The sequence below is a fragment of the Embiotoca jacksoni genome, unplaced genomic scaffold (genome assembly GCF_022577435.1).
Source record: "Embiotoca jacksoni isolate LCO1_2020_lvr unplaced genomic scaffold, fEmbJac1.0.p SCAF_30, whole genome shotgun sequence".
Taxonomy (NCBI): Eukaryota; Metazoa; Chordata; class Actinopteri; family Embiotocidae; genus Embiotoca; species Embiotoca jacksoni.
In genome coordinates, this window is record NW_027185382.1 from 3,215,338 (window position 1) to 3,329,958 (window position 114,621).

General features: G+C 43.6%; 5 protein-coding genes and 7 non-coding genes across 16 annotated transcripts; 7 read left to right on the forward strand and 5 right to left on the reverse strand.

Annotated features, from left to right (window-relative positions):
* Nucleotides 1–6,474: 6,474 nt before the first annotated feature.
* Nucleotides 6,475–14,450, reverse strand: arl13b (ADP-ribosylation factor-like 13b). 4 transcript variants are annotated; one of them, XM_069164062.1, is made up of 10 exons: nt 13,944–14,449; nt 12,153–12,223; nt 11,757–12,006; nt 11,214–11,319; nt 10,827–11,029; nt 10,277–10,382; nt 10,029–10,179; nt 9,393–9,515; nt 8,524–8,592; nt 6,475–7,751 (listed from the first exon to the last, which is right to left on the reverse strand). In XM_069164062.1, exons 1-10 carry the CDS (start codon nt 14,000–14,002, stop codon nt 7,738–7,740), a joined length of 1,152 nt encoding a protein of 383 aa, XP_069020163.1. In that variant the 5' UTR covers nt 14,003–14,449; the 3' UTR covers nt 6,475–7,737. The 4 variants fall into 4 exon arrangements, with proteins under 4 accessions (XP_069020163.1, XP_069020161.1, XP_069020164.1 ...); XM_069164060.1 differs by having other exon boundaries at nt 6,475–7,908; nt 13,944–14,447; XM_069164061.1 differs by lacking the exon at nt 6,475–7,751 and adding an exon at nt 7,917–8,083.
* A 180-nt stretch (nt 14,451–14,630) lies between these two features.
* On the forward strand, nt 14,631–15,717 carry LOC138207063 (gamma-glutamylaminecyclotransferase-like). The gene is given in 3 exon segments (XM_069164065.1): nt 14,631–14,714; nt 15,136–15,492; nt 15,494–15,717. Coding segments are annotated over 3 exon segments (564 nt in total). The 5' UTR covers nt 14,631–14,645; the 3' UTR covers nt 15,632–15,717.
* Nucleotides 15,718–17,224: 1,507 nt separating this feature from the next.
* Nucleotides 17,225–64,545, reverse strand: LOC138207061 (FERM, ARHGEF and pleckstrin domain-containing protein 1-like). Of its 2 annotated transcripts, none has more exons than XM_069164059.1 (28): nt 64,318–64,545; nt 58,422–58,649; nt 41,571–41,675; nt 39,952–39,994; nt 39,619–39,697; nt 37,463–37,560; nt 36,664–36,778; nt 34,859–35,006; nt 33,641–33,736; nt 33,368–33,534; nt 33,203–33,271; nt 33,001–33,073; nt 32,504–32,714; nt 26,296–26,504; nt 25,929–26,015; nt 23,841–23,974; nt 22,947–23,028; nt 22,760–22,821; nt 22,476–22,651; nt 22,246–22,376; nt 22,077–22,145; nt 21,883–21,972; nt 21,533–21,615; nt 20,972–21,084; nt 19,828–19,988; nt 18,944–19,051; nt 18,564–18,715; nt 17,225–18,372 (listed from the first exon to the last, which is right to left on the reverse strand). In XM_069164059.1, exons 2-28 carry the CDS (start codon nt 58,593–58,595, stop codon nt 18,297–18,299), a joined length of 3,111 nt encoding a protein of 1,036 aa, XP_069020160.1. In that variant the 5' UTR covers nt 58,596–58,649; nt 64,318–64,545; the 3' UTR covers nt 17,225–18,296. The 2 variants fall into 2 exon arrangements, with proteins under 2 accessions (XP_069020160.1, XP_069020159.1); XM_069164058.1 differs by having other exon boundaries at nt 25,929–26,018.
* Nucleotides 64,546–65,172: 627 nt separating this feature from the next.
* trnai-aau (transfer RNA isoleucine (anticodon AAU)) lies at nt 65,173–65,246 on the reverse strand. The gene has a single exon. It is a non-coding gene; the product is annotated as a tRNA-Ile (tRNA).
* A 352-nt stretch (nt 65,247–65,598) lies between these two features.
* LOC138206974 (N-chimaerin-like) lies at nt 65,599–82,205 on the forward strand. The gene is made up of 15 exons (XM_069163919.1): nt 65,599–65,670; nt 65,974–66,046; nt 67,723–67,761; nt 67,846–67,901; nt 70,692–70,723; nt 70,844–70,957; nt 71,837–71,963; nt 72,497–72,658; nt 76,501–76,578; nt 77,338–77,422; nt 77,861–78,034; nt 78,803–78,880; nt 78,965–79,102; nt 79,183–79,288; nt 79,385–82,205. Exons 1-15 carry the CDS (start codon nt 65,662–65,664, stop codon nt 79,554–79,556), a joined length of 1,443 nt encoding a protein of 480 aa, XP_069020020.1. The 5' UTR covers nt 65,599–65,661; the 3' UTR covers nt 79,557–82,205.
* A 3,698-nt stretch (nt 82,206–85,903) lies between these two features.
* On the forward strand, nt 85,904–85,976 carry trnam-cau (transfer RNA methionine (anticodon CAU)). The gene has a single exon. It is a non-coding gene; the product is annotated as a tRNA-Met (tRNA).
* A 271-nt stretch (nt 85,977–86,247) lies between these two features.
* On the forward strand, nt 86,248–86,320 carry trnak-cuu (transfer RNA lysine (anticodon CUU)). The gene has a single exon. It is a non-coding gene; the product is annotated as a tRNA-Lys (tRNA).
* Nucleotides 86,321–86,599: 279 nt separating this feature from the next.
* Nucleotides 86,600–86,670, forward strand: trnag-gcc (transfer RNA glycine (anticodon GCC)). The gene has a single exon. It is a non-coding gene; the product is annotated as a tRNA-Gly (tRNA).
* A 318-nt stretch (nt 86,671–86,988) lies between these two features.
* trnam-cau (transfer RNA methionine (anticodon CAU)) lies at nt 86,989–87,061 on the forward strand. Its single transcript has one exon. It is a non-coding gene; the product is annotated as a tRNA-Met (tRNA).
* A 330-nt stretch (nt 87,062–87,391) lies between these two features.
* trnad-guc (transfer RNA aspartic acid (anticodon GUC)) lies at nt 87,392–87,463 on the reverse strand. The gene has a single exon. It is a non-coding gene; the product is annotated as a tRNA-Asp (tRNA).
* Nucleotides 87,464–87,657: 194 nt separating this feature from the next.
* Nucleotides 87,658–87,729, reverse strand: trnad-guc (transfer RNA aspartic acid (anticodon GUC)). Its single transcript has one exon. It is a non-coding gene; the product is annotated as a tRNA-Asp (tRNA).
* A 2,426-nt stretch (nt 87,730–90,155) lies between these two features.
* LOC138206945 (TSC22 domain family protein 1-like) lies at nt 90,156–110,109 on the forward strand. Its single transcript, XM_069163840.1, has 3 exons — nt 90,156–92,980; nt 106,702–106,753; nt 108,145–110,109. Exons 1-3 carry the CDS (start codon nt 90,894–90,896, stop codon nt 108,409–108,411), a joined length of 2,406 nt encoding a protein of 801 aa, XP_069019941.1. The 5' UTR covers nt 90,156–90,893; the 3' UTR covers nt 108,412–110,109.
* The last annotated feature ends 4,512 nt before the right edge of the window (nt 110,110–114,621 follow it).

Consider the following 114,621-nt stretch of genomic DNA (forward strand, 5'->3'; position numbering starts at 1 on the left):
ATGGCACCTGCAGATGCCGAGCTGGCTGCAAATGGACATTCAAAACTGCGTGGAAAAAGAGGAAACATGAACAAAGGGTTACATCGTGTGGTCTCCTGTAGGCGTCGTGGCACATGAGAGCCTCCGTGTGTTTTTGATCTGCAGCCAGTTTGCCTGAAAGACTTGGAGCCAAAGGTTGGAGCCAAAAGACATCCTGTAGGTCAGAAATTGATCTCACTGCAGGGGAAGAGAGAGGTGAGCATCAGGTTCTCCTGTACTTAATAAACTCTGTGACTTTCAACAATTCACTTTGTGATATTAATCAATTATATAGAAGGTGGAAGCAGGCGGGAGGAAAGAAACAAGTAGAATTGATAAGATGTTTTCAACTTTCTTGGCCTTTTACATGATGATATCGACATTAGTAGTAAAGTTCTAGGTCTTGTGATTGACATTTGAACACATGGAAGATAACAGACTGAGTCAAATTGAATATATGGAGTTAACAATTAACCGATTTTTATTTTTGTATTATTCTGCTTCTATGATTCATATGCTCACGTCTCCTTCAGCCATGTTCATGCAGCATGTCCCACATGTTCAGGAAGTTAACGAGCATTGAATTGAACTGGTCTCTTACTGCAGGCAGCTATATTACCTGATGTGATTAACACTGCCATGAGGGAGAGGGCAGCCTCGCAGGATTACATGTGACCAAATCCAATGTTTCCAAATGAATGGCAGCCCTACTGGCAACTGCGCAACTGCCCAGAAAGATCTCATCTCAGTTCACGGCCTTTTCGCTGCTGCCAAGTGGTTTAACACAACAGTGATTCAACCTATTCCCCGCTCATGAAAGCTTTTATGTCTGCCGTTTTAAACGCCGAGCACCTGCTGCTGTAGGTCATTCCCAGGAAAGACGCTCAGAGAGCCATGTGTTTTATGTTTCCAGCAGCGGCAGTTTTATTTGGAATAAACAGAGGAATAATAAAGAAATCGCACCTCTTTCAAAACCACTGGTATGAATAGTTTATTGGATTTTCCATATTTGCGAAATCAATATAAACATCAATATATCTGGCAAATTGAGCAAAGAGACATCTGGCTAACTTGGGGGACAAGAAAAAAAAAACATTTTTATTGGTGCAACAGGCAGCACAGATTTCCAGGTGGTTAAAGGGAGTCTTTGATTCAATTCTGGAAACATCTTCACAACAGCAGGAAGTTTTGTAAAACCAGCTTGTGGGTTTTTCAAAGAGTGCTGGGGGATTTACTTTTTGGAGAATCTGATGCTGAGCTCTGACTCAGACATAATAGTAAAACATGAGAGGCATCTACAGGAAACCCCAGCAGCTGAACATTCACATAACATTACCACAACATGAGACAAGGAGGGCTATCATGATGTCAGATTTTCAATGTGGTGGCCAAAAGAATTAATGATAACAATATTATCATGATAATATGACAGCATTGTAATGATACTATAAGTTATTTAGTTTGTGTTTTGTCTCTTTTTAATAAAAAAAAAAACTCTCAAAATGTAATTGTAAAGAACATCATGTCCTTTGTTATGATCAAGACCAACCCATTTACGTCATACTGCGTCCCCATACTGTGTTGTTATTTCTGCCTACTCCGTATACATCTCCATCTCTTTCTTATCTGAACTGAGAGTCGACTATTGAACAGAATCCTCTGTGTCATTTCTGTAAAGCTCTTTGGCTGAATGTTGTGATTTTTATCAACAAAACTGACTTACTTGACAACTGCATTGAGATCAGGTGACTGCCAAAGCTGCAGCCAATTATTCATTAAGCCCTTGTGCCCTGTATATTCATTCCTCCCAGTTTGACCTTTAATTTGACAGCCATGAGGAGTGTGCCACCTAAAAAGTGCCAACCACAGCACTTGAAACAGCTTTTACAGGCTTACAGACTAAAGCTGATGTCTGATGTTTGGTAGCAGAGCATTTTTTTTTTTTTTACACTATTAAACTGTGCATACATTTGCACAGAAGAGGTACCAGATTGTCCTTTGACAAAGCCTGATTTTATAATCCTTGCAACATTTCATAGAAGCCACAAAATAACAAAAACACAAAATAACACTTACTTTTTCTTGACGGTAAAACCTTCCTCTCCTCACTTTCCAGCGTTTTGCTGAAAGACATTTGGGGTCATCAGTAACTAAAACAGATGCAGACAAGCAGATTTTGGCAGGTAAAGGAAGTAAATTACACCACTTCATCACCAAGTCGCTCCTGGAATGAGATTAACAGATTGATGATATCAAGAAGTGTGAGCGTAATGAGGGAGGGTGTTGATGGCTGAAAAGCACCTGCTTTAGGTGCAACGGTGCACCTGCTGTCGTCGTTCTGCAGGACACGGCGTCATCGCGTGAATTTCAGCTCCTGCGTCCCGACATCCTTCACTTAAATGAAGCTTGTCTGTGTGTCGACAACAGGGAGAACACTAATGAGACAGCACATTATTGCAATGCTCCGCTTGCAAGAGACATGGACTGCAGACACGAACAGATGTTTTACAATGCCTAAATGAGGACACAAAACAAAAGCAGCTATTTTTGGAGAAAAACACCAAATCGTCATGTCCTGGATACAGAAAACTCATCGTGTCTCTCTGAAGCTACATTTTGCTCTTTTATTGTTTTTATAAAATCCTGGAAAATCTTTCTCTGCCTGCTGTTTCTGGATAAAGAAGTAGAACAGAAAATGAGGCAAACCCCGCTCTCATCAGCACTTTGTAAATGTGCAATCACTTTGTCAACAAGGGACTCAAATTGCTCCCTTGTGCTTTGAAGATTCTCTCGAGTTTAATGTTGCGCTATCCATCATTTTGGAGCGGGTGTCAGGTCTTCATTTTCTTTAGCATTTAGGTTCAGTTGTCACGACTGTATGTTTTGCCCGTGGGGAGTTTAATTTGTATTAGTGACAGATCACTACTGCTGTGAGTGATTAGAAAGAAAAAGAGATGGTGTATCCAGGCTCAGTGTGTTTCTTATAAATACAATGGGTCCATTCAGTTCACTGTGCTCAGAAGCAGAAAGCCCAAAACATGACTGTAAAGTTTGATGTATTGCTTTGGACTATAAGGCCATGTTTTTAGGCTGACAAAATCAGTCAGCAGAAATCTTACACTGATTACACTGATTAGTCAAACAAACACAGGTGCAAATTTGTCCAGTCTTGTGTGGATACAGGTTTAAAACTTACTCACTGGTGGTGAATTTGGAAGCAAGGAGCCTTATATAGATAGATAGATAGATAGATAGATAGATAGATAGATAGATAGATAGATAGATCTTCACCCACGGCGAAGATGATCAGGGGTCGCAGGGTCACTCAGCTCCAGCGCTCTGCGGAGGTTTCTGGGGATCGCTGTCTCCATCACAGATCCATACAAAAAAAAAAAATCTGCATGCAGCAGAATTTAATATGATGTCAGTACTGTAATTTATAAACTCTATCGTTGGTGTAACAGTAAATGACCAGTAAAATAGTATTACACACATATATATATATTATATATACATACATATATATAATAATATCCACTATGGTCAATATTAACATACCAACATATTTCACACATGTACTCATGTCTCAGTGACATCTCTCACTTATACCTAACAGGCATCATTTAAACGTCCACCGTTACTAAGCAACACACTCAACAGCTGTTCTCAATCTGACCGTTTACTTTTGGCGGTAAAACAAGAAAATGACGTCATCGTTCCCGCTCGGTTCAACAGGTCCCGACGCATTATATAGCCCCGTCAGCTCCACAATCACAGATATCAACCACGTAAAATCATATTCATCAACAAATTAATATTTATCTCCGACTGGTTATTTTTCTCTTCTCTCCTGATAGATATCTTTAGCCCAACTAAACAACTGTCCTCCTTTGTAGCTCTACAGCAACGGCTAACTGTTAGCAACGCATTCGTCACTCACCGGAGATTCTTCTCAGACTTAAAATAAACTTCTTCCTTCGGAGTCGGTCTGGTTAACGGTCAAATAAATAAAGCTCCTCAAAAGCAGTGAGCAGAAATCAACCAAATGAGATTCTTCATGGTGTCGCTCATGACGCTGCTGTTTCATTGAGACATGAAGGGTCGTCTCCCGGGAGACGGCTTTGATGTCCCGACGTGCACGACAGCGCCCCTCTGGTGAACGTCGGTATTGCATTTCGCTACAGCAGCATTTATAGATAGAGGAAAGCAATAAAATAACAGTAAAAACAATATTAAATATAAAAATGCACAGTATATACAATAAATAGAATAAAATAGGAAAATGTAATTAAATTAAATTAAAACTAACTGAACAATAGTGCAAAGTTGTTGTTTTTTTGTTTTTGTTTTTTTATATTTAAACAAACAAGAAAAACAGACAACGGTGTTATTGTTGTGTGATGGATTTTGCCAGAGGTGAGTTATTGTACAATCTGATTGCAGTGGGCAGGAATGATCTCCTGTATCTGTCCTTGTGACAGCTGAGCTGCAGGAGTTTATTGTAGAAAGTGCTCCACTGTCCCTGCAGCAGGTGGAGAGGGTGGTCAGGATTATCCAATATGGATAATAGTTTCCTCAGCGTCCTCCTCTCCACCACCTTTTCCAGACTATCCAGATTGTAGCCGATGATGGAGCCGGCCTTCTTAACCAGTTTGTCAAGTCTGTTGGTGTCTCCGGCTCCAATGCTGCTCCCCCAGCAGACCACAGCGAAGTACAATGCACTGGCCACAACAGACTGGTAGAACATCTCCAACATCTCGCTGCACACATTGAAGGATCGAAGTTTCCTCAAGAAAAAGAGTCGACTCATCACCTTCTTGTAGACAGCGTTGATGTTGGTCTTCCAGTTCAGTCTGTTGTCATGGAGACACCAGGTACTTGTACTCCTCCACCATGTCCACCTCCTCTCCCAGAACTCTCAGCGGTTGTGGAGCCGTCGTCTTCCTCCTGAAGTCGACCACCATCTCTCTGGTCTTGGCCACGTTCAGGAGCAGGTGATTTCTTCCCACCCACTCCACAAAGTCCTCCACTACTGCCCTGTACTCGTCCTCCCGTCCATCCCTTATACATCCTACCACTGCAGAGTCATCAGAGAACTTCTGCAGATGGCAGGACTCTGAGTTGTACTGGAAGTCAGTGGTGTAGAAGGTGAACAGAAAGGGAGACAGAACAGTTCCCTGAGGAGCTCCAGTGCCACTAACCACCGTATCAGACAGCACACCGCCCAGACGGACAAACTGTGGTCTGTCTGTCAGGTAGTCAGTGATCCAGGAGACGGTGGACGTGTCCACCCCCCTCCAACCCCACCACCTGCAGCTTCTCACTCAGCAGCAGTGGTTGGATGGTGTTGAATGTACTGGAGACATCAAAGAAAGTGATTCTCACAGAGTCACCGGTTCCGTCCAGGTGAGACTGAGCTCATTGCAGCAGGTAGATGATGGCGTCGTCCACTCCCACATGAGGCTGGTACGCAAATTGCAGCGGGTCCAGAGAAGATTTCACCAGCGGCCTGAGGTGGGCCAAGACCAGCCTCTCCAGCACCTTCATCTGTGTGAAAAAGTGTTTGCCCCCTAAACCTAATAACTGGTTGGGCCACCCTCAGCAGCAACAACTGCAATCAAGCGTTTGTGATAACTTGCAATGAGTCTTTTCCAGCTGTGGGGGAATGTTGGCCCACTGATCTTTACAGAATTGTTGTAATTCAGCCACATTGGAGGGTTTTCCAGCACCAACCTCCTTTTGAAGGTCATGCCGCAGCATCTCAATAGGATTCAGGTCAGGACTTTGACTCGGCCACTCCAAAGTCTTCATTTTGTTTTTCTTCAGCCATTCAGAGGTGGACTTGCTGGTGTGTTTTGGATCATCGTCCTGCTGCAGAACCCAAGTTGGCTTCAGCTTGAGGTCACGAACAGACGGCCGGACGTTCTCCTTCAGGATGTTTTGGTAGACGGTAGAATTCATGGTTCCATTTATCACAGCAAGTCTTCCAGGTCCTGAAGCAGCAAAACAGCCCCAATTGCTGCTAAGGCTGCTAAGGGTGGCCCAACTAGTTATTAGGTTAAGGGGACAAACACTTTTTCACAAAGGGCCATGTGGGTTTGGATTTTTTTTTTGGTTCTCCCTCAATAATAAAAACCTTCATTTAAAAACTGCATTTTGTGTTTACTTGTGTTATCTTTGACTAATATTTAAATTTGTTTGATGATCTGAAACATTTAAGTGTGACAGACATGCAAAAAAATTGGAAATCAGGAAGGGGGCAAACACTTTTTCACATCACTGTATATGAATAAACATCAGCAGTGACGAACAGACAGGTGTATGCTAAGCAGAGGCCGGATGTTCATGTTGAGCCAAAAATAAAACAACAAAATACTCCATGGCAACAAGCATTACATTTCCAATGCAGCCACAGCTGCTCATGATGTAGGAATACAGCAAACAAACACAAACAGATATATTTCAAAGACCTTTAATTGTGCGGTTATAAAATTCAAACTGGGTAGAAAAAATATTTTTTTTCAAACATCTAGGTCAATAACAAGAGCGTGAGTGTCATACTAAAGATCTGAAATACAATATTTTGTTTTTAAAGTGATATTTCATGGTTTCCACACATTCTCATGTGTTCTGACCCAATACTGGCTCTTCCAGCTGTCGGTGTAGTGATATATTCTCCTCCCTTATCTTTCCACTGCAAACTCCTCCAAAGCACAAAGAAAGTTAACTGGGGCAATGGAGCGTGCCAACTTCTACATTCGTGTTATTTCATTTTATTTTTTTAGGTGCAATTTCAGCTATTTCAAAGTGAAAAGGGATGCAGGAGACTGAGTCAGGGAACCTGGAACAACAACAGTGCTGGCTCACACCACAGGGGCACCTGAAAGGTGGCAAGTTGGAAGCTGGTTCCCACCTCAAGGGAAATATCACTTTAAAAACAGATGCACAGTGTAAACAGCAGAGAGCGTAAAAAAAAACCTGTAGCCCTGTAAACCAAAAAATATTCATATTTTTGTATTTTTAACAGTAAACAAAAAGATTATTTTTGATGCTTCTGGTGGGAGACAAGAAAACATACCTGATGACAGACTTTTCATTTCATGGTCATGACAGTTTTACAGTATTTAAAGTAAATGTCAAGACATTCAAGACTAAAACCGATTAACAATCAGGATGAAGTGTGAATGAGTGCTGAGGACAAATTCCTCAACCTCCACTCATCCTTATTTTACACCTCTGTTGTAAAAAGGGAAGTTTAAAGTACTCAGCTATGAAAAGCCACTTCAGACTTTTACCTTTCCATCCATGATCACATGATGTTTACACTATAAAACTCAAAGTGCAAAAATAAAAGATATAAATATGGTAATGTTTAATGGCGGCGTGGAAACAGTTTTCAGTAAGACTCAAACACATATGAGGTTATATTTACATTCTTTGTCAGTTAAAAGCATTTCAGTTGGACAAAAGGAGTCCAATCTTTTTAATACCGATATCAACAATAAAAAATAAAGTTTCAGTTTTAAAGAGTTCAGCACCAAACGTGCTTTTGACAGAATCCAGACAGACAGTTCAAGGCAGGTTCAGCGTCTCACACTGATTTGTGAAACGGATTTACGGCTTTAGAGCAGAAGTTCTCGTCGCCACTCGTGTTTAGCGTCCGCCGCACTTCGCCCGGCTCCTGCGGCCCCGAAACAGCATCTCTGTGGTGCAGACGTCTCACACACCGCTTGCTTGGGACAGCAAAAAAAAAAAGCAAAAAGGAGAGAGCCTTGATTGGTTCGGGAGTCAACCTCAATCAGTAACAGGAGGTTTAGAGAATGACGTCATGAGTGTCGCCGTTAGGCCGCGGCCTATTCGCAACGGGCGGGAGAGGCTTCTTGTAAAACTCTGTGGAGGTGAGGAGAAACAAAAAAGGTTTGGCTACGTTAGAGCGCTACATCCGTCCAGTCCTGAAATTATTTTAAAAAACCACAGCCAGCCACTCTCCATCAATGCTCTATCTACGATTCAAGCCAGTGAAAAGCGATGAGGGGATGCTGCAGAGGTGGTTATGATGCGAAGACTGGAGGGAGAAAAAAAAAAAAAAAAAAGTGCATGAATACATGTTGATTAAAAGATGTCTGCAACCATGAAGGATCCACACACATTCAAACACATGTCTGGTGTGAGATGCAGGAGGGGGGAAAAAGAGAAAGAAAGACAGCGATGTGTGTGTGTGAGATATTAATTAACAGTCAACACACGTCTGAAGGCAGACAGAGTTCAGTGTTTCCTCTGCAGCACCATCGCTGTGACACAAATCCACCACACCTCATCAGGAAATCTGATGTGGTGCTACTATTTACAATATGTGGATCTGAACAGCGTGTTACTGCAGAGGAAACGTCGACCCGCCGCCAGAGGAGTTAGTGAATGAGTTAACCCACGGCAAGACCGAATTAGTGACACATTGAAGAGCCGATGGATGCGTGGAGTTACAGCGGACGTCACAGGCAGCTTTACCAGAATGTCTCGAGTCCCCGAGTGGCTGTAGTTTAGGCAGCCTAGAGACTTTAGGTGTGGCCCATCCCACTAAAAAAAAATACATAAAGAACAATGGTGAGGATATAACCGGAGGATCCTGCTCCTCCTTCATGCAGCTGCAGAGTTCGGTTTATCTGACTCCTTCAGAAGGTCCGAGGCGGCGCGGGAGGATTAACGACAACACAGCGATGCATTCGGCAGTCTGGAGCGAGACAGCGACGCCGGCCGTGTGCCAGATAGTGAGCTTCTTCATCTAATCAAAGAAGTATCTGAAGTCGGGGAGATCGAACGCCGCCAGCCTGCCTTCCCTTCTTCATTTAATCTCTGTCCTGCAGCTTCATCATCAGCTATCAAAGCGCTCTATCGATCGGATCGACAGCGGTGAGGAGACTCGAGCCGAGCCGAGAGTAACCGTCACCTTTCGAGCTGCGCCGCCACAGAGCGAGTGATTTTCCGCGGGGCAGCGCAGCGAGGTGAGCCGTGTTGACGGTGTGCAGGTGGTGTTTCTGTTTGCACAAACCGCAGCAGAGCGTGCCGCCTGCAGCTCTTATCTACCAGCTCACTGTGGTGCTCTCTGCTTGTTCCGCTCCTCCCCGCCATGTTTAAATCCACTGACCAAACAGCGCCACACGTGTGCAAGTCTTGTGTTTTTGTTGACAGTAGAGATAAGAATGTTGTGCTAACTCTTCAGGACTGAAACATTGGAGGCTTTCTCTGCAGTCATTGGGGCATCAATTTACCATGAGATGGAACTTCTGCACATTATCTGAAGGATGCAGTGGAAGCTGCCCGGCAACATTAAAGCACCTTAAATCAGGACTGCAGCTGGTGACGCTGCACACACTGACCTGGAGGAGGCGGAGGGGTGGGGGTCTCCACCGGTCCATCCTCCGTCCTCAGTGGGTCCACCCTGTGCTTCCTCTTCAGGTGCAGCTTGCTCATCTTCTTTTTGCTCTGCTCACCTGTCGTGGCTGAACGTACAGACGCATTTCAGCGTTGGAGAGTCAACAGGTTGCATCACACGGTTGACAAAATACAAGTAGGACTGAAATTCCTCCTCAGTTCTGCCTTCATCATAGGACCCTAAGCAAGTTATAACTGCTCTGATTCATCATGTAATTATTTGTAATTTTCCTTTGTCGAGCACATTCAGTACTTTGTGCTTGGTTAAAATAAATATTTGTTTCATCGTTTGCTGTCAAAGTGAAAACCAGCTCTGAATTTCTTCCCACATGCTGCTACTATAGATCCCTCTACCCTCACACCTACTCAGATAATCATTTTGATCATCTATAGGAACATTTTTGGCAGCAGGCTTGCATTATAAAACTACAGCAGTTTGCCAAACAATTAAACTAAATGTTTTTTTAATCCAATCAATCAAGCACATATTTAAGAACAGCCAACGGAATTCAACTGAATTTGGTTAGAAACTAAACGTCCAGCTTCCACATTTGAAGATCCACAGAGACTGAACGACTAACCTGAGGTGCTGTTTTCCGGCGTTTGTCTCGTATCATCTGGCTCTTCGTCATTGTCCTCCTCACACTCCTCTTCCTCTCCTGCCTGCGAGCTGCAAGTCCTGCCCTCCTGCGTCGCTCTCTGCCTCTTCCTCTCCCTTTCTTTATCCTCGTTCTGAAAAGAACATGAAAGCCTGTCACTTCAGAGTCTCAACAGCGTAACAGTAATGAACCACCCCCCCCCCTGCTGTGTGCACACAATAGTTACGTACTTCATATATCACGGTGACTATTGGCTGAAAGGGGCTCTGAATGTTCTCATCGTCGGGCTCCTCTTCTTTGATCGGCCGGCCCTCTTGCTCTGCCTCCTGCTGCTCTCTGGACAGAGAAGACGTTAACCTTTCTGCATAATGATGCTCTTCCTTGATGACGACGTCACATTCAGATTGAATTAGAAAATGTATTTGTACCAACTGGTATTTAGCCACTGAGAGGGAGTTTGCTCTTTTCGATTGGAAGCAATTTTGTATGCCTCTTTTATTGAAGGATAATTACCACTTTGACATTTTAACATTTTCATTGGACCCAAGCTGTCTACACCATCTTCTGGCCATCTTCTCCCCTTTAATCTTTCCCAAATTAAATTTCTGTACTTGTGTATCTTTCACTTTATTACACTCTGCTTTATAGTTTAACCAATGTCATGTTTTGATTTTGTTTTATTGTCCTCGTTTAATTAACACAGAAAGTTATGGTTTAATTCATCAAACTTCTTTTCCAGTCCGAGCCCGGAGACACTGATCGTGTTAATGTTGTCCTCACCTCTCCTCTCGTATCCGCCGTACTCTCTCCGCCCTCTCCTTCTTGTCCTGCTCCTCCAGAGCCCGTTGTTCGGCCGTGTCCTTCTGCACGCGCTCAGTAATGGCCTCGTAGTCTTTGGCAATGTTGTTGAGGAGCCAGTTCAGGCCCTTCTTGATGGACTTGTCCAACTTTTTTCCATAGCCTAAAACAGCAGAGCATGGCTCCTGGAGAGGGGACATATATATATATATATATATGAAATATAACAACACTAAAAGAACAGATTCATTTTGCACACCATTTTAAGAGTAAGAATGATCTGTTCCCAAAATAACCAAGCCATCCCTTCGTCTAAACGCCCTCAATGTCATTCAGCTGCTGCTCCACAACAGGTGCATAAACACTTACGATCTGACAGAGACACTTGTTCTCATTAACAAGCTTCTCTAGCGACAGGTTCTCAATGATGTCTGCTTCAGCAAGCGCTCCCTCCTGGTCTTGTTTGTTGGCAAGCCTGAAAGCAGAGAGAAAAACTAGCACGTTACTTACTGCTGTAATGCAGTTTTTGCGAGGTGTAGTTATAGAGGAAGTCTCATGGAAATGTGACTCTGCTGACTGTGGATTGCTGATTAGTACACTCTGCATACCTGAAAATATACTTTAAACTCTGTGTTCCCCAGCCCGTGCTTTGTGTCCCAGTTACTGATTAAACAGACGCCTCCAGGAATCAAGCTGCAGTGCACGTATTCAACAAATTGAACCGAGGGCTCAGACTTTTAGGCTCGGCAATTTCTCCATTATCTCCATCTTTTTCAGCGTGCCCTGTGTGCTTTAACAAGTCATTCTGTTCTTGGCAGTCGCTGCATGTCTTCACCCAGACTTTCAATAGATGACATTATGATTTTTAGCCTTTGTCAAGTGTAATTTCCCGGGGGTTGACAGAGCACTCACACGAGCACGGGTTTGCCGGCAATGCGGGGGTGCTGGAGGACCTCCGCCATGGTCTCCCGTGTCTCCTGGATCCGCTGCACGTCACTGGAGTCCACCACGAACACCACGCCGTGGGACTCGGAGTAATAGTTTTTCCAGATGCCCCGGATTCTCTTCCCGCCGCCCAGGTCGAAGATGGTCACCTCGAACTTGCCCTGCTTCAGGTCAACCTTGGAAAAGCCCACAGTCGGAGCCACGTCCTGCGGATTCTCTGAAAGCAAACAGGAATCATGCAGACCTCCGGAGACGACTTCTGTAGCACATACTTCACAACAATTACATTTAAAAGCAGGGAGACATAACGACAGAAAACATACTGATGATGCGTAACTGACATTTATAACAAAGAGTCCTCACCTCCCTGGATTCCTCGCACTGTGGCAGTCTTTCCTGCATTATCCAGTCCCACCATCACCAGAGTCACTTTCCTGGAAGTCAAGACAGAAGGAAACATGAATAAACGTGTACTGACGCATCACTCCTGCATCACACCAAGCCAACCTTGAGATGATGAGTTCGACAGGTTGCCTGGCATTAGCTCTCGTGACGCATTTGGGGGCACAGATAAGCAAATTAATAATCTGAATGACCAACGCAATCAGAGATCTGCACAGTGGGCTGAGTGAGTCAGCAACAGTCACGTGGCAGAGACAAGATGAAAACAAGACAAAGATGATGCATATTTGCTCCGGGCAATGTTTGTAGTTATTCTTGCCAAATTTTACTTTTCTACTACTATAATCTGTGTACATAAAATGATCATGATTTTGTTTTAAAACTTCTTGTTTTAAAACAAACAGCAAGCTGGGAGGGTCACAGCATCCACCACCACCAAGTCTCTCTTTAACACAGGGATAATGGGAATTGTAAAATTCAAGTTGTGTATTGAAACGTTTCTGATTGCAATTCAAGATGTGCACCTTAATGTGCTGCACTTATTTCAACAGGTGCATAATCACCATCTGACAACAGTCAGTCCCACCGAAGCTGTATAAAATAAAAAAAAATTAAAAAAGAATAGGAAGTTTAACATATAAATGCTCTCACAATCATATTGGAGGATCCGGAGCCACTCGTCTAACCTTTCAGTAGAGGCTTACACGTAATCATAACAGCAGTCCTGCAAATCTTTGTGTTTACGTTACGGCTCCTGGCATTAAATCCTGCCGGGACAGAAAAACCATCGACCGAGTAAACACACACTAAGAAGCGCCGAACTGGAAGGACCGAGGGTAAGAAGACATGTCCCTAAAGCTCCGTTGCACACGCAAATGTCTTTGTCTCCGAGCTGCGTACTCACCTTTGAAACTTGCGCCGAAAAGACATCAACCGCACTATCCATCTAACCGTCCTCTGGAGCCAACTGGCCTTCATCAGGGCGGGCTTACGATATAAAACCTCCAGAAAAGTGTGTCTACGACGTCGCCCGCTAACCCATATAACCCTCCGTCCCGTCACAGCGACGGGCCAAATGGAAGAGAGACCCACTGAATTGACCTCGCTACGGGATTAGGTGAGGATTTCAGACTAAATCCAAAGGATCAGATGCCTCACAGGACCCACGTGAGTTAAGCACCAGCAATTACATTTTGCTGGTCTTGCTGCTTCACACTCAGGAGTATCACCTGCTCGGAGTCGGGACACAAACAACACCTCAGTTATAAAACACACAGGAAAACGGTCCGTTCATTTTGAAGCAGAAGAGACGCACGGCGTGCTTTATAATAACACAAAAAGGTTGAGATCTAAAGGTGACGACTAAAAAAAGAAAAAAAAAAAGTATGATCATTATTCAATCTGTAAAATGTCAGATAATTCAATAAAAACAATAACAATTTACAAAATCCTGGAAATAGGTGTCTTTAAAAAAAAAAACTCAGTCCAACTATTAGTTTGATTATGTTCTGTCTTTTGATTTAATTATTTAACATAATTGCCCACTATTACAGTTGTGGACATGTTTGTTTGTTTGTTTGTTTGTTTGTTTGTTTGTCTTTGCAGGAACAGGAAGCCTAAAAACCTAAAAAATATAAACAGTATTTCAGTCATAAAATGCACCAAAGCACACATTTCTGCAGCCAGAAGAAGGTCTTTATTGTCTTTATTGTCTTTATTGACTGATGTGTGGTGTGTTCAGGGTCCACTCACCTTGCAGGCTCTCGCCAGCGTTTCAACCAGTTGCAGCAATTCGCCATCAGGCTAAACATCCCGAGTCCAGACGACTGCGATCAACTCGTCATCCAGACCAGGAGCACCGGGGGTCGACTCTTTTAAAGACTAAATGATCTACATCGTCGTGTTTTATAAACGCTCGCATCGATTTCCAGAAGTCCAAAATCCCCGTTACCTAAAGGCTAGCTGAAGCTAATGCGGCTAGCGACCGCGGGTGTCTTCTTAACTCGTTTGTGTGGCTAAGTCTGTCATTTTTTTTTTTTTTTTTAATTATTATTATTAACAACAGTTGTATTCTCCAATAAACGGCGTTTCGTGTAAAGTCTAACGCGGCCACGCTAGATTGTCATACTCACAAAAAAAACCGTTAGCTTCTCGGCGCTAGCTGATTTACGGGGCTAACCGCTCGCTTTGTTTACGCCGTCTTTTCTGCTGCTAGGCTGCGGACGTGCTGACGTCACTACGTCGTCAGCAAATCAGCGTCAAATTAAAAAAAAAAAAAAAATGTTCCTGATTTAATCAGATTTAACTTGTCAAATGTCTGTAACACAAATATAGACACAACAATACAGGCCTGTTTGGTTTAGTTATTTAAATAAAAAAATTTTTTATATAAAGTTGTTTCATTAAAAAAAAAAAAAAAAAATTAACTGAGCTGCATCTGCGCATGTCTTACACATGCGCAGATGCAGCTCAGTTCACCGGCTGCCAGTCATAGTGGCGTCAATTATCTTCTCCTCACTCCAGGTACGTTTGTGCTCCTTTGTTGTGATTTATAGGTTGAAGGTCCTGCTAAAAAAGCTTGTTATTATTCAGCCAGATGTGCAGACGTCAGTCATTACCTGTTGCATGTAGTGCAGAGTGAAGTTGCTCCTCCTCCACCTCTGCGTTCACAAATAACCTCTTCCTGGTTTAATGATCCAAGGTGTTAGTCAGTGATTATATTAATCAGTGAATTCATCATTGAGCTCACTGCAGTAACCAAAGAGCTCCTATTTTCTACTGTTGTTCTTTTTTTATTATTTTATTTTTAAGGTTGTTCATTATTAATTCATCTCTGGACAATTTTCTTGATTAGGTAACATCCCTAAACAGATTTTGGTGGTCAGAGGTCAGAGGTCATAGTCCCGACACTAAATACTAACATTTCTTTCTTTGTCCGTTTCAGAGACGTCTTCCCTCCTCCGTCCTCATGACCCACGTCTTCGTTTATGGCACCCTGAAGAAGGGGCAGCCCAACTACTACCGCATGTTCGACAGCACCAACGGAAAGGCCGAGTTCCTCGCCTCCGCCCTCACCACCCAGAAATACCCGCTGGTGATCGCCGGCGAGCACAACATCCCTTTCCTCCTCAACATCCCCGGCCGGGGTCACCTCGTCCACGGGGAGATCTACAAAGTGGACGAGCAGATGCTCAAATTCCTGGACGACTTCGAAGGCGTCCCCGCCATGTACCAGCGGACTGTGGTCAAGCTGGAGGCGAAGGAGGCGGTGGGGCAGGTGGAAGGGGGGGGTGACGCCAGCACCAGAAAGCATCGTGGAGGCTTTTATGTACAGCACGACGTCGTACCAGCCAGACTGGCCCTCGCTGCCCTGCTACGAGCGCTACGACTCGTATGGAGATCACGGGCTCCAGTACGTGACCAGAGAAGCACGACAGTGATGGAGACATCAGCTGTGATCCGCGATCTGTTCCTGTCTTCTGTGTCTGTCCATGTAGTGTTCCCTGTGATAGATAGACATAACGGCTAATTAAAACTGCAAGCAGTGATATGCGGGCCCTCGCAGCGGATCGAGGCCTCCGACGTGCAGGACGCGAGGGTCCACGTATCCCAGCTTGGAGTTAAAAAATATACCTAATGAAGACCCCAATGAGGGAATCTGAAAGCAGATTGTAGCGTCATGTTGAACATTCATAATGTGGTGGACCAAGTTGTCTTTCTTTTTCATGATTTCAAATAAACTACGAAGCATAAAGAAAAAATTTGAGCTTTTATTATTGTGTAAATCTTTTAAAAAAAAAACAATCCTTAGTGCTGAATAATTTAGTTGATGACTAAAGAAGCACTTTCTCCCTCTAAAGCTTCTCTAAAAGGATATAACCTGAACCCACAGTTATATCTACTATTACACCACGTGTGTTAAAAGTTCAGTCTACACTTCTATGATATGCAAATCTGCAACTATACATGTCTGGATTATATTTACAATTGTCCCTGAAGGCTCCATAGCAGTTGCTTGGTGTGTAAAGTTTGTGCAACAACATCTGTGTCTCAGAGGATCACTGCTACCCAAGAATGGGGATTGTGATACGGATTCACCACATTTCTAGGATGAACTTTGTTTTATCACGATTGCTGTCATCTGGATTTTTAAGATGTATTTCATTTAGTAGGTCAAATGCCGTATCCTGCAGTCTTAATGAGTGAAAAATAATCTGAATTTAATGGGGTCTTCCTCGTTTCATGCTGCACCAGTCCAGCAAGTTTCATGAAAATCAAGCAGGTAGTTTTTCTTTAATCCAGACAAACATACCTCACTGGAAACATAACCTCCTCTTACTATGTCTTAGCATGTGGCTCTTTTTAGGTAAACAATTGACATGTTGTGAAATGTTTAACTGTAAATACAGTTTCTAAGGGCATTAGTCAAACTTCTGCATGGTTTTTTCCTCATTAGCATTAAAAAAATATCTAAGTGACACAAAAATCTCCTGTCCCACCTAAAACAACTTTGTTTTAGTGTCTCTGCCCGGAGGATCATCTGAAGCCTGTTTGATGCTCGTCTCGTCTCGTCGTTAACATTCATTTACTGTGTTAATTTCTGTGGTGTTTCATACCAGTCTGTGATTCTGCATTTTCTGTCAACACGACCAGGAACGACCTGCACTTCTCACGACGCCGTTATCGGTGCGTAGCTGTCAGGAAGGTCGTGTACTTGGTCTGTTGGTATTTTTACTGTGAAACATCCACGACACACAGGCTGCAGAGACAACTCATGAAACACGATGTTGACAGTTACCTGTGTGTGTGAATGTGTTAGTGCAGATTGATGGCAGGATAAGTTCCTGAGCTCACAGGTTTTAATGCTGAAAATGTGTTTAGTCATTTCCTGATTAAATTCTGCTTTTCTTTTATATTTGTCAACTGATTTTTCCTGAATTATTTTTTCTGATTTTCCATGTGTTGTCCTGATCCTCTCTGGAGGTTCTGTAACCACAAAAACTCAATTGAAATAAAACAAACAACAACAAAAAAACAACTTCCGATTTTCTTTTTTTCATATGAACACAATCTTTACTCATCTTTATTTAAAATAGTCAAATCCAGAAAACCTGGAGGAATACTGAGGAGAAGGTAGTTGGCAATCAACCGGTGAAATCTCTGTTGGCTTTGGAAGCAGGTTCGAAGTGTTTTGAAATCAGTTTGTCCTCTTAAACAAGACAAAAACATACAAGAAAACAAAGAGAAATGAATTAGAAGAATAATTCACAGTGTATCAAAGTACTGTACAAAAAGTTACAAAAAGGAAAAGATGGATGATTTTTAATTTTGTCCAAACTGGCATCACATTTAATTCATCAAATTATATATAGATTGTAAACTAATTAAAACACCGTGAGTGTGTTCACATGCAGACAGCTTTGTTTAGGTCCTATTCAAACATTGTATTTACATTTTCTGGAAGTGTGTTTGTACACAGGAATATTTAGAACACTATAATTGACCAGGGAAATATTATATGTAATATTTCAGTGTCCCAAATACTCCTGGTAGCTCTCTTGTTATGATGAAAAATAAAATCCTCCTCATGAACAGGGCAGGTGTTAGTGTGAATATTAAACACGCGTGTGTGCATGTGAACAACACTCAGAAATAAACTGTCAGTTAGGTTTTACGTTGCCAGTTTGACACAGAAAAATGTTAAAGTGTGAATTACATCGTGGACGACTGCAGGCAGTTTGTGTCTAATCAGACACGGGTGGTGCAGAGAGTGTGTAACAAAAAGGTGGGAACAAGAGGTGAAGTGGGAAGACCTCTGAGTGGTGTGTGTGTGTGTGTGTGTGTGTGTGTGTGTGTGTGTGTGTGTGTGTGTGTGTGTGTGTGTGTGTGTAAAAAGAGTGCGAGTCAACTATTCAGAGGTATTAATCAGTGTCGGCTGCAACATGAATCTATGCCTTTAAAAAGAGTCTTTTCTGGTTTTTGTGAAGTCGAAGGTCCAGACTTTCACCCAGGTGAGTGTCAGAGAGAGGAGGAGGAGGAGGAGGAGGAGGAGGAAGAGGAGGAGGAGGAGGAGGAAGAAGAGGTGAGCTGAAGGAGGCAGAATCATCAATAAAGGTCTTTCCTGGTGCTCGGCAGGGAGCGGCTGGCAGAGCAGGTGGCGCTGCGGATCACCTCCATCCACCTGGAGATAAGAAGAAGTACATCTAATCAAACCATCTTTAGATCTACAAACTGATGAATGTGTCATACAGTGTATAGGCTCAATAAGATATTGTGATCTAATTAATGAATAAGAGGTCAATGTCATGCTAAAATATCCCACGTTATCTTCCTCACAAGCAAGTTGGAGCAGGTTGCATTTATTTCACGCACCTTTCGAAGGTGTACTCGCTCTCTGATCTGAAGTAGTAGACGTGGGATTTAAAGTGGAGCTTGAAGACGTAATCTTTGTGGATGTTTTCCGACTCCGATGGGACGGTGACAGAGTAGCCGAGCAGAGGGAGGCTGGCCAGAGGGTAGTCGTCCTGCAGGCACACGAGTCAGGACAGTGAGGAAAACCTCACTCACTGCATCATCTTTACTCATGTTCATTGTGCTTGAACACTTCAAGTCAGATCTACTAACCCCTGCTACACGAGACTCAGCTGCAGCTACAGAACATTTCACTAAAATATACAATAAAGGCGATTTTAAGGAGACTGTCAACCACTTTCTTTCACTTGTAATTTTCAGTACACTCTTATGTGTCTAACCTGGTGTGACTTGTAGAAGAAGAGGCTGAAGTTGGTGAAGACCACCCAGAGTTTCTGCCAGCCATTACTGTTCTTAAACTTTCTCAGCAGGTTCCCTGACAGCTGGTTCTGCAAAGAGAAGACAGGGAGGAAAGAGAAGAAAGTGAGAACAAACCCACTTTAGTAAAATTTTATATTTCAATGTTAAAATGAGACGAAGGATGGGAAATTCCTCTCCTTCATTACACTCATAGTCAGAAAAGTTGAGTAAAAAAGAGAACATCAAAGAGCACCAATATAAATTAAATCAAAAGTAGTTGTAGATTTTAGGACACATATTTTCACTAATTGCTCATCTGTTTCACTCTTTTGCATTTAATTTGTTAGGCAGGAGAAGATTTAGGACTCCGTAGACTTGCTACCAGTACAATTATTAATTCATGAGGAGCTTCATCTTGTATTTGTAGTGAACTGTCCCACTTATGGATCAATGTTCTCAGCTGTTGCAGTACCTCTCTGCTCCTGCGGGTGTCACTAAAGGACAGGCTGTGTGTTCTGCACCAGCAAACCACAGAGAGAGCCCGGGCCCCTGAAGTCTGCTGAGGGGCCTCATCAACTCACTGGCCGGACTAGAGGCCTCTATCAACGTCAGTGTGGACAGAGGAACACATGGTTGTAAAGATGGAGAAAGATGGAGAAAGATGGAGGAAAGAGAACAGGACAAACATGAGAAGAAGAGGCAAAGGACACTGGGACAATGGTCCTTTGCCTGTGGAGAAGACCAGAGGACAGACAACAACACAGACCGGACAGAAACAGACTCCACAGCCACGAGCTGGAGAGGAGGTGTGATGTGTGGAGAGAGGAGACGAGGAAGACACACACAGACAAACACAGTGCGGTACCTCCACGGCAACGCTAAAGTCCACCATGGACACGCTGGTGTTGCGATGCCAGCACACGTGCACGGTGGTGTTACCACGGTGACCCTGACGCTCCAGAGACGAGCGCGAGCCGCACAGCTCCTCCTCCGACTCCAGCTCGGCTGCGGCGTCCTCGGAGAGCTCTGGGGAACGACGGGCAGGTCAGACATGCTGGTTAGCAGGAGAAAGTCACTGGGACTGGGGGGGGGGGTCAATAAATGGACACTGCTGTCCTAATGTAGACACATCACGGGTTCCTACTGACATCATTCATTCATTAATGCTTCTTTTCAGGATTTACCTTGTTTGTAACTGCTCTTATGCAGCTTCGTACACTTCCAGCATGCAAACAGTTGGTTTGGGTTTCCTCCTCTGCCTTTTTTAAGGTGAGACTTTGGTGTAATTCTATAAGTATGCTATACATAGTAGGAGCTTTTATCAGGGTTGAATATGGGGGAGCTTCTTTGATGCAGAACAAAGACCTGATCAAAGAATTTAAATAAAGTCAGGTCCAAAAAAAATAAATAGAGAAAAATAGTTAAAAATGTACACAGCAGGTGATTTAGCTGAAACAGAAAGGAGACGTCAAACCAAAGGTGGAGGACTCATTGAAAACCGTGACAGGTGTTTAAGATAAAAGAATGAAAGAAGAAGAAGAAGCGAGAGGGGGGTGAGCAGCTGGGAAGTGGACCTACATATATCAGGTGACATAAAAAATATGATGAAAGACCACCTGGGACAAGAGATTATTCATGAGGGGCTGAAAGCTGCCGCCTGCCTGAGAGGGATTGAAAAATATCTTCTGCATCTGGGAGAATATTACCTGTCTCGTCCCAGCTGAAGCTTCTGTGTCACATTAACTGTGAGATTTTGGCAAGAAAAGCCATCATGGACAAATCAGACGTCACACTACTGACGTCTTATCTAATTTATTTTTCTGGTTCCCAGAGTCGTGTGAGAACTGGTGATGATGAAGAAATGTTTGGGTAGGAAGTAGCTGGCAGCAGGAGTTTGGGTTTAATGGCTCAAATCCTGTGGAAAATCTGCGTGGGTAAAGCGAATGACCGACGCACTTTGGTCCGGCCAGTAGCGAGCAGTCTGTACTGTACGTGGAGGAAACACTCACTGTTGTCAGGGAAAGTGGTGGAGAGCAGGTCGCTGCTCGGGCTGCTGCTCTGCTCTGCCAAGTCGATGGCCATCCTGATGTCCTCCACCCACCGCTCCATCTCCGACGCACAGCTGGACACAAACACACAGAAATACGTGGATAAAAGAGGTGAGAGATGTCTGTAATAGTTAACTTAAACTCTTCCAGCTCAACACACGGGATTAAAAAAGATGACAGAGAAAGAAAAAAAGTGTAAAAAGACAAAGCCAATTCCAATCACTGTCACCCGTGTATAATCAAGTCGGCAGAACAGAGAACAATCTCAATTATCTATGCACATGAAACTTTTTAATCAGTGAATGAGTAACTGAAGAGAAACTGGGTCACATAGTCCATTTTAATTTGAGGACAATCAAACTGGTCCTGTAGAGAAGCAGAGATCCATTTTTAATGAGGCCGACCTGTATTATTCTCTAAAACTGTTGTCTCCCATTCATTATGCATGATTTGATTTTGTTAGAAATTCAGTTGATTTCTTTGTTCTTGTCACATTTTCTTTGCTTTAATTTTCACACGTACCTGGCTGCCACCACCACAGACTGACGCTGACCAAACAAGGTGAATGAATGAGGGACTCCCCACTCCTCCTCGCTCTCTCTGATCTGCAAGATACAACATCAGAAAACCAAGAAACACTTCAAAAAAATCTGCAAAAAACCCTGAAAAACATCAGGAAGGTACATTTACAGCACATAAATGCAAACAAATCCATAAAACTAGATGTGAAAACAAGCTTCAACTTCAAAATTAAATACAATTTCAACATCTGAAACATGGATTCAAGTAGTTTTATGTGTTTTTTTACTTTTACTGTGCCAGTCAATCATGCAAAAAAAAAAAATAATGACAATAAAAATAAAATGACGTACCGTCATGCCATAGAGAGGCAGCTGGCCATGAACCTTAAATTGGTTAGATGGGGTCATCCCTCGACTGGTGTACACCAAGGAATCACTGAACTGGAGGAAGAACAGACAGAAAGGAAGAAAAGAAAGAAAGTGAGGGAGATTTTCAGTCCGAGACACTTTGTTTTTGTTTGGTAGAAAGAAGCGTAAAGTCATACCAGGAAGAACATTCTCTGCTGAAGGCCTTTCCCAGATAGCTTGCTGAGGCAGCCGAGCCTGATAAACTCCTGGAAGTCAAATACATATACACAATACATGAATGAGAACAACAGAGGTGTCCAGGGTGAGTCGCTATGTGCAGGAGTCTAAATAAATAAAGAGACGAACCCTCCCGGGGGTGACGAGGTTGTCGATGCCCGTTAGATCTTTCTTCAGCTCTAGAAGCTTCTGGAAGTTCTCCATCTTCATCATGGGGCCCTGAAGCTGCAGCACCATCTCTGAGATGTCCGCCAAGGCCGCTGGAGGACAATCGAAGAAGATAAGAAGATGGGTATAAAAAATAAATACAAAAAATACACAAGGGATCAAAGGTGGATGTGAAGAGGAGCCTTGTGTACCTCTACAGTCCCTGAAGTCATCATGCGTGGGCGGGTAGTGTTTGCAGAGCCTCTCCAGGATGAGTTTGTAGTGCAACAGGCGGTGCAGAGGCCTGAGGAGGAAGATGTTGAGGGGCAGGTAGCAAACTCTCTGCTGCTCAAAGTCGCGGCACAGAGCCTCCACCTTCCGACTGGACCTGAGGACAAACGGAGATGTTTTTTCTTCTCAAAAACTCTGCTACAATTTCATCAACTTGTCAAGCGTTTATGACAACAAAATAAAAGTGCAGGTTTTTGCTTCCTACCTGCAGGCCCGCTCCAGCTCCACTAGGCCCTCTGAATGTTTCTGCAGGTGAACTGTGAGCTGCTGTACATGCAAAAGAGAGAGATCCCCACATTAGAGGCGTAACTCAGTTTCTACATTTGTAACCCAAACCTGACATTGAGGGATAATGAAGAAGAAAGAATAAGAGGGAGGTATAGAATATTTACCCTCAGACCCTGAATGTTCTTCAGTAAAACATCACCAATTCGTTGGTAGTCACCTTTAATGTGAGCGTTAGAGCGGCCTTCCCTGTGAGAGACAACAGGCAGGAGACAATATGTATGTGCAGTAACATTTATCCACCAGTAGATGTCAGCATAGAGCTTAGTTTATCACACGGGACTGGAAAATTCTCATTCATCTCCCACAATCCCATTCATCTTCTCTTAGTGTGTCCTCACAGAAACAACAGAGCAGATTCCCTTTGGGGGCAAGGTGAGGACTTTGAGGTATTTGCATGTGTATATCAGATTTAGGGTCTTTTAGAGTCACATTATGGCTGAAGGTTGTTTAGTTTTAGGTGAGAATTCTTATTTAAAAGAGAGAAGAAGCTGTGCTGCAGTCTACTTCTCTTTGTTAACAAAGCTGTTCATCTCGGTTTCAAGAAAGGAAATGAATCAAATCATTTCATTACCCCCAAATCTGGTGTGTGTGTTGTAGCAAAAATGTATGTTTCAGACTGGAACAGCTGATTGGAAACAAGCCAGAAATACTACAATAGAGGGGATTCCTATGTTTTTGTCTAAGGCTGCTAATAGCAGCAGCACTAATCTGCTCTCAAAATGCTTCTCATTCTTCTGTTTTATTTACCAGTGATCCTAATCAACTGCGTCTGCCCAGCTAATCTTTCTAAACCTTTTCGAAACTTGTAATGGCATCTGGTTTTAATCATTCATGTTATTTTTGTCCATTTTAGTTTCTATTATTTTCCTGTTTTTAGGCTTTTTCCTCCATAAAAAACTTAAATGTTAAGTTGATCCTCATTTTTTGTGTAGAATGAAACTATAAAAGAAATAATTGGTGATTTTCAGTCTTGTGAATGGGCACATACAAACACTGACCACTGCGCGAGCCGCTGCTCCGTCTCTTTGAGGAATCCCTGGTGAAACTTGTGGACCGGATCGTAGTTGGAAGAGATCAGGGTCTTAACGGAGTCTGGAAATGCTTCGTCTTTCCCCACAGCAGTTTGGAAGGACTGGATGATTGACACACACACACACACACACACACACACACACACACACACACACACACACACACACACACAAAAGGGCAGAAATAGAGCAGTGATTAGACATGTGGTCATGTGGAAAAAGAAAATGCATCACATAAAAAAACACAGAGATGATGATTGAATGATATAAAAGCTGTAATGAGGTGACTAATATGCAAGGAGCTCTACAGCGAAGTGAAGCGAATCGATTAGTTGATTGACAGAAAACTAATCTGCAACTACTTAAATAATCAATTAATCGTCTTTGTTTTCCCTGCTTTTCTTTGTCTTCTGTAATAAGCCCTTGTATATTTTTCGTGGTTGGTTGGTGAGACGACAGAGCTGTGGGAAACAACACTGGTTTTTACAGAGTAAATGTTTAGTCAAGTTACTGAGAAAATAATCTTTAGTTGAGTCAGAATTAGCTGTGTGTGTAGTTTGAAATCAACTTCTACACATGGAAAACTACCCACTAACCACCAATTACACACACAACTACACGCATTACTGATCCCGAGTCTGATCCCTACAGACCGTTAGCAGGTCGGCAGGTCAGAAAGAGGGATCTGACTTGAAAGCGCCAGAACTCCATCAGCGAGACACACACAAACAAACACGGTTGGATCCTCGTGGCCCCGTGCGAGCGCACTACGACCCCTGACACGGAGGTGTTATATACCCCTTCAGAGTAAATCACACGTCACCATGACAGCTAGAGCAGACAGGAGGCCGTCCAGCTGTTTCGCAGAAGGATGAGGACGAGTGACAGCGCGGGAGGCGGCAGGGAAGGAGGGAGGGAGGGAAGGGGGAGGGCATGGGATGTCAGGCCTGAGCTGCACAAGCCAAAGAAAATATTTAAGAGCTTTAAAATGTAAAAAAAAAAGAAGAAAAAAAGCCAGCGCACGCCTTCCTCCCACATCAGAGAGGGTGGAAACTGTTGTTAAGAAAAACAGCTGAGAAGGAGAAAAAGACTGAAGAGAAATATTTTCTCTCCACAGCGAGGTCAGAGGTCGCACATTTAATATGAAGGTGATGTGGTCTTCAGCAGGCAGGTGTCTGGACCCGTGTTTCCTCATTGCTGCTCTTTATACTACCGCTGCTGTTGTTTTTATTTTAGTAACAGACAGTAAAAACAGACAGACAGTCAACTTTGACCCATATTAAGCTGCACTTTCATCCCAGGATTTGGGATGCAGACTTTGTGTTTCTATAAAAACAGTGAGTTTCTCCTCTGTGTTGATTTTAGTGGTTTTATATGTTGACTTAAAGAGCTGTGAGCTAATGGTCTGCGCACGCTTAAAGAACAAACAAGATGCAGCTTTGAGTTTCCAAACTCACATGGACGCTGCTTTTTTTTATCTGTCATCTGTCCTGCACAAGAAAAACACTCATAAACCCTCCAATGTTGAACCTCTGACTTTAGCTCTGGGCCAAAATAAAGGCACATAAAAGCCCACTTCCAGAGTGGGGATAAAAAAACAAGTCCAAAATGCAGGACCAGCATGCTGAAATGTAATATAAATGTCACATTATAGAAAACCAGCGATTGTCAGCTTGTGATTTTGGTTCACAGTAAAAAACTAAAGATAGATATTTTTGGTTTTCAAAAGACCGAACTGTGGTAACTTTATTAATATAAAGCTGTAAAAACAGCAAATTATCATCCTGATTCCGGCACAAACCAAATCTGACTCACCAGGTCTGGTTAAAAAGATTAACTTTGGTTCACTTTCCCAAAAATCCAGACTTTGAAATGACTCACGATTCCAGTACGAAGGCTCTGAAGGAGCCAGAGTTTAGCTCACTCTTATATTTCAGGGAGTGATTTAATTTCTCACAGCCAGATAAGATACACATCACAGTTTGGGTGGAGAGGACAGTACGTATGGACACACACACACACACACACACACACACACACACACACACTCTTTACCTCTGTGATGACCTGCAGGTCTTTGAGGTAGGTCCGCTCTGTGGTCAACAGTTCCTTGGCGATGAAGTAGGCTTTATCTGTGGGAAACTTCTAGACACAAACAGAAAGATGAGATCGATCTGACCATCCATTCATCAATCGCTATTTATTCATAAAATCCTTTCGTCATCTATAGAAAACAGTTTTAATCTGTTTATCATGGAAATGATGAACAAAGCATCATATTTTACTTTGTGATTATTTTACGAAAAAAAAAAAAAATCTAATATTTTCATTGTTTCTCCATATTTTAATAACATATTTGTTATTTTCTCATTTTAAAGGTGATTTCTTTCTTTCTTTTGGTGGTATAGATCATAAAACCCACCTTCCTCCTCGCCTCCTCTTCATCCTCGTTACGCACGTATCCGGCCTCAGTGAGCAGCGGGCTTGTAAGCGGTGATAGCTGCTGTCCCTCAGGACACTGCCCTGCACCCAGGAGCCCGGTGCCACCCAACCCCTGCCCGTTGGCAGAGCCGTTGCCGTTAACGACCACGCGGGGACTTCCCAGCGGAGAGTCCTCTGAACCAGGACTTTCTGAGGAGGGAGAGGGAAGCGGGGAAATGGGAAAAAGAGGGGGAGGGAAGCGGGGACGGGAACAGAACAAAGAGTGAGATGAGAGAGAAGATGGCAGGAAAGGATAAGAGACGTGTTAAATTAGATTCTCTATGCGAGATAGAAAAAAGCCGTCTCATGAAATTCACTGCCAACTGGTTTCCATTTTTCTTATCATTTGATTCTGACAGACAGAATTATTCTGTCCTCATTTTCACTCAAATATTTTTTTTTTTAACTTTATAGCCTTTAAAAGCTCAATACATAAATGTATTCCTAAATAATTCCTCTAAATGGGGCCAACCTGAATGGCAATGTCTTTCAAAGTTAAACTATGACCTAAAATGAGCAGCTGTGATGTTCCAGCAGGTCACTACTGACAATCCACAGACTCTAAATGACACTACATCTATTCTAGCTATCTATTTAGATCCACCGCTAAAAATAAGCACAAAAACTTAGTGAAAGGTAATAAAATAAAGAAAAAAAAGAGCAATAAATGTTAAGGACATTGTTAGTAAGAAGAATATTTATTTACAAGACCGGTCATAGTTTAGTTTTTTCTGAGCAAAACTTAACTAGAAATTATATTCACATTACAAGCATGTAATGACAAAAAAAAAAATCAGGAAGTATTTGGCAGTTTTGCTTGAAATGATTTAAACAATTAATTATTAAAATAATGAATCAATCGACTAATGATTACAGCCACACATTGTAACTATCTATCAATACTATATTAGCTTTACATTTTCCTAATAATGCACTGTAAATTTGATCTTCTATGTTATGTGTTGTGATGGCCTCTAAAATCAGCTGTTTTCTAACAGGAGTCTGGCCTGATTGTGGTTGAACTCTGGCAACAGAAGAATACAAAGTTAAACCTACTGGTCACTACAACTAGAGTCATTACAGGTGTTCACTACATGGTACTAAGTTGTGACTTTATACTTGCCCAGGTGCAAAGTTTCCAAAGAGTCCACTGCTATACACCAAACTGGATCATGGGTAAAACCATGGCAACCACTGAGTGCAGGTCTGTGAGGGGTGTTACAAAAGAACCACCATACAGAAAACCACTAATAACTACCACTACCACAAAACAACAACAAACAGGTGAAACAACGAGCTACACAACACGAGACACAGACAGGAACGGGTGGATTCATGCTGCACGAAACGAACAGCCTCTACGCTACAGACGACAACACACAGTCCAGGCAGGTGGAGGGGATGTGGGTGGGTGTTTGAAAGGGGGACGGGGTCGTTCGATAAGCTGCTTCCTCTACAGAAAATGCTCGAGTCCCTTTTTTTTTCTCCGGACATACGAAGTCGTTTTTTTTTTTTTTTATTTATTGACACTAGTGCACAAAATCAGTTACAGTGTTAAAAAGAGAGATGAAGGGTAAAGAAAAAAGTCACACAAAAAAGAGAGATCCAGTAAGTGTGATGAAAATAAAAAAACAAAGGACAGGTGTGCAGGAGTACAAAGTGTTACAACAGCAACAGAAAACCAGAGTCAGAGTGCCTTTAGGCCATACAGTCAGTGTGCGTTAAGGGTAAAATTAAAAATGGTTTTGTTTTGTAAAGACTTTCTGGAAGTTCATCAGCTGGACTGGGAGCAGTGTGACCTCTGCATGTTCGGCGGTTATTATGATGGCTTGACATGCACCATCAGAAAAATAAATTGGGATCATGCAGACTTAAACTGCAACCAGTCTTCATGTGTCAAGATTAGAAGAACAGCCAGAAAGCAGATTTATTCCTTTCAAAGAGGTAAAGAGTGTAAACAGAAAGAGAAGCACAGATGTGATAGTAAAACTTAGACCTTTTTTAAATCGTCTAAATTTAAGAAAATGTACTTTAAGCAACCCGATATCAGCATATCGACACATCATGACAGTGTGTATATATCGCAGTGGAAGCTACAACTATCTTACTTTTCATTTTAAAGTAAATTTAGGCTATGATTAACCCCCAAAACATACAAATTACATTATATGCATACAAAATCACAATCTATCAGTCTGTTACTGTGCGTACAGTACATTGAAAATACAAAGTAATGGAAGGGACTTCCTGCAAGTGCTATTTGGTGACAGGCAGTCAAAGGAAGACAAGGTGGACTCGACCCCAGTGTTCCTGTATGTGTGTCCAACTTCTGACAATACTCGGACTTTCACAGTTCACAAAATAAAACGCCACGTCTCAGAGATATTTCTCTTTTTTTTTTTTTTTTTTTTGCACTTACATGATGCTTTAAGCTTAACTTTACTTGTGTCTGTCTACCTCCGCCTGCTCGCTCGCCGATAAAAGAGCACTGGAGTCGAGTCGGCCCTGTTCTGTCCTGGTGAGGGAACCTGGGGAAGAACACAAATGGTTCCTAAATATTTGACAAGAACACGGTGCAGGAATAAAAAAGGCATGAAATCTGTAACGTCCACTAAGAAGCGAGCAGGAGTTTGTGTCTGTAAAACTGCAGAGCTACATGTTAAGTTTGTGTTATCCTGCACCGAGTGCGTCTCGAACATCTGGAACCATTTCGAGCCCCGCGACAGAAACACAGTGACAGAAGTGAATAACAACAGAGCAGAATGACAGAAGAGCAACTTAAGCCTGGATAACATGCATTCACAGTAAAGAAAAGGAAATGACTGAGAACAGTGCTGAGGAACGTTTTTCTTTTCCAGCTGACAGAAGACATGCTTGAAAACACAGTGCAGTTACAAAGCGTGAAGCATCGAGGAAGAAGCAGTAGCTCTGACGAGCAAGAAGGTGGTTTGACTTCAGAAAGTGATAAAACCTTGATGACCTCGTAGGTTGGGGTGTTTAAGGGAGCACTGAGTAGTTTGCTCAAGGGAAAAATTGACTGAAACTGGTCTCAATACATTTGTATGCCCTTTGAATCATTAAATTCCCACCAGTTTCCTCTCAATAACTTAATTCACTTAAGTTTGATCCAAATGCAGCAGGAGCAACAAAAAAAAAATACACGCTGTATTGAGCAGCCAGCTAATGACGGATGGGGATGGGAAGCTTTCAGTAAACAGCATTGAAACAGGTGAGAAAAACAGCATCCAGACAAAGTGAACGATAACAGTGAGTTACCTTTTTTCCGTGTGTGTGTGTGTTGTGAATGCCAGGGGCCAAGCCAAGCAAAGCAGACAGCTATGGATGGTGACCAATTTACAGAGCATGGTTGTTGTTTTTTACGCTTATTGTGTGTGTAAAACCGCAAAAGAAAGAAATTTAAAAAAAAATAAAAGAACCACGGAAAAGATTTAAAGAGTGAAAAAAGCCCAGAAGAAACTCCGACTGGAGAAATGTAGAGTTCGGTTAATATAAAAAATACAGATATAAAGTTCATACTCTCCCTAACATTTGAATTGACGTAAAACTATTTAAATTCTTGGTCCTACACTAAAGGACAAATACAAAAGAGAGTTTTCCTACAAAAAATCTCTACCACAAACATCTAGATTACAGCGCAAGTCACCCACAACGAACAGACAGACAGAAATCGACTGGAAGCATGAAAAAGTGCTCAGAACAGAAGGACGTCAGAACGAGAAAGGCAGACGGGTCCGTCAGCTGCAGCGTTCCTCCTCCGGCAGATCCACACAGCTTACACATCAAACACGATTCTCCTACGACTCTAAGTACGATCCAGCCTCTACCAAGAAACATTCAAATAACCTGTATAATTACAGAGGACTGTCAGCTCCTGTTAGACAAACTTCATATAACATATCACAGAGAACAGCCTCCCCTCTATTAAATACCTTCATTTAAGTCCAGCTAATCTTTAAGCCCTTCTATTGCACAAGACAGAGTCAAATAATGATTTAGAGAAAATGCCATATACTACTACTACTACTACAAGCTAATGCCACAGAAAGGCCGTCAGCAGCTTCCACAACAAGCTGTCACCTGATCTCCAATCAATGTCGCCTAAAAATCAACTCCCTTCTCCCTTTTACAACTTAAAACAAGAAGAAAGTTTTTTCTCATTTCACAGCTACAATCAGCAGAAATCCTAATTTCTCTCTACATGAAACAGGGAGGCGAATATTACCAATGCTAACAAACGACAAACGAGGAAGAATAACAGGAATAATCTTCCCCAAAAATCTCTACATGTGAAGGTTTTCTACGCTGAATATACAGATTTCAAGTTATGGCACATTGGAAGGACGGTTTTCCTTAAAACATCATCGATGCTTAAACTTTTTACAAACAGCTGGCTGACTTACAAAAGTTTTCACTGTCTGCAAAGTTAGACGAAAGATCTCAGTTTGTTAAGATGTTTGCATACATAATTGAATACAAAAAAAAAGCCAAAGTAGGGTAGATATTTCTATTCAGCGTTTCAAAAATGTAAATTTCCACACTCTAAAAATGCATTAGAAACTGTGTGTGAAGTGTGTTTGGTGGATTCGATCTATAGTAATCACCATCGTGCACTTCCCCTATTTCAAAATTCAAATATTAATGCCTCTTCTTCAGGGAGATAAAGTGTTGAAATTCTCCAAGAAGAAAAAAAACTGGCTTTAAAAAGTAGTTTAAGTGTCATATGCTACATTAAGAGGTTGTTAATTTTTACATAACATGCTTGTATTTATGTATCGTGCATCATCTTTTCTATTTTGAGCTACTAATTTTGCACGTCTACATTCAGCAGCTGAAAACCCGACCTCCGATATCTTCCTCATTAAAGCGGTAACACCCTTCCTCCTCCTCCTCCTCCTCCCCACCCACGCCCTCCTCCAGCTGCAGACTCCCGAACGAGAACTTGCTACGCGGCATCGGCGACGAGTTCACGCCGTTCGAGTTGACCGAGTTCAGGGAGCTGACGGCCGCCGGGTTGCCGTACATTAACGGCTGGCTGTACGCGCTGCTGCCGGTGTCGGACTCGGTGTCGCTGGACTCGGAGCCGCTGCTAGTGGAGCCGTCGATCATTTGGACCGGCTGGTTTAGATTGCGGTTGTTGCCGGGCTTTCCGTGACGACCAAACAGGCGCTGGACGGTGTTGGACCGAGCCTGACCTGGAACGATGAGGTTCCCGTGGTTACCGTTAGTTACTATCGTTCTTCGCTCCATCGGGGCGGAACAGGGGGCTTGAGTGTGCGACCCGGAGCGATGGGGGTCACGGTGGTGGTTGGGGGTGGATGTCAGCTGGCTGAGGATGAACGGATCGGTATCTGATCGGTTCCTCATGTTGTTGTTGTTGAACGGTTTGGCCAAATGTGTCGGTGTGCGGTTTGTTGTGATCGGGGAGTAGCTGCCGTAGTGGTTTGGCAGGTGGGCTGACGGTGGGACGGTGGGAGTCTCCACGGGGGCCGCACCGGGACGCTTACTGAAATAATACCCGCCGTCGTCCCACCGCGGGGCCGAGCGAGGCTGACTGTGGCCGTTTGTCATCTCGGCATGACTGAGGGAGTTAGTGCGGTGGTGGAAGCTGCTGATCACCGGGCTGGAGCACTGACTCCGGGTCCCGGTTCCTAACGGACGGCCCATCGCTGCAGCCCGCCTGTCTCGACCCTGAAAGATTTCATCCAGCAGCGTGCTGTGGAGCGGGAGGTGGCCATGAAAGGAGCCTCCATTAGACAAAATCTCCTCATCTGTTAGCTCGTGACTCATGTTAAACTTGTTAGAAACAGGAGACTGATTTACAGCGTTTCTATTTCCCAGCATACCCTGCTGCTGCTGCCCCACCATACCCTGCTGCATCTTCCCCTGGTGATTGGTGTGGTAGAACCCATTTACAACCCCAAACAGACTCCCAGCTTGCCCCCCGCTGCGACCTCCACTCCCCCCGTGCCTATTATATGCACCAGGCTCATCCTCATTGCTGTCATTTGCGTTGCTGTGGCCCCTGGTAGCCCTGTTGTTCTTCATCACATCACATTCACTGTCTATGTCGCTGCAGTCTATGTAAGGAATAGAGGAGCTGCTGCCTTTGTTTGCCCTGCTGGATGGACCTGGGTTGAGGAGCTGCTGGTCTGGTGCCGATCCGCTGCCGTGGTAGTTCTGTCGGGCCAGAGTCGGGTCTGAGCCGGGGGCCGCCGGGACGCCGTGGAAGCCGTTGGTTGGGGGCGCGACCGCTGGCGGCTCCTCTGAACCATTAGATTCAGCTCGACGGTCCAGTCGGACCGAGTTCGGCTGGTCTGCCAATGAGACCGACATGGCACTCTGCAAATAAGAGGGGCAAGAAAAAGGACGGAGTATGATGAGAAAAAGAGGAGCGATGGGTTAAAGGGGAGAAAACTGGGCTCTTTAAGGAGAATTACTGACTTTGAATAAACTGTTATTTAAGGGAACAGCCTGAGAGAAAGCATTCAATCACTCAACAACAGCAGCTTTGTACTCAGCAGCTCCAGATTTAAACAGCAAGATGAGGAGAAGTATTAAAAACAACAAGTACAAGAAAATAAAAAGAGATGGAAAAAGCACATGTTGGTGTTTAAGTGTGTTTTACCTCTTTTGGCACATGTGATCTGAAGGAAGACGACTGAGGGGACATGCCGCTGGAAAGAATCTTACTATGCTTCCTGAAAAGACGAGAGGACACAGATGACGTCGACTCGTGCAACTTATCAGCAAACTAACAAATCTGATTACTGTTTGGAGCCCTTGCTGCAACAGTCACCGGGTCTGTCTCCTACGGTGACGCCTGTTACCTTTCAAAAGGAACTTTCTTGAGCTCAGAGTCTTTCACATAATCGATGATCTGCTTCTGGGTTCGACCGCTGCAGAGACAGGACACGGAGAGAGAAAAGAAGGTGATGTTAAAACAAAAACGAAAAAAGATGGTTCCTCTTCTTGCCTTTCTGTCCTCTCCTCACCTGAAGCGGAATGAGGAGCCTCGGGTGAAGAGGATCGGCTTGGGTTTGGGCTTGGGCTCCTCGAACAGTCTGAAGAAGGCGTGATACTCGACGCAGATCTTCCAGAATATTTTACAGCAATCCCTGCTGGCCATGGCGAACTCCAGCGTGTCGTGGTGGGCGTTCTGCTGCAGGATGCACAAGCAGACATTAATGAGGACAGAAGAAAGAACAGTTGAAAGGCAAAGAAGAATTGAAAATAGAAAAGAGAAAATAAATGTGATATGGACTTACGGTGGGGTCGGCTCTCAGCTTGATTAGGAACCGTTTGCGTTTGAAGCTGAGTTTGCGAATCTTGGACCAGTTAAAGGCGTTGATTTTTGTATAGCCCTGAATACAGAAGAAATGAAGAGGTTTTTATCCCGGAAAATGCAACACATAGTAGAAATCGGCTACAGCACATCTGGATAAAACTATCATTCAGTGCATTCTTCCCTACACCAGATGGGTGGAGAATAACCACAAAACCTCATGAACCAATTAACAGAGTTGTCATATCAGCTAAAAAGTTTTAAAGATCCTGCCACTCTTTGGAAATGTGGGAGAAAGATGAGGGCGAAGAAATTGGACTTAATTGGGGTCAGTCCGGTCCACAGAGGGTGCATCTCGTGTTTGGTTTCAAACATAACGGACAAAAGGTGCCAGAAATGTTTCACACTGTTTGAAAGGAAGCATGGCCTTTATTAAACCAGCGGCTGATAACTGAAGCTACAGCAGCTATATTTAAACCTCAACATGCAGCTGAATACTTTGGCCTGACCTTCTCTAGGTTTGAGGTTTTGCTTTCACATTGAAGAAACCCGTTACAATGAGTGGAGCAGAAAATATTTAAGAAATTTACAAGCTCATACTAGTTAGTTGGAATCTATTTTACAGCCTTGTGAATATCTCTGGGATGACTCACATTTCAGGGAAACACGTTGAGAATGTCAGGTATGCTGTTTGACCAGGGTCACAATTTATCAAACGCATAGAAGTGGAAAATCAGAGACGTGTTTTGAAGGTCAGGTTGCATTCACGGTATATTTCGGAATAAAAATGTAGCAGTAAAATTGCTTATATTATATGTTTTCTGTAAAAATTTATTTTCTGGCCAAGTTAAGCTTTGTTTTTGTTTCCATTTTCAACATTTTCATATTATTTCACACATTTTAAAACAATATAAAAGAATTAGATTGTTATAAATTTTACAAGTTTACTAGTGACGACATATTAAAATCTTTCCAAATTAAATCCCTGAGAAAATGTAAAAAAGGAGCCCGTGCAGAGACAATCCTTGTCTCTGATTGGTTATTTCTACTCTGAGCATCCGGTGATGAATCATGTGATCACTTCTGTTAAAGGTTAGTCTCACACTGCGCTCTAAAAAGGACTAAGTTGCTTTAAAAATGGGTCCGATTGTTTCTAACTGAAGCGTTTGACAACTCCAGGTGCTGTTATTTGAGGTTTTACCTGGAAGACCAGCACCCCGGTGTGCGCCACCGACAGGCTGAGTTTTGATCCCTCTCGGTCCTTCGCTGGGTGCAGACGAACACCGTACATCTCTAACCGGCGGCCGATCTCCAGCAGCTGGTAGTCTGACTCGGCTGGCGTCTGCCCGCTGCGGAGGAGAGCGATCAATCAGGCCATCAGTTATCCATCAGTCAGCACACCAATCAATGAGCAGCTCATTTAACTCTCTCCAAAGCGGAAGCAATGAAACGTTCACTTTAGTTTCTCCCTTTTGTGTGAGCTTGTAAATAAACGTGTCTCAATGTGCTCTCACACCAGATATAGGTTGGGCACCAGAGGCAGTTACCATGGCAACAGATGCAAGGCTTTTTTTTTTTCTGCTTTTTTTTAAGCGCTTTTCTGATTGACAAGAAAATATTTAAGAAAATCCCAAACCAAGTGGGCATGTGTCACTGTTTGAAACAGATGTCGGACATCTGGAACACTCCCTGTTTCTATTGTGAACGTGGTCTTTAAATACCAACTCTTGTCAATAGCGGGAACTGCAGAGGGCGGAAAGAAAATCCGCCACAAAAGACGTTTTTTTGCTCACAAAATCAGAAAATTGCTTCCTGTTTCCTGTATAAGCTGCTGAATTAGCCACTTCCTTCCTGCGTCGGTTAGTGTGTGTGTGTGTGTGTGTGTGTGGTGGGAGAATGCGGTGCTCAGTGTGAGCGTGACAGATTATTAACAAGTTAACAGTCCAGTTTTCAGCTCTTATCTGCAGCTGAGAGGAATTCACTGTATATCCATAAAAAAAAGGAAATGCATTTGTCATTTATTTGCTAACAGCAGGAGGGAAGGCGCAGCTATAATGTAAGTGAGAAGAGAGATGTGTGTGTGTGTGTGTGTGTGTGTGTGTGTGTGTGTGTGTGTGTGTGTGTGTGTGTGAGAGTAATCCCAGGGGCACAGAGGGAGTGCCAAGTGGTATGTTTGCAGATAGCCACCTCTGCGGGGGAGAGATTTAGACGTGTGTGTGTTTGTGTGTGTGTGTGTGTGTGTGTGTGTGTGTGTGTGTGTGTGTGTGTGTGTGTGTGTGTGTGTGTGTGTGTGTGTGCACGTGTGTGGTAACAGTTGTCATTAAACGTCTCTGCAGGAAAGAGACTGGTGGGCTGTGTGTAATTGTGTGTGTGTTTGTGTGGCATGGCTGTGTTTGAGACTTACTGTGGCAGCATGTGCGCTGTGTGTGCGTGTCTCCGCCGACACCTCTGAGATTAATGCCACCCAGAAACTGACCGCCAGTCCGACCGAAGCTTAGCTCAGTATTGTTTTCTAAGCAACCATAATCCTCACCAGCTGTTTGCAGGTAAACAGTGCGGCTTCTATCTCTGTTAGCGTGACCCGATTTGCTGGTTCCTTTCTGCTGTTAACGCTGACATGCTGTGAAATCATGGCGGTGGATGTTTGTCACTAATGAACACATTTATTTTTAGGTCCTCCTCCTTCTTGTTGAGACACTTGTCGCAGATGTTTTCACTGTGCTGAATCATAAACGTGCAGAGCTGTTGTCAAATTCATCACCTCACATTTGAGGTAACTTAACTTATTAAGGTATTTCTGTGAAGCACATTGAACTGCCTTGGTTTTCTTATTTTTTTTTTCTTCTTTTCACCGTCTTTTAAATGTCATTTAATTTTTTTTAATGTATTTCTATGTCTCTGTAAAGCACTTTGAATGGTGTGAAAGTGAAACAAAATATGCCCTCCTTTTATCCTGCTAAAAACGGCAAGAAATACAAGTGTGGCCATGCGTGTGTGGTAACTCACACATGCTTGCGGTGGCAGTCGGTAATCTTGTCTCTGATGGCGTCCTGGTCGGGCAGATACTTATTGTGGAGGAGATGCTGCCAGCTCTGGGTCTCGTCGAAGTCTCCGATCTCGGCTGGTGGAGGGGAGGGAAAGTAAATGTTTATTTGGGACAGACAAGGTAAATAAATGATTAAATAAAGATGCAGAATGGGGAGAAAAAGGAGATGAACAAGATACAGAAAGTAGGAGAGCAACATTTCTTTATTTTCTCAATCAGTTCAAATAAATTAAAACTCCATCTCAGTCCACTCCACTGTAGCCGAGTTGAAGTGCGCGCCATCTGTTCAACACCAGCAACGATACCCCTCGTACTGTACCACCCGCAGATGCATGTACAGGCTCAGCGCTGACGGTTGCCATGACAACCGAGTCTTTTTTCTTTTTTTTTGCATGCTGCGCTGTGGCCTGCAGCTGAATCAAATCTGTGGATTCTATATTCTCCACATATGGTGCTGAATAACAACCGAGATGAGCGCAGACAGCTCGATGAGCCGCTGCCCGGCGGTGAGTATACAGACCAAAGATTGCACGGAGAGAAAACGCTCCCACAAATCCCACATCATTAAATATGCTGAAAAATGCTACTGATTTTATACAGTATGTGAGGGGGGGGGTATGATGCGTTGTGCAGCTGAAAATACAGACGGCAGCATGAACTGGGATCATCATGAACTGCCGGAGGATTCAATCTCTGGCGGCATTCATTCACGACGGGATAAAAAGGTGTGACTGTCTGTCGCGGGTCTGCTGCACTCACACTGAATGATGTGGGAGACCATGAGAGCGGCGCTGGTGTCGTTGCAGATGAGACGGCCGCATGCCAGGTCGCGTTTAACCTGCAGGGCGAACAGATACCTGGAAAGAGAGGAGCAGGGGGAGGGAGGGGAGGTTCGAGAGGGAGGAACAGCAGAAGACAGAAGGGGAGGTGTTATTAGGTTAATGCACACTCCATAAACTCAACAGCTTGCAATGTTGAAAGCAATTGCATTAGCATCAAAGTGCTGGCATTTGTGTTCACTTACACACTGCACTGCTGATACTGTGCATCTCCTGCCCTGCCCTGTGTCTGTTAATCATCACACGGTCAGCTGATTATACTACGCTCAGGACTTCATGGGAGACACACACGTGCAGCCAGCGTGTTGCTGCGGTTTAATCAAGAAAGAGCAGCGACTGCACCGTAAAGCAGAGCGGTGTGTGTGTGAAGACTGCATTCACACAGCTGACCTGAAAACCTACTCTCAGCTCAGACACAAAACTATTTGGATTCAACACACACTCCCTAAAGGCCTATTTGTACCCACATTTGCTGTATATTTTAGGGTAATAGTGAAAGCCAGTGAAAGAACAAACACAATCTGTCAGTAAAAATGGGCTAAATTCAGCAGAACTCATTTAAAATCTCGCTTTGAAGCGCAGAGCTCGGCTGATTCACCAGATTACTATTTACCGTACGTGGACAAACAGAAGACCGGCTGCCAGGAGTCCCCGTTCAGAGGATTAATGATACACAGCACCTTTTAATGTGATATCCAATTATAACTGCCAATATAGCTAATGAGGCTTCTGCGATTGCACTGTTTTATTTTAGTTTGGAGTGAAAGAACGGCAGGCAAGCTAATTTAAAGTGAAATACATGTAATATATGAAATGTATTGGTGACGTTGGCAGAAAAGTGTGATTAGTCTCTAAAAATCTGAGCTTTACTGGAGCAACAGTGTTTATTAAAAGAGTAATGACAGCATGATATATATATAAAATTTAAAAAAAAAAATCTGTATCGGTTTCGTCCGTGCCCACATCACCAATCAAAGGAAACACTGACAGCAGCAACACTGTGAGAGCCAAACAAAGGGGGAAAAAAACGGCAGCGTGCCCACTTCCTGTTTAACGTCGGAGTCAGCTGGCACACTCCAAGACGATATGAGATCAGTGGAGTGAACTGGCCGACTGAGAGGCCAGGCGGCGTCAGTGGGAACGATGTACAGCGATCTGGTGATGCTGTAAAATTAAAAGTTAGAATCTGTACAATTTCTGTCCAGGTTGATTTGGTGCAGGTGCACAAAGAGTATAAAATGCAGTTTGATTTCATTTTATAACTTGAAGACACTTCCTGTTTGGCGAGAGTCAATCCAGCTTGAGAGCTGAGAGAGCCACAGCATCATGGGAAAATGTGGAAGGTCAAATCATTCTCCTGTTTATGTTTCAGTGTGTGATGGAGAGCGGTGCTGCGCCGTGGGCGTCCTAAATGAACTTAGATAAACACAAACAGCTCAGTCGGGTCTCGTTGGCTTCATCAAACCACACAGAACATAAAAGGGAAACAAGATGGCCGCAGATAATTTACACTTCATAAAGAATTTAGTGAAAATCAGAAAATAGTTGGAAACAGGAACACTGTCAAATCTAATCTTTGAAAGCTAACAGGGCAAATACAATGCTTCCCCAGATAACCCTGGCTGTCTCACATTAAAATAAGTCTTTCAGATGATGACTCATGACCCAAAAGTAGTCATTCGTGAACACCCGTCTCCTTTTAGCTGGCATGAAACAACAAATAGTTTCACGAGCCCGTTCCAGATGACAGACTGAAATGTGTTTGGGCCCAGAAAAGACACAAAAAAACCCTGTTTGATGTCGAGGCGTGTGGATATAAATGTGTTATATCCACACCAAGAGACTTGGTCTGACCAAGAGAAACACAAAGCAGAAAACGAGAAGAGAACACATTTTAAAAAGGCCTCTGCTTCACGTTCAGATACAAAGCTGTAAAACATAAATGGTGCTTAAAAATCCTCCTGAAGGACTGAAAACACGCCAGCCAGACGGGAAACTAGCAGCAAAACAACACGTCTTTTATTTTAAGACGCTCCGTCCTCGGATAGGTGTGGTTGCTGTGTCGAGAAGACGTACCGAGTCAGCTCCTCCAAGAGCTGCGTGTGGTCAGGAGGGAAGAACTTCACCACGAAACGAAGGATGGTGTTTTTCGGCCCTGAGGGAGGGAATGTGATGGGATATGGTTAAGAGGGAAGAGACAGGAAAGGAGAGGCAGAGATGTTGTGGAGAAATATCCTTTTGCTGCCACATATTCTTCATCTTTTTACGCACTGATTTAGAAAGACTTGGGTCCTTCTGTGTTTAAACAATATGGCGTCACTTATTTAACAGAACCGGTTTGATAGCACAACAGGAGCAGGTAATGTGTTTGAAGTGTGAGAGAAGAGACGACATCTGCGAGCTACTTACGTCTGATCTGCTTTAGCGTCGGCTTCAGCAGATCCAGCCACACCTGTGGAGGACAGAGAACAGCTTTGCTGTTATTACGCTGTCTTACTGACGGATATCTGAGGGATTTTGTCCTGATAGTCTGCCGTGATCCTTCTGGACATTGTTGGCCTAAAACGGCAGCTCAGTGACTAACCTTAACTGTAGAATACAAACATACGGTATCAGCAATAACGAAATCTCTGTTATCTAACTTTACTGCATTTTTCCAGGTGTGAGAACACGGATCATTTCATTTCTAAATTTGCTAAATAACATTGCAGCTGTGTTTGTGCAGCCTCAGTTCATTTGCACTGCAGATGGTAGATAAAGGTAATACCAAAGATTTTTTGATCCAGAAATAAATAAACATGTAAATTCCTTCCATTGGTTCGATTGGGGGACACACTGGATGTTAAAGACCGGTAATTTTCCACTTTCTCTCAGTTAGAACCAATTATTTTGAAGTATTCTGGCAGCAAACCGTCTCTGAGTTTCTATAACAAATGATGAATATGTCAGTTCTCTGCAGGAAATATTCAGAAACTGCTTCATTCAGGTCTTGTTGACACTGTTAACTCCATTAACACAGAAATTACCACTGACCGCACCGTTGCACTTGGAAATTCAATGTGAGCCAGATGAAGCCTAATGGCAGTGCATGATGTCACATTAAATCCAAAAGCCTGAAATGCTCCTCACAATGTTGGGGCGTATCATATTATGCTGTGCAGCTTCACGTCCTTGTGTGTGGATCCGTATCTTTCTGCGTACGTGTCTGACAATGTTGTAATTATTTCTCCAACATTACATCAGTCATTCCATTGAGCCACTTCAAAACAACTGTCCTCCTGCCCGAGGCACTGAAATGCACAGAGTGTCTCTGTTAGAAAACATTGAAGCGTTTGTATTTGCACGCACATGTATTGACTGATGAACAAGTTGCTCCATGTGTGAGCTGCAGACCGGCAGCTAAATCCTCTTTTATATGAGCTAATGGACATTTAACCAGAACAGCAGTCAGCAGCATCAAACTGCAGACACACCCCTGGAACGTACAGCAAGCCTGCAACCTATTACAAGCAGCTGCTTTGTGGAAAAGGTGGAGAACCTGAAACCAGGTGGAGGCTCCGTTTCAAATCCACATAAATGCACATAAAAGGTGGAAAAAAAAAAAAAAAAAAAAAGAGCTTCTCTAAGAGTTTCCCTGTGTTGTATCAAGCACTTCTCTTACATGTGACAAAACACAACCTTTGACTGTGCACCTATGTGATACAAGCATAAGTGAACTTGTGGCATAGAGAGAGGAAAGCAGCGCTTTGAGCTCTTAGAAAAGATCTTCCCAGATGAAGAGGGAAAAACTTTTAGAAGATGAATGTAGATCTGTGAAAGTCAAACTGAACAACAAATAAGAACAGTCTGCTAAAAAAAAAAATCTTCCTTGAGGCTGCAAATGTCATAAAGCTGAAGCTACTTTGACAAATACTTCATACTAAACTAAACTTTGAGCTTTGAAGTGTTTAAGTCTGCAACCACAACAAGCAGAACAACATCATCTCGAGTAATAAAAGCCACAGAGTCTGAGTGTGTAACTGTCTGACCGTCATCTTCCTCTGGTCCTGGTACTCCAGTCCGAAATAGTCTCCCTCCGACAGGTTGAGATTGACACAAACCAGGTCAAACAACACTTTGCCGGGCGAACGATTCTGGAAAAGAAGAAGAAATGAGATTAAAATGATGACTGAATTAATTAATTAATTACATCGTTTCCACGTGTGTCAGTCAGCTGCTCTTAGAAATGCACATTGTTCTTTCGATACATGATTTTGAAATTTGATTTTCATCAGCTGTGGTACGCCCGAGAGGGAAGTTGTTGACACATGTTACTTCCTGTATTTTCTGATGATTAATAATTGTTTTGAGGCATTTCTTAATGAAAAAAAAAAAAAAATGCTAAAATTCTGCAGCTTCTTAAGTGCGATTTTTTTTGGGGGGTTCCTTTAGTTAAAGTGTTGATGATAATAAATTCAATATGTTTTGGTTGTGGGATTTTAATGGAGACAAAACAAGACATTTTAGGCTGCTGTTTGTGCTTTTGGAAAACACTTGTCCACCTTTTTTTTTTAATATATTTTCTGACATTTCAAAGATCAAACAACTAATTGCTTCCTCAAGAAAATAATCAGCAGATCAATCGATGATCAAAACAATCATTAGTTGCAACTCGAGAGGAAATGTTGCTTAGTGCTTATAATTAGTGTGACATTGTCTGACTTTATGAACAAGCACGGGACCCAAAAATGTGGATCCAAAATAGACACATGGAGGAGATATGGAACCAAACCCCAAATTAGCCCCGAATAATTTTAGCAGTTCGAGCTGAATGGCACCACCCTGGCAGTTTGCAGAGCTGTAGAAAAGTTACAGCGTACTATTATACACTCAGTGCAGCTGATGAGGAAATATGTGGTTGTAAAGGAACACATTCTTTACTCTCACGGGCTCACATGAGCAAAAACACAGATTAATCTGGACCTCGAGAGCAAAGACACAACTTCACGCTTCAGACAAAATATATACTCTAGATACACGTGACATTAGGAAAGGGTCATTTTGTAGTGTGTGTGTATGTGTGTGTGTATGTGTGTGTGTGTATGTGTGTGTGTGTGTGTGTGTATGTGTGTGTGTGTATTCTGTCATCAACAACCAATACAGGACTCACTTCTCCAAACGTTCGCAAACAAACAAACTAAAAATATCCGATAGTGATGTATAAAAGGACAAAGTGTTGAAGACAGTGACTGATTGATGCAAGAGTTAGTAATGGTGGATTCAACTTTTACATACATTTTTCTTAAGCTTAAGGACATGTGGAAGAGTGGTCAGGAGAAAACTGGGAAGACAAGTCGGAGCTGTGAAGGCCAAGGTGCGAGCCAAGTCTGTCACCATCTGGAGACAGCATGTGTGTGTCCAATCTGTCCGTGGAGACACACCCACACACTGTCCGCACCCACTCACCTGAACTCACATGTCACCTCTACATATGGACACAGGCTGCTGTCTGACATCCAGGATACCAACTGAATGACTGTGTGTGTGTTTTCACAGAGAGATTGACAGATGCTGTTGTCCTGCACAAAGCTCATGGATCTCCAGAGTTTGGAGCAGGTCCAGATCTGGGTATAGCGGTAATCTTGGTTTAAACGAGGTTAGGAGAGGGAGAACAGGTTGGAAGAGAATCCGAGAGGGCTTAAAAGACAGGAAAGGAGACAATAACCTGCAGATAATGTCCAACTTCAACCATGCAGGGCCCAGTTTTCTGCAGCGCAAAACAATGTTGGTCTTGGTGGAGAGGCAGGAGTTTTATCATGTGACACAAGGCAGAAACAGGAGAATTGGAACAGAATACAACAAAGAAAACGTTGTTAAAAGCTGCATGAATCCTGCAGAAAAGGAGGAGACCGGAGTTGTCCGGAGGATGGGAAGGATGAGACAGAGAAGCAGAAGCCAGAAACATTTGTGGACAGGGTGCAGCAGGTCTTCTCGGTATGAAAAGTATCTTGACACTGAACTCCAAGTGTGTTTTGGGGAAAAGCAATTTCCTTCAATATCAGCGAACCCTTCTCCAATAACTACAGAGAGCATGTGTGCATGCATTGGGGAGATACCCTGTATCACATTCTAGTAATGTAACACAGGAATGCAGATGGGAATGTCGCCGCAGGAACGGCGGTGGAATATATATCAATCGCAGTTATAATAACACAGGCGTCACGAACACATGACAAGCGACCACTGAGAATGCTGCAGGATCGACTTACAGCTGTGAGCAAAGATTAAAACACCTTCACTCAGACTTTCACTGAAGACACTTGATTTTTCTGTCAGCTCAAGCAAACCTGGTTCTGCACTGCTATATTTTGTCATGGTCCTGTTTGTATTTCTGTCAAAATACCAGGCTGGCAGCCTCGAGATAAAAAACCTAAATGTGGCTAAAAGATGGTGGAAAAAAAAAAAGAAAAAAAAAAAAAAGCTGTAATGAAAAGGTGAGAGTGAAGTGCTGGGAAGTGAAGAAAGCCGGATCCCAAACAGACTTAAAAACCGATAGGCGCGGTCGCACTCAGCTCTTTTTTTGGGCACTGAAGCAAACCTCTAAAAACAACATACAGTGGCAGGCCAGACTCAGTAAATCTGGTGCACAGAAAGAAACAGCTGGCAAACTTCAACAGCCGTGAGGAGACGGTGACAGTGCAGAGATGGAAGCTTTGAAGGCCCGGTACATGTCTAAACTTTGGGAACGGTTGGTGAAATTCAATGTGAGCTTATAAAGCAATATTTTTTTGTTTACTGTAGATTTGCGTGGTGTTTCACTTCCACTCAGATGAGGGGGGAACAAAAGAGAGAAGTGTGATTATGTCACTGTGAACAGTCACAGAAGAACCAAAATAATGTATAAACCTCAGTGGTAAAATTTCTTATCATCTGAGATAAAACATCAAGGACTCCTGGATTTATTAATGCTGTGTGTTTTCATATTTTTATGACACCTTTATGGATGCAATAAGATCGTTGGCAGTGGAAACATTACAAAAGGCTTATATTTCTGAATGTTGAAATAAATTGCATCATCTCTCATATTTTAGTATTCAAATTTTACACCGGGTGAAAAGTCGAAAAGCCTAATGGGAAGATAAAGACAGACTTTGAGAGGCTTTAGCTTCAAAAAAGTGTCGCTTCAAATGGAGCAGCCTTTTCTCATGATCTGCCCTGATCTTGGCAACAGTGTCAGCACAGGAAGGAGTCACCCGTGGAGGTCAAACATGACATACATACACATATATAGAGCAGGAGAATAAAAACAGGCTTCGGTGTCACACGGGGATAGTGAGGATGTTAATGACAGGCAAATCTCTCGACACATTTTTATAAGTTGGAAGTTTTGAGGTTAAAAATAACGTGTGTGTGTGTGTGTGTGTGTGTGTGTGTGTGTGTGTGTGTGTGTGTGTGTGTGTGTGTGTGTGCGTGCGTGCGTGTGCGTGTGTGTGGCTATGTTGATATATTGCAGCAGAACAGACAGACTGAGGTCCTTTCACTTCAAATCACAATCGTTTCATTCAGCAACTCCCATCAATGAGGGTTCTCAGTCTGCCAAAAACACACTGGTGCACACACGGACACATTTTTATCATACTTTATCTTAATGCCTGATTTTTCTCTCATCTCATGGATGTGTTTTGCAAATCCAGACATAGACGATACTTTCTCAGTCGAATCTGCGTGCAATAAAACACGTCTTCGTGTGTTTACTTGCATGCAAACTCACAATTAAAGAAGTTCCAACGTCTCTAAAAGCAACCTGCAGAGGCCAAGGTCGCGTTCCTTCAAGGCCAAATTCAGTTTCACACAGCTGTCTTCTCGGGCCTGACACCAACACGGCTTCTCTCTCTGACGATAATTAGAAGGTTTAGCAGCGAGCCTTAACTGTCCAGCAGTGAACGGCGCGGCAATCTGTCTTCAAGACTGGCAACCGTCCGCCAACTGTTCGAGCCAAAAAGGCTTCCAAGTCGAGCCTTAAAAAGGCATCAAAATAGCTCCGTACGTGGAAAACGAAACAAAAACCACCATTTCTGTTTCTAATGCTTTGTCTTAAAATCCAATTTTGTTGTTTGTGACACAGCTGATGAGGATAACTACAACATTTGTATTAATGGTGCAGGACTGAGAAGTTGTTTATCACCACCAAAAAAGGTCTAACAACACAGAGGCCTCCCTGCAGCTGTGCTGACTGCTTCCTCTCTCCGTTTACCTTCAGAAAATGACTCAGGCGCTTTTTGTGTAGAAAACTAGACACAAATTATAGAGGTGCCCCTGACTGAAAATGCATGTTAGGGAGTTGTGTGTCACAGTTAAGTATAGAAAGATCCATTATGGTCCGTTGGCAGGTTTATTGTGGTGGATCCCATTCAGTGAGTGCTTCTGGCTTGTGGTACTGACTATAAACAAGCCTGCATCAGTGTAAATTTGAAGTCAATGACACAACACAAGTTGCTGATACAGTGGGGAAAGATTTCAGTGTCTCCTGGATTTCCTTTGGAGTCACTCCATCACTTATCTAGACACAAGTTAGGCTCTTTGCCTACAAGGGAAACTTGCCAGTAAGCCATCACGGTGCCGGTCGACTCGTCTTCCTGCCAAAACAACACCCTCGCCGTTACCCGGCAAAGTCCTCGGCCAGCTAAAACACACAAAGAACACACTTCCTCGCCGCTCCTTTGAAACCAACGCTTCTCTCATGCAACAAGGTCAGTGCCAGGCTACACTGAGATGTGGTATATCAAAGTAATAGCTCTCTCGCCTTTTGAGGTCTATAGCTGTGAAAACCTTTCTCCTCTTTTGTTACCGTTTCTCTGTGGCCGCAGCTTCTTTTATGTTAGAGATGCAGAGTTCATGAAGATGCATCAATTCCAGTAAGAAACCTGTCTGTTAGTAGTAAAACAGTCACAACAGCAGTCTCCGTGTGACCTTAACTAACAGTACACTCTCCTATTCTCTCAAAACAAAACGGGCAATTTTCCATTTACCATATAAAAGTCAAAATATTACATGTCAATTATTCTATTAATTCTCCAATGTTCCCGTCACTCTGTTTCTTCAGCTTCTTTCTAAAACCCTGCAACCCACAGCCAAGAACAATATTCTCACCATCTGTGGCGGTGAGCTGAAGGTTTACACAGAGTCCCACAGCGCCACTGATGCAAATGACCTATGAAAACCCAAAGAATGAATGGTGGTACCTCTATGTTGGGTTATGATTGATAACATATAGGTGTTTTATTAAACTTGCTAAATAAAACCACTGTAGGGATTTGTGAAAATTAAAAATCGAGATATGTTACCACACTTTTAGAATTGTTTTTTTGGATTACTGCAAGTCATTTTTGCACACGTGCATGAAATAGATGAAAAAGTCTCAGGGCAAATTGGCATGAATGGAGGGAATGTCGGAAAGGTACTCGTCTCCAGCCCTGGTCTGGTCTGGTCTGCAGCACTCTGACTAATGTCAGCAGGGATGGAAACCAGATGGGTGAGACTGACGATAAGAACTCTCCACGGAGTGAAAGAAAACACCTTGAAGCTGTTCACTTTCTTCCTTCAGTGCCCTGCTAGGAATACTAACAGCGGTGTTTCTGGCGCAGCTATTTTTTCAAGGCAGAAGAAAGAAGACTGTGTTATTAGTTTTAAATTTACCATTACTGGGAAAAATCTGCCTTTCTCATAGACAGAAAAGACAAAGAAGCAAGGAAAGTGCACAGCGAGCGGTATGAAAGAAAAGGCAGAATAACACCCTGCAGAGAGAGCATCAGGGAATCACCTGACTAACTGCTCTCCGGCTGTATGAAGAAGTAATGTGCTGTAATTTGAGCTGCAAATCTGTGTGAGCTTTGTTCTCTTCATGGTCAGTATCATCCTGAAACTCTTGACAGCCTCATACCAGCAAGCATGCTGCGTCCTGCTGCTAAACTGCATGTCAGTGGACAGAATATCAACAGCGGTTAGTTACGGCAACAATGTGCAGTGCAGCAGCACAAGAACAGAAATCATCTTCACACTCAAGGGAAGCTTCAAGTTTTAATCCAAAAGCATTAGTGTGTATTTTCTCTGTTGGTATGCATGCCAGCATTTGGTTAGACCCCCAGCTATTAGGACGATTAGCAGTGAGATAGATTGGGGGTTGTTCCCCAAAGCTTAAAATAATGTAGTCTAGCCTGCAGACACACATCGTCTGAAAGGACCCATAAAATATGGTTTCGTAGTGTCAAAGCGCCGACTTAGTCCCGCTTTAAAATTAATGGTATCACTTTATTCAATGTCGCCTAAAGCAACTGCATCGCCTCTGAAATGAGATGACAAATCACACACCTCCCCTGCAGTTTGTCCCCATCCACACTGTGCACGGGTTAACCCAGCAACTGCTGATGTCAGAGGCTAGAAAATGTTGGAGGGTTTCCCCTGCAGCCTGCTGGCATTGGCTAATGATGGATGTTTAAAGTGTCAAAACAACACCTCATTAGTTTGTGGACACTTCTGATTGGCTTTTCACTGTTACCTCTCAAACTGTCACTCATTTTGAAAAGTTTATCAGCCTGGGCAGGTTGGATGATAAACCACTCGTCACACAGCCCATTAGGCTTTTTGTGTGTATATTCGAGGCGCAATCGAAAACATCAGAGACTGTTCTTGTTGCAGAGCGAATGGAGCGCAACACGGTGATGTGCACGGATCAGAAGCTATAACCTTGGTGAGTAACTCAGGTGCTGATGCTGATCAAGTGATGTAACTTGGATTACTTACCCACAAAGGTTAAAGCTGTGTAGGCCACAGTGCTGCGTGCGCTCTGTTCGCATGCAACAGGAGAAGTCTCAAAACTCCTTGACTGCCACTCGTGTGCGTGTATATATAGGCAACCATTTTTTTTAGGCTGCAGCTTTTAACTTTCAACCTTATTAGACCTCCTATTTCGGACAAGGTATCTACATTTAGTCTCCACAAATATCACAATCTCCACCACTGACCCTCAGCTGCTGATAATATCTGTGTTTGCACACACACAACTCACATTTATGTGATAAGACATATTTGCAATCAAGTTACTATCTGAGCTACATTCACTATCAGTCTGGTATGAGGCTAGAGAATGTCAGAGATGGGGAAATGTACAATTTCACCTCAAGAATAAAAATTTTAAAAAAGAGTAGAAAAATACAAGGAACAGCAGGACAGCTGGGCAAGGCTTCCTCCCTCCCTCCTCGACTGTCCACCAATCACACTCTCCGCCTCAGATTAGGTTAAACGGCTTAACATAGTGGCAAGACGTCAAAGCCCGTTCCTCAACACTGCCAGAAGGGAAAGGACTCACACAGACAGACAGACAGACAGAGAGACAGAGACACACAAAGCACATATGCTACACTGGACTGTTGAATAAACAGCATGCTGGCAAATACCTGCCGGCATTGTGGGAAATTTAAATGGTATAAATCCTTGATGGGGTATGATGACAATGCCTACAGGCTGCTTTAAACACAACACTGCCTATTTGTGCAGTAAATATATATATATATATATATGTATGTGTGTGTGTGTGTGTGTGTGTGTGTGTGTGTGTGTGTGTGTGTGTTTGTTATGGCTCGCAGCACACTGGAAGCAGACAATTAAATTGAACAGCGGAGGGGAATACATGCACAATGTTGTACCATTAAAAAAAAAAAAAAAGCAATTAAGGTGTTGTGTCGTCTGGTGGTGTGCTCGTTTGTATGACGCCTCATGCAGTAATGAGGTCTGTAAATCTCGCAGCAGGGCGGCTTTTGTTTCCTAAAAGCTCCGTGGAGAAACAGGAAGATAAAATGGTAACGGTCAAACAAATGTAACAAGCTTTTATCTGAAGCGTCATCACGAGGCGACTTGTAGAGTCGCTGTGGAAACTCAGTCTCTACTGCAGGTTGTTAATATTTGTTCATCATAAAAACTCCAATATATCTGACATTCTGAGAGATTATCTATAAAATAATAACATTGGACACTCCAATGAAGAGTTAACTGTTATAGTTTGATCTCCTGCTTTTACATTTCTCACCTCATTTAACGTGACAGCAAAGAAGCAGCCATTAAAAGCAAGTCCCAGATGCCTGAGTTTGGCCTGAGTTTTTGTTTATGTGGGTCTATGCATTTGTTGCTAAAACAGCTAATTTACAAGGAATTAAAGGGTGTGGAAACCCAATAAAATAGAATAGGCCTGCAGTTAAGCAGATAGATAGATGATTTACAAGCACAGGCTATTAAAACCAGCTAGACAGCTATTGAAGCTTGTCAATATAAAACCAATTTTGATGTCAAAATTTACATTTGTATTCTCTGCAGCCGCTCGGCTTCAAAACAAATTCTCCTGAATCACAGCAATGACCTTAAAAAGCCCCAGAAAGCTTCGTCGATCTGTTTGAAAATTAGAAAACAGCACATTTCATTTAAATAAATCAATCACAGCCAAAGGCAGGAGGAATGAATCATCAAGGGATGCAGTCTTGGAAATTCCCATTTGGAGGTGTTAAGGGAACAGTCCCCTCAACAGTCTGTAGCTTAGGAATGATGGCAGAGAGACGGGGACATGACCAGAGAGAATAAACAGGAAAGGTGAAAATCCAAAACCACTTCATGTCCTGAAACATCACATTTCAGGCAACATTCCTTTGCAAGTTTCTTAGAGAAACAAGCGTCTGGACACTCAGGGGACACAGCAGGGGAGACACCACTGAATTCCACCGAGGCTTCTGGAAAACATCCAAAGAGACAAGGAGGGAGCGAGGAAGGAGATTAAGAAACACTTCACCTATTGAAAGAGATCTCAGTGCTGCATGCTCCCACACACACACACACTCAATAACGTCTGAGGAAGTGGGAGTAAAGTTACTGGTCCAGACCTGCGGTGCGGATTGAGCGAGGTTGTTCTGTGGCCTTTGAAAGGTTTAATAATGGCGAACACTTAGCAAGGGGGAGAAATCTCATTTAGGATATTGAAGCAGACACTTGGGGTTTAAGCTGCAGGCTAAATTCTTAGCGTGCCAGACTCTCTCATGTTGAGGAATCGCTTCATTCCAGTTTTACTCTCCATACAGCAACAATTCAGCTTCAGTCCCTGTTCATTCATAATGCCCTTCAAACATGTGAAGAGTGGCGTGTTTCTGTGGAGAAATAAAGCTCTCCATCCCCCAACACACTCTACAGTCTTACAGCTGACTGTATCACCTTTGCCAGGGGAGAAGCCTGACAGAGGTAAACCACTCTCCTCCGTCATGGAGGGAAGATTTACAGCAGCAGGGGCGGCTGGGATGAGAATCAGTCAAGTCGACACAGAGACCTGTCCAGAGAAAGAGAAGTCTACTTTCTGAGAGACATTTTGTGCAACAGATTCCTCTCTGCTGCCTCGTTTCATCACGAGGTTCTAGTTTTCCCGTTTAAGGGAAGAGAAAATCAAATCAAGCCTCACACTGCAGCTAAAATGATCCGATTAGAAAAAGACAGGACTGTTGGCTGATTAAATCAAAGCCTGAGTCCAACAGCAACACATATCACCAAACACACCTTCTATTTTATTTAAACAGACATCCCCATCCACATTCATTTGTCAAACATGAGATCCAAATGGGTTCTGGCGACCTTCCAGGGTGTCTGTTGCCGGCGATAAACCTGCAGCTGATGTTCATTTTCCATTGTGTGTAAAACAACAGCATCAAGGTATTACCACACCAGACTGAAAGCTGAGATATTATTAAGCAAGTTAACCATCAGAAATACAACAACTCCTTTCAAATACAGGATATAATTAATGTTTGAAGAGTGAAATGAGCAGATAAACTGCAACTACTGCACTTGTAATCCATAAAAACGACCAAATCTGTGGTTTTGTGTGGCAGAGTGAAGCAGGGGGTGCAGTGATTACCCTAAATGGGGCCCAGCTCTTCACTCTTGGCTTGACTAGCCTCCACCGGGGACCTCATTCAGTGCAATTACAAAAAAAGAAAAGAAAAAAATAAGGACATAATCTGCAGCCAAGCAGAGCAGACAGTGTGTTTGCTCATTCACTGGCTCATTCTCGTAATGCGAAAGGCTTCTGTGGGAGACGGATGTGTGTCTGTACTGGTCTTCCTCTCCCCCAGAGCTCTCTCTATTTCCATAACACCACGTCTCTCTTTTTGTCCCTCAGCGAGGCCCTCTTCGGTTCTCCTCCACCCCCACCCTGCTCCCTTTTAGAGACAATCTCTCTCTAATTGTTTCTGCATCAGCTTCCACTCACTAGCAATAATCACCAAGTCTCACACGTTCCTTCCCTCCTTCCTGGCTTGGAGGCAGCTTTGAACTCCGCAGGTTTAAATGCTTCCACGTGGCTCCACGTGCACAAACGCACTTTAACGGCAAAATAACAGAATGCATGTTTCTGGTGAAAGAGTGCAACAGCGGTACAGAACATCATGTCTCACACCAGAGAGGCTGGTGAGAAGGCTAAAAGTGCAACATCATTGCCACAACCTGTAGCAGGACAATAAACTACACTGGCAGGTCGAAGCTCAGCTACAGAAAGAAGAAGTAGCTAAAGAGAAGTCAGTCCCTCTCTGAGGTCTCTGACCACAGGAATGAGACAGCGAACGCCAACCATTACATAATACAGCAACACAGTTCCTCTGTGAGAGACTCAGGCACACTGTGTACACACGTTTCCCCAACTTCGGTCACTTTATATGCAGATGAGGGTCACAGAAATGATTAAGACTGATATTTTAGGTTATATTGCAATTGCAATTTTTGAGAAAAGGTAAAAATCAAGCATTTTTGATTGCAACAATCACATAAAAACTCCAGGAGGGACTGATTAAAGCTGTAAGCATGTATTTTTAATTTTGGAAAATGCACATTTGGTGTTCTGAGAAAGGGATTCACTTGGGGGATTGTAGAGTCACAAAAATCCAGATTATCCTGATGTGCTTCATGTTGCTTCATGTCATCTATGTGATGTGACTCACTGCTGAGGGGAAGATGATACATCCTCCAGGCAATTCAATGGAAAAAAAAAAGAAAGAACAATACATTATTTAGTCATGTTCATCCCTCACTTCCATCTAGTCATTAATTGTAGGATATTACATGGGCAAATCTGATTAAATATTCATTTCAATAGGAATCTAATTAACTCATCTTACTGCATGGCAGGTTGTATCCTGCACACATGTATTCAACGTGTATATGTCCATGCCTATAAACGCACACATCCATATTACATACTTTAATGTGGCCCCAATCAAATAGAATCACTCAGTTTGTTACGATTCAGCAGAGACTGGGAGGTTTTAACACACACACACACACACACACACACACACACACACACACACACACACACACACACAGGGAGCAGGTCGCTGTAGATGATGAATGAGGCCTGCCAGAGCTACTGTTAGTTCTGTAAACACTCCAAGAAAGTAAGAGATTATCTAGAAGAGAAGACCAGAGAAGAGAAAATGGCTCATAAACCTGCAGAGATCATGCAGCTAGTGTTTCGGCCTCGCCCTGAAATAACTTCAGTGTCTTTAAACATCACCTTGGTTCTACCCACACACTCAAACCACGGCAGCTTAATTACCAGGACTCCTGCCAACTTTACAACACGACCAGAGTTTGGCTCCAAAACACACACTCTCTCATCTCTTATCACTTTGCACTGGTTTCTGTCTTTCTTCTTATTTCCAGTGTAGATGTAAATTCGTTCATATATGCCTCAGGGTGAAATACTGCAGCAGAGGACTTACAAATACAAATTAAAAGAAAAGAAGCTGTTGCACAACTAAAGTTTAAAAAAAGTAACTGTCTGCGTACTAATTCTAATGCGAGGCTGCTTTAAAACTCATTTCCTCTGCTCTTGTTAGACCCAAATAGACTCAGAGATGGGTGTACACCAATGAGGCACTCATAGCTCCGTTGTGGAGGAGGGATGAAACACAGCACAGGAGAGAAGTCTGGATTTGAGCATTTGGAGGCCAAAACGGTGCCCTTAAAATGATAAAGAAGGAAGCCAATAAAACAAAAAAAATAGGAAAATTCATGTTACGACAGTGTCATTGTAATTTCCCTCGTGTCTGTTTTAAAACAGACACTTTTAAAAAGGTGTGACTCACTCCCGTTCTCATTCCTTTCATATCTGGTCTCCCCACATGTATCACTCACTCCCAAGGCAGCGAGCAGCACAAAGGCACATCAATTTCCAAATGTCAACGGCTCCACGTCGAAGCTAAAGAGCGACCGTGTGTGTGTGTGTGTTTCTGCATAATGTAGCTGGGGACTTGTAGCTCATTCATCACAGGCCTTTGGGGACTGCTAGTCCATCAAATGATGGTGTCTGTAAAGCAGTTTTATCATCCCTAATCCTCATAACCCCCCCCCCCCCCCCCCCCCCCGCACCCCTCCCGGAGTCCCGTATGTTTCCCCACAGCTCTCTCCGAGACAGAAACACACATGAGGTCAGGAGCAATGCAGATCATGAAGCCGCAATCCAATCATGTGACAAAAACCTTTGCTGTTATCTTATTACACGAACACCTCCCACACACGTGTGCGTAAACACACCGCTGTCCGCTCACTCCTGCTGCCTGCTTTCAAAGTCAGTCTTGGTTGTGGATACATCGGATGGTCTTACGAGGATTAAGGTCGAGTATAGCATGCTGGATAAGAAAGGAAAACTATGAACCGATCAGACTCCACTTATCGACAGATAAGAGAAAAATAATGGTGTCATACGATCATCTATGAGACAGAAGCAACAGACTAAACGGGATGAAAGCGTTAAAGCTCCCATCAGGTCACATGTGGCTCCATATGTGCAGGTCGTAATCACCCAAAGAATTACAAAGGCATCATCTGGACCAATGAGATTTCTTAGTGAGGGCAGGTCCATGGGGGACAGGCCTCGCAGAGCTGTCCTGCTCTCCAGGGACTCAGCAGGACTTTGTAATGCAGTCCAGGTCAAAACGGGGACATGAGGACACGGCAGTTGTCTGACAAATCTGTAGTGAACTTCAGTTACATCACAAAGGTCCAACAAGAGAAGAAGATGAGAGCAGATTGTGACTGAATGTAAAAACCAGCAGGTTAAAATAAGACGAGCATGTTAAAAACATTAGGATGATGGTTCCAGTGTTTCCTGAAGTGACATGAACCAAAACACGTCATTTTGAAACTCATTTATTTATTTCATTTTACTTCTTAGAGCTTGTGCTACATAAAACCAAAACTTTTAGCGAAAGAACCAAGAACTAAACCCTGTGAATGGTTTCATTGATTCAAATACAAGAGTCTTGAAGCAAATGAGTAACATACGGTCCATCCTCCATTATTCACCAAGCATGCAAATACATACACACAAAGCACATCCTCTCTATCTTCAATTATTCAGCAGGTGGGAGTGAGCGGGGATGTTCAGCACTCACACACTCCTCTGCCACGCTGCCCCATTCAACATTAATAATGAAGCCTCCAAGGGTGCATGTGTGTGTGTGTGTGTGTGTGTGTGTGTGTGTGTGTGTGTGTGTGTGTGTGTGTGTGTGTGTGTGTGTGCACGTGTTGGTCACTAATGCAGTGTGTGCCAATGTCATGTTACAATGTTTTATTTATGTAATGTATGGAAAGAAAATGACAATAAATAATAAAAGTGTCAATAAATAAATGCAGAAGCTGAATAGGTTCTTTTTCCTGTTATGTCAAGAGAAGGTTTTACTGATACTCGGGCCTCTAAACACCAAAGCTCCTTCTTGATTTAATGGGTTCCATGTTTCGGTGTCGACTCCACATACCCGCCTGACAGCCTGGGGATACAGACCATTTTATAAACAGCAGAAATATGATGAAAGCCTGAGAGGTGAATGTCAACCAGCTGGACCTGAGACATGGGTCTTTATGGAAGACGCATGTTGCAGCGGAACGTTTTGAATTTTCTTTCATTAAAAGGTAAGTCATTTCATTAATAATGGATTACTGAACTACGATTCATTGACCCATGTTGAACATATAATAAGGCTTTCCAGACTCTGAAGTCGAAGGTAATGAGCCTGTTCTTTCCGTGCAGTAGAAGGTTTCTGGTGGCATCACAGACTAAACTTCACATAGACATGCATCATCCAAATGTTACGGATCCCTATTAAATAAATGTCTTCAGTTCTGCTCTGCTCATTTGCTGCAATGAACTGCCATCAATAAATAAATCTACTGCTCATACAAACTGCATGCACTTCACAATAAAACAGTTTTAAGTGAAGCAGGAAGCTAACATGATTTATTTTGTCTAAAAGAACTATATATGCTTTTTTTTTTCTTTTTTTTTTTAGAAGGATGTCATTTTTGAGACTTTACATGGATAAAATATAAATTATTGAATGTTTTATGAATATTGAAGAAGAGAGACACTCAGAAAATTAAAGGAAACATCTTTTCAACCACCAACAGTAAGCAAAAAGGTGTGCATAGTTTATGAAACACAACAGAGCGCCTTGTTAGCATTGAAGATCAGGTAAGAAAAATACAGATAGGACTGATTTGTGATGTCTTATTTGTGCAAAAAGACCAGTTAGCTTATCAGAATTTAAAATAAAAGGTTTACGACCAAATGCACACCTTCGCTTTCCTGTAATTGGTTACCGAAGTCTTTAAAACTTAGAATAATAAAGGTTGAAATTCAAAAAACTACTACGGTATGCCAACATTGTAACTTTAAAATGCATTGCCCCTTTCCTGCAGCATGCTGGCTGAGGTTTCCAGATAACAGGCTGGTTAATGAGCTCGCCTTCTACTTTACCCCCCTGTAGTGAAAAAATGCCCAAAGGATTGCCAACATTAGTGTAAGCTGCTGGCTTATCTCTTGATTCACCCGTTAGACTACACCTACTGCACAAACACACTGCGAGGCATTGTAACAGGAAAAGACAGATTAGGTGAGTCAAGGTCGACACACAAAGGCTCTTTTTATTTCACTGAATCTGTAATAAACGCTGAAAACAACTGTCATTAATTTGGGTGGTTCACTTTTCAATGTTTTTTTGCTCATTTTAGCTCAAGTCTCCCTGTTTCTGATGCCTTTTCCTTCCCTTTTCACCAGCAAACAAACAATCCCAGCATAAACAATGAATTATTATCATGGGATCTTGCTGCTCTGACGTCAGCCATTTCATTTATGGATGTTTCTGCATGTGTGTGTGTCACCATGAAAGAGTTTGAGGACAAAAAAAAAAAGAAGAAAGATTTGACATCAATTTAGGATTGTGAAAACTCCTCAAACACTCATGCAGATGACATCCCTCAGAGAGACACCAAATCCCAGCCCTCTGTCAAACTGTCCACTCATACACACATCCTCAGGCGGCGGCACACTAACGACCACATGCATTCTTGGCATTTTCACAAAAGCCAATTACGCCTTCCGCCGGACCGGCAGCTCTGGATGTTCGACGAGACGGAGATTCTCTCCGGATTCCTTCCTAATTATCATCACAAAAGGTCCCCCAAAATTAAAGCCGATAGTACAGCAGCTGGGTTTTCTGAAGGCATGAAACCACCGTCTCCGTCAGCTCGCGGCTGACATTAATTCAAGAATTCCAGAGTACCCCCACTCGGAGATGACATACCGAAGCACCACAGCACCGATGTCATTAAAGCTGCTGCCGGTGTCGCCTCTCGGAGGACTTCTTTCTCTGAACAGTTTTAGGAAGCAGCAGCAGACACAAACCTCACCTCAGACTCACTTATAGACACGCTGACACTGGGATTCAAAACACATACAAACACTCTGGACACCGCATCAGGGTGAATATACAAACAACACAGTTATGTACATTTGTGACCCAGAGGCTGCAGGGAAACTGAGATTAAAACAGGAAGACAATAAAGGCTGCAGTGTGTTTCTGTCTGAGATGCAGGCTCAGGGATCCGTAGGTGCAGTGTGCTTAAGACAGGAAGCTGGCTCCTGTCTCACTTCCTGTGTATCTCCAGGAAGTCCAGATCTCAGATAAAGTGAATGGAGCATATTAATGAAAAACAAATCTGAATATTCCCACTGATTCACCACGCCTCCTGTGTTTGTTTGTTTTTACAGATTAGCATCAGTCATTAATGTCAGAGTGCCGAAAGAGAGCGATAAATAAAAGAGTCCTGAGATGAAAAGACGTGCAGAGAAACACACGAGGTGTTTTAATCTCTCAGCTCAGCCCGAAAGGCAACTCTGCAACTGAAGCTTTTTATTTGGTGCCAAGGCTTTCATTCCATGTTAATGATCTGGACTTATCTAACAGGTTTCAGCAGAATGCAGAGGTGTGTTCGAATGACTGATTTCCAAAATATGAGAACTAAGGTTACGTAGATGTTGTCACAAAGGAACCTCGTGATTCATGATGCATTTTATTACAATTCTGACAGTGCAGCCAAAATCATGTGTAATCAGTCCACTGCAGGATGTTGCGTCAGTATCGCTTGAACAGTGCGGATGACCGGGATCGAAGGAGGAGGTCATGAAGAAGTAGGTAAGGAGCTGTTGGATGGATCAAACACAGGACATTTGCCAGGTGACCAGGATTGGTGAGAAAGAAATGTGGAGGGCTTTTCTTGTGTCTCGGCAAAAACCTAAGCGAGCCAAAACCGGACACTGACAGTGTGCTGTAGTGGACTGATAGGTGTATTACATGGTTTGGGTGGGAAGGTGGTTGTTTTTGTCCACTGATAATGAAAAGTATGATGGAAAACAACCAAACTCTTGGACTCGGATGGAGCAGTTGATTTGTGTGCAAAACTCACACATACAAATACTCAAAGATGTATGTCCGGATTAACAAATCAAGTCTGTAATCGTCCACCAAAACGCTACTCACCGATATCTGGAAGACTTCCTGTGAGTCATCGAGCATCTGGACCCTTATGGAGACCTGTCGGCCGGGAGGCTGGGTAGGAGGGCGCAGGCCCGGCTCCAGCGTGGACACGCCGAAACTGTCGGGGGCACCCAGCCTCTGCCCGGCTGTAGACGGCCTGTCGGCTGGTTCCACCATGGTGACAGACTTATCAGTGAGGGGCTGTTGAGCTGCAGGGACTTCTGTTCACGTCTGGGGGAGGAAGGAAAGACTTTTTACTCAAAATTCAGGGTATGAAGTTTGTGTCTTTATAAGTGCTTCAAGCCAACAATCTCCTGAGTCTGTGATTTGTTGGGCTTCTTAAATACATAGTAGGCAGTTATAAACAGGAGGGCTCATGCATTTCCTCCAACATCTAGGCTGCTACACAGAAATAGCACAGTTACATCACATCCTGTGCGTTGGAACATTTGTGTACACAAACTCCATGTAAGGCACTCCAATATTGCATTTATAGGACATGCAAATGCTTTTAGTGGGTGTTGGATAGACTAAAAACTGCATTTTAAGAAACCCAGGCCGTGAATGTGAAGCAGAGAGCTGCAGAAACTGAAAAGCTCCAGCTGCCTTCTCTAAATAAGTAACGCTTTAATACTGCCTGACTTAAATGTGAATAGAAATCTACCCTGTGCCTCACTTAAAAGGGAGTTTGAAGGATCCTTTGTGCCAATGGAGAAAACACTGCTTGGATGGAAACTCCAATTAGTTAAAGAAATGTGTGAAACATCTTCAGTATACTTTAAATTGGCCTCGCACAACTTAGAAACCACAAGACATTTAGTCAGAGAGTTTTTAAGTGGTAATTTTTATTTGGCTGGGTGATGACATGAGGTGTATAAACCGCAGACTGGGGCAGCCCCCACACAGCATGGCCAGATGCACGAAGAGGCAGACAGACGCGTGTCACACCTCTCCAGACGCTCACTTCTTCCAGCACATGCAGGTGGGATTTACTGCGTTTCATAGGAGCTGAGTGCAGAGCTCGGTTTAAGGCCAGTTCAGACTTGAATCAAAGCCTCACAAGTAGGGCACATGGGATACGGTCTGAGAAGACACAAAGACACCCAACCCAACCCAACCCACCACCCCCCTCCCACCCTCTCTTCTTTCAAGCACACAAACTTTTCAGCGCCCGCCCGCCCCCCCACCTCCATCCCACACTTGATAAACCTCAGCCTCAGACAATAAATATCCCTGGCAGACAGCTAGTGACATCACGGCTGAGGAATGTTTCAGAAGACAGTCAGTGGGCAGTGCAGGGACGAGGGTTACACACTGCTGCACTGCCCTGACACACAAACACACACACACACACACACACACACACACACACACACACACACACACACACACACACACACACACACACACACACACACACACACACACTGGTGATCCAGTGTTTGCAGCACTCTCCAACAACCACCTGATTGTCGATAATGAAATCCCTATTTCTTTACCTTCTGGGATGAAACTGCTCTTTTGTCGGTCACATTTACTCACATGCAGTCATTTCTTGTCAATAAGTCAATATGTCGTTGGGAAAAAATTGGACATCCTGTTGATTAACAGGTTCTAGTCGAAGGTTTTAATCCGGTCTTCTCCTGAGCAGCATTTATCCTCATTTTAAAAACACACCATGTCTTGTTGGTGCTGAAAAATGGAGCTGGACCAGTACGTCGATCAGAAATTTAGAAAGAGGAGTCTTTATGAAGATATGTTGTGACATATTGTGATCTGACCATTTTAACTCCTAAATATCTCCCTCAAAAATCCAGAGTTGGTCGAGGTGCAGTGACAAATTATCCATCCTCGCTTCAACAGCCAACCTGCATCTGGATAAACACGCCGTTGTAAATATTTAGGGACAAATGGGTGGTGCAGTGAGCGGGGATGACCTACATCAAAGACTACATTAAGGCAAACATCCATCCTGAATACGAGAAGTGTGCGTTATTCACCAGCTCCAACACTGTGGTGAATCTACTGTGGATTTGTGTGAAAGGAAGTACAAAAATAATACACCAACAAAAAGAAAATTAATATGCGCACATAATAAATGAATATCTTTAGATTTTAAACTGTTGCTCAGACAAAACAAATTACACTCTAGGGCATCTGTTTGGGTATTTTCAACTATTTTCTTTTCTATTTCATAAATCAAATGAGTTATTAAGAAGCTTATTAGTTAATGCTGGAAATACCTGCAGAGTTTTCGGTCAAATAGTCTGAAGGAGGAGGCCCCGGAAATGACACAGGAAGTGAATGTCTACCAGCTCCAGGGGAGCTACTCTGTTTCTGACCTCTGTCCTCAGTGGGAAAATGACTAACTTCTACTTTGTGAATGAACTGCATACTTCCCCACGAAACAATGTGTACAAGTAGAAAAAAAAATCAGTATTACTTTGATATCAAATCAAGCCATTCATTTCAAAAGTGAGACCTGACCAAAACTGGATTCACCATAGTTCTTAGCAGGGAGGTCACCTGTGTGTGCAAATACGTTGAAAAATCGTACACTATCCTCACTAATCCCTCCACCTGCACACACACAGGTTAATGCCTCTCCTCACCTTTGTGACAAAAGCTTCAAACTGGAAACTGGAACCCGGCCAAGGAAGTGACCTGACAATAAAGGGACCTGACATTCAAGTTACTCATTACACCTGTGGGAACGTTCGTCTGTTCTTGTGTGCTGCTTCCCTACCGCTCTGAAATGAAAGCTCTGCTCAGGTGTTTACTGGTAATTCAGCATCGGCCTGTTTGGGAGACAAGAAATGAGACGCCGACTGAGTGCTTCATATTCTGCTCTTGAAAGCCGACGCTCACTCACTCACGTAGAGCTGCTTATTTCTCCCTTCAAAGCAAAATAAGTGTCAACTCAAGAATGTGCTTTATGGCTAATCATTCACTAACAAGCAGGTGCCAATTACCCTGACAGACATCAGCCGATATTCAGCAGACAGCAGGGCTGATTTGCCTGCGTGTCTTCATTCTTTCCACAACAACTCATAAACAAGGAACCACAACAAAACACTGTGCTTTCAATGAGATTTGCAACACCAACAAAATCACAAATATGGTCAGTCTGATTAAAGACGCCGAGAATAAAAGCCCTGCTTGTTCATTTTGGGATCAATCTGACCACCAATTAAATCTTAAGAATGGAAATTTGGTTGCCAGAGTTTCATCATCTCTGGCTGGGCTGGAGAGGATTATACATGGAGAGAGTTGTGCAAGAGAGGAATACAGAGCGAGCTGGGCACACAGGCACAAAGGAAGCTACTGTGGGAGCAGGGCTTTAACTCACAGGGACCAAGGCCTCTCAAGCAGCCTTTGAACTGGTGTTAGTTGAAAGTTTCCCATGAGTTGGAGCGGGGGAAGCCCGGCCTGGGAATCGGATGCGAGTGTGTGCATATATGTGCATCTGCAGAGAAAGCGTTACGGTTACACAGACATGACCGCTTGGGGCTTTTGTTATTGAAAATTAGCAACTCTGACAGATATTAATGTAAAACCTGGGATGTTTTGTGCCTGTCTGCTGGTTAAGATTATCTCTGAGGTTAACTGAGCAGTCAGTTCTGACTGACGGGGTTTAAATGCCTGACAATGAGGACGAGCTGAAAAATCTGATATTACATAATTTAGGTAAGAATATTCACATGGATGTTGCACAATAGGCAACATTTGCCAGCTATAAAACATGTCTGCACTTTGATAAGACAAATTTAAAAGCCAAATTCGATTAATGCACTGGTCAACAAAATGCTCAATTATTCACCATGTTAAAGGGATCATGGTCACAAGATAATACAAACTACAAGGATGTGATTGTACTGTGTGTGACATGTTGGAGTTTCATATACTGATGAGCTCATTCTTCCTAAGTTTGCAGCAGTGTTTCTATTAGAGAAAAAATATGATTATGATAATAGGGTTGGAAAACAGTGGAAAAAAAAAAAAGAAAAATTGCTAACGCTTATGTGAATGTCTTTAAATGTCTAGTTTGGTCCAAACCTGAAAATATTCTGTTTACAACAACCAAACAAGTGAGAAAGATCACAGAAAACAGCATTTAAACTCATTTCTTACAATAAGTGAATTTAGCAATTCCCTTTAAAATACTGAAATAATAAATTGATCATCAGAACTATCGGATATCAAAGGTCAAACAATTGACTAATCCTTTCAGCTCGGATGCAGTGTTAAAACCTTGGAGTCCAAGTAAGACAGAGACAGATTCAGGCTGGACTAAAAAACAAGAACATGTTGTAAATATTCTGCCTGCAAGATCTACCTAGTTAGCTATTTCCAGAGCGCTGTAGTGACTGTGGGATTTGGTTGAAGGCTCTGAGAACAGTGAGGCAAATAGATCTTGCATTTCAAGTATTTTCCCATGATACCGTCATGAAGGTCATGAATAAATCACCAAGCTCAGAAACGAAAATGAAAAGCTAAAAAGTGCAGTCGAGATTAAGAGAAAATAGGATGCACAATGAGGACACAATAAAAGAATAAATCCAAGGCTCAGCTAGAGACCACAAAGACGACTCATTACCTGCCTCGTTGTGTGCATTGTTACTGACTACATTCAACATGGCTCAACTGAAATGTGACAGGTGAGGCTGAGACGGAGGCTCCGACACAGCACGCTTACACCTGTGCTTCATGACAGATCAATGGCTGCACTGATACCACGTTTTATCAAGGTGACACTCGCCATCAAAGCTGCTCTGCTGCCCGCAGGAGAATTACTATTGGGAGATTGTGTGTGTGTGTGTGTGTGTGTGTGTGTGTGTGTGTGTGTGTGTGTGTGTGTGTGTGTATTGATCTCAGAAGCCACCAAACAATAGCAAAATGAAGTGCCTATATGAGCAAGACAATGCAGACGGTGGGTGCTGCCACCCCACCGACCCCCCCGTGCTCTGACCTAACTCTGAAAGGAGGGGGTGCAAAATGAGCATGTGGCCCCCCAGAAAATCAATACAGGAAAGGGATGTATTTGTCAGCTGAGGGTGACACCTAATAGGTGGCCCTTTGTGCATCCTCCCGAGGGTGGGAGTTTGATTAGGGTTTCATAATGCCATGTTTGTCAGCTGAAATAAGACACACACACACACACACACATATAAGGCACAGTCAGTGACACACACACACACACACACACACACACACACACACACACACACAGTCAGAGTACAGTTGGCAAAGAGCAAGCCCCAGAATGTAGGTTAGCAGAGTAATCCTTTAGGCCACAGCAAAGATGTCAGTAAGCAACCTGCTCAACTCAGGACACTGGGCTACTGTCTGTGTGTGTGTGTGTGTGTGTGTGTGTGTGTGTGTGTGTGTGTGTGTGTGTGTGCTGTATATGTTAGTGTTTTATAATAAAACATATGTTTTGACAATGGTAAGCTCAGGCTGTGGTCAGGTTTTTTTTTTTTTCTTTAAAAGCATTGTTAATACGAAGCAGTAGAATAACTGTGGAAAGGAGCTGGAGAAAAAAAAATATTACAGTTAAAGCAGCTAAAACTACAAAAGGTTAAGTTTTCTGAAAATGTAGTAATGGATCAAAGTGGGCTATCGTCCTATCCACTAAGCTCACAGTAAAAGAAGCTCTGCTGGAGCTCTCCAAGATCAGCCGATTAGGAAAATAAACAGGCTGGTTGCAATCGAGGCGAGTTTATAGTAAAGAAATCAGGCTCATCGCGGCGTAAGGCACTGTTGCTTTAAAACGCAAAAGACATTTATGCGTAAAAACTGGTGCGCGTATTGCAATAAAACTGTAAATCTAAAGTGTGCACAATACCAGAAGAGCTTCGTGTAACCTCGCTTCATAATCCGGATAGCATGATTTCCTTACCCCCTCTTCCTCCACAGATCCACAGATTGTCCGGCAGTAAGAGCTTCTATTTCTAACGCGCTCGGTTAAATCCCACACCGGGCTGCCGTGCAACTTTTGCCTCCGTGTTCCTCTCCTCGCAGCAGAGCCGCTCCCTCTCAGGTGGGTTTCTGCGCGGTCGCCATTGAGCCAAATGTGGCAAGCCGCGCATTGAGCTCAACACTGGAACAATAAAGAGCAGCACACACCGCCTCCAGCACCGCGCGCCACGGCGCTGGTGTCAGCTGGAGAGAAAGTGCAGCTCCGGGCAGCTCAACAGCGCCACAAACCGGTGCTGTGGGGAGACGGCTGTGTGGGTCGGGTACCATCCATGGTATGATCGACATTATTAGTTATGAAGGATTAGTATTGTATTTTAAGTATGCAGATTAAGATTGTAGATGTAAAACACCTAGTTTTTACAATAGGGGGTATTTTAAAAGGGTAATATAGTTAAAATTAGCTCTAACTATGAATAATAACTCAGCAATATAATATTTATCATTATTATTATAGATAATGTAATGTAACCTAAAACATACGTATGAAGATTGTGTTCTTTTACTTTTGATTTGATACTTTTAATGTTTATGATACTCATGTTTACTGAGGATTTTTACTTACCTTGGACTATTTCTTCTTCCAGCACTGCATTCCGATTCAGGTTCTGTTCATTAAGAAAGAGATTTAATTATACGGTGGCACATCGCAGAGCATTTCATGCCACTTATTTCACAGTAAATTGTATAATCTGTTCAAATATATCAGTTGTGAATCGCGTCACAACTATGCTGGAAAAAAAAAAAAAAAAAAAAAAAAAAATAAAAAATAAAGAGGTGGCCAGTACGGGGATCGAACCCGCGACCTTGGCGTTATTAGCACCACGCTCTAACCAACTGAGCTAACCGGCCATGAGAGGCAGGTGTTAACAATGTCGGGTTACGTCATACGCAACATTCCCAGCTGGTATTAACAGCAGTAACTGTCACGATACATGATTTCTTGGTAGAGTTCAGTTACCGCAGCGACGGGAGGTCCGGTTTGTTGACTTTTATGTTCCTAACGGTGACACCACTTCACATATCACGACACCGGAACCTCCTGCAACGTAACTTAAGTACGACAAAACTTAAAAAAAAAAAAAAAAAACGTGGCGAGAAAACTTTACACCGGTAACGGCGACGTCCTTCTTCGATAACGGAGCGTTTTGCCGGTTAAGGTCCGTTGTCATGGTTACCCCCCCCCCCCCTCCCCACACTTCCCCGCGCAAGAGAGGGCGAGCCTGCTCACGTGACCGAGCAAGATGGCGACCCCGACGTAGAATGGATGCGTTATGTGAGTATTAGCTCACCGTTAAGTGAGCCGTCGGACGATCTCACATCGCGGCGGGCACGTCGTCCGTGCACGTTCAAAGACCGATGTTTCATTTGCCATGTAAAGTAAAACAAAAATAAATATGAATCAGCTCCGTTGTGATCGTCGGTTCGTCGAGTCACCTGACACCGCTAACGTTAGCTTTGATAGTCTTGATCACTTATTATTGTTTATATCATCTCAGCTGTTTTTTTTTTTTTTTTTAAGCCAAGTTATTTATTTCCTTTTTTGTGTGTGTGTGTGTGTGTGTCTCTTCTCTTTCAGGATTTAAACCAGCTGGGTCTGTTGGTTAATTGTTCATCACATCTGCGAATCAAGATGGCCCTAAATGTCTTCGGTAAGCAGCACCACACCTCAGACTGAGTCTTTTACGAGTGTTTATTACCGATTATTATCATTTATTCTGACTATTTACCTCTATTATATTTTGATAAAAAAAAAAAAGGGAGTGGGCATTTGTATAGATCCATTTGTATTGCATTTTTGGACATTGCATGTATATGACTCATCTAAGAGAGTAATCTTTATTTTATAAACTTACCATATGTATTTTAAATGTAGAATTTTCTTTTTAAAAAGTAACTTGCAAAAAAAAAAAAAAACCAAAAAAAAAACACCCTTCAGGTAAATGAAGTGATTTTGTTTGCAGATTAACGAATAAAAGCAGCTGTTATGGGAAAAAACGAGTTGAATTGTGGAGTTCATTATTTAGTCTTGTTAAAAGGGAATACGTGCCAGTACAACACCTCCGTTTCAGAGTGTCAGCGGTGTGTATGTTATGTCTGCTTTCTTGTTAGTTTGCCTCCTCCAGGAGGAGGGTGAGACACTTGGCCGGGGAGGATTTGGAGTTATTTTGAAGACAGGATACCGAGACGACGAGTGTTGGATAGATAAGGCTTGTAGAGTGAATACTGAGGACACTGAGGCAGGAAACGAGGCTGTTAGTTTCACTCATGGGAGGAGGGAGAATTTGCAAGATGCTGACTAAAGGATAAACTTTAAAATGCATATTTATTGCCATTACATAACTGGATTTACTGTTATTTTTAAAAGGCTGTAGTGAAGTTCAAGTAGGTCGTTCAGTGTAGGAATGCAGGTATTTCTGATCTACCTATACAACATGACTTTATTGGTCACAACCATACATACCATGTTAAATCCAATTCACTTTTAAAGTACTGCATGTTGTGAAAGGAATTTCAACATCGATGTGACCACCACTTAAAAAAAACAGCTTTAAATTGGTAAAAGCTCCTACTGAGTTCAACCAAGCGACCCCCTGGGGCTTAAATGTTTCACTTTTAATTGCATTTACTACCATTAAATGTCAGCGTTGTTTATGGCTGCAGCTGAACAAACAACCAGGAAACACTGCTGTGATTTTCATCCAAGATTCCTTTCAGACCGGCAGGCCCGAGGGAGATGCTCATCCGCGGCGTATGAAAGATAAACATTGCACAGCTCATTTTGCAGCATAAAAAGGATCTTTCACAGCTTTTCATGCACCACAGGGTAGATCTATTTATCAAGCCACTTAGTCACCATTTTATGCTCTTGTGCAATTTGTTGTGGAAATCATCCCTCAATCTGATATCCTGCAGTATAAATCATGCTGTCAGTGTGAGAACAAAGAAGTTATTGTTTATTCAGCAGTGGCATTAATAAAACTGCAACATTTCCTTTTGCATTTTCAGAGTTTAGCCATGATGATCGTGTTTATGCTCTAAAATGCTGCTGCTCATCCCCCAGCTTCTCATCCAGTCAGCTGACATCTGAGCATGTTTGATTGAATGTCTGATTTTTTTTTTTGTACAATAATCTCCCCCTGATTCAGTTATTCAATTAATCACAGAAAGAAGATTAAACTAGGGCATTCTGACGCTGCCCTCTGGATTATAGCAAAATCTAGAGTACCGGCAGAGCAATGTCTTACGTTCTCCACAGGGGGGTGCTGTGGCAAAGGAATGCAGTTTGAGCAGCTGTTAAACCCAAAGTTGTACTTTCTGTCCTCAGATCATGATGAATACAGGCCACCAGTGTGGAAGTCCTACTGTAAGTATCAATAAAACAAGTGTACGATGTTCATAAGAGTAATTTTTTTTCAGTGCAGTGTTTACATTATGTTTTCCATCACAGTGTACCAGCTCCAGCAGGAGGCACCACACCCACGCAGAGTCACCTGCACCTGTGAGGTGAGAACACACTTCCTGGTGTTTACTGCCATGTCGCCTGTTATTCTTTAGAACTCAAATGAATCAGGTCAAGAGGAAACCTGTTCCTGTCAAGGAGACAGCAAAAATGGCATTCAGGGCAAGAAAAGTAGACGTACCTGGTGGGCACCCACCTGCGAAGATGTAGCAGCCCGAGAATCACCAACCTGCAACAGCTGGTTTACAAATAACAATGGTGAAAAACATTTATACAATTGCCCCAGATAATGTTTGAGTGCACACCAACACACGATAAATAGAAAATAATAAAAAGGCCAGCTATTTAAAATGGGCCATAAATCAAAATCAGATGAAATCAAGTGCACGAGATAAAACCAAAGTAAGGAAACTAACGAAAGGACAAAAACAGAAGTGGCACCAGAGCTCATCCTAATAGGGCAGAGAAACACAATATTAACAACTCAAAGTAGTTCCTTGTTCCTATCACAAGAGGCACGCATACATATTAAAAACTTAAATGAAAACAAAATAGGATTACAAGAATGAGAAGAACAGCGTACCTCGGGCCCCGTGCTCCTTTCCTTCATGCTCCACCGCAACAATGAGCCATGTTGCTGAACATGACTCCTTTTAAAGGGGAACAGGGAAGATCAGACTCAGCTGTTCTCCATCAGTGATTAGCAGGTGTGGCAGCGATCACAGGAGGGAGCCTCCCTCATCACTTCCCAACGGCACACAGGTGGTCGCGGCATGTTGCTGATGTCCACTTAATCCCGCCACCAGCACATCTGCCCACACGGGGGGGGGCAAACAACCAGATGTGTGTTGGGGGTTGTAGGGGGCAGCATGGTTTGGGGGTATCTAATAGAGGATTAAAAATGGAAGGATTGTGCGTCTGGTGTTTGTGTGTAAAGGCCATCCTTTTTGTGTGTGTGTGTGTGTGTGTGTGTGTGTGTGTGTGTGTGTGTGCTAAATGAGCAGCTGCTGGGTTTGACGCCCCTCGCCGGCCTTTGGACCGATAGTCGGTGCTGACCCAGTTAAAGCGAGCAGACAGACAGACGGAGCGGAGGAGCCCCCGTGCCACCAGCAGCCCCGTGCTGTCTGCTGGGAGTTGAGCCATATGTGATTTAATGATGCACCAATGAGCATTTATCCGTGGCTGCTCCTTTTTACATTTGTGGCATCCAGGAGAAAGAGAGAGAGACAGGAAGGCTGTCCTTTTACCTGGACGACCTGCGCTTACACTGTGACATCAAACACTAAACCAGTCAAATTACATCACAGGAAAAAAACAAGTGAGGATGGATGACCGCAGGTTTAAGTGAATCAGTGCCGGAAAGATTAGTCACTTCACTTTAATGAGCAGACAGAGAAGATTATTAGAATTTAAAGCAGATTGCAGAGTAAACGAAAAAATAAATGAGCATTAGGTTGTTTTGATGGACAAAACCCAATAACACTTGTTAGAAGAAAGAGGATCAAACAGATGTAAAGTTAGAAAGTGAAAATTCCCACCATTCACTAGTCTTTTGGTTGGATTCATGACTACATATTTAATATATTTGGCTTTTAATTTGCCAGATCTAATGAGCTTGATGAAGATGTTGTCGGTGCTATATTTTGTTGACAGCTACAAGTGTCTTGACATAAGATTTTCAAGAACTTGATGGATAAAAACGATAAATCACCGCCTCAAATAAAAGTTCCACGTTTTTTTTTTTTTTCATGCTGTGCGAGACACCCTATAAAAAAATGACTCCATTTCACTCTGTCCCACTTTATTTCATCATTTCATTCAAAGACCCAGCTCATCCGGCGCTGACTGTCATTGTGTCTCTGTTTGAAACAGCTCTTTGCCTCCAGCTTCGCACTCTGTAATGTGCAGTCAAGGATGTCTGCTGAGCATTAGTAGCTGGTGTTAGTCTGTCCGCCCCGTGCTCGGCCGACTGACAGGCCTCAGAGCAGTTTTGATTGGCGTCCAGAGGTGCACGTGGATGACTGACAACAGATGGAGAAGCATACCTCCGCTTGGCTCAGAAAACAGCCGCATCTACTCTCTTCAAGCTCAACTCACTCTCTGAATTTTACCATCTCGACCACGTTTTATTACGTTCCTCTTCGTTGATTCTCCTCATAAACACGAAAGATATTTATAAAACCAGATTGTTGGTATCTTGAATGTACATTCGAGGCCTCACATTGAAAGCTGAAAATCATTTCCCTCGTGTGCATCTTATTGTATTGGAGTGAGCAAGCCTGTCTTTTTTTCTATCACGCACACCTGCCTGTGTTCTTCACACACACACACACACACACACACACACACACACACACACACACACACACACACACACACACAGCATCCAAATTAATGTTCACCGCCCTTTGTTAGGTCCTTGTTGATTTATTGGCTCAACAGCAGTTTTGTTGAGAACAACACAATGTTCGGCTTTTTTCATCTGACCCATGCAATATTCTCTGCGCACACACACACAAACTCACACACACTGGTTTACATTCATGTCCTGAAAATGTCTGGGAACATATTTAGCACATAGCACACAGTCGGTATGGTCGTGAAGCGAGTGGCATTTCAGACACTACATTGTCATTTGATGTGATGGATGATCTGCTGATGTCGTCACACACGCTCATCGGTTGGTGTAGTACTGATCCTTTTGAATGTATAACCATAAGTTGGTTGGAAGCTTTTACACCTGCATGGAGATCCAAGCTGTACTTTGTAAAACATGTGAATGGTGTCATCCTCCGGCCTGATGTGATCTCACTCGTCTCTACTTTTCCCTGCAGGTGGACAACCGACCTAAATACTACGGGAGAGAGTAAGTTGCCTTTTGAATCCATCATCTCTCCATTTACTTGGATTTGATTTCACTAATTTGAGTTTCCTCAAGTGCATTAAAAAAAAACAACAACTCATGTTCGGCTCCTTTTCCGTCCAGGTACCACGGGATGATCTCGAGAGAAGATGCCGACCAATCACTGAGTCAGGCCGAAGGCAGCTACCTCATCAGAGAGAGTCAGAGACAGCCGGGCACGTACACTCTGGCACTGAGGTACGACAAATGTGTTGATGTCAGTGTTCTCGGCTCTTGTTTGACCTCCATCTACACCTGCCCTAATCTGTGTGACAGTATGAAGAGAGGAGCTCGTGCCACTGCGTGAAGCGTCTCTAACCTGCGTATAAATGCTGTGAGGTGTGAGGTTTATTTTTTTATCCCTCCTATAAAGGCAGCAGTCGAAGCTTTAAGCGGCTCAGGAGAGCTCATCTCTAAACTCACATGCTCCTTCACACCAGGCTGTTCCTCGTGTGAAAGTGCGATTCTGAGTCCTGCTCAAATGACATTTCAGTTGTGTGTTGTTTTTGTGTCCGTTTTTTTTTTTCGTAACTGTGAGCTTGGAGTAGGTGTCACACTTTTTAATGGGTGCACGGCTTCATTTCAATTTGGTTTTGGGTCAGTTCAGTCTATTCATAGTCGTGTCATTCTTCCACCTGCACATCGTCCTCTCTCTTTCACTGCCTCTCATGTGGTTATAATTACCTTCCATAAATACCCCTTCATAAACTAGAGTCCCAGTCCTGGTGGCAGAAAAGGGAAGGTTGGATTTTGGGTTAATGATGTAACGGTGCAGTTTCATCTTGCAGTGGTTTCAGTGTGATCCACTAAGGAGCAGATAAAGTGTTGGCCCACTTTGGAGTCTGTCATTAATTTCTGACTGCAGACTTTTTTTGTGAATTGTGATTTTAACTTAGAATAGAGAGAGAAAAGGATTTTAGTTCCTTTTATTTCTACTTTTGTTCGATGTCTGCTTTTGAGCTTCGTGTTTTCACATCGTTGGACGACTACGCTTTGTTTTTTTAGTGTCAAAAATAAGATTTACAGAGAACAGATTTTGCCCATCTTTGAGTCTTTTTTTCTGCCTCTTCTTCTCAGGTTTGGGAACCAGACGAGAAACTTCCGCCTCTACCACGATGGGAAGCACTTTGTTGGAGAGAAGAGGTTTGAGTCCATCCATGACCTGGTCACTGACGGCCTCATCACACTCTACATTGAGACAAAGGTGTGTGTTCGCATCCATCTGTCAACCCCTCCCATTGTAAAAAAAAAAACAACAAGAAGCATCTCTTTCCACATTTATAGCATCACTGTGAATTAACAGTTTAGCAAAGAAATGAAACCGTTCTTCTTGACTTAATAGCTGTAATCTCTCAACTTAAATACTCATTCTGGATGTTGACGTGCCAAACTGGCAGAATTTAAAAGCAGCTTTCAAAATCAGTCAGCTTGACTCTCCTAATACCTCTTTGATCACCACTTGTTTACTTCACCATCTGACTCCCTGGACTCTTTGAAAACCCTGAAGAAAGACGGAAGTTTTGCATTTGCATATGCTTCCCATTAAGTATGTATTTGTTTATTTAAACAATAAAACAGCACCAACGGGAACAAAACCGCTGGAGAATGAAGAATATTTTGGCACGTTTTCGTAAAGAGTAAGCTGGGTCACATGTGGCTTCACGGGCAGAAAAAAATGCGTCTAAATATAAAAACTCCGTGAACTAGCATGTTTACAGTGAGCCTGTCTCCTGTCAGGCAGCGGAGTACATCGCTAAGATGACCATCAACCCTATCTACGAACACGTGGGCTACACCACCCTGAACCAGGAGCCCACCCTGAAAAAACACCTGCCGCACAGCCCAGAGACGCCCGACGGACCGGCTCCGGTCAAAGACGACTGCAACGCAGAGGAGAGGGTGAGGACAGTCACATGTGTGTATACTGAACAAAGGTCAGATATCCACGAGATTTGCGAAGTGCATCAGTGTGATGCGTTCTGTTCGAGTTCAGCAGCAGCAATCTGGAAAAAAAATGTTTCTCTCCACCCTCGTATCCCATTGAACGTCATTCTGAGAACGTTTCGTCATCTTAGGAAGTGATGTGTCTCTGCTTTCAGAGGATGTGTAATAATCACAGTGAAAGCCAGTCAATATTTTCTCATCACTCCCTGCATTAAATATGGATTTTTAAAATGTGTAGGCACTCAGGCCAAAAGCATCCTCCAATTAACATATTTTTCTAGCAAACTGACCTGAAGGCTCCAGGTTTTTTTTGGGGGGGGGGCTTTGGTTTGCACAAGAAATGGAGTTGTTGGCACAGAGAAGACTATTCCCTGTAAGAAAAATTTAATAATTCATCACATTTCTTTGATTGGGCACGTGGCTAATTTGTTTGCCTTCAGTAAAAGACTGTTTAACAGGGAGTGATACATCATTCAAACTGTCTAAAGGAAATCTGTGGAAGTTCAGTAGAAAATGTGATTTGACGCTGAGATGGTTTTAGGATGAATGAAGAAGTGAGAGAGGAGGAAGTCGGGGGCTAGACGTGCATTATATGTAAATATATGCAAGTCTAGACAGCATACTGTGCAGCAAGAAATGTTAAATAGTCTTTTTCAGCTCAGCAGAGGAAAAAAATCATTAGTGTGTAGGTGGAAGTGAGTGGACTCAAGTTTTTCAGGTCACTGGAACTTATGTGCAAACATAAAGGTTATGCAAATCATAATGTTCAAATATCAGCATGTATTGCATCACAGTATTTCCAGAATGTGGTTTAAAGTATATAACGATAGATAAATATGCATTTGGAAACTGAAAACCTGCAGAGAATTGGAATCGGAGGAAAGAGGTGAGGAAAGTTGCTGTAAATGCAGAAGTAGGATGGAGGGATGAGAGTTGAGGAACATGGTGAATGGAGGTGAAGACGAAGAAGAAGAAGAAGGAGGAGGAGGATGGATGCAGAGGAGAGATGGCCTCCAGCCAAGGGCTCTGCAGCAAAATTACATAACAGTGGTTTGCCTGCAGAAACCTGCTATCTCCCAAAAAGCAGACTACTGAGTACTCAGGAATCAAGTTTGTTGTCGCCTCATTAACTTTCATTCAGCCGTGAAGTAATTAAGAGTTTTATAACAGGGACGGAGAGGAAACTTTTTCTCTTTCGGAGGATGAAAACAGAAGGGACGAAATTATTCTGTGTGACGCAGAGGCTAACTCAGATATGCTAATTACAGGGCAATGTCAACTGCAAATTTTCGTCCTGCAGCTGTACGTATGTCCAGGTGGGCGAATGGAAATGAGGCAAGCGATGCAGCTTTATTCGGGCAGGCGGCTGCTGCGTAGCCCTCGCACTCACGTAAACAAATGTTCACAAGAGTTATGCAGTGCAGAATTCACACTGAATGCGCTCGTAGCAAAGTGGTGTGTGCACTGCATTTAACTGGCACACCAGTGCTCAGCCTCCTGAGGCCTCGTATGACCTGCAGTGCATGACCATCTACACTGCACCTCATACATCACTGTCCGTGTGTGTGTGATGGGGGTGGTCCTATGTACGTGTGTGCTTTCATAATTGGCTGGATTTGCAGACAAAGCAGTTTGCGGCTGTGACATTGAGATTGGGGTAGTTCTCTGTAGGGGAGACAAACACGCCAGAAATTCATACTTCATATGTTCACACAGCTAATCGCCTGCTTTTAGGGGTTAACTGTAGTTTTTATGGCCCCTGTGAAGGTGATAAAAACATGGTGATGGTGATGCCTTTTTTTTTTTTTTAATGTATTTCAAGGCCTAGTTCTGAGATTTAGTTAATTTAATGGTGACAAGAAATATTGAGAGATAGATTTGAATTCGCATTTAATCTGGCAGAAATAATAATAATACAAGAACTCACAAAAATGATGAAGATTTACAGATAATATCTCCATCAGTAGGAGCTCTTTTATGAGCCACCCTCCATCGCACCATCCAGTGAACTGAAAACAGTCATTAAATATCCACGATTAGTCATACATGTGTGGTGAAGGGAAGCTGAGTATTAGGGAAGTTGGACTCGTGGTTGCTAATTGTAATGGCATTTGTGGGTTAAAAATCCAATTAAATTCACATTTATGTGGGAATATTTCCTGAAAATGTCGCACAACAACACTTGATGTGCCCACTTCTGGTGTAAAATAGCTTTAAAAAAAAGGTCGAAGCTTAAAGCTGGGAAATCTCTCCCAGAGTAACAGGATTTAATGCAGCTCGTCTTTGTTGACAGCTGGCTCAGACCAGAAATGAGACAAACAAAGTCAAAGAAGACTGAACATCAATCCACCACAGGCGGCACTTAAGAAGTGTACTTCTCCTAAAGGGCACTGCTTTCAAATTCAGCCTTGAACAAGTCTTGTAAAATGCGACTTGTATGATCTGAGATAATGGATGACCAGGGCTTTTGTTTCGGAGGACATCTGAGGACGTGGGATTTTGTATATTCTGTTGTCGTGGAGATTTTTTTTTAGTCAAGCTTGTAGAAACGCACACAGAGCAGATCCATGCAGTTGTTTACAGTGGAAAAGCGTCAGAAAAATTAGGAAAACATCAGCTGCTGCAGGTAAAATGAGAAAAAAGGAGGGAGGGAAACAAAGAGGAACAAAAAGTGTGAACGAATGAATAAAATAATAGCTTGTTTCCCGGCTCAGTCTTTCCCTCCCTCTCTTTCTCCGTCTCTCCTGGGACAATTGAGGTGGCAGATTTGGTGACGAACAACAAGAAACACTGCATCCTGATTGGCTCTGTCTCCTCTCATTGTGACCTGTTAAATTCATCCATTACGGCTCCCCTCCTCCTCCTCCTCCTCCTCCTTCCCTCCTCTTCCGTATCTCTCCGCCTCTTTCCCTCCCTCCTCCGCTGCCTCCGCCTGGTGAGTGTGTAGAGGATGGGGAAAGCAGATTAACACACTCTGAGCCATGTGGGCTGAAGCGCTCACCTACACCAGACCGAGACACAGGAATGCACATTCGGTCGCGTCGGTCCCGTCTGGAGGATTTTACAAGCTCCTGCCGACGAGAGGAGATTTATTGAGTCACATTTATTGAAGTTTGGTGTCTTGGGACAGGTTTAATATTGGCTGGCTGGCTTTGGTTGTTTTTGTTATGAACTGGAATTTCAGCATGCAGCTCCATCAGTATGCAGCGCTAATCTGATTGGCTGATCTTTGTGGTACTAAGACAGCAGGATTGGTCCCGTGCTGGCTCCTCGGTTCGGGATGTTGTTGTCAGATGGAGCTTTGAAATGATTCGAGTCTAGTTGTTTTGACCTTTTCTACATGCATATTGATTATTCTGGGAATTGTTTTCTTATTTTTGGAACGATCTTTTTTTGATTGTTTCATCCTCGGCAGTCTGATTGGCTCACAGTATATATTAGTGGGATTCAGCCTTTTTTTTTTTTTTTTTCATATATAAATCTCCATTCTGAGTAAAACCCAGTCCAAACCTACAGGTCCCACAATGCCGAGCAGAGAGTCGTACGTTGTTAAAAGAGGTAAAAAGCAACCACGCAGGCGAGGCGAGAAGGAAACAAGTCAGAAGGGCTCTTTGTTTACCGCCGCTCTCGGCTTGAATGTCAGCGCCGGTTCAATTCACTCCTTGCCGATCTCCAGCGGCGCCTCGGATCCCGGCGTGGGCTCGGGAGCCCGTCTCAACCGGGCACCAGCCCCCTCCAAACCCACCTCCCCTGCTTCCACCTTCTGGCAACCAATCAGATCTTTTGCCCTTTCGCAGCTCACATCGCTGGTGCGGCGGGCCACCCTGAGGGAGAGCGACTTGGCACCCAAATACGAGAAAGTCCACAACTTCAAGGTGAGACGCTCCTTCACTTCCCTTGATGCTGCTTGTGTGTGTGTGTGTGTCTGTGCATATGTGTGTGTGTGTGTGTGTGTGTGTGTGTGTGTGAGAGCCACAATCGCTGATTCAGCTCATGGGGTCTTATTAGAATTCACCTCAGAGAGCACAGTGATAAAAAAAAAAAAAAAAATACACACACACACACACACACACACACACATTTCAGCTTTCACATTTAATGCTCTCAGCCTTTTGTTTGGTGCCGTACATTCAGAGATTTCCATCGTACATGTCGCCATTAGGAGGGAGCGCAAAGGTCAGAGCCACAGTGTCCTGAGCTCAAGAGAAATGTGGACAAACACACAATGACAGACACACACACACAAAGAGAACCAGGATGTGATGGAAGTTATTAGCATCTCATTATATGCAGCCAATTTGTGCAATAAATGAGCAGATTAAAACTCAGTTCCCACTATAATTTTTCTCTAAGTGCCCTTTCAGCTCTCCTATTGTGTCTCCATCATTCTTTTGTCAGAGCCTGCCAGTCCATTATAAAGATTACTGTTAGCGTTCAGGTATTACTTGACCCACTCCGGGTTATGTGAATAATTTTTCCGCCTTTTCTTTTTAGTGTGTAGCTGCTCAAATATACCACTTTGGCACATTCAACTCATGTATTTTCAATTTTTAACATGTGTTGTGAATTCTGTGATGAATTTACATAAAAAAAATGTTTTTTAAAAAAGATCCTCCTTTTTGTGTCTCTCCCAGGTTCATACGTTCAGGGGCCCCCACTGGTGTGAGTACTGCGCCAACTTCATGTGGGGTCTCATCGCTCAGGGAGTGAAATGTGCAGGTAAAAACACACACACATCACTTTATAATACACTTGTTGTCGAAGTCTCCCCTCTGCCACTCACGATTCAGCTCCTGATTCTCCACTGCCTTCGACACGTCACGCCTCCTCTCTGTCTGAGAAAGCTAAAGTTAGTCACCTCGCGCTGTTGACTCAGCGCTTCACGGATTTGAAATGTTAAAAGATTCAATCTGATGCCAGAGAACACACTGTCACCGTGATCGTGACTGTGTGTGGGTTGATGAACAGTGCCGCTGCAACACCTACGTTTAAAAGCAACTTTTGCCAACAAGGCTAGTAATTATACTGAAGTATCAGATCTGTGAAGGCGTTTTTACAAAAATACAACCAGGGAAGAGGCCCTCAAAGAGTCATTTTTTTAAGGCTTTAAATTGACAGAAAGTGATGTAAAACCATCTCTGCCTCTTTCTCTGTCAGACTGCGGGTTGAACGTCCACAAGCAGTGCTCCAAAGTCGTGCCGAATGACTGCCAGCCGGACCTCCGGCACGTCAAGAAGGTGTACAGCTGCGACCTGACCACGCTGGTCAAAGCCCACAACACCAAGAGACCCATGGTGGTCGACATGTGCATACAGGAAATCGAGGCTAGAGGTGAGAGAAGGAGAGAAAAGCTTGAGCGTGTGTGTGTGTGTGTGTGTGTGTGTGTGTGTGTGTGAGAGAGAGTGTGTGAGTCAGTGATTATATAATGTTGACAGAAAAAGCTTTTTGCTGCAACACTTAAGAGAGCGAGCAAACACCCACGAGGATGGTGTGTGTACACGATGTCAGTGCCTTTGTGTGTGTGTGTGTGTGTGTGTGTGTGTGTGTGTTGAGCGACAGTTTCCCACTGGGGAGCCGCCGCAGACGGGATTTTATCGACTCGGATTCACGACCTGAGTGAAACTAATAAGTGAAATCAATAAAAGACACCTGACTTGACTTGATTGAATTTGACTGAAGCCGTCCCCCCACTCTTCCTCTCTTTCCCTCCAATCAATCACTTTACAACTACTTCTGTTGTTGTTCTCCTTCAGTTTGATTAACTTAAGCTGGCACAGGAGGAGAGAAACACGTTGTTTTTTTGGAGCTGCAACAATTAGTCAGAAATTAATCGCCAGCTATTTTCATGATGGATTAATCATTGTGAGTCATTTTTATTGAAAAAGAAAAGCTGGAAATTTTCGATTTAAGCTTCTTCCATGTGAATATTTTCTGCTCCCTTTAGTCCTCCATGATAACAAACTGAATATCGTTTGATTGTGGTTGACTGCATGAAGATGTCCTAAAATTAAACAGAATATAAGCCAATGAAATATGTACAGCTACTATTTCAGTTCACTCATCCATCAAATTAATGGTGCCCCAATTTGAATCGTCCAGGTCTGCAGTCAGAGGGTTTGTACAGAATATCTGGCTTCAGTGAGCTGATTGAAGATGTCAAGCTGGCCTTTGACAGAGGTGAGTGTTGTTCCCTAAAATCATTTCTCCTTTCGGATCAATGAAACATCGGTGAAAGTCCTCATCGACGGATTTCCCCCACAGATGGAGAAAAAGCAGATATTTCCTCGAATGCTTACGAAGACATCAACATCATCACCGGAGCCCTGAAACTCTACTTCAGAGAGCTGCCTATTCCCCTCATCACATACGATGCCTACCCGAACTTCATAGAAACTGGAAGTAGGTCTTCAAGCAAGAATGAATGAGTTTTGACATCTTTTTATTATCTGATAATAACAACGTTTTCATGTGTGTCACAGAGATTATAGACGCAGAGAAACGTCTGGAGTCCCTTCATGAGGCCTTGAAGCTGCTGCCGCCGGCTCACTGCGAGACTCTGCGATCCCTCATGGCTCACCTCAAGAGGTCTGGACACACACACAGTGTTTCCACTGGCTAGTTGTTGGATTCCCTGATTCTTTCTAGCTGTGACATCAACTTTTCCTCCCTCTCTTCATCCAGAGTGACCCAGTGTGAGAAGGAGAACCTCATGTCCAGCGAGAACCTGGGCATCGTCTTCGGCCCGACGCTGATGAGGGCCCCCGGGCTGGACGCCATGACGGCGCTGAACGACATCCGATACCAGAGACTGGTGGTGGAGACGCTCATTACCAACGAGGACGTGTTGTTCTGAGAGGACAAATTTAAACTGATTCTTCCCGGAGAGATCGGCAGGAGATGTCGATGTCCTCTTCTGAAATGATGGAAGGAAAAAAGTGACTACTGACAAGGAAATGAAGGAGAAAACACGCAAGAGGAACGCTGCCTTTTTGCGTGAGGAGTGGAGAAACGAAGCGATGAAGGAAGTGACTAAAACAAATTAAGAGACTCTCTAGACCCGGTGGCTTTGAGTGAAGAAGTTGGTGGGAGGACGCAGTGTTTCCCCACATCTTGGTGTAAACATCGGTATTGCTTAACTCTAACTCGGCCAACAAACTTGAATATTCAAAATGTATTTTACAGAAATGAATTACAACAAGACGACTCTACCTGTTGAGGGGAAACACTGTGGAATCTCTCGTGTTCCTGATTTTTCTATCTTAAATGGATTCCTTGACATTTTTCTTTTCTCTTTCCATCACTGTTGGGAGGAAAAAAGGACCTGTGTTTCATCACTGAAACCAGATAGTATTGCTTGCCAAAGGCTATATGGTTTCAGTGAAAACCAAAGTTATTACCCATACAGCGACCTTTTTTTTTTTTTTTTTTTTTTTTTAGGCTCCGTTGATAAGAAATGGTTTTGTTTACTTTGTCCCCACCCCGTGGTGTCAAGGTGTCCATTTAATCCTCCTCAAGAGAAGAAGCAGCACTGGCTTTAGAAATGTAGACAGCTGGATAATGAATGAATGGAAGAAAGCGAATCAGTCACCCGTAACTCATTCCTCTGATGGAACTGAAGTGGTTTGGACCTATTGTGTTGTCATTCCTCTTTTCATTTACAGCTCCCGCTTCCATCGACTGAAGTGTAACTATTCCTCAATCCTGTTGAATCCAACACTCGAAGCTAAAGTAGAAAATGAAAAAGTTACCTTTTTCGTGCCGTAACATAAGCTTTTGCTTATTATTTTGTTTCTTCCAGTTTTGTTGCTGTGTAATTTAACTTTTATTTCCTCTATCTCTCAACCAGTCCCGCGTCATCTCACTTCTCCACCTGCCGGAGGCCGAAAACATGACGAATGATGCTTAAAAAAGGAGTCCATTTAAAGGGAAGGTTTGGGGCACATTTTAGCATATTCAAATTATATTCACACATTTTTTTTTTTTTTTTACACATCCGCAAACAGCACAGAACAAGAACACATAAAAATACATCTTAAAACCGTGCCAGAAAAACAGACTGTCTGCCAGACGACGTGCTCAGACGTTACACACTGAGTATTTGTCTGGCAGCTTCTTTTCATGTCACATGTTTTCTGTCGTGTTTCACACCAGTGGCAGGTGGTGAAGACAGAGACGCGCCATGAGTGACTTGGATATGTGAAACAGTGATTTATGTTGAGGTTTTTTCTTGCTTCGGTTAGTCATTTGTGTGAAGCAGTATTGTAATTAAGCATTGTTATGAAGCAGATTTTGCGCTCAAAATGCTAATTGAAATTCTTAATCGCTTTCTCGCCTGCAATTCAGCGCTAATCATTTCAAGGCCTGTCTGCTTTATTGGCCCGAGTGGGATGAGACAAACGCTCAGCGATGCACCAGTGCCACCAGATTATTCAGAAAATTGTAATACCCTGTTTAATAAAAACCAAAACTCATAATGTTAATTACTTCGCATCCGTTTTTGCCATTCAAGTGGCGTCGGTGCTTCCATTTGAATGGTTGGAAAAACGAAGCATCTGTCCCTTCTGTTGGTTTAAACGTATCCAGCTGATGCTATTTAATCTAACTGTGAAACTGTGGCAAATGATCATTATAATTACACACGCATAAGAAAGCCCAGTGGGGGTCATGTTTCAGTTCTTTTTGATTTGTATTTTTTAGGGCCCGAGCTCCGACGGTGCGAAAGCCCTATTGTTATTTTTATTTTTATTTTATATCTGCCTTCTTCCGAGAGTGAAAACCAAGAGAGAAATAGATTTTACATGAGTATCGGTTAGTGTAATGAAATGCCATACAGATGACGGAGGTTGTTGTGTTTGCTGTAATGTTTTCACCTCGCTCTGATGTGATGAAAGCAGTATTAATTGTGGGCCAATGATGATAATCTGTAATATGAAGGAGTGTATTTGCCATGTTTTTTTTTTTTTCAGTTTTTTTTTTTTTTTAAACTAGTGCCATTTGAAAGGGTGGAGGTGTAGAATGGATGCCTTCTGCATGTACCTCCACCTCAGCTAACACACACTACACCCCACTTATTCATTTCTACCCCCATTTTTGTCGGGGGTCACTGTTTAACTATTGCTAGTCTGCTTAATTTGCAAAAGTAGAGACGACCCGCCAGGCATTAGGATCCATTTTGCAAAGCAGAAACAGGTGAAAAATAAAGTGCACCCAAGCTGAGTTGGGTGTAAATCAAATGGATGTAACATAAAAGTAGATTTTTCTAACAAATCTTGATTATGTTTTTAGGTTTTCACATGTTCCTAAACTGTTTTCTTTATTTACGTTGTCTAACTGTGTACTAACAATCATCAGACTAACCCAATGACAACTTGTGAGCCTTCAGTGATCTGTGACACCTGCTTTTTTGGCATCATGAAATGTTTTTTTTGGTGTTTTTTATTGTCATTGCTGTAAAGTATTTTCTATATTGTTTCTGCATGGTGAAATTAAATTATTAAATATGCCTTTTGGTTGTGTGGATTTTGTTGATTGCTGATAAAAATGGGCACGAAACGCAATTCTATCAACACTTAAAGGCAGCGGTGGAATATAACTGAGTTATGCACATTAAGTACAATTTTGAGGTATTTTTTTACTTTACTTGACTACATTTCAGGGGCAAATACTGTACTTTTTATCCCACTACATTTGTCTGACAGTTATATTGTTTAATGTTGTAATAGTACTTCATTAGTTTATTTTTATTTTTTTTTTACTGTATAATCCTTGCTCAGGCCATTAGGGGGATTTTTAGGAGTTAATGTTTTGAAATTAAATCCTGTAAAATAACTACAACTGCGACGTAAGGTGAAGGTATTTGGTAAAATAGTTAAAATAGTTACGATAATCACACGTTTCTGCGTTGCGTGACGCGTGCGCAGTTTGCAGTTTAGTAACGAGGCCTCGTGACGTCACGTTCGAGCTTCCTCCATTGGCTGCTCGTTAATTGGAGGTCACCTCGAGGTCATTTTCACAGACTTCAAACGGCAGGACGAACTTCGTTTTATTTTTATTTTTTTTCAGCTAATGAGTTAAATTTAATTTAATTTCTAGAAATAGAAAGACACGTTTTTTTTGTTGGTTTTTTTTTTTCCGACAGATATATTGTTTATTATTTATTGTAGAGGACGTTTGCCGGCTCGTGACGCAACGGGGCGACTGTTGGAGGAGCATCTTGCAGGAGGTGTTCAACTCAGACGGTTCGTTAATGTCACGGTAACGTTTATCAACTGCAATGTCTTCGTTACTTTTCACTGTTTTATATGCAAAGCGACGTGTTGTTTAATTCATGGTAAACTTCGCAGACACGTGAGCTCGCTTCAAAGCGAAACGGTTACGACGGAATAACATGGAAACTGACGCTTAAACTAATTTACAACTTATTTATTAACACGAGTCGGGTTTTTTTTTTTACTCGTTTATTTAAATTTGCATAAAATTTCAGCGTCAAGAAAACAAGTTACAGACTGTCCATATTGATAATCCCGGTCTAAGCATCCCGGTGCATTTTTGGCAGTTACTGGAGACTTTAACCAGTCTGGATAAAGTACTGCCAACTTTGCACCAGTATGTTAACTGCCCCACACGGAACAATAAAACTCTGGACTTACTATATGCTAATGCCATGGATGCATATAGTACTACTGCCCTTCCCCTCCTTGGTAGATCAGACCACAACCTGGTCCTGCTGACTCCCAAGTATGTTCCTCTGGTGCAGAGGCAGCCTGTGACCACCAGGACTGTGAGGAGGTGGACACAGGAGGCTAAAGACGCCCTACAGGACTGCTTTGAGTCCACGGACTGGGATGTGCTGTGTGGACCACATGGGGAGGACATCAACAGCATGATGGACTGTATCACAGAATACATTAAATTCTGTGAACACACCACCGTACCATCCCGGACTGTAAAATGCTTCCCCAACAATAAGCCGTGGATCACCAGTGACCTGAAAGTTCTTCTTAATAAGAAGAAAGCAGCTTTCAGGTCTGGGGACAGGGACGAGCTCAGGAGAGTGCAGCGCCACCTGAAGGAGAAGATGAGGGAGTGCAAGGACTCCTACAGGAGGAAGCTGGAGGCCAAACTCCAGCAGAACAACGTGAGGGAGGTGTGGACCGGTATGAAGGAGATTACTGGGTCAAGGGGAGAGAGAGACAACCAGGGGGAACCTGGAGAGGAACAACCAGGGGGAACCTGGAGAGGAACAACCAGGGGGAACCTGGAGAGGAACAATCAGGGAGAACCTGGAGAGGAACAACCAGGGAGAACCTGGAGAGGAACAACCAGGGGGAACCTGGAGAGGAACAACCAGGGAGAACCTGGAGAGGAACAACCAGGGGGAACCTGGAGAGGAACAATGAGCTAAACTGTTTCTTCAACAGGTTTAGTTCACCACCCTCATCTGTCTCCTCCACACCTCACACCTCCCAAACACCTCTGCTGCCTCCCCCCCTCCCCCCTCTGCGCCCCCTGGTGAACTGCATAGAGCCCTCAATCTCAAAGGGCTCTTCCTCCATCGACACCTCGTACCAGCCTCGTGTGGGAGTGGACGACGCCATCATCTACCTGCTGCAACGAGCTCAGTCTCACCTAGATGGAACCGGTGAATCTGTGAGAATCACTTTCTTTGATGTCTCCAGTACATTCAACACCATCCAACCACTGCTGCTGAGTGAGAAGCTGCAGGTGGTGGGGGTGGACGCGTCCACCGTCTCCTGGATCACTGACTACCTGACAGACAGACCACAGTTTGTCCGTCTGGGCAGTGTGCTGTCTGATACGGTGGTTAGTGGCACTGGAGCTCCTCAGGGAACTGTTCTGTCTCCCTTTCTGTTCACCTTCTACACCACTGACTTCCAGTACAACTCAGAGTCCTGCCATCTACAGAAGTTCTCTGATGACTCTGCAGTGGTAGGATGTATAAGGGATGGACGGGAGGACGAGTACAGGGCAGTAGTGGAGGACTTTGTGGAGTGGGCGGGAAGAAATCACCTGCTCCTGAACGTGGCCAAGACCAGAGAGATGGTGGTCGACTTCAGGAGGAAGACGACGGCTCCACAACCGCTGAGAGTTCTGGGAGAGGAGGTGGACATGGTGGAGGAGTACAAGTACCTGGTGTCTCCATGACAACAGACTGAACTGGAAGACCAACATCAATGCTGTCTACAAAAAGGTGATGAGTCGACTCTTTTTCTTGAGGAAACTTCGATCCTTCAATGTGTGCAGCGAGATGTTGGAGATGTTCTACCAGTCTGTTGTGGCCAGTGCATTGTACTTCGCTGTGGTCTGCTGGGGGAGCAGCATTGGAGCCGGTGACACCAACAGACTTAACAAACTGGTTAAGAAGGCCGGCTCCATCATCGGCTACAATCTGGATAGTCTGGAAAAGGTGGTGGAGAAGAGGACGCTGAGGAAACTATTATCCATATTGGATAATCCTGACCACCCTCTCCACCACCTGCTGCAGGGACAGAGGAGCACTTTCTCCAATAAACTCCTGCAGCTCCGCTGTCACAAGGACAGATACAGGAGATCATTCCTGCCCACTGCAATAAGACTGTACAATAACTCACCTCTGGCAAAATCCATCACAGTACAATAACACTGTTGACTGTTTCTTGGTTTGTTTTTATATAATATATATAGATATATAATGTACTGTATATACTGTGCATTTTATATTTTATATTTATATTTTTTACTGCTATTTACTGCTATTTTATTGCTTTTCTATTATTCTATTCTATTCTATTCTATTATTTTATTCTATTATTATCTTATTGCTTCTGTATGCTGCTGTAGCGAAAAAATGTCCCCTCGGGGATTAATAAAGTAAATACCTACCTACCTACCTAATAATTGGACGCAGCAAGATCTGCATCGTGACTTTGTTATGTGGAAGTATAGAAGTGCTCTGCTGCTCTCTGGTGGACAAATAAAAGAGGTGCAAGTAACCAATAGCTCGGGTGAAGTGAAAAAAAACGCTACCAGTTGTGCTGTATATTTAATATGAAGGCAATATTGAGTAAATAGCAGTTACAATTAGTTTAGAAGTTTTTCTGACAATAAAGTATATTGTTAAGGGATATGCATGGTAGTAGTTCAAGGCTCATGAGTAGTTGAGGTGCCTGTTAAAACACTTCCGGTTTGTCTTGCTGTAAGGCCTCGTTGGCGCAGTAGGCAGCGCGTCAGTCTCATAATCTGAAGGTCGTGAGTTCGAGCCTCACACGGGGCACATGTTTTGTATTTTGCCAATTATAGTCGCAATACTTTGGAGTCATTCATGAATATCTTCTTTTTGTAAATATTTAGTGAATGCTTTAATAGTCATTTCTACACTGTTGTTATAATACTATGATTCTAGTATCACGGTAGTTTGTTGGACATGTCCTAATAATTTTAATTACAGCTTTGCAGGAAATCGGGCAGGTAAGTCACCACGATTTCACTTTGATACCGCGCCTATAGTAAGACTAGTCATTGAGGTTTTTCAGTTGGTGCAGCAGGCCCGGCTAGCTCAGTCGGTAGAGCATGAGACTCTTAATCTCAGGGTCGTGGGTTCGAGCCCCACGTTGGGCGCACATTTTTTTATATATTTTTTTTTTTGGTGTGTTTATGTGAGATGAGACGTGGTTTCTATTTGAACTTAAATTTTTTTATCTCAATCTACCATATGACATACAGAGAGATCAAAATATTGTTTCTCGCAGTCCCACAGGGTGCAAAATAAACTGGGCAGGATGCTCTTCATTGTGCTTTGGTAGAAGGAGCACATAGCTGACTGCTTGCAATCAACAGTAATTGCGCAATAGGAGTGTGCGTATTTAAATCTTCCCGCCAAATTGTCCAAGTATGTGAGCATTGGTGGTTCAGTGGTAGAATTCTCGCCTGCCACGCGGGAGGCCCGGGTTCGATTCCCGGCCAATGCAACATACTTTTAAATTTTTTTTTTTTGGTTATATAATATACGAGTGTCAGCCGTCTCCTTTTTTAGTAGTTGTGTTTACCACTGTTTTTGGTCATAGTATCAGTCTTTTGGTCCAGGTTGCCAATTGCAGCCATGCACACATGTAGTGAGGGCATACTGGGAACTTCTGGCGGAGGACCCTGTCCAGGAGGTCTTAGACTTCCACGTCAGTGCCTGCTGCAGTGATGGACGGTGGAAAAGGACTTTTGATTGTCCTCTGAAACCACATTGGACATGATTCGAGGCGCAAAATAAAAGGTCCATTTTCTGCTGCATTCAGGCCTCGTTGGCGCAGTAGGCAGCGCGTCAGTCTCATAATCTGAAGGTCGTGAGTTCGAGCCTCACACGGGGCATGTATTTTTTTTGCCACTAATCATAAGGTGTATTTGGTTTATACGTTATACGTTACAACAGTATGATCGAATATTTCCAACATTTTGCTGCACACTTTTAAGGGTCGTAGTTTCCAGGCACCGGGCATAACATCTCTTACTTTAAACCCAGTGACATCTCTTGTGTTGTTCAGCTGGAGTTTGGCCTCCAGCTTCCTCCTGTAGGAGTCTGTTAACTCCCTCAGCTTCAGAGTGACCACAAATAAAGTCAAACAGGTTGTTTTGGTCGACCACCGGTTATGCAAAGTAGTTAGCAAAGGTAAAAAAGAGACGAAGAAAAAGTGTGTAACTCTCCCCGTCGGGGAATTGAACCCCGGTCTCCCGCGTGACAGGCGGGGATACTGACCACTATACTAACGAGGAGATGCTCAGCTGAAACGCGACGCCCCTTTTTATGCAAAATAGCAAGAACACTGCTACAACAGTGACTTTGTTAGTTGAAGTCATCTCTGATGAAAATCCCATCATTACTGTAGGAAATGAGCCCCACAACAGTTGTGTTATCAGTCAATTTAATATGGTTTCCGCAACAAACAAAAAAAAAAAAAAAGAGACCACTCCCCGTCGGGGAATTGAACCCCGGTCTCCCGCGTGACAGGCGGGGATACTGACCACTATACTAACGAGGAGATGTTAAAGTAAAAAAAAAATATTTTTTTTAAATTTTCCCAGAGGTCAAAGCAACATGACCTTTGATGATTGGCCATCAAACTATAATCAATTAATTCTTCAGGCCAAATAAATGTTGGAGCCAAATTTTAAGAGCTTTGTGTAAAAATAATTCCCTCGAGGGTCCTGAGATATTCCACTTATGAGAATGGATCAACATGAGGTCACAGTGAATTGTTGTATGACCTTTAAATCACAAAATCAGTTTATCCTCGTCACCAAGTGAACTGACCTGTCCTCCGAGCCTCGAGATGGGAAGACATTGATACTCAAAATAGGTTTTGGCCTGAGTATCACTAAGATCTGGAAAGTCTGTCAGTGCTGCTCTTCACATCATTAATGTGGGTCTTAAAGGTCATATTTCTGTTCCCATAATAATGTCACTCTGATGTTCATCGGTTTAACTTTGCTGAGAGAAAATGTAAATACTGTCACAGCTGCGATATGAGCCGGATGATCGGATGTAGAAATAGTAAAAAGTTTCATCCTGGGGAAATGTCATAACAACTTGTTTCTCCTGCTTATAGTGTAAAAAAAAAAAAAAGTGTTGACATTTGTCTCAGTTCTATTGTCGATTAAAACAAAAAAGTCAATTGGCATTAGGAAATGAATCTGAACTAAGCTTGTTTTATTTTTCTTTCAGCATGGATAGTCTCTCCGGCATGTTAAACTTCGGACTCCAGATATTTGAGCAGAATTTCAACACTAAGCCTTCAAAAAGGACTCGTGGATCACAACAGAGACAGGAAATCACAGTGGACTGGAAGGGTTGGTTTTATTTTACTCTTGCATTGTGAATGGGATTATATAATATGTTATCACGTGATGATAAAACAAACCTTGAAACTTGAGTTACAACCTGCAACTTACATGCTGAAAGAAGATTTTCCTCCTGAAATCTCTAAATGATGAAAATAAATGTTTAATCTGGAACGGAGATGCAGGTGAGTTAATAATGCAATCTTTGTTTTTATTTTCTCCTGCAGCATCACTCCTATTATTCCTGTAATAAAAAAAAATTGTGAATTTCAATCAATACCTCTGACAGTCGTGACAAAATTGGAAACCTCTGTATAAAAACTTAAAAGTAGCACTTTCTGCTTAAAATGTTTTTATCCAGGGTTTTATGTCCACATCCTGTTTGTATGAACCTTGAACAGATTTGCTCTTATTATTAGATGCTCTTTATTGCAACGTGTCTTTATTTTGCTGTAATACCAGTTGGTCAGTGACATATATTGAAGAATTAAATAATCATTTCTCAAGAGGAACGTCCTGTCGTGATGACTTTTTAATGTTTGGATTGATATTAAATTTAAATATAGGTTAACGTGCGTCCGGTCTTTCGACCCGATGTTGACGTTCAGGTTGAACGTTTACAGAAAGCATGGCTCTCTGTTTACTCTCTACGGTTTTCGACATTACGCAATCCCTGGCACTAGATTTGACAGTGGAACTTTCCCAGCGCTCACCTTCCCCTACAGGTGCGTATGACGTGTTTACGAGAAGCCATAATTCTCATATGTTTGAGGGGTTTTGACAAGCCTGTCTCAGCTCTTCACTTTTCTTTGCCTTCACAGTGCATCAATCACACATGCTGTCTTGATGCTAGATATTGAACACGAGATTCTCTCACCTGAAGGTACAAAAGGTGTTTGCTTGAAGATCTGTATCAGAGGATTTGTATAGTAATTTGTATAGAGGCTGTGCGCCTGAAACACCCAACAGGCAGAACAAACTGGTCTTTTATGAGGAGGTGGTTCAACCTAATCATACTGTCAGCTGGATTTTTTTTTTGTTTAGTTTTTTTATATGACACATTGTCAGCAATAAATGCCTTGTAATCTTTACCATAAAACGGTGATTTGAATGCTAAAAAAAACAGGCTTGAAAACTGTCTTTGCTCTGTTATCATTCATGGGTAAATAAGGGGCAAATTTGAGATAAATCTATAATTCGTTATACACAGTATTGACCAATAACAGGTAAATAAACAAGGGAATATTTATTCTTAGAGCAGATTTGAAGACATCAGTCAACACAGTTTAGTTTATAAAGTTCCTATAAAGATCATAAACGGCCCAGACCCCAGTGCTGCCTTCAAGTACCTAACACATATTGTATTTCAGATTCTGTCTAATCAGCAGTTAGAAGTTTTGAACATGACCCTTTATGACTCCAGCATCACAATTCGCAATGGCAGCGAATATTTAAATAAATCAGTCTTAAAATAACACACACAAAAAAAAATGCGAATAATATGCTCTTGAAAATAATATTGTAAAATCCGACCCGGCGGTGGAGCGTGAACGCCGCATGGGGTGGCGCATGCGCAGTCGCAGTGTTTGCATTCCTCCCTCCCTCCTCGGAGACTGACAGCCCCGTTAGCTGCTGCTGCTGCTCGCCGGCAATGAGACAGCAAACACGGACGTGTCGAGATACGCGGGGACTTTTTACCGCCGCGAAGAGGGATATTACCGAGACAGCGTTGTCTGTTGACAAGTGGCGGTGTGTCCTTTGAGCTGGGCTCGTTGTTTTTTAACGTTTATTTCGGGATGAAGGATCCTCGACGTCCGGGAGAGGAATGGACGCGATGACACTTTCCTGCGACACACACCGGCCAGCTAAGAGGGCTTCCACGTCCACTTTGAACACCACCTGAATAATTCAAGGACCTCGACTTATTTGTTTCCGACAGTAAAAACCTGTTAAAAAAAATAAATAAATAAGTAATAATAATAATAATCGATATTAGGATTCACAAAGTCCGAGAGGAGCGTGGCTAATCGCTTCTGGGCGATACTTAGCATTCAGCTAACCGCCAGCTAGGCTGCAATTTCGCATTCTCTCTCTTTTTGTTGTTGTTGTTGTTTATTTTTATTTACTTCGCTGATCATTTCTGGAGTTGGACTTGCTTTGAGAAGGAGGAACGTATTCTTGTAAAGTTCGCGTTTCAGCCCGATCTGGGAACGCTTGCTTGTTTTTTTTTTTTTTAAAGGACATAAATCACATGACTGCTCACTTATGGCTCCTTAGTATCGCGGTGCTGCAGTAGCTCGTGTCTCTAACAGGGTTTTTTTTTTGTGTGCCACTTCTTGGCTTTGAGGACTTTCTTCCAGTTGAGATGCACCACCAGGACTTTTCCGGAGACCAGCCCGGCACCGGGAGCCGGAAAACGTCTTTTCACTTCAGGAGGGGCAGCAGCAGCGGTGCCTCCGCCTCCGCCGCCGCCACCTCCTCCTCCTCCACCACCTCCACCGCCTCCTCCTCCGGACTCAACGCGGCTGATGACAATCCGACCCAGGCTGGATCCTCTTCTCCCGGACTCCACCACCAGCCCCAGTCCCAAGCGGCCGGGGCTCAGGTTAAGAAGAAAAGTGGCTTCCAGATAACGAGCGTCACCTCTGCTCAGATAAACGTGAGCGGCAACAACAGCCTGGCCGACGACACGGAGAGCTACGACGACATGGATGAGTCCCACACCGAAGACCTCTCGTCCTCCGAGATGCTGGACGTCTCCGTGTCCAGGGCCACGGACACGGGCGTGCCGGAGAGGAGCTCGTCCGACGAGACGTTGAACAGTCTCCACGGGGTCGACACACCGGGACTCGTGTCGCCCAACGAGCCTCTTCAGCCTCATTCCATCCCTCAGCAGAGCACATCGCTGGTGAACGGGACCGTGCATCCTCATTATTATCCTCAGCAACACAGCCAGGCTCTCCACCATCACTCTGACAGCGTGGGAGGGGGCGAACCTGCGTTGCCAACTCTCCCTGTTGCTCCAATGGCTACCTCCAGCCCAACAATGGTTTCCGTAGGTGGTCCGAGCCTGTCCCAGAGGCCGCCGATATTGGATAACGGTACACTTGCAGGGGGGGTGAGGCAACAGTTAGCCCCTATTGCGGGTGGGACAGCGGCTGATCCTCATGTACCAGGCGGTGGAAACATCTCTAATGTGCCTGCTACTCCTGCTGCTGCAGTTCCTCCTTCAGGGCCTGCAGGTTTTGACAACACAAATGTGAGTGGGCAAGTAATCTCCGTTGGAGGAGGAACAAGTGTGTCTGCCGCTGCCCCCAGCACTCAAACGCAGCACACCCAAACTCAGACTGCTACCGGCTCTCGTTTCAGGGTGGTCAAACTCGACACTAACTCCGAACCGTTCCGCAAAGGAAGATGGACGTGCACCGAGTATTATGAAAAGGAGATTCCTCCGCCGGCTATATCTGAGGCACCAAAAGGTGCAGAGGTTGCTGCGGAGACCGAGTCAGGTAATGCTGGGATTGGTCCTGGCATACCTGGTGTACAGTCGCCTCACACACTGCAGCACTATCAGCCACCAAGCCAGGACTTCGCCAGTCCACAAGCCATGCAGAGCCCATCACAGGGACCGGCACAAACCGCTCCCCTGACCTATGCTTCACCCCAGGAGGTTGTAGCGGGGACTCACATGCAGAAACCAGTCGCCTCCATTGTCGTCCCGACGGCAGCACCGCAGGCTGGTGTAAGTCAGCCTCCCGCAGTAATACCTCAGCAGTTGTCCTATCCTGTGGACCCCCACCAGGCTCAACCTCAAGCAGGTTACCCTGCACCTCAGCTCCACGCAGGGGTCATGGCTCCAGGAGGTGTCCGGCAGCCTGACTTTATCCAGCCGACTGCTCCTTTCCAGACTCAAGTCCAGCCTCCGTTGCCGCATATTACAACAGGACTCTCCATGACGCCGGTCCTAGGGGTCCCACCACAGCAAGCGGTCAACATCACTCAGCAGCTGCCCCATCAAGGCCAGGTAGCCCCCCCTGCTCAGGCAACTTTTGCTGCAGGACAGCCGCAGACCCTCCCAGCTCAACCTGTCCCACAGCCACAAATCCAGCATCCCTTTGCGCCCACCCATGGGAGCCCCTACATGCCTCTGACTGCACTGCAAGCTGACCTGCAGCCCCTCCTCACCCTAGGCACGACCTTCACCCAAGTCCCTGCAGGAGGGAGCTCCATTAAAACCTCCCAGCTGGAGGACGCCCAGAAGCTTCTTTTCCAGCACCAGGGCCTGCTGGGTCTGCCCAGGCTGGGGGCAGCAGGAGGTGGAGAGGGGGCTTCGGAGGCCAGCGGTGCCGTTGGATCACTGGCCCACATGGGGATGTCGGCTGAGGCCAGCGCCTTCATGGTCGCTGCTGCTGCAGGCCTCAGGACTCAGCATGCAGAAGGAGAGGAGGACAGGTGAGGATGGATGACCTGTGCTGCCTAAAGTGTTTATTCTAATATCAGCTCTGTTTTACAGATGGTCGTTTTAACCAAACAATAAGATAAATTTACTCTTTTGGTACATGTAATTCATGCTGCAATGCAGCAGCTGCAAAAATATTCTGAGAAATATTTTCTCCATGTCACAACCTTGAAACTGCATGATTTACAAGGTCTGATTATAGTGTCTGGCAAAGGATTATTTTTTTCAACACCGTAACTGTGGCTCTGCCTCTAACAACATCCTGCAAGTGATTTTTCTGTCTGTAACTGCAGAGCTGGAGAGAAATTCACATCTACAAGTCCACTGTCACATTAGTTTGAACCCCTGAAGTCCCTCCGACAGCGTTCAGAAGACAGTGGGTGCAAAAACGGCTCGCTGCACATTGCTTTTTGTAAAACGTGAGTGGCTGGCATTGAGGCAGAGGATCTGCTGAGTCACTGAGGGAGCTGGTGACTCAGCAGATGCTGTGGTCGACCCTCCCCACCATCACACGTCCACCTCCATTAGCTCAGCACTCCTTGTGGCAGTAAAGCTATATTCTCCTTGTTCTCCCTCACGATATCCTTCCAGCCTTAGTGTCTCCTTTTCCCATCTCCCCTCAGGTTTAGTCTTTTATTAGACTCAGCTGATTTATACCACCCCAGCGGAACAATGTAAAGGTATATTTATACGTATTAATACTAAATGCTATGACTCGAATAGTTCTCCTGCTCAAAAGTGGTCATTGCAGTTGCAGTAAAGTCTCTAAAAATGCAAGGTTGGTCTAAACTGAGTCGATTGCCCTGGAGAAATCTCCCCTGCTTCAGATGTCTTTCGGAGTCTGCTGTCTAGATCAGAAGTTGCGTTTCATAAAGCCGTCTGCAGGGAAACATAGCACTGTGTTGGAAGCAGTTTAGTGTTCCCGCTGTGCTGCTCTGTGTTCTGGTTAAGCAGGAGATTCATGTTGTGCATACAACAATAGTGCCTGCAGGGTATGGAGGGAGTTTGACTGACTTTTGTCAGCCTCACCCAAGCAAATCACAACTGAAAGATGAAACATATTCCTATATATCGGCTTTTAGCTAACTGCTGGCGACAAATGCACCAAAACAGTTTCCCCCAAACTGTCACCAGTGAAGTAGAGAAAAGTGAAGACTGCCGAGTTGTTCTGTTATTAAATCAACAGGTTGCAAAGTGTTGGTATGAAGCATCCACGTATCCTCAGCGGTTCAGCTCGTGTCCTGAGAAAAAGAGAGTTGTTGGCTGCGATAACTGCCGGCTTAATGTTGACGTGATTTTAGTAATATTCAGCTGCAGACAGAGCAGCACTGTATTCTGTGTGAAGGCTTTTGTCAGTAAGTCGTGACACCCCATCAACTCTTACACGGCCTCTGCAAGCGTGCCTCCAACTGTCTGACAGTTTGTCTGGCTGCTTTCTTGACATGAATCAGCCTCTGTGCTGCAGCAGCAGACAGTCTGGAGTGTGTGTGTGTGTGTGTGTGTGTGTGTGTGTGTGTGTGTGTGTGTGTGTGTGTGTGTGTGTTTTCTTTTGTTTATGGTCATGTCATGCTGTGTTTCTGTTACTGTCTCCGTTTTCTTTCTGCCTCCTCTTCCCTTGTCACCGTCTCTTTCTCTGTTTCCTCAGTGCATCCATGTCAGCTTTCCAACCTGAACCCGTCTCCCCCCTTTTCTCTTCCCCACACTCGGCTGCTCCATCCACGACGAGACACATCACTCTTTTTCTCCCCAGAAGTTACTGCAACAAACTTGTTCTCCACGGTGACGTTTGTCTGTCGAACACAAATCCGCTGTAGTCCTTTAAAATTTCTCCTTCTTGATGTCTGAACCCAGTTTTGGCTCTCAGCCGTACATTTCGGCTGTCAGGACTTTGGAAACGCTTGATGTAGCACAGCTGTGCGTGCAGGGCTGCTGCCAGCTTGTAAAAGCGTGTTTGTGTTCTGCAGGATTGTTCGTTTCGTTTCATCCGCTCTCTGTCGGTCTTCATATCTGTCAGCGAGGACAGTGATATTAATCGGTGCTTTCATCATGTCCTCGTGCCTCCCCGGGCAGGATTTCAGCCTGCAGGTCGATGCCAGTATAATGTGACTCTCGGACAACCGTCGGCGTCGGTTCTCGGCAGAAGGGGAAACACTTCTGACCTTCACACACTCGCGCTTCTCAGAAAACTACGCACCTGTCGTCTGTGTCATATCCACACAACTCTCTCTTTCTGTCAACAACAACATCTTGACTTCACATACAGATTGCAGAAAATTTATAAAGCATTGTGTTCCACTGTTTTTAGTCTAAACTATGAAGACCCTTTTAAAGTTAGTTATATTAGCAATAAAGTATTTACCACTTGAGCACAAGGTGGGACTGTATGTTCAGAAAAGTATTTCACATTCATTTACCAGTAATTTTCTCTTCTTCAGACAGAATATTTCACCACAAGAGTAAAAATAATACTTAATGTCACCCAGGTTTTATACATAATGCAAGTGTGAGCTTATTTCTTGGTAAAAGAGGTAATATGCTTTTCACAGCCAGCTAAATATCAAAGGTGCTTTTTATAGGGACATGACTTCATCCTTTGGAGCCATAAAAGTTACAGGTGCAATCTGGTGATTGTTTGCCCATAAAACTTGTCAGACATTTCTCAACAGCTTTCTATGAGCAGGAGTTTCTTAATTTGAAGTTTTTTTTCTGTATTTCATTACAGTTTTAGGGAAATCCACATGTTTGGCAGCAGATGAGTTGGTCTGAACCTCTGAGGAACGGCTTCGCTGCTTGCTGTGTTTGTTGTTGTGACAAGAAGTCGTGTAATTTCCTGGGGAATGCGGTCTTATTTTCTGATTGTGAGCCGGTCCAAAACTGAACTTCATCTGTTTTTCAAAGCTTTAATCTTCTGATTCATCAGCTTCAGTCTGAGATTAGAGCTTTATTTTTGTTTGTTTGCTGCAAGATAAAAAAAAAAAAAGTTGGTCAATAACAATGTTTTCTGAGGCTACTTCTCATTCTCAGACACTCTGCAGCACATATTTGTTTAAGCTTGGTTGTCTTTCTTTGTAATGGCTTTTTGTTTAAGAACTTTAGCCTCTAAGTGGACATATTAAATGTAATGTAAAGATTTAGATCCTGTAAACTCGTCATAGCTGTGTTGCAGGTTATGGTCCATGTGTAACTGAAAGCTCTCCTTTAATCTGGTCGTTCAGTTTCTTTTGATCTGTGTTGTATGTCCTCAGATGGGCTTTGACTCATGATTTGCTTTGTTAATATTGACACACCTGCTATTAACCGTCACAAACTATTCTAACTCCTTCTAGTAAAGCTATAAACACGTGTTACTAAGTTGTGAGTTATGTGAACACACCTCATGATAAGAAAATGAGGTGTATGACTGCATTGTTAACGCATAACTTACCAAACAGCGAAGACCAGAATGAACTAGGACGCACAAACTCTAATCTTCAGTTGACTGTATGAAATATGAAATTGTGCATTTATTATTAGCAAAGCTGTTGAGGAACATAGTACATGTCGCTTTGACACACAAACCTGCTGGTTTCCAAATTAGGTTTCCTCATGTACGTCTTAGGAAACAGTGGCTTTGTTAGGCAAAAAAGAAAGAAAAGACATTTTGGGTCATTTTAAGAGGTTAAACTTTAGGAGTTCATGAGTAAATATACACATTACAGATTATGTCCATGAAGCCTTGCGTTGTCCCAACTGAAATCTTTGTCTTAAATGTTGTCTTAAATTTCCCTTTATTTTTCTTTTAAGAAAGTTACTGAAGCGTTTGAAGTTAATCTCCATGATGTGCCTGCCTCCGGTCTTCTGTGCAGGCACGTCACCTGCTTTTGTCCGTCCATGCACGCCACTTCCAGGTGCAATATTTGAATTGTAAACACGCTGGTTTTATCGTGTTGCTATTCCTGTTCTGTGAATCCTTTTAAATTAGAGTTTAGACAGCTGCTTGGTGAATCAATGACTTTAGTATTGCTTCTAATTAATTTGCAGGTGGTTCCTCCTGTCTGTCAAGAACAATAAATCACAGCTGAAGGTTGTTCAGTAATTTCTGTCAATTGGGTTCAATGTTAAATTACGCTTCAGCAGAGACATGAACTCAGCTGTCATTTAACGCCGTCATCCTGTTGTGCTGCCATCACCCCACCAGGTGGCAGACTGGGCTCATGAATCCTCCCAGCTGGGAAGACAGTTGTTTATGTAACCATAATGTGCTTTGAGAATCACTGACCTAAAATGGGCCTTGGCTGAGTGGAAATGTCCTTCCTGCATGCAATGAATGAACCACCAACAAATGAGAGGATTTAGCTCTCCTGTATGAAAATGCTGTGTGAGAAATCGGTATGTAATGCTTGCGGTCGGGTTGCTTTTTGTAGGACTGGACAGATTCACTTCTCCGATGGGCAAATTTATATCAGCTTGTCTGAATCAGATAATAAATGAGTCTGATTTTCAAGTTGCACTCTAAATTGACGAGTTCAAACAGTCTTAATATTGATTCATCAGACCACATGGTGTTTTTGTTTTTCAGCAACACACCAGCTTCAACTATCTTTTGTTTTCATTCATTATTCTGCAGATTATTTCCCTGATTATATAATTTTGTCTATTAAGCGCCCATCATAATTTTCTACTGATGTTTTTCTCAACCTATAAATGTTGATTAATATCAGGAGATTATTCAAGGATAGTGCTAGTTGTAGCCTTTTAAGGTTTTGGTTGAGTTTTATTGATTATGCAGGTATCAAGTGCATATTTCTGGAGCACAGTGATGTTTGGACCTTACTTGAGATAACAGAGAGATGGAAATGTTTTCAGGCTTTGCCTGTCTGCTCTTCTCAGTGGGAGCGTGTTTATGATTCCAGCCGTCCAGGTGGTTTATGGTGTGTGTGCATGTGTGTGAACTGTGAGGTGTTTTCAGGAGTTTTTCATGGGGCTGAACTGCTTTTTCCCCTTCAGGCTTTTTCACTGAGGGAAAAACATGAGCGAGGAGGAGGAGAGGTGAATTTCTGGTTTTAACTGGTTGTGTCACCTTCGCTCCTCTGACACCTGTGATCTTCTTCAGTTTCTCTTTGTTGTTTCAATTTTACTTTTGCTGTTTATCACGGTCAGCTTGACGTAACAGGAAAGAGATGTAATAATATTTTATATCCTGTAATTGAACCTTGTGATGTTACACATTTTTTAAACTCATTGGTGTTTTAATCAGCCCCATTAGGCCTGTAGTAAACAGAGTTTGGACATTTTATTATCTCATAAAAGACAAGTGAATCAGTTAATTGGTAACTTCAGTGATTATCTGTTGTGTATATGGGGCTTTGTTGCAGTAGTTTAATTGATGACCATGTTAGAGAATCTTGCAGGGGAGTCTTGGGAAGTTATGATACAAAGGTGAATAATTGTAGGTGTTATGTGTTCTGCTTTTCCATCAGAGTGTTGCATTGGTCTTAAAAGGTCAGCAGACACCAGTGAAACCTGATTTTCCACCTGTGTTGTTCAAAACACACTCCAGGATGAACCCCTATGCTCTGAGGCTTTGAACAACATGGCATGTGAAGAGAAAATATGACAGTTTCTGTCAGCGGTCTCCAGACTTGTATCATGCGCAGCCCCAAGAGCGATGAACATGAATGTAATGTGATGCTCTGTAATCATTACCCCACACCTGCTCTCCTCTCTTCGTCTGTTTTTAGACGTCTCCTGAAGCAAAATTCCCCCAAAAACTTTCGCACAGTAATCTGACCACTGTCGGACTTGCTCAAGACAAACATCAGATCCCCCTGAAGGTGAGCCCCTTCCTGGTAAAGCTCAGACTTCACGGTAAAGAGAAATAGTCATTTTTTTCCGTGTAAAGACAGTTGTGATTGTTTGGTGTCGGAGGTTGGACCGTTCCCACTGTTCAAACACACTCAGATCACCACATGAAGCCTGAACGCTGCCGAGAGCCTCCAGCAAAGTTTCTCAGCCGCCGCTGAGAAGAGCCTCAGTGGTGACAGTCAGCTCTCTAACTGTGTTTTCATTACCAGCGAGCCCTCCGAGCTCAAACTAAACAGTGCGCACATCCACGTGACGGTAACATAACTTCCTGCGACATTTGATGTCGTCAGCGTGTGTAAAGATCGTATCACATTTATTTGCACGCATGGATTATAGAGACTGAAGGGATCTGAGAAATGATGTTTTGCCAGACGATTGATTAGATAAATTAACCAGAAACTATTTTGATGATTAACTGTCAATCAATTTTTGTGAACCAAACATCTTTTGGTTTTGGACTGTTATCTTCCTGACAGCATCTGCTCTCTGGACTATTTTGGTTGTTAATCACTTTTTTTGACATTTGAATGTGCCACTCATTCCTCGTTATTGATGCTTTACACTTTTATTTTTACCTCCGTAAGAGCTTGCTGGCGGATGAGGAACGTGCGAGAGTGTTGAAAGTTAATACCTCATCCATCAGCTGAACAAGGCACGTCACTGAACTAGTGGAGATGTCGGATGCTCAGTCGGTGTGCCCTTCCTTCGCGCCGTCTCCTCCCTCTTTCATGGCCCATATGGCCCAGAGGGTGGTTATGTAAGGCTTCGCGTGCAACGGCAGAGACCCGTTCACTTCCGCTCCGAAGAGCTTCAGTTCTGGATGTCTGAGATGCCATGAGACCTGCTGGAGTTTCAGGGCATTCCAGCTCTTTGTTTTGTCTGTGTTTGGCCACAGATCAAGAGAGATAATCCTCCGGGTTTTAAAAAAAATTTTTTTATCGCTACCTTGGTACACGTAGCCTGGAAAGGGGAAGATAAATTGCACGTTGCAGTTCCAGATTCAACTGTGTAATCCAGTGAATCTTGTTCATAGATACTTGCCAGTGCTGCTCCTATTCCTTTTTTTTCCCCTCCAGATTAGGGAAATAAAACCTCTTTTCTTGTGTGTGTGTGTGTATGTAGTTGATCTGGCTGTATTAGTTCTCTGCTGAGTAAAGGCCAGAGTTAAAAGCCTCCCAAACCGGATTCCGCCAGTCTGCAAACATACCGTCAGACACATGCAAAGACACAACACACACACACACACACACACACAAACAGGAGGCACGGACTCCGTGCGGACACACAAAAGCTCATGCCTCCCAATTGCTTGAGGAGAAGTGATGCGGAAGGAGGCGGGCGAATCACAGCGCAGCATGCAAACAGATGGGGGAAAAAAAAAAAAAAGAGGGATGCAGGGAGAAAGATGAAAGCGGGGCAACATTATTCGGGGAGTATTATGAAAACTGAGCACAATATCAAAGTGTCTGACTAATCTGTTTATCACTAGTGTATCCTGTTGACTTCCAGTTGTGCCGTGGTTTGAGAAGGCTTTTATGAACGCCGCTGTGTTCCCAATCAGATCTTTAATAGCTTTGCGATATCCTCTGCTGTCAAACCGTCTCATATTTTCCCATAAGTTTGAGTTGTGGCAGAGCTGGATGTGTTTAGGGACCACACACTGCAGCCTAATTGAGCACAGCTCTTCTTTCTCTCAAACCACACAATAAAGCGAGGCGGAAATGTTACTTACACTCAGCTGGATGCTTTTGTGAGACAGAACATGGATAAAGAGAGGTAGAAGTGGGGAGAGCGTCACATTTAGGTTGCTGTTAAAACTATTGATTTCTCACTTTTCTGGATCATCAAACCACGAGAGCTTAAAAATATCTTGTTTTGGCGTTTATCTTTGTTTCAGTTTCTCTTTACTCTCCCCAGAGTGTCTGAATTCACACCACATGTAAGCTCCCTTCCTGTAACTGTCCCAGTTTTTTATTTTCATGATCTCCATCTAAAAGATTCAAAACAATACTGCCTGAGGTTTTTACTCTGCAGCTCCTATAATATACAGAACGGTGCTGAATTTAGCATCTCGTCCACCCACTTCTGAAGCTCCGAGCCTAAAAACTACCTTTTATACTATTACTTTAAAGATAGGTGGTACTTTTCTCAAATGTAGTCCTCTCCTTGTTTGTCAATGAAACTTTATTTCCCACATCATCTGCTGCCACACTGTGGCTGCACATCCACTCTTATGTAAGCTCCACAGGGTGTGGCGAAGATGTGATGCACCGCCATTTTCTCCTCCGGTCAGGTCTGCACGAGAACTGTTTTTAAGAAGGTGGAAGAGGAAGTTCGATTACGGTTCGGTGTTTTTGGAATGCGAGACTTTCTAAGATGAGTGACGATGCTGTTTGCCGTGTTGTTAAAAGGCTTAAGGGAGAGTTAAATGAGCTCTGCCTGCTAGTTGTTTTATCCACAGTTTAGCCAGGTTAGAGACTAATAGCTTGGTGGAGCATCAACAAAGTGGCTCAGCCTTTAAGGAAGATTTTGATTTGGCTTTTAAGTGCCTTAAACTTCAGCTGCCTGTCAGTCCTCAGACATCACTCTGCCTGACTTGTTGTTCTCTCGTCTACCAGGTCCCGTATACAAATACATGAAGCTTTAACATATCGGTGTGTTAATATATGGGTCAGCCCTTTGTGCCAGGCCTCAACACACAGGCTTAGATTTGACGTAGATGCATAATGAATTTAAGCATCTGTGATGTTGTGACGTCAAAGTGTGCCACCATTGGCTGAGCCAAATTCTCTTACGCCATCAGCGATTGGCCGAAAGTAAACTGTCTCCATTTCAGCGACGGCTTCCCTCAGACCAGTGTTGAGCCTTTTGTTTCAAGTCAGCATGCGCACCTTGACCCCTGACCTGCGAGTACAGGACGTACAGATATACAGTCCGAGGAGTTGTGTCAATAAACTGATCTAAAACCGGTACAGCTGATCAATAATCAAACGGGAGTTAAAGTTGACACCATGAATCCCAGTGATTACAGAGATTATTTTCCATAACATCATTTTAGCGCTTCAGTGCTCCCGTTTCTGCGATTAGTGACACTTACAGTGGACGGAAGAAAAGATGTGACCTTCACCTAATGAGGTTAATAATCTCGCCGTGTGTGTTGAGCTGAATCGCACCAACAAACTCACTGAGCGCGTCCCGCGCCGCCATTTTGTGCTCCCCACATCTGTGCGCTGTCTTTGACCAGGGTTGCGTTTCCTCTTTGTCCTCTACTTTTCCTTCACTCAACAACTGATGCCGTTTTCTTTACCGCTGGCTTACTTAGTGTTTTCAGGTCAGTATGTTGTGCTGTTCATCAACTCTTTGTCTAATCTGCCATCTTGTTTTGATCGTCTCTGTTCAGACTGAAGTGTTTACGGGTGCGCGCCCGCGAGGGAGACTTTCTTTTTTTTTTTTTTTTTCATTTTTTTTTTCAGCTAGTACTTCGGTACACGTGAGGCGTGCTCCAGTGGAGACCCATACTGTGAGGGTGTGTGTCCACTGTGCATCTGCTGATGAGGAGTGACAGGACGGCTACAGGCCCGCCTGGTACAACATGCACATCACCAGATAACTGGAGGAGGAGCAGAGTCTTGGCAGCGAGGGGCGTAGGTTTGTTCATATATTCAGGGCAAATGCAACGTCTCCTGAGCCCGGCACCATCACACACAGGATGCTGCAGGAAGGATGGGAAGCAGCGAGAGGTTGCAGAGCGATGGGAGTGGCTTGGGAGTGGCTTGCAGGAGGCTCTGAGCGTGCCAGCGGGGTATGTGGTCAAAAGTAGATCATCCTATTGGATGAATCATCCTAATCTCTGCTGACGGTTTATATAACAACAGAAGGGGAGGTGACATGACTCCTTATGCGGTGACATCACTGCCCACCCTCCTGTGTCGCCTCTCCACGCACCCAATCGTCTCGGAGTCTGTGTGTGATTCAGGCTCAGTAAGGAGGCAATCAGGAGGACTTAACACAGCACGGCGCGCTCCCGTTGTACACACACACTCCCTCTCCCGTCCCCGTCCTACACAGCTCCATCCTGGTCTCCATTGTTGCTCCGGCTCCCCCATGTGAAGCTCCCGCAGCTGAGGGGAGCAGGGGGTCGGGGCCAAAGGGCGCAGGTCAGGAGGACGCAGGAGGTGCAGTGGTGGTGTTTGTTTTGGGGAGTTTACAGCGGGGCGGGTGTGTGTCGGGGGGGGGTGGGGGGGAGGGAGGGGCGATCAATGAGAGAGAAGGGGCTGGCCGGGGCAGGAGCAGCGCTGGGCAGGGACGCCATGGCCCTGAAGCTGCTCTTCTGGGAGCTGGAGAAGCATCTGAAGAGGTAACGATGGCTGTGGTGTTGTCACGTTGTCATGGCGGTGGTGTGGCGGGGGGACGGTAAACAGGGACGGACGTCAGGAGGGCTGTGTCGTGATGTATCTCGTGTTATTGTCGTTGTGATCGTGGTGGCGGTCAGTTGGTGAATTGTTGTCCGGCTGATGTTATTGTTTTAAAGCGAAAGACACGCGTCGGGCCCTCCGGTTGTCCAAAACCTTTTTAAAGAAACGTAACACCTGTGGTTTCCACATCGAGCTGGAGATCAGCATGTGAGCGTGTGGTGGCAACGAGGCATCGAGGCACATCACCTCAGCGTGTTCAAACTCCTGCTCAGCTGCCTTGAAGGGCTCTCGATGTGTTCAAGGACACGGTGTTCCTGCTTCCGCACATGCATGTTGTGCTCAACTGTGTGAAAGCATGAGAGCGTGACTGCTTGTTGTTCATTCACAACAGAAATGACCTTATTGCGCCTGCGTGCAGTTTAATTTTTCCCTCCAACATCAACTGCCAGAGATAACTAGCCTGTTCCAGTTCCTCCCGAGTATCTCAAATAGGCTCCTCAAAGCCAATAAAAACAAAATGTGTGCAGTCTGTCCAGCATTAAATCTGCAAACTACAAAAACACACCTTTTGTTCTGCACCCATCACTCGATTCGTACCTTCTCTTTGAGGCGTTTAATATTTGTCTCCACTGCAACATGTGACACTGGAATAAAAAAAAAATAAATAAAAAAAAAGCAGAAGTCCCAACAAACGTTATTTTCCAGTTCTCTAAAATCACTTAATTACCGAAAGGATCCTTTGACCGTACAGCCGCAGTCACCGACTGGAGGAAGTAAAACACAAAGACATTAGCAGGTCCTCTCACGTGGACACACCGTTTAGGTGCTCAAAGCAGGTTTCTGAAAGCGCAGACGAGCAGTTTGAGGCTGTTTGAATTTCAGACGTCACTCAGCTCAAACTGATTCAATTCAAATATGAGTGGAAAAAAAAAGAAAGAAACGACAGCCGAGATGGTAACGGCTTTAGTTTGTCTTTTTATATTGTTTACACTAGATGCACTTCCTTTTCTTCGTGTGCCGTTTATGCAAACCGTTTCCATAGCGATGATATCAGTCCACACCCTCATGAAACTTTGTTTACCTTAATAAGTTATTTATTATTGATTTGATGAAGTGAGTTTCGCCCATGCTATATTAATCTACAATACATCAGGTTCGATGATGAATCAAAGGTGCCATGATCATTATTATATGATACTAATTATTTTTACTATCAATTAATCCCGGTTCAGTTTACTGTCATAGAGCAATAACAAATCAACCAAATATCCACATTTGAGATGTGAGGATCAATATCTTTTCACAATTTTACTTTCCTTCTTATTGTTTGAGCTCATGATGTGCACTTTATTTCTGTTATTGATCCTGTGTCCTGCAGTGCTGGCTCAAAGTATTGATTGGTGGATTAGACATTTAACTAAAAGTAAATCATAAACGGCAGTAAAGGTTAATCATCTCTCATTTGAAAGGTAAAAATACCAGAAATGTTCTGCGTTCAGCTTCTCAAAGGCTGCTTTTCTGTTTCCATCACTGAATACGTTTCAGTGAGACATTTAAATGACACATTTACTGATGAGGAAAATAATCATTTGCTCTTCTACTTCCCTATTCTTACATGTGCTGTTTTTAAACATGTTATTGTGCTCTGTAATGATGCCATTGTTTTAAGCTTAGTTCATTCTTTACATTTGTAATTTTTACTATCTCAGAAATGACAAGAATTACACAATTATTGCAAATAATATTTACTTTTTCCTGGATCATTTCCTCTGATCTTATTGATGATGAATTGATCATTTAGGGTCCTAACTTACAGGCAATAGTAGGAAAGTCATCTTCAAACCCAAAGTAATCAAATAAAATGATGAGGAAAGCAACATATCACTGAAATCAGCAAATGTGTACATCTTCACCTTGATAAGACCTGTGACAATAATTTCCGTCAATTGACTCATTATATGAGCAGAAGACGCAAAGCTGAGACGGTCTCTAAGCAATGTCTAACACCGCCTCGTCATTAATAAATAAAAGAAGGTGGTCCTGTTTTACTGTACAGAACTGAGCGTTCCCATTTCATTCATTCAAACAGACCTACGGAGGACAAAGCCGAGTGTCCTCTGTCCGAGGAGGCTCTCACACTCCTCCGACTGTCAAGTGTTCATGTTTATTTATTTATTTGATATGTGAATAGTGAAGTCATCTTTTAGACACTTTATACTGCAGGATCAGCCCATGGACAGATTGATAATGCTTACTCAAGTTGTGATGGGATGCCTGCGTAGAGGCTAATAGATTTTAGTGTGTGTGTGTGTGTGTGAGAGCCCACGTAATACAGGAGTTATTACCGATAGGGGGAGACATTGATTCACACAGCAGCTTGTGATTGCTGATCAAAGTTTGTTATCACCTCCAGGTCATATTTGAACTTGAACCCCAGACAGGACAGCACTTTATACGAGTTAGAGGATATAAAACAGCAACATAAAAACATAAAAAAAGATATGTCTGAGATTAAATTGTTGTCCTGTTGAAGTAAATCGACGTAGTCCCTCGTTTCGTTTCGTTTCGTGATGTGGATGCGGGGTTTTTATAGAGGAAGGCGCAGCAGGTAGGGAGATGGTGCCGATATTATGCTAATGAGCTACCGCTCTTCCAATCAGGAGCGAGGCAGCGTCACGCTGTTGAATTCATTATGCTAATGAGTTCGCTTCTCCGCCAATCGCGTGGCTGCTGGCGCCGTTTCCCTGCATGTATTATCCGGAGAGGGAGCCGAGGAGCGCGGAGCCGCAGCCCGCCGCTTCAGTCTTTGTGTGCTCTGTCCCGGCTGCGAGCTGCGCGGCCGCCCGGAGACCAGACCCACCATCCGGCGCTCAATAATGCGCTATTTTTCTACTTTTCTACCGCTGGATTTCCAGTCTGTCCTGCCGGTGATTGGCCTCCGGGGGTTTTAATGGACGGGGTAGCATGAATTCCCAGTGTTACACAGTGGCGATGGACCTTGGCGTTTGTCAACTGAGGAATTTCTCGATTTCGTTTCTGTCCTCTGTGCTCGGGAAGGGGAGCGCATCGCTGAGGGTTGACAATAGGTAAATGTCTGCGCATTATCACGTGCTGCTTCTTTTTTTTTATCTGCGTGCAGAAGATTCAACATGAAAAGGCGTTTATTCTCCGCCATCAAAGTCAAAGGCTGCTGCATCGACCTCCATTCAGGTCGCTTTGTTGCAGACACTAATCACGATTCCCTCAATGATAACCTGGTTTATTTTTCCTTTTCATAACAGCTACACGTAAAAAAAAACAAAAAACAAACGTGCTCCATCGTTTTCCAGCCAGTCACGTCTCTGCTATTAAAAAAAACCATTTTTTTTATTTTTTTTTTATCTCTTAAAAAAAATAAAAAATGATAATGTTACATCAGGCAGCCAACAAGCCTTTTCTTCTTCTGTGTCTTGCAGCTCTTCGGGTGCGAGTGTGGTGGCCATAGACAACAAGATCGAGCAAGCAATGGTAAGACACTTGTTTTTGAAAATAAATACTCGGTTATTTGAGCTGCACTGTGTGTAACAGGCCTCTCTCGTGCTTTACATGTATGTGTTGTCTCCGGTGTTATGCAACCCAAACTCCTGCAGGGTTATCAGTTACTCCTCTTATTCTGCACCGGTTTATGAAGTCATACGTGCGGGATCATGTTAGAGGGGGAAATAGCTGCTGCAGAGCAATGAATGAATGAATGAATGAATGAATAAATGAAGTGCTTATCTGTATTCTTTAAAAAAAAAAAAAAAAAAAAAAGCATTTCTGCACCTGCTGGTTTTGAGGCAACAGGAGCTTCCTGCTCTGTCAGGATTTGGACCGATGACCTCCGGCTTGTTGGCAACTTCATATGGGCCAGGCTAAGGTTCACACGCTACCTCCCCCCCCTCCTCTCCCTCATGCATATACATAGTCCCTTCTCCCTCTCCGTCCCGTGTTGCTAGGCAAGCAGCAGCCTCCCCTCCGCGCAGTATAAATAACTCGGTGATAGGCTCCTCCCACTCCGGTGCAGGAACATTTTGTTCCCTGGCCGCTGCGTATCGGGGCAGGGAGGAGGAGGGAGGGAGGAGGAGGGAGGGGCTGGTCCACAGAGGAGGGGATGCTCAGATTATTAAAATCCCTCTTCAGAAAGATGGCACACAACACTGCTCAGGCATCATCCTGGGAAAGCATGCCCCCCCCCCCCAAAAAAAATATAAAATAAAAAATAAATAATAATTTTAAAAAAAATCCCTCTTTCCAGAGGAATTCATGTTCTCCTTGTTTCCCTTCAGTTTGACTGCTGGCATGAGCTCTGCAACGTTGACGTGCTTTACGAGGGCTATTTAGCCTCTGCTCTCAGCTGTGTCACACACTTCCCCTTAACGGCATGTTTTTTCAGCCGCTCACGTGTTTGTGAGTCACTGCGGTTAATCCTGCTGTAAGATGTGTTGTTTTTATGCCACGAGGAAGTCCCCGTCAGCAGTCCAATTATATATATATATATAGACTCAATAAAACCAGTGACGAATGTGCACGGTCGGGGTTGAAACTCAGGTTTATTGTTAACGACGGGGTTTTCCTTCAGTTTGTGGAGGGTTAATTTTACATTTTTCAATTGAGGATATTCAGTTTTATCTTATTTTTACCATTAATATTACCGTGTGTGTGCAAGCTGAAGAAGTCCAACTACACCCAGCAGATGTGGGAAAAGTCCCGTTCGTTAGATTTGGGTGGTGCCCATTAAAGGCTCGAGTGCCTCCACCTGAGAGTTACAATGGCGGTGGAAACCCTGAACTAATTTTGTGTTGTCGTGTTAGTGGGGGAAACGTGGAGGAAGCGATGTGCCGACTTACTGAGCTGACCGTCTCTCCCTCTGCCTTCAGGACCTGGTGAAGAGTCACCTGATGTACGCCGTGCGCGAGGAGGTGGAGGTGCTGAAGGAGCAGATCAAAGAGCTGATCGAGCGCAACTCTCAGCTGGAGCAGGAGAACAACCTGCTGAAGAACCTGGCCAGCCCCGAGCAGATGGCTCAGTTCCAGGCCCAAGTCCAGACCGGCTCCCCGACCGGCACCGCTCAGCCTCCGGTCCCGGTCCCGGCCGGAACCACGCCGGTCCAGCCCTCCGCACAGAACTCCGGCATGTCTGCGTAACCCGGACGACTGAGCAGCGGAGAGCCCTCTGACGATGAGAGACCGGGGGGATGGAAGACAGAAGATGAGGAGGAGGAGGAGGAGGAGGAGGAGGAAGGAGTTTCGCCATACTGTGAACGGACTCTAGCAACAAGACCGACTATGCCACCGTTTGGAGGAGCACTTCAACTTTACCAGAGGACGAAGAATAACGACTTTTTTTTGTTGTTGTTGTTGTTGCACCTTTTATTTAACTGAAAGACTTTGGAGTTGCACCATCGTGTGTGTGTGTGTGTGTGTGCGTGCGTCCGCTTTGTCTCCCACTTTTATTACCTGCTTAAGACAATCTCCGTTGTTTTGCTGGTCGTCGTCACGACGATGACGACAGGAGGGACAGAGCTGACAGGAACTTGACAGTCGACTCCGCCGCCACCGTTCGAGGGAGGGAGGAGCTACCGCCACGGGAACGGCCAATCAGAGGAGCACGCTCGCGTCGGTGCCGTCGCCTCCCTCGCGGTGTGACCCGTGGAAAGTGTGCCATCAAACCTCCACCCTCCACCCCTCCCTCTTCGCCTCAACTGTCCATCAGCACAGTTTTATGTTTTTGTTTTTGTTTTTTACTCGGCATCTCCTCGTTTTCTGTTCTCCATTTGCACTTTTTTTTTTTTTTTTTTTTTTTCTTCCCCAGACGATGTTGACAGCGGACGAACTTTAAACGGACAAAGAAACAAACGAAAAAAGATTCGTACGACCCATCTGGAATGGGAGTTTTTCTCGACCTTCAATCCTCAGCATCTGAAGAGAGTCTCGACGTCGTCGTTTCTCAGAGTGGAGGGGGGGGGGGAGGTCATGAAACATTAATGACATATATGTCAGCTGCGTCTCTTGTTCACTTTGAGAACTGTTCTTTCTGAGGTCCACGCCACCGTCCCCACCCTTAACGCCCTCGTCTTCGTGGACGGAGCATTAGAAGCATTTATGCAGGGAATCAATGTTTTTTTAGGGATGGCTGGGAAAGGTTTGTTCTGGTCTGTTTTCCTGCCCTTCGTTGATGTAATTAATGGTCTGTAAAAAAAAAAAAAAAAAATAACAAAGGCTAATAAATAGGACATGACTGTTTCTAGGTAGTGGACTTTATACAGATGAAACATTTTCAGTTAAACTCTGCCAAGTGCCTGGTTCCTAACCATAGATACATATATGAAAGGTATTTTTTAGTCGTGTTCGTGTATATATATCTATGGTTTTGCCAGGTTTTGAACTACCTGTGATGTCATTACTCAGGGCGGGAACAGAAGAGGATGTTTTACCTCGACACTTAGACGCTGTCTCTCCTGCAGTGACTCACGGCCTCGTACTGTACGTGAACTCTCCTCTGCCGTCGCTTCACACTCACTCGCTCAAATGATCTGGACTCTTTTACCATTTGGGGACGTGTGTAGTTGCTTTTCTTTTTTTATTTAAATAAATGTCGAAGGTTTCTTTTTCTTTTTCTTCTTTTTTTGGTCTTTTGTACAGCCGAGTGTTTTTGACTTGCTCGTAGTGCAACTGGAGCACAGAACGCAAAAAGGAGACACTTTGGCAAAAGAAAGGAAGAGGACGGGGAAAATGCCCAGAAGTACGTGGATGTTTTGTGCATGTTTCCTCAACCCATCACAAATGTGACGTTCCAATTGCACTAGACAGTTGCACCTCAAATAAAAACAAAAAAGGAACAACTTGGACTGTCCGCCTTTCTTTTTCTGAGATGTTGAGGTTTGGGATTAGTCGAATTTGATCCAAACAGGTTTCCTAAGACATCTGTGGCTAAAAGATGAGTTTTAGTTGTAAATAACCCATAAATATAAACAATTTTCTGCCTCTAGAAACCCTACAAGTGTGGATTTAAATCACTAAATATAGGCTGACCGCAATTAATATAAACTCCCACAATTTAAAGATAAATACAGCTGATTTTCTCCCAGTTCCTGATGTTCTTCACCAGACCTCATTACGCATGCGCAGAGGCGAACCACAGTGTAAATATTTATCTATAGGCGGGCCTCTCATTGGTTATATACGACCGAACCCCCCTACAGACGTCCTGCGGTTTCCCCGCCCACCGAGTACTCACGTGGACACGCACGCTGATCTTCAGAAGGCGGAGGCGGGAACGCGCAGCAGAAACGCGAGGTGACGTCACTCGAGGACGACGTTAAGGAGGCGGAAAATGGTGAATTCAACGAACGCTCGTTATAATACTGGTCAGACACTAGTTCATAATGCAGATGCTGTAAATTATATTCCTAATTTGTTGCCATGGAGACTTGGAAACGAGCACGTGATAATAGAAGCGCCTTTTTTTTTTTTTTTTTTTTTTTTAAGGGAAAAGGCATAAAAGTAGAAATAAAATCAGACACACGTTGTATTACATACATTGCACAGATAATCTAAGGTTTTATAGTTGTATGTCTCGACAGTATTAAAGTACACTTTTTGGAGGGATTTCCGTCTATTAATCTTTTTTAATCCCTTCCTAACCACAGACTGCAGCTTCTAGCGCACACGGGCGCTACAGGATATGATATATAGGATTATTTTTTTGTATTAATATCGATAAATACAAACCAAAGACTTAACATAATAATACACTCAGCTGTAATAAACCTGAGTTTAATACTCGGTCAAATTTTTATTATGTAATAAAAGGCTGTAAAGTCACCAAACAGAATGAACGTATATTGAAAATTATTATCTTCATTGGGTTTACTAATGTATTGGACTGTTTCCTGCACCTAAAAAAAAATTAAAATTTAGGTTAGAAACAAGTCAGAAGACTTGTTTAAACCATCTCTAATGTACGCACTGATATCTCTGTAGATACACAGTAAACAACGGGTTGGAGATTTTAATCCAACTGTGAACATAAATATTATTCCCTTTTATTCTGTTTTAATTCACTCTGTGCACGACAAGTGAGCCAACCCCATCTGTTTGTGAACAGTTCTGGAAGCCTGAGATGATGTTTCGGTGACGGACGTTTCGTTTTCGAGGCCAGATTTGAACCTGGAGGTGCAGCAGCTCAGCAAGGCCGGACTATATTTTTAGAAAAAACATTTTCTAGGCTGCACTTTCCCTCCAGTTTGTCTGCTGAGTAAAGACTCAATTTGTTGCTTTATAGTATTTCTTATTCTTTTCTCTCTTTTTTTTGTAAAGAACAAACTGCTGAACGTGATATTTATCTTTTCTAATCAAATTATTGTTTTCATGTTTGGGAAGTCAAAATGTAATCAAGTGTGGATTTTAATCTGTCGTGTATCTGTCTGAAAAGGCTTCGACCTGCCCTCCCCTCCACGTCCCCCCCGCTCTCTGTCCTCAGGTCAGTCTGATCCAGGTCCTGATCCAGGTCCTGACCCAGGAGCGACCGGCTCGACCGGCTCAGACTCCGAGTGGAGACGGAGCTTCCTGCGCTCGTGTCCAGATGGCACTTTCGCAAATCCCATTTCATTGACAAAAGGTGTTTTCTTCAAGCAGGCCGCCGCGGTACAGGATGTACTCTGAGGCCGGGGGGGTGGGGGCGTAAGGGGGTAGGAGGGGGGTCAAACGTGGATTAACCTATATTTGTGCCGCTGCCGATGTTTGGAGGCAGACACCGAGGCCAATTATTTACATCACGTGGCGTGACCTCAGGGCGGATTGTTCTCAGGGTTGTAATGGATTTTTATTGACAAGTACACACATGTTGCGAGCTGTATTTCTGGCCTACTCTGTCCAGACATCCAAAGACAAATCTGCCCCAAAATCGACCCCAAAAATCCTCTTTACACCCCCGGCAGAATACCTCCCTCTGTGCTGTTGATGTATTCCCTATTGCTGAGAAAGCAGGTGTCCTGCTGGGTAAACCCTGGACGTCCAGACTGTCAGTAAGTAGGGCTCCAACTCCTGTGGGCCCCCCCTTCCCCCCTTGAGACTCGACGCTGGGGGATTAGCTCGTCCAGTGTCCGGGCAGGAGGTATACACTTGTTGTTTGTACACACACAGAAATAAAACCCGTCAGCAGCGCTGTTGTGGCGCCGAAATCCCAATATACAAAGGCTCAAACCAGATTTTGAGGCTGGGAGGAGAAATCCAATGAAAAAGCATTTGACCACGCAGCAGGTGAAGACTTGTCTTCATCAGGAACGTTCAAAATCAAGTTTACTGAGCGGTTTAAATCCTGTCTTGGTTTCCGAGCTGTCTCTCATCGATGCACAGGGGAATTCTGCTTTGCTTCTTCCTATGAAAGCAAAGTATTTTACAAAGCAAGAAACCCACAATGTAATCCATTGATTTTGTATCTAACATTATGTTCAAAGTCCATGTGTTCAACTTTATTCCTTCAGCTTCACATCGTGTTCATGTTTGATCATAATACCATCACATCCCAATTCTTAATTGTGCCGACTAAGCTTTGCTTGGCTAACTGTTGCCGAGCAAAGGAAAGAAAAGTAGTCAAAGAAAGTGGAAAAATGATTATCAGTACATCTGCAGGAAGATGTTCCTCAACACCGAAGCTAAGAAGGAACTCGTGCTGATGTCCTGCCTCTGATTACGGGGTCAGACACGCAGACAATGTTGTGGCCAAATTTCATTGCCACACGGTAATCTAATGTTCTGTTTTATTAAAAACAACCCTTTGATTCCACACGCGCGTATCTGATCAGTCCGGTCTGTGAAGCTTTGTTTTTTTCCGTCACATGTCCAAACACACAAACACACACACAGCAGCACACATGTGCTCCCAATCACTCGCAATCTGAGTCAGCTGCTGCCGCCACCGGCCTGCGACGACGCCTCCGCACCAACCTGAACGTCTACCAACTCGCCGACCGCAGGAGCAGGGCGAGTCCAAATTGGAGGAACCCTCCGAACGTGTGGGCACGACCGGTTCTCGTTCTCCGGCCGAAGTTAGTCGCCGCTGTATGTGGGTCACGTCTGCGGTAGCAGCTGAAGGGAGGTGTGAACACGTGGCTACACTTAAATAGAGCGTGAGGTGAAGCTTTCTGGAGGAACTGCCCATTCAAGAAGGAACCGTGGCCTCCGACACGTGCGCAGAATAAAGAGTCTGGTTGGTGGGCAAGTGCTGCAGAGGCCTCAGTCGGCCTCAGTCGGCCTCAGTCGGCCTCAGTCGGCCTCAGTCGGCCTCAGTCGGCCTCAGTCGGCCTCAGTCGGCCTCAGTCGGCCTCAGTCGGCCTCAGTCGGCCTCAGTCGGCCTCAGTCGGCCTCTGGTTCCTGCAGCTGACATTTCATGTGACCTTCAGAGAAATGTCCTCACGGAGACCCTTTCATCACTTCTCTTGTAAACCGTGACCGTCTTCGCCTCTGGGTGACTATTTTCCCGCCTGGCCGCTCCATGTCTGGTTTCTTCATCATCCCAATTCAGATGCAGACTCGAGCTGATGACATTGTGCAGCCAGCTTGTAAACAAAATAGCATGTGTGCGAGCTAGTAAACACACTTCACGTGGCTTTTTCTGGCTAAAGTTCACCGCAGCGAGACCGCGACTGTTTGACGATGTCTCGAATGCCGCCCGCGCTCCATTTTAAGTGCGTTTTCCTGCTTCAGAGACGGAGAGCTGCTGTCCGGGATGGATATTTTTAGAAATGCATTTGGAAGTTCTTTGGAAATCTGAACATCGTTCCACTTGCAGAGAAGCGAAGCTCCAATTTGCTTCGAAACGCGGTGCAACTCGAGGCTGCGCTGGATTCTGTCACCGCCGGTTTTAAGAAGTCGGAGTACATCCCGTCATCATGTCAACTGCTGGTCCAAAATATTGAGTCTAAAACAGATTTTTTTTTTTTAATTTTTACCCTTTTGAGCTCACAGACAGTCTGCAAAAACAATGACCTTGAAGCATTATGGGACAGGAAAGAAAACAACTTAATTCTAACACACACTGAAACAACAAATTATATTTTATCATCCACGTCAGATCAATATTCAGTAAAGAGATATTGAGATTGAGATTATTTATTTATTAGTTTCTGCCTATAACCTGAATTATTTAGCACACTTTTCATGAGGATTCAGTATTTCATGGTCAGTGTTTGTTTGAGCCCACAGGAGGTCCGTTCCTCTGTCCTTGTTTGTCCTCTCTGCAAAGTCAGATTTCTCAGAAGCACGTGCCCCCCTCCCACCCCCCCCACCCCTACCCCCACCACCACCACCACCACCACCACCCGCCTCCACCGCCCAGCACCAGCCTTCTGAAAT

What these genes read in the sequence shown, in the direction of transcription:
- arl13b (XM_069164060.1), bottom strand. Translation starts at nt 14,002, where the DNA reads ATGTTTAGCCTGATGGCGAATTGCTGCAACTGGTTGAAACGCTGGCGA. An exon ending in CGCTGGCGAGAGCCTGCAAG is followed by an intron (nt 12,224 to 13,943) that starts GTGAGTGGACCC and finishes CTTGACTTCCAG; the next exon opens with GAAAGTGACTCTGGTGATGG. An exon ending in CGGGGACTCGAGACATTCTG is followed by an intron (nt 7,909 to 8,523) that starts GTAAAGCTGCCT and finishes TCACCTCCACAG; the next exon opens with AGTTTTACAAGAAGCCTCTC.
- LOC138207061 (XM_069164058.1), bottom strand. Translation starts at nt 58,595, where the DNA reads ATGGTGGAACCAGCCGACAGGCCGTCTACAGCCGGGCAGAGGCTGGGT. An exon ending in GGTCTCCCACATCATTCAGT is followed by an intron (nt 36,779 to 37,462) that starts GTGAGTGCAGCA and finishes CCCCTCCACCAG; the next exon opens with CCGAGATCGGAGACTTCGAC. An exon ending in CCGGGGTGCTGGTCTTCCAG is followed by an intron (nt 33,737 to 34,858) that starts GTAAAACCTCAA and finishes TTCTGTATTCAG; the next exon opens with GGCTATACAAAAATCAACGC.
- LOC138206974 (XM_069163919.1), top strand. An exon ending in ACGTACACTCTGGCACTGAG is followed by an intron (nt 70,958 to 71,836) that starts GTACGACAAATG and finishes TCTTCTTCTCAG; the next exon opens with GTTTGGGAACCAGACGAGAA. An exon ending in ACAGGAAATCGAGGCTAGAG is followed by an intron (nt 78,035 to 78,802) that starts GTGAGAGAAGGA and finishes TGAATCGTCCAG; the next exon opens with GTCTGCAGTCAGAGGGTTTG.
- LOC138206945 (XM_069163840.1), top strand. Translation starts at nt 90,894, where the DNA reads ATGCACCACCAGGACTTTTCCGGAGACCAGCCCGGCACCGGGAGCCGG. An exon ending in GCAGAAGGAGAGGAGGACAG is followed by an intron (nt 92,981 to 106,701) that starts GTGAGGATGGAT and finishes TGTGTCTTGCAG; the next exon opens with CTCTTCGGGTGCGAGTGTGG. An exon ending in ACAAGATCGAGCAAGCAATG is followed by an intron (nt 106,754 to 108,144) that starts GTAAGACACTTG and finishes CTCTGCCTTCAG; the next exon opens with GACCTGGTGAAGAGTCACCT.